Below are 142,346 nucleotides of genomic sequence, written 5' to 3' on the forward strand. Positions count from 1 at the left end.
CGATCCCAGTCAGCCTCGGTGTTGGCCAGCCTGCAGGAGGTGAAGGAGGTTCACCAACGCCTGAACGAGAAGGAAACCGAGCTAAAGGACATCGACCGACAACTGGCAGCCCTAAAGGGAACCGCTGAGAAGTACGGACACACACACACACGCACGCTAAAGGCTCACAGAATGTACCTCATGCTAGTCAAATTGTCCAGGCTTCACTGATGTTACAACAAGGTTGTACTGCTGCTCCCAAATACTGTTGGATTCCCACTGTTTGACAGAGAACTAAAACCCTTTTCTTCTTCTTTTTTTTAACGTATTTTGTTGTCATACAGTTACAGTCACAGCGGCAAGGGGTTCATTCATATGTAACATTATCAAGCATCATATTCCATTCCATCCATTCATGAATGTCCATCCTTGTTAGTGGTGTTGTCTTGTTGGGTTCTATATTCAGTCCATTTCTCCCACGTTTCAAGGAAAGTTATGAGTTTGTTTCTCCATTACAAATATCTTCTCCACAATGCTACTGCTCACAAATTGGAGGTTCAGCTTTGTACCATAGCCTTGTAATTGCTTTTGTTTTACTAGCTGCCATTTATACTTTGACTTGTTACATATAGCTTCTCTTTGTGTATTGTCCTGGGTCAAGTTTCCCAAGTACAGTACAACACTTATGGTATCTCATAGTTTAGTATCTTTCTCACCTTCCTTTCATCCCTTTTGTCCATTCTACCATCTTCAATCTCCTCCTCTGCCCCCCCCCCCCCCCCCCCCTCTGTCCCTGCTTCTTTCTTCCTGCAGGTACCGTCAGCTCAAGCAGCAGTATGAGATGAAGGTGGAGGAGGAACAGATCCTGCAGGCCAAGCTGCAGCAGAGCTCCTTCCACCACCAGCAGGAGGAGCTGGAGAGACTGCGCAAGGCCATTGGTGAGGAGGAGGAAGGCGAGCTCAGGGGGACATCGTGGAATAAAGTTCTCAGTCGCCACGACTGATTTCAGTCATTTGGATTCCACAGAAGCCAGCATGTCTTCCATCTATGGAAGCATGTTGCGCACCGAAAATGGCCCATCTACAAGTGACGTGTTGTGAGACGCTCTAAAGTAGCCTATCTTGTGTATCAGCTGTCATTAGTTTGAATATTAAATAGTATTTGAATTAGCAATAGAATTCATGTTCAAATGGTGTCAGAAATGCCATAAAAGCAAAGATTAAAGCCTCCAAACTGTGATTTCTTCAACCGGTTGGCTCTATGTAGAACAGCAGGAACATATAATAGGTTTAGAATGATAATACCTAAACATCATTAAACTCTCAGTCATGAGATTTATTTAGCTTTATTCCAGGGGACATGCACTCATTACATCAGTGGTGGTTCTCAAACCTCTTCATGTCATGATGCCTGCGGACAATGCATTTGAAAGATTTTCAGAGGACCCCCATGAGATAATATTTATGGCTCTAGCAGTGATTTTCAACCACTTTAATTTCAAGGACCCCCAGTTTGACATGCATTAGGGCCTAATGCATTAAGTGGGGGTCTGTAGCCTAATGATTAGGCCAACGTTGCATTAAAAAAGAAAATACTCATGTACCGAGCAAATACACAGTGTGCGGGTGTATTCTATTCCCTTCATTGATGTCCACTGGCCTACGGACGCCTGATTTCTAGGTGTGCAAAAGTTTTTTCCTTCAGCACTGAACTGAGATAATAAACGTGCATGCAAATAATTTGGTAATTTGAATGTAAACGGTGTGTTTTTCTTGTGTGCGCACACGTTGGTCCAGAGGGGAGCGAGGAGACCATGCGCAGCACCAAGGACGTGCAGAAGCGAGCGGAGGAGAAGTACAAGGTTCTGGAGAACAAGTTGAAGAACGCGGATGCAGAGCGAGATAAAGAGCTCAAAGCTGCTCAGCAGAAACTCAGCGCAGCCAAGGCCAAAGCTGACGCCTTCAACAAGAAGCTCAAGAAGAAACAACAGGTACGCAGATTTCTGGTGTCTCCATATCGTTAAGGTTTTCTAGGACAAAACAATAAACGCTTCCATGTGGTTCCCAAACGGTGTGCCACACCTGGGAGTCGATGGGTGCTGATGGGACGCTTGTTTTATAGCACTGGCTAAGTACTACTAGTACGGTGGGGTTATGTGGAAATCCTCTCGCCAGAACATTATTTACTATCTATCGGGTCACAACTCGAACGGCCCTAAGTCAGCTAAGTGAACTTCGCAATGTTTGACACGGCAGCACGCTTTTGCTCGCTCTTGATGTCTCACGTGACTCAAGTTCGCTTGAGACGGCGGGCCTCCATCGCGGTCTAGTCTATTTTTCAACTCTTTAAGAATCTATTATGCGACGTAATCCTAATTTCTCTTTTTGGTGCAAAACGCCTGGATTGGGTCTGGATTTTTTTTTAAGAGGGACAGGCCACAGTGACGTTACCCGTCTTCTATCATTCTCATCCTGTCTTCTGTGTGGGCACGTCCATGCATGTAGGAGTCTGAGGGGGTGGCTCTGGAGTTGGAGGCACTGCGACGAGAGCAGGCTGGCTATGAGCAACAGATCCAGGCAGTGGATGACGCCATGAAAGCCATCCAGGAACACATCGACAATGGGTCTGCCACAGTGGGCCAGAACAAGGCAAGTCATGTACTACATTGGTTCTCAAAGGGGGACCCCTAGGGGTCCTCAAGGGAGTTCCCGGGTGGTCCCCAACTAAATGATGAACCAGCGGTCCATTTGGTTCCATTTGTACACCCTCGGAGTTAAATGAAGATAGATTCTTATGGTATAAATTGGGGTCTCCGAGAAATGTTATTAAATGGGGGTCTGTAGACGAATGCATGTCAAAATGGGTCCTTGAAAAGAAACTGGTTGAGAATCACTGCTAGAGCCGTAAAAACTCTTCTCTTGTGGCATAGTGGCATATTTTTTCTAATGGGGGTCTGTGAATTAGTGTCAATTTGGGGGTCCTTCTTGACATGAAAAGGCTTGGGAACCCCTGATCTACTAGTTTTAGTTGGGTGAGGGGTTAGGCAATGAAGACGGAATGGTGTTTCTGTATGTTATTGTGTGTTTATGTGTTCAGTTAAATAAGGCAAACCTTCCAGTAAATATGGATTATTATAATATTAACGACTAGTAAAAATCTCCTGTATGTTAAGTTTTCCACAAATTGCATTTCACTGTTCACACCTTTGCTCCATAGGAGGCAGTGCGTAATGCTCAGGAGAACCTAGACCAGCAGAAGGAAGTGATCAAGTCAAAGGAAGAGGAAATCAAGGTAAGAACATTCTTTTCATTCATTTTTACAATCATCAAAATAATTGTATTCTTTTTCTTCGATTTTCCAGTACGTACTTGATGATTATTATTATTTAAATGTTTTCCTAACGTTGATGATGCTGTCTTGTTCTTCACACGTTAATTGTACAATTGTATTGAATGTTCCAGGTGAAGAGCACCGAAGCCAACAACATCAGGGAGCAGACCAACGATGCTCAGCTGAAGATCAAAGAGCTGGAGCACAACATCAACAAGCACCGCAAGGACAGCCAGGATGCTGCTGACAAGGTACACCTATAATAACAAAAAACATCGCATGGATGCACCTGGGACGTATCCTCAGTGATGTATCCCAAGGTCATCAGGGTTTCGGGTCTCTCGAACATCATACCCCTCACTCAGGCGACCCAGCCGGGGTGATCAAGTCCCGACTTGCGTCCCAGTAGCTACCCTCAATCAGTCCCACTAGGGCAAAACCAGGGCCACAAATAATAATAAGCTTTATTTTAAGAGCAAGTCACAAAATGACCAATTGGTTCTCACTAATGTTCATGATAAAAATAATCTACTTACGTCCCAGTAGCTACCCTCAATCAGTCCCACTAGGGCAAAACCAGGGCCACAAATAATAATAAGCTTTATTTTAAGAGCACAAAGTGACCAATTGGTTCTCACTAATGTTCATGATAAAAACAAAATCTACTCGGTCTGTATGTCATAGCAGGGCTGTGGGTTGTTCAGAAACCCGTCCACCAGTGACATCATCGTTAGGCCGATTTTTACAAAGATATTTCGATTTTTATTATCTGAACTGCCCACAGCCCTCCTATGAGACAGTGTAGAAAGAAATGGTGGCATTTTGTGGTCCTTTAACAGAAAATATATAAAAACAGCATGGATTAAAAAGTACAAAATACAATACAAGAAATCAATAAGTCAATAAAACACAACAGAAGATACTGTAACAATTTAAAAAAAGGCACAAATCACATGGGTAAGGGGTTAACCTTAGTCTTTTAGGAGCGATTTGAAACGAGACAGACTCAGCAAGCCTGATCTCCAGGGGCAGGGCATTCCAAAGTGATGGTGCCTGGATTGCGAATGCCCGGTCGCCTATAGTTGTTTTTTTTGCAGCCTGATTTTATGTTAAGAAGGGCCTTGCCGGATGATCTAAGTTTGTGAGCTGCCTCGTAAGGGTCAAGTACACACACACACACTCACAGCCAGGATGCTGCTGACTGGTACACACACTATACTTCGTATATTGTCTTTTAGCTCTACTGGATCTCTTCTCCACTAGTCCCTGCATAACATTTCCGTCATTTTTTTTTAATTTGTTGACAAAATTGTCAATATATATTTTTATTTTGTGTTCATCAGTGAAAAAAAGGTAGTCGAAAAAATCAATGGTTTTCATCATTTTAATTTCCTCCGTCTGTCTCTCTCCGTTTCTGTCTTCCCGCCGGCCTGTGTTTATTTCAGGTGACTCGTATGCTCAGAGAACATGACTGGATCCAGCTGGAGCGCCAGTACTTTGGCATGCCTAACACGGCCTACGACTTCAAGGCCAACAGCCCCCGAGAGGCCGGCCAGCGGCTGAAGAAACTGGAGGAGACTTCCGCCAAGCTGGAGAGGAACGTCAACAAGAGGGCTATGAACATGCTGAGCGAGACAGAGGAGAGGGTGGGTCTGTGTGTGTGTGTGTGTGTGTGTGTGTGTGTGTGTGTGTGTGTGTGTGTGTGTGTACTTGGACAAAATGTCCCCACAAGTATAGTGGAATTTGAGAAAAACATTTTCTTCAAGAGAAATGTTTTCTCTTTTTTTTTTTTTTTTTTACAAAAATCACAAACATATTATCGGATTGGCTTATGATGAGGAAAACATTGGGATTCGACATTTTAAAAGTCTGGTTTCAGGGTTGGGGTTGAAGTACAGCATCTGATTTATACATGGGTTTCTAAAAATGGCAGATCCACAAGCTCACAACACATTGTAACTCGTGAGCTTGTATATCTATTTTTGGCTCTAATGTTTTTTAATGGCATTGATTCATAAAATCACCATCCTAAAAATGTAGATTCCTCGAATAGTAATGCAATCGTGTGTGTGTGTGTGTGTGTGTGTGTGTGTGTGTGTGTGTGTGTGTGTGTGTGTGTGTGTGTGTGTGTGTGTGTGTGTGTGTGTGTGTGTGTGTGTGTGTGTGTGTGTGTGTGTGTGTTTCTGTCTGCACTGTAAAATCAAATGACAATGACATGTGACACTTTCCTCCTCCAGTACAATGACCTGATGAAGAAGAAGAGGATAGTGGAGAATGACAAGTCAAAGATCCTCCAGACCATTGTAGAGCTGGATCAGAAGAAGAATGTGGCTCTCAATGTGGCCTGGCAGAAGGTGTGTCCTCTTATTTCTCAATTAATTGATTAATGTAATAAATTAAAACTGTTACTTTTCAGGAAATGGGGGGGGGGGGGGTGATATTTCTTTTTCATTATCTCGCTTTCTTGATAAGATAAAGAGTATGTTTTGCTTATTTTACTACACAAAATATTGAGGTCCTGGGTCACAGGTTGATCACGACATGAACATGTGTAGGAATCCTTGGTGTAAAAAGACAAATAATACCGGCCTGACAGTTGGCAATGATGCCGTGTACAGTTAGGACTTAATCTAATTGTCATATTTCCCTTGTCAGGTGAACAAGGACTTTGGCTCTATCTTCTCCACTCTGCTGCCAGGGGCCAATGCCCAGCTGGCTCCTCCCCAGGGTGGTGGTGTCTTGGACGGTCTTACGTTCAAGGTGGCCCTGGGTGACACCTGGAAGGAGAACCTCTCTGAGCTCAGTGGTGGACAGAGGTCAGTGAACACAAACTAACTTATGTTCATTGATTAGTAATATTTTCTATATTAGACAAACTGTGTTTCTGGTGGGGACTCCTCACTGGTAGTTGAGCCAGTAGGGTAGTGACGAGCAGCGGGAGAAATACACTTTCATAATGACTACCGGTATATTGGGAGAAGAAAAGGAGTAAAAATAATTAGGCTGAGAAAGAATGGTGTAATTTACAGCTTGTGTTTGTGTTTCAGGTCCTTGGTGGCCCTGTCTCTGATCCTGGCCATGCTGCTGTTTAAGCCGGCTCCCATCTACATCCTAGATGAGGTGGACGCAGCCCTGGATCTCTCCCACACGCAGAACATCGGACAGATGCTGCGCACTCATTTCAGGCACTCCCAGGTCTGTAAATGCACAGTAGCACATGCACACAGACAAACATTACTGTGCTAAACTGTTCTGAAGATGCAGTACTTGGAATAAAGCATAAATATTAGGACCACACTTGAATTGGTCTTTTTTATGAGAATTTGGTGGAGCTTACTGAATTCAGAGTCAATACTGTAAAATATAAAAATTGGGAGTTTAGTCAGTTTACAGATTAAGCAGGGTTAATAATCAAATAAAATGATTAACCATGTATAATTGGTTAGTGTTGCAGAATAATAGTGGAAATAAATCCATCTAAAAGCTTGTAGATGGTTACGGTATTTTTGCTATTTAAAAAAATTGGGGGCAAAAAGCTTGTATGACAACTGAATTTCATTAGAATATTAATGTGTGTCTGTCTCCAGTTTGTGGTGGTGTCTCTGAAGGATGGCATGTTCACCAATGCCAACGTGCTGTTCAAGACAAAGTTTGTTGACGGCATGTCAACGGTGACAAGAACAGCCCTCAGCCAGAGCGACCATGCCCAGAAAGGCCAGGACAAGGCTCGTTCTAAAGACAAGAGGAACAAGCAGCTCATCTAGAGAAATATTTAAGGAATATACAGTATCGGGAGTTCGGGACACCTTGTTATAAATGTTTCTTCCCTGTTCCCTCCATTTGTTGTCACTGTCACTATTATAAATGTTTCTTCCCTCCATTTGTTTCACTGTTACTACTTACTACTCTTTCAGCTAAATAAAGAACCTACGTTTATACTCACTGTGGTGTCCCATAGTTTCTATTTTAAACCACATGTCTGGATTGGACTACTATCGGTGTCAGGGGTCACCAACATGTCTGGCAAGTTTTTGATTTTCTGTTTTACACACAATTATAATGTTCTCATTTTGATCATAACACCCACTTACTGAATGTCAATCTCCAGGTTTTCTTCAGAATATGTATGGCAATTATGTATTATTTATGACCCTATGGCACATTAGGAGTCCAACTAGTACTTACTTACGCCTACTGCCCTTTCTGGGGCATAGGCCGTCAACAACAAGCAATCTCCACGCATCTCTGTCTTGAGCTGTTCTCTCCAGCTGGTTCCAGGTCGTCTTCATGGTCTTGATGTCTGCCTACAGGTCTCTGTGCCAGGTGTTTCTAGGGCGACCCTTCACTTGACTGCAAATTGCATCTGCTGATATATGATTTAGGTTCAACTTTATTGGAAGTTTATAGTTAGGACTGTGTGAATGTGTAGCCTTTTACAGGGGTTTTCAACTGATTGTGAACCCTAGGGACCACCACCCTAAATAATAATCAACCTGGAGACCACTGTTGTGTTGGGATGGGAATAGGATATGGGCTAAGATTAGTGCTTTCGTAACACTTGCTATGCAATGAATGCTCTCAACCGATGGTCCATGGATGGCCTACTAAGTGGACCATGGCATACTAGGCCTGCAGGTGGTCCATGGGGAAATGTTTTAAAATAGTTAAATAAAAAATAAAATGTTAAAATAATACAGTAGCCCATCCATCCAAGTCCATCAAATGTAATAAAATATTTTAATAGCTAATAAAGATTGAAATTAAATCATGACTGTTAAGGGCTTGCCACTTGATTTCATTCATTGCGCGATACTACGTGCAACAAATTATATCAAGTCCACAGGAATTACGTAACTGAAATATTCGAGTGGTTCAGAGCATTTTTTTTTTTTTTTTTAAACCACTGATCTATTTCTATCCCAGTTACCCTTATTTAATTCTCTTACTTTATCCAACCTAGCATTAAACTTAGGTTAACTGATATACAGTACTGAATTGATAGAGCAGACAATGATGAAATGATTATATAGGCAGTGGGCACATTTCCTAATAATGACTCAATCAAGCTAGCTGCTACACTTGCCCTTCTTGAGATTCTAACTCTTTTCTGTGGAATTTCTTAACCCCAGAATTCCCAGTAACTGACATTGACGCGCTTCCACAGAACAGTGCACAAAAGTTTAGTACACTGTTCCGTGGAAGACAATACAAAACCCCTGGCCTATTACATGCTGGGAATCACAGAATCTTGCATTTTCAACTGATAGTGTACTGTAGTGTAGACTACCCATCAAAGTCTACCCAATCATTTGGAAACCCTTGCAAACACTATTAGAATTATGGCCACCAGACCACAGTGTGTGCTTCCATATGAATTGTGCTGACAGCACTGACTTCCTGAGAAGTATGTATCCCAACTTAAGAGGGGAGTCCGATTAAAAAGATAACATTAAATAAAAATCCAATTATCAGTGGATCTGGTAACAAGATGGTGGTGCATTCATTTGCATCAGGTGTCAAATATTCCTTCTCCTTTCATTTACATTTTATTTGGAAATGAATAAGTTTGTCTCACAACAAAACAGACTTGAGAGAGGTAACTTTGTGTACACTTTTCATTGTTAATTAGTAACATTCACAACTATGTTTATAAATGAAAAGTAAAAAAGGGGAGGGGGTGCCATTGTCAGCCATTACTATTAGCATGACATGCATAGTCATACTGTCTAAAATATACAAATGAAAATACTAACAATGGTGAACTGTTTAGACTCGGAACAATACAGCCATTATAGAGAAAATGCTGTAAAAGTACAAAGGGGAGAAAATAAACATGAATGACACCTATGACTCCAAAGGCAGACTCTTCATAATTAAAGTAGTAGTTCACCTACAAAACAACTGAAAAACGTCTTTAAGGTGTGTGAAAATCTGAGGCAAGGTATTTTCTTGATGTAAACCCGTATTTGTTATACTATACTTTGTTTTGCGTGACACCTGCCCAAAACTAAGTACAACTAAACTCAGGCTTAACATTCTTACATAGGCAAATGAGATTTCAGATGTTCCTTGAGACTAGGTATAGTGGAGAGTTCTTTGTGACACATGTGACAGCGGAGAGGTAGTTTCAGCAGCTCATCCATACTTTCTTTGACGGTGATCTTTCCACTTTTTTCCAGCATCACAATGACGTCTGCGAATGAAACAACCAGTTTGATCTTTAAACCGCAAGACAACAACAACAAACAAATAAAGAGCAAAGTAAATAAAATAAAATGCCTCACCTTGAGAATCTATGAAATAGTCTGTTGTGAAGGAATTCCAGTGCTTCTTGTTCTTTAAACAAGGAGAGTCGAAGTCTTGGCTGATTACATGTAGGTGTACATGACTGTAAAGTATCATAAATAGAACATTATTGAGTATTCGTTTTTGGATAGGATAACATACACTGTGAAAATATTTTGGTGTGGTGTGTCGATTCGAGGATAGAGCATTCCAGAATAGTCCAGGTCTATTTGTTTGCACAGTACATTAACAAAAACATGTTCTATTATTTTGTTATTAATATTACAGTATATGCATTTGTTTTAGAATTGATGTGGCCTTTTCTGTTTTGGCACAAGTCAACAAAATAAGTCATACAAAATACTTTTCTGATTGTTCTGGTGGGGTATATTCCTGGATCTGCAGATCAAAATGTAGAGGTACTGTACATCTGTACCACTTCAATAACTCAGAACTGATCATTTATTTGTATTCACAATTATAGAATCAAATTAAAGTTGAAATGAACGCAACAAAAACCAAAGAGTTAACTTAACTACACTGTGCCACTCTTTATAATTTAACCCTTACCTCATACTGGGGATAGCATGATAGCCTGTGCGGAATCGCAACACGCTGGCATCTGGGCACTGTTGAATCATTCTGTCAGCAATTTTCTGCATGTGCCTCAAAAGATCACAATGCTCGCTTCGCACAGCTTTGAGATTTGGAATGGACTCCCAGGGGAGGACCAGCCAGTGGTAGCGGGCCTTTGGGTATTTATCTTTTATCACCACAACTCTTTCATCTTTAAAAACCTAAAAGGTGGGAATGGAATTAATTTAGGTTAAATTTCAAGATGAAAGTCCAGAAGAGAAAGTCTGTGGTCAAAACCGTTACAGTCTTGTGATAAATTAGGTTTTCACCACGTATGAGAATCACAATAACATACAAGCCTTAAACAGAAAAACTACCTGCATTTCAGGGTCCTGCATTGAGGCCTTTAGACCCAGACTCCAATGTGACTGTGCAGATCTTTCCTGCAATTAGATACATATCATTTAATTTATTTATTTATTCCGATATATGTTAAAATATAAACAAAAAAACAAGTAAATATTAAAAACAAAAAAGAAACGTCCAAAAATTATAATAATCTTTCATAATCCTTAACTTATGTTTATGTTCAAAAAAGGAGTCGAAGTTTATTGAAAAACGTATCGAGTCCTACCCCTTTAAGTTTTTCAATAAACTTCTTCCTACTCCTTTTTCAACATAATAACATTGTGGTTTATTTTATATATATATATATATATATCACCATATATTATAGTCCTTGGCTGTAGTCACATCACGACAAAAAGCATACATTATTTATGATGTGTTTGGCTTACACTGGCTGCAGATCCTTTATGGCTGGCTGAAGAGACTGTTATTTCTTCTTTTCTGGCCATTTTATGACTTGGTGGTGCCTCTCTATGATGCTCTCCCTTCTCTGAGACAGGCTCGTGTGGTCTTTTGATGTGCTGGCTGCCTCCTCCAGTAGGATCCTCTTTGAATTGCACAGTGTATGGGTACTGCTGATTGACAATGTGGAGCTGCTGGCCAGGTTTCATTTTCAACTCCTTATCTTTACCCACCACCTCAGTGTCTACAGAGGTAGGGTTCGACCCCAGCTTTTGAAACAAGAATGATAAACAAACATGGTAAATAAACTGATGCAGGCCTTTCCATTTGTCAATAAGGTGAACATGTGATTGCATTATGGACATTTACGTGATTACAGAAAACATACATGGTTGAAAGGGAGGGGGGGGGGGCTAGGGGGAGAGAGACTGAGAGAGAGAAACAGTTTCACCTTTACACCTAGGCTAAGTTAAGTAACCACACAGCAAATAAACAATATTACATGGGAGTCACCATTATTCTCACTAAAACCTTGGTGACAAAACAGGTTCAACTCAACTCAATCTCAGTCAAATGGTGTAACTCTTACCTGTTTAACTCTGACATACCCTTTGTTGCAATCAGCTTTCAACTCAACTAGAGAAGGGATAACATTTGCACATGTTAACTTCATTTTGTTTCAGCCTATTTATATATCTTACAACTAGCTATTACTGTATTTTACGATTAGCGTTTACTTGCAAACTAATTGCAGCTAACTAAGTAACCATTGTTGTCACTGGAGCAGAAGAGAAGAAGCACAGTACCTTGCTGTCTAGAGCATTTTTTGTCTTTAATAGTAGTCTCTGGACCCCGGCCCAAGACCACTGCTTTAAGATGTAGAAGTTGAATGGGTTTATGATTTCCTTCCTTGCTGACAAGCCAACAAATAGGCATTTTTTCATCCTTTACTTGACCATATACCACACACACAATACAATCGCAATCTACACTTTGTTGACACGTTTATTTTGCTGGCGCGTAAAAAAAACGTCATTGACTCGCGCGCAGCCAGAGTAATATGTTCATAATTAAAGGATTCGACAGTGATGTCACTAATGCGATTAGTGTCAGAGACGACCCCTCACCCTGGCTGACAGGGCACAAAGGGTTATTAAATATTGAAATATATTCAAAATGTTTCACATTCTTCAAGATAATTAGAAAATAGCTGATCTACAAGCTCAACTTTGATTTGAAAGTATGGTGACCAGGTGACGCGAGGTAAGGAGTAAGGACCACTTTTCAACCTATGCTCAATGCTCATATAATTGTTCCTTGACTCCTTACTAATTATCATGTTCATACAATAGCACCATTTGTTTTACTCAGTCTGTGTCTCATAGGAGGGCATCAATGGGAAATCCAAGCTAATACAGTAGAAACTGCAGGCTTTCTATTTCTGAAAAGTTGCAATGCGAAAATGGAAGCCATCGTTCTCATGATAATAAAAATCTAAATATTATTATTTTTTAATCTGGTTTAAAAAAATCTGCCTAACAATGATGTCACTGGTGGATGGGTTTCTGAATGGCCCACAGGTTTTTAAGGCTAATGAGACATAGACCGAGTAGGAAAAGATTGTGGTATTTTATCATGATTAGTGAGGACCAATTATATGAAGATATTGAAAAGTGGTGAAGTGGTCCTTTAACTGATATTTTACCAGCGGCCCCCCCTGGAACCGCCTCAAGGACCGTTCTGGTGGCCCAGGGGAATACTGATATATTATTGATTTCAGCTGTTACAATTCAAACATGCAAACATAACCCACTTTAATTACTAATTTGTAGCTTAATGAGTAGTAATTGTCTTTTTTATGTCAAATGTATTACTTATTTCATAAAGTTAACATAGATAATTAAAGGCATTTGAAAGTTATTTGAAATTAAATAAAAATGTAACTTTTCTGGATTCCAATTCAAAAATAGCAAAAGAATAATTCAGGATTTCAATTTAAAGATAGCTGGTTCACTGCATTTGAAGACAGTGTTTGTTCCTTTTTCCTGTTGGGCACCGTACCCTCTCCTACGCACCTGTCGCCTGTGTGCAAAATCCTTTTTTTATTAATTCAAATATAGCAAAAAAAATAGCTGATCTACATCTTGTATTTTTGCTACAACAGTAATATGCAATGTGGCCCTTTGGAGTGAGTGTGGAAATAGTGCCCCCCCACAAGGGCCCCTGGGACATAATTTTTTTGGGGAGCCCCCATAGCACTGGCGTAGGGTCCATTGGGCAACTTGGGCACTGGCCCAGTCAATTGAGATCTTGCCCAGTCTAGCTTCTGAAAATGGGGGGCGAAAAAACAAGAAGAATTTTGGGGTTTTCTCGTTTTTTTTTTATCATCTTTTGTACCTAAATATAACACAATTGACAGCCAATGTCAACCCAGGAGCCCTTTTCAGGGCCTCAAACCCAGTACCACGCAGTCCAGTTTCCCTGAAGGGCCCCTAAGAGCCAAGGCCCAAAGGCCCCTGGGCGTGGCCCTGGGCCCGGTCCATCCATCATCAAAGTTTCCCATCCCTACCACCAGAGTTACCAAACTGCATTCACTTCAAAGTTCATGGGGCCAACCAACTGGGACAAGTCCTGGACCGGAAGTAGGCAGAATGCATTGGACCCAGGCAACAGCACAGCTTTAATGATGTTAAATCCCTTTATTTTAGATTGTTTTGTAGTAATCGTACAACATAAACATTAAAGAGACTTTAGTTGTTACTGTACAATACTTTAAAACAGTTGTCATGTAACGTTGCACGCATGCCTAAAATAGCTCTCATTTGCACCTCCCTCTTTTTTTCTTTTTAAGATATTTTTTCTCAGTCCAGGCTGCATGAACAGCGCTCGAGCGCTCGGTTTCTGCCTACGACTATGCCTTTTATAATGACGTCATTGTCTTGTCCTTGTATCTGTACTCTAGTTTCTATTCAGGCCGAGGCCGAGTTCGAAGGTTGAGACTCTAGTCTGGAGAGAGACACAGAGGGTGAAGAACATCAACATACATCTGTGATCTGTGAGTGAACTGGTGACCCTTTCTCTCAACTTCTCCAAATTGAAATACTTTATTTCAACAGGTATTAATCTACCGACACCTATTTGTAGCTATATTATGTACATAGTATGATGTTGGTTTACTTGAGGGTTCAACTTGGTTAGCCCCAAACTAGGCCTGGTGAATGGCGCGCTATAGTTGCCTAGCTTAGCGCCAACAGTACCATTGCAGCATGTTATGCTAACAGTCTTCGGTGATGTTTACTTATTATTTACTGTTTTCCAGCTCTGTTAGAAGTGTCCATAGAACACATAGTTGAAGATTTTTCTGCCGTATTCTAAAAACGGCTATTGCAGCTATAACGTTACCACAATTCTGTTGTGCCAGTTGTGGCATCGACATTATTGTTTTCTTAGCATGACAGACAGTTTCGAACTAATAACGTATGCTAGTCCAGTCTACATCTGCGCAGGGGATTATTATACAGAGGTTTCTTTGCCTTTAGCCTTAGAACTAGCCCTGAAACATGACTGTCAAGATAGTCATGGCGCAATTGCAGCCTGTTTTACGCAATCGCTACATTTACAGTCCAAACGTGTATATAAACATTCCGATTTCAAATATAAAGTCCTCGCCACATGCACCACAGGTGTTAGAAATTTGTTGGTACAGCGATTAGCCTTGCTGCATCCCGCGTTGTTTAATAAAAAGCATTTTTATCCGAGCGCCCCGGCTACTTTTCTCAAAAGGGGTTCGTTTGTGAAATACACAGTTGCACACCGGAAGCGCACTCGCCTATTAGTTTGTATTGGCAGGGCGGTCATCGTGCCTATATCGAACACACCGAGTGCCACACTCCTCCCGACCGATAGGGGCGCGTAGTTGAAAGCCAATGGCAAAAAACAGGTCGGATAAAAATGCTTTTTATTAAACAACGCGGGATGCAGCAATGCTAATCACTACCAGCAAATGTCTAATACCCGTGGCACATGTGCCGAGTACTTTATATTTGGATTCTGAATGTTTGTGTACACGTTTACAATGTAAATATAGCGATCGCGTAAAACAAGCCATGACGAGCGTCATGTGAACCATGGCTACCTTAGAACGAAGACAGTCGTATATGTATTTTGATCGAGTCTGAGCTTTTCTTGGTAAAAGTCAGACTATCAAATATGATAGTCTTGAAAGTATTGATACTATAGTCTTGATCCAAGGCTACTTTGCCATAGTAGTTAACGCGAGTTAACTACTATGGCAAAGTATTTATTAACAATTTAGTCGTGTTGTGGGTGTGAACTTCGTTGACATTATACAGGAAGTATTTAGACGGGTACATATAGGTATCTTGGTGGTGTAGATAATCTTGTGGACCAGACCCATTGCAACTTGCAAGATGCTGTACTGTCGTGTCAACCCATTCCAGCCTGTCAAAATGGGCAGGGGACAGGGTGAGGTGGTAGTAGCCTGGCCAGTAGTTTTGTTTTGCTGTATATTTATTGACAAGAATCCAACGACCTAGGAGGTCTTCTTCAGGGAATGATCCTCACCTGAACTAACACCTGAAACAGACAGGCTATACATATTGTTACTGGAGGTAGACGTGATGTGATTCCAAAACACATACATATTTAAAAAAGACTAGAAGTAGCTGTGGGAGGGAAGGGGTTCGTGATTAAAATAATCCTGTGTTAATTTAACTCTGTAAATGGAACTGAATGGTCCTGTCATCGCTTCTATTTGTCTCCCTCTTCAAGTCTGTCATAACAGTTTTCATTGAGTTCATTGAATGACTCGATTCACATGGTGAAAATGAAGAAGAGCTGTATGACAAATATTAAGACTTTTACCATTTTAATATGGGAAATTGAGAACAGAAATCACAAATGCTGCCATTAGGGATGTTAATAGTTAATCGCTGTTAAGAAATTATTCAATTAAACTTAACAGTTAACAATCAATCGAAAATGTGTACAAAAATATTGTACATTTGGTTCCATTTAGTTAAATGAACATTGACAATTGTATCGTGTGCTGGAATGTGTTCACTTTATAGCCTAACTTTGTTTCCTGCCATCTTGTCTGTTGAAATGGTTTTTATTTACTTTCTCAGGTTAATCCTCTAAGAAAATCATGGTTAAGGAAACAGGATTTTATGATGTGTTGGGTGTGAAGCCCAGTGCCACACCAGATGAGCTGAAAAAGTCCTATCGAAAACTGGCCTTGAAATACCACCCTGACAAGAATCCTACAGAGGGGGAGAGGGTAATTTGTTGTTTATTACCATAAGTTGACATTTGTGCAGTATATGTATGCTCTACTCAAAACTCTGAATACTTTGCTGTCTATTTTGAAGAATTCTTGAAAATGCATTTAGAATGGAATATAAATTGTACACCTGCAAGAGTGCAAACTAAGTGTACAGTACTATTCATGAATGTTTTTATTTTTAACATTTTGTTACACATAAGGTCGTCATGGTATATATTCTTTCTGAGAGACTAGATGTTGCCATTGCATTTTTTCCATGAGGCATATTTTGTGAACACAAATATGTCTTTATTTATTTCTGTGCAGTTCAAGCAGATATCTCAAGCATATGAGGTATTGTCCGACGCGCAGAAGAGAAAAGTGTATGACAGAGGAGGCGAGAAGGCAATAAAGGAAGGTGGAACTGGTGGAGGTGGAGGTGCTGGTGGTGGTGGGAGTTTTGCATCACCCATGGACATCTTTGACATGTTTTTTGGAGGAGGTGGCCAAAGAGCCAAGCTAAGAGGTATACTAAAGTGTGTGTGTGTGTGTGTGTGTGTGTGTGTGTGTGTGTGTGTGTGTGTGTGTGTGTGTGTGTGTGTGTGTGTGGATTTAATCTAAAAGGTACAAAGCGTTGATGTTGATCGTGTGTTTGAGATGTAAACCCTATCCTGAGATTGTTTGCATTGTTTTAGCATATTTCCTTGAATTGTCTTCTGTAGAATTGAAATTAAATGTTCTTCTCCAATTCCAGGAAAGAATATTGTTCATCAGCTTACAGTGTCGTTGGAAGATCTTTATAATGGAGCTAAAAGAAAACTTTCTCTTCAGAAGAATGCACTTTGTGAAAAATGTGACGGTAAGTCATATACTATACCAGTGGTTCTCAAAGTGGGATGCAGGAATCCTTGAGGGGGTTCCACTGGCTGTATACTGCCCAGTAAAATGAGGAACTGTTTGATTTCACTATAATTTCACTGGCTAGAAGTTTGCCCAATGAGAAAATGATTTTCCCCTCATAGGTTTCACACTGCACTGTTGTCTCCTCAACCGACTGTGTAGACCAGGGTTCCCCAATTAGCGGCCCGCAGAAGATTTTGTTTGGGGGGGGGGGTCCAAGCTATAAATGGCATTTAATGGGGGTCAGTAGCCTCTGCATGTCAAACTGGGGGTCCTTTTCAAATGGGGTCTTGCCCTGATCATTAATTTCAGGACAAGACCTCGACCTTGCACGTGCCGACTCGGCCCCCAGCCTGGTACCGTAGTCAAAATATGGCCCTTGAGGAAAATGTATTGGGGAACCCTGTTGTAGACGGTTCTAAATTCTAATTCCGTACTAAATCTAATCCAACAACAACCTTATGGGGGTTCCTGGCACTAAATACTTTCAAATGGGGGTCGGCGGCCTAATGCATGTCAATTTGAGGTCCTTGACATGAAAAAGTTTGAGAACCACTCACTGTCCTATACAATGTTGTTATCATGTGGAAATGTAATGTTCTTTGTAGGGCTGTCGAATAAATAATCAAACCTTGAATAATTGATGCACAATCGATTGTAAAAAAGTTGGCATGCATGGCCATGGCAGCCTCTTGTCCATCTACACAAGCCAAAGCACACTCCTCATTCATAACATGACTGAAGCAGTGGCATGTTCCTGGAAAAAAAAGTGTCATCACATGATTTGTCAGGTGTGAATGCACCTTAAAACTACTGTCAGACTGTGACCCGTTATTTTACTGTGCTAAAGTTCTACTTGAATGTTGACACACATGAAATAAATATTGGTTAATGTTTTCCTTTTGTACGCTTGTTCTTCACAATCAGCTGCGATTGCTCTTTTGTGTATACAACTGTTCTGACTTTACTATTTTGTCTGCAAGAGAAGGACCAATATTCTTTAATATATTATGAAGTTCCATTGATCCAAGCAGTAACCACATCATCGGTTGATTATTAAAATAAACATGCTCTGAAAATCCACCAACATTTATTTTTGAGTGGTGCAGCCACTCCAATGCCCAGCTTTGTCTGTCCCTGGCTGTGTCCCTATGTATGTTTTGGGTACCAACAGGGGGCGCTGTTGCTCCACTCACTTCAGACGGGTCTGATTCTTTTTCCTTTGTTAGGACGAGGGAGTCGAAAGGGAGCTGCAGAGATGTGCATGCCCTGCCAAGGTACAGGTGTGCAGGTTCGCTGGCACCAGATTACACCAGGAATGGCTCAGCAGATGAGCACTGTGTGTCATAGCTGCCAGGGCCAAGGACAGCGCATTAGCCACAAGGACCGCTGTAAAGGCTGTGGTGGAGCCAAAATCTTCCGACAGAAAAAAGTCTTGGAGGTCACCATTGAACAAGGTGTTGGAATGGATGTTTGCGCATCTTGTGCTGCTTAAACAATTTACACACCACGTGTTTGCATAGTACTACATCATATTAGAGGTAGTCTCTAAATATGGTAAATGGCTAATATATTTGGCATATTGACTTAATTTGACTTAATTTGCACAGGAATGAGAGATGGCCAGAAAATAGTTTTCCATGGTGAAGGAGACCAAGAACCAGGACTGGACCCTGGTGATATTGTCATTGTCCTGGACCAAAGAGAACATTCATGTTTCACCAGGTGAGTACCAAACATCTTCAAATGCTGGCCGGAAGTATCTTTTAAATAAAAAAATAATTGATTTCCAATTTACCTGATTAGTCACGTATAGTATGGTTGTAGCACACATGGTACAGTAGTAGCACTAGCAGTAGCACAAATAACTGTTAACTATATGACATGTGATTCTGTGGTTGCCATGTAACGACGAGGTGAATACGTACCCAGCTGCGTTGAATTGACCTTATGCAGACCGTGGCCATCTTGCCATTATGTTAACGGCAAGGTAGTAACTAGCAATTGATAGCCCATACATCCAAACAGAAAAGTCCTATCTGATTGTATTAACAAACCACATCAAACTTACATTGCCGCTGAATGAATTTAATTATCCTCTTTCTATCGGCAAAGTGTTTATTTCATGAAAACCCACCGTAGACATGTTATGAGCTAAGAAATGTGTTGGTGTTTGGAAGCACTCACTTTCAGTGAAGCAACATCCTGCTGCCTCCTACTTTATGTTCAAATTCAAAACGGGTGCTAGTGGTACACACTACGCAGGGCCGTTCAGTGATCCAACAAGCACTTCCAAACTCCAACACTTAAAAATATAATATTTTTATAAAATAAAAATAATCACGTGCAATTTGCTTTTTATATATTCACTTAGTTTTGTTCCATTTTGACCACCCACATTAGGGAAATGTGAAGTCTTCAACATATGAGATAAACGTAGACCCAAGTTCTGTAAAATCTCTCCAGTGAACATTATATCTAATTCTAATTCTCTCCAACTTTAACATAGACTTCCTGAATCCACTAGGTTGCAGAAGGAGGGTTTTCTGCCTTCCAGTTCTTTAACACTACTTTTGCCATGAAGCAGATTTTACTCTGAAAAGCCCCGCCTTCCATTTCCCCCCCCACAAACCGGGAGGTGAAATCTTCCATTACTACCTCACGCTAATAAGCTTGATCTCTCTTAATATTCTAAATGAGATGCATGATTAAGTCAGAAATTAGGACAGAACATTGGCGTTCTGATCAAAACCACAGACGGCACCGTAGATTCAGAGTAAATAAAGTGCCAATCGGCACAGGTCTCCACCAGGATTCTTCCTCAGCCTAGTGGGAATATGCGTGCACAGTTTCATCGCAATCGGACGCTGCCGAGTTGTGGCCATTTGCTACTCCTGAAAACTGTAGGAGCCCATCGTGGCCAATCAGGATGGAATATGAGAAATCAAACAAACCTGTGTTGATCACATGACTATGGAGATCATGTGTACCGATTTGCGTGAAATTTGGATAAAATCTGAAGGAGTAATAATAGAAAATGTGTTTTACATATGTGGGCCTCCTGGTGGCGCTATAAAGAGCAGATGTGAACAATTCCAGACGTAGGTTTTTCCTTGGCCTCTAGGGAGTTGGCATACAAAGTGATCCACAGATTCGTGCAGTTAGAGGTAAAAACACTTTTCGGCCAGTTATAGCGCCACCTTGAGGCTGAGTTGAAATTGTTCATGTGGCATTTCGTCCTCGGCCTAGTGGGAATGTGGGTGCACAATTTCAAGGAAATCACGCGATGTGTTCATGATTTGCAGCATTTTGTTTGAAACTGAGCACTCCTGTGAACTTTGGAAGCCAATCTTAACCAATCAGGATGGAGTCTGAGAAATCTGAAAGACGGGTTTCGTTGAATGGCTGTAGAGAGACTGTGTACCAATTTGCGTGATGTTTGGACAAAATCTGTAGGTGTACTGTGCAAAAAGTTGTTTTGCACAAAGCGGCCTCCTGGTGGCGCTATAACAGGCCGTTCTGGAAAGTTTGGGCCAGAGGTTCATCGTTGGCATCCAGGGAGTGTGTGTGCAAAATTTGGCATCGACCGGGTTAACGGTGGCCGAGATTAGCTGATAACGGACGGACGGACACACGGACGGACGGAGTGCAAAACATACTCTCCCCACATGCCTTCGGCCTGGTGGAGACAATAAGGAAGATTGTTGGTCAGTAAACCAGGGAGTGAAGGGCTGCGTGCACTGCAAAACGGCTCCGGGACGGACGAGCAAGGCGCTGCCTAGCAACGGCCGCTGTCAAAAAATGGATTTTAGCGATCGCATTTTATACTAAAAAGGACCTAAAGACGTGTCCACACACGTCCTGGGCCTCCTACAGCTGTAATTAAGACATGCGAAAAGTAATTGCACTCCTCAGCTTGCCCGAAAGGCCCACCTCTCTTGGGATTGTACAGTTTTGAAATCGGTCCATTTATGGAGGGTCAATTTACAGGGGGTATGGGTAGGTGGGAAAGTTCTGTGCAGAAGGATGCTACGTACACCAGTCCTTGTAGTGGTGCTGGTCCACGGCATAATAATCTAAATGGTATAGTCTAAAAAAGACAAAGGTTGCTGCACATACTAATAGCCAAAGTGCAGAATTCTTTATTATAGGATGCAGAGAATAAAATAAATGTATGTTTCGGCAGACAACTGCCTTCTTCGGGGTATATAGGTGGGAAATTCCCCATAATGAAACTGTACCTCAGGTACCAAAAGTAGTGATTTCTTGGAATATTATATTCCTGAACCACAGCCCAAAGGATTTGAATGCACCCTCATCAACACAGATGAGGGTGCACAGAATATCACTCTATGAGGGCGCACAGAATATCACTCTACAGCTGTGCCATGCCTTGAAGGCCAGATCCAAGTGCGAGGGCAGGAACAAATTAGTGGTCTCTTACCTCTTGAAGTGTTAGCTGAATCGAATCCAGATTTTGATTGAGCTTTGAATCACTGGAAACTAGATTGCAGTTCCATGTTTGACCAAAGTGGTCCTCTATTTGTGACAAAGGTCTGTCCATTATACCGATTTTGAAATGTTGGCTGACCAGTAGTACGGTAGTGTAGAAAGTTAGGAAGACCTAACCCACCCTTTGCCATCGATCTTTCAAGGCTGGCCTTTTTTTTTTATCAGAGAAGGAGCTTTGTTCCTGATGAAAGTGATCATATGAATCATACGATCCAGCTGGATAAAGAATGAATTTGGAAGATACATGGGGAATCGGGGATCATTTGGAATTGGTATGAGAATCTAGGTAGTATGTTCATTAGTATCGGTGCAATGAAGTGAAAAGCTTGAAGATAATTCAAGCTTTTCATACAGCTGCCATGTTGGTGAGTTTGACGTTTAATACATACAGATAGGACTTTTCTGTTTGCATGTATGGGCTGTCGATGGCAAAGTTGGCTAGTTACCACCCTGCCATTAACTTAATGGCAAGATGGCCACAGTCTGCATAATATAAGGTCAATGCTGTACCAAATAGTCACTCGCATTTTGCAGCCTGCATAATGCACCAGGCGGTTTTTGCCCTTGTTTAATCTGGACGTCTTGTTGCCACCAGGCAAGGAGAGAATCTGTTCATGACCATGGAATTGCAGCTGGTTGAGTCTTTGTGTGGTTTCCAGAAGGCTGTTCCCACCCTGGACAATAGAACCCTCCTGATCACATCACATCCAGGTAAACCAGACTGTCGTGTTGCCCCTTATACATTTTATTCTATGTTATTTTCCTTTTGAGATGACCATCTTATGGCTGACACTCATCATATTTTTACAGTTGGAAAATTGGCAGGTGTAGTAGTCTCATTCCTAATCTAATAATTTGAGGAGACTTTGTGTCTCCATAGGGATCAAAGGAGGCTCTTTGTGTCTCCAGAGGGGAACACTGCTGGTCATCAAATTATTGGCTTGGGAAAGCGACAAAAACAAAAATATAATCATGAATTGAAGTCTCTATGGGGGGAGTAATTCCTAGAAAAAAGGTTATTTCATTTTGGGAGAACTATTTGGCAAATGAAAATAAATACTTTCTTTTCATTTGGCAAAGCAGATAGAACTATCGAAATTGATTTGGTGAGACTACAGGTGCATGGTGAAGTTCCCTTCACAGGTCCTTATTGTGCACGATGCTACATTTTGTGAATTCATAATCTCAGATCCACAACATATAACAATAATACCCAGTTGTCATTATCTAGGTGTAATAGGCCTGTAGTCTTTTATTTAATAATGAATAAATGTATGTTGAAACTGAAACCATCGTGTTTCCTTAAGGGAAATTAATCAAGCCTGGAGACAAGAAGTGTGTCCCGGATGAAGGGATGCCCATGCTCCGCAGATCATTTGAGAAGGGACGTCTTATCATTGAATTTAAGGTATGGCTTGTACTCTTCTGCTTTTCCTTGCACATACTGTACAAAATGTTTTGAAGAAAAGGCAGTGATCCGAGCACTCATTTTTATACCTTTTTGAGTGTGCCTTTTCCTCAGTATTGCAGTCCCACTGATCTTTGAACACCAGTCTACTTTTAAACTCTTTTGCACCTCCATCGAGCACCTGGTTGATTATCTCTTTGTCGCTAAACAAAATGTTCTGTTGACATAATACTCATAATGTGTGCCATGAATGATCCTATGTAACTTATGTTTGGTTCTAACTCCAGGTGGCGTTTCCACAAGCCAATTTCCTCCCCAAGAACAAGCTGAAAGAGTTGGAGAGGTACCTTCCAGAAAAGATAGAGCCAGATCAGCCAGAGAGCATGGATGATGACCTCTACATCTATTCCGAACTAGAGGACTGTGATTTTGAAAAGAGAAAAAAACACCACCGCAACCACACCACCGCAACCACTATGGAAGAAGATGACTTTGCCACTGCTGGTGGTGTCCAGTGCCAGACGTCTTAAAAGGCCCCCTTTTTTTTCCTCCTAACCTTGAGCCCCAATCTTTGTATCAAGAAATGCACCCTTTTGACAGTTTTGTGCACTTTTTTTTTCTTTCTTTTAATTATTTTATTAAATGTTAATTTCTAATATTGTGGTCTTATATGGAGCTGTGATTGAAGCAAGTTCTACCTGGTTGTTTGTGTTGTACAGTTATTGTACCGTTTTTGTGGACTGAAAGGATCCTGTTAATGTAACTGCACAGTGATTTAAATTTACTCATGGGACTCATTGAAATATGTTGTGTTAACCCTTTTTTAGATTTATTTCTTTCTTTTGTTCTTTCATCAACTAGCTCAAGGACCACTGACTTTTGTGGCTTGCAGAGGGTAAAGCCCAAACCACACCAAAGGGTTGCGTTGGGACGAAATGTTTAAGGTAAACCACACCAATGCAACTCATTGAGTTGCATTGGTGTGGTTTGCCTTTAAAAACACTTTTGTCCGAACGCAACCGTTTGTTGTGGTTTGGGCTTTAGACCTACATTCTTGCCTAATCAAACACTGTTTCAGCCATTTACGTTTTAAAATGATGCCATAATAAGCTGTTTGCCTGAGTGAGCTGGAAAACCTCTAGATGAGGACAAATGGCTCTTTTCATTATTCTGTGTTCAGTGCTGGGTGTATTTTATGTGCAGAGTGACTGAACATACAATATACCCTTTTTTTTAAGGGCTATATCTAAATAATGGCACATGTGGAAAGACGTGTTGACCGTGGTTAATTCATTCCAAGCTACTTATTTTGTTCAAAGTAATTTACTTTTATTTAACATTTTCACCTTGGAGAAATATTCGGATTTGTGGGAAGATATTTAAATAAACATGGCGGGTTTGCCACCTGTGAATTTTTTCAGAGCCACAATACAATCATACATTTGAATATTTATGGTAGGCTTATCTACTATTCTTTGCCATAACCTTGCTATTTGTTTCTCATTAAGGCACTATTTTCAAAGTTTTTACAGATTGCTTACTGCCTTGGAAATGTTTCCTTCTCCAGTTTAAAGATGTGCATGATTGCATCATGTGCTGGTATGTTTGCCGTTTGCCATATTTTGCCCCAGTTGACTAGAAATGATTAAATCACAGTATGCTTGTTACAAACAAATGTAAATTATATTACTTTACAGCCAACGTGTTTTTGGGAGCCACAAAACAACCAATCTGTAGCTTCTTAACCTTGGTTAATTTGGTTGAAAGGCTAAAACCGTAAGATCGTATCAATATCTTAACGGCATATCCTCCATAACTCAACAGCTGCACGTGGTTCCGTTTAATTTGTTAAATTAAAAGTTTTGTCTAGGATATTTTAAAAGTGAACTACAATTCTCAATGGGAGGACTTTCAGAATTATTCTTGCAAACAGTGTTAAAGGATTTCAGGGCAAGTCAGCATCATTCTAATGTAAAAAAGAAAAAAGATTGCAAAGTGTCTTACTAAGTATGTATGTATATTAGGACCAATCATTTACTTGTTTATTATATGGTCATAATTTATAATTAAAGCCTGAGTCTGTAGATCAAGATTGCAATGTTTTCCTTTTCCACACACACATTCCCGCAGTCAGTAAAACAGGCTATATCAGGCAAAAGCCACACTACCAAACAATTGCTACTGTATGCAATATTTCACTAGATTGGAACTACAATGTAGCTGAAGAAAGAGAACCAGGGTGGACATTTGAGTGAGACCTTGTTAACCATCTACAGATGGTACATCTGATATTTATTATTTTACATAATATAACAATTGAGTGATTCACATTGATTTATTTTGCTCAATAGGTTTTTTCATTTTCCTTATGGTTTTGTATGCATCAATGTGGCCTAGAAATAAATAAAGACAATGTTAACTGTTTCAATTGACATGAACTGTAGTGTTATGTACAAGATACAGTATGAGAGCACAATTTTACAATAGACAAACTAGATTGTAAAAAGAATACATATTGGTAGACAATTCCTTGCAGGCATACTAACCCCACAGATGCACAACTACACCAATTCATAAAAATACATTAGTATCTCAACAAACAAATGTAGTGAGCATGTTAAGTGCATACAACGTTAATATAAATCTGCTGTTGGATACAGAAAGTAACTGGAGTACCACTTAGATGATTTATTTTACTAGTCAACAATAACATACATAATTACCAGTATGTATGTATGATATTTAGGTGGGAAATGCAGGAATCATAGCTAGGATTACTGTAGACTATCTGTAAATCAATATTACCGTTAGAAAAGTATTACAAACCAATATCTACAGTATACACTGTGTGCCTCAGTGATGTTATATTTAATATAACAGTTCACCACTGTCATGCATTTTCATTTCTAATGACAGAAAATAATGAAAACACATTCAAATCTAAGACGATTATATGTGCAGAAGTCTAAGGTTTCCACAACCTCAGGAGTCCATCCTCACTGTATGTGACCAGAAGGTTCTCGTGTGGGTGGTGATCGATGCCAATTACGGTACTTCTTTCTCATGAACCTGTGGGTGTAACAGATCAGGAAGCAGTGTATTCATACAGGGTGTACAGTGTATTCATACAGGGTGTACAAAATGTAACCAAAAGGGTTAAGGAGTCATTAATGTATACATATAACTAACACAACTACAGTTGGTTGATTGATTGATTGATTGATTGATTGATTGATTCTAAAGTAAATAACTCACTTCCAAAACGTGTTCTCCTGTTATAACTCAACAGATATACAGTAAATATACATAATTTGCTGCTCACACTTTGTGCCCAGGGTAGAATCCTGCATGGGCACAAAGACAAGAAGGTGACAGATTGCATATTTAAATGAATGGGATCTTAACAGTGCATCCATAATGTAAATAAGCTCTCTGTCTTGTATTATATCCTTTTGACGTACAATATACATTTATTGATGATTCCAAAGGCATAATATACATTATGCGTTTTATCAATTCTGTCAATACTGTATTCTGCCTTTTTAGTTATGTTTAAAAAAAAAGAAAAACTTAGGTTTTCAAAAATATAACACAGTGAATTATATTATCCATAAAAGATTACGTGTAACTTACAGTGTGTACAAAATGTAACCAAAAGGGTTAAGGAGTCATTAATACATACATAACTAACACAACTACAGTTGTTGGAGGTGGTCTACTTTTCTAGTTAGAGGTTTTCGTTCCCGAGGTCGGGTAGTAAGGACACCTACTGGTTCTTAAGATGTATGAAACTCAAGGCAAGGTGAAGGCTGAGAGTATCACAGACATCACCCCAGACACAGCACACCACTGTCTACCACACCCTCGGCCTGGCAAGAGCAATAACAAGAGACTGTGACAGAGTTTTTGTCTAGCAACTGTCAGGCTGCTGAAGCTGTCCTGATTTAAGACTTATTTTAAATTACATGGCACAGATTTTAACATGCTGCTATTTCCAAGCTTTCTGTGCTCGTTTTATTTTCCATTCTTTACATCAACTCTACTTTTTTAATTGATTGATTGATTGATTGATTCTAAAGTAAATAACTCAATTCCAAAACGTGTTCTCCTGTTATAACCATAGACTGTATAACGCAACAGATATACTGTAAATATACATAATTTGCTGCTCACACTTCGTGCCCAGGGTAGAATCCTGCATGGGCACAAAGACAAGAACGTGACAGATTGCATCTTTAAATGAATGGGATCTTAACAGTGCATCCATAGTGGGAATACTCATGTCCTGCTGGGAGAAACGAAATCTGCATATAGTGTACATAGCTCAGGGCTGATTTCACACAACACCGCATGGACTGTCCATGATGGAAAGCATGTCAGTATGATCAGTATACTATACATCCCACCTGATCTGGTCTGGTCAAAGGAGGCACTGAGAACCATGACTGCTGTCCTTGGAGAAGCTCAGACAAGTGACCTCTTTGGTGTGTGCGTGCTTGAACCTGCGCAGACATAAACCACTCTGGATCTTCCATACCTATACATTATTTATAATCCACTGCACATGCACATGCACAAACACACGCACAAGCACGCACGCACACGCACACGCACACACACACACACACACACACACACACACACACACACACACACACACACACACACACACACACACACACACACTTACTGGTTAGAATAAACAGGCTGTGAAAATGCACGCCCACCCATCTGAACACTATCAGTTGTCATGTTAAGTGGTCAGATGTTGAGTGGTCAGAGATGGGTGGGCCGCGAACGCTTAAAAGATTTTGTTTGTTTGTTTTTACATCTTACAAAAGCTGAACTGGGCGTTATGAATAAAGGGTACCCCGCCACCTAGGGGTTTGCGCCCAAACACCTGACTGAGTTGATAAACACAAATGTAACTCCTAATTTGGTTCGTTCGTTGTAGCCTAACAATTAAATAATATAGGCCTAAAGGCACATATGTGGATGAAGTATCAAACTATAATTAACTTTTATTTAGACAACAATTGTTAATAATCGGCATAGAGTATTAGAGGCCTAATCATCAAATATACAAATGCATCAGTGGTTAAAAGGGTGTAGGCTATAGTCTCTTAAAAGGGTGTATTATAACTGACTCAACAATAAAATACTTAGACTATAGGCTATGGCCTATGGATCAGTGGGTGCATTTTTTTTTAAATAATAATAATAGTGTGCCATTTTCATCTGAGATATGAGTGAATACAATTTTGAGCTCAGCCTTGATCGTGACCTTGATCTTGAAATTAGGCTATAGGCCTACATTTGAACCATAGACAAACAAAAAGAGAAAAGGATTGGTGGGTTGGATCCGTCAGTTGTATTCTAAATGCTGTGTCAAGTCAACAACACCTGTAATAGCTCAAAACAACGCGCACAGCAGCTTGGGGCAAACATCTCCATCTGCATTAATGTGTTGACCACAGACCGCTATAGGCTGATCCAATATTTCCGGCACCGCCCTATATATTAGCTTACGTAATATCCGACCGTCATTTAGTTGTTGACCGCGGGAATAACAAGAGAAACATTTTCTGAAACGCGTTAGGTAAACTATGTGAGTAACAATCTGGTGGATTCACCTGAATTAAACTTTGCAATGTAGCCTAGCCTATAGGTGTTTGATAACTGGATGGCCATAGCCCAGGCCAGCAGCCCATATAGTAGCCTGGTCCAGGCCAGCAGCCCATATAGTAGCCTGGTCCAAAATTAACTTTGCGATATTAGTGTGTTGTGAATTCATTCTAAAGTTGGATTTTGTATAGCCTATTTTCAGAGTTAAGATTCAATAATCTAAGATTGTGCAATTGTTTTTCAACAGTGTAGTGAAATATGACGACGAATAACTCTAACCAGGTGAGTACAATAAGGCTGGCTGATTATATGCAATTAAGACTTGCAACAACAGGCTATTTTACTCTTTTATATACTTTTTATATAATTTCCTCATGGTGTCGAATGTTTGTTTCTTCTCTGACTTCTTTCCTCAAAGAATGTGGTGGTTAAATTACTCAAACTACCGATGGTTCACTCGGCATGTACGATGCTCTCAGTTTTGTACGGCGACACCAAAGGCAGACATCCCCAAGTCTGTGAAGTGGTGGAGAATGGTATGAAGGCCATAACTTACATGGTTTCGCCTGTCGTCATTAGACTGGAGCCCCAAAGTAAGCATTTGCTATCGTTTTGTTAATAATGGTGACCATATTTTAGAGATTCTATGAGATGCAGCAGCATAGCAGGTTGGAAATATATCAAGATAATTCTAAAACGTATCTATGTTCTAACGTATGTATGGTATATAGCCTGGTATATAATATAGGCTGGTATATAGCATTTAGTTTATGCCTTTATGGCATAATCTAGAATTAAAACGTGTAGGCTTTACTAGGCTATCTATACCCATTTAATTAAATGAGCCTTGATTGGGTTATTGGGCATTGGTGAAGGTTTCTGGTGATAAAATGTACACTTGTGTGAAGTGAGGGGCACGAATATATTAAAGTCTAACTCATGTTGCTATGATTAGGTGACATAATGGTGATGTGAAACAAACGGTGTAAAACAAACATTAAATTATCTTTATTGTTAATGGCATTTAATGTTTGTTAGGGACAAGATAACGTAACAAACATTGAACTAAACACACATTAAACCTAAATCAACCAAAGTACAAGATTCCTATACAGGATCAACTCACTGGTCAGCAAAAACACCTTGAAGACCCTAATGGGAGCCCTCGTACAAGGTTTCTTCAACTATGCATGGGGGCGGCGGTGGCTCAGGGGTAGAGTGCCTGGATGGTAACCGTAAGGTTGCCAGTTTGAACCCGGGCTCCCCCAGAGTTACTGTCGAAGTGTCCTTGAGCAAGACACTGAACCCCTAATTGCTCCCGATGTGCTAGTTGGTGCTAGTTGGTTTCCACTGCCATCGGTGTATGAATGTGTGTGTGAATGGGTGAATGTAATGCACAATCTCTGTAAAGCGCCTTGGATAAAGGCGCTATATAAATGCACCATTTACCATTTATGCATGCACCTCTAAGGCCCTTAAAACAAGGCTCCAGACTTCCCAAAACAAACTGGGGCTACTGCTTGGCCTTACTCCCCGAACCCACCTCACCCCTGCCCAATTTGACAGGCTAAAATGGCTTAGGGTTGACGACAGTACAGCATCTCGCTACACCATCATAATACCCATGTACCTGTCTAAATACTTCCTTAATCAACAAGTCAACAAAGTCCACACCCACAACACCAGAGGGAGTTCAACAAACCATGTGCAACCCAGATTCGGCACAAACAAGGGACTAAGGGCTATATGTTGTGCCACCCCTTATCCCTAAACTTATTTGCCATTTTTTACTATTTAAAAAAACCTTTTAAAATTGTTCAAATAGCTGATCTACAAGCTCACAACATTTAGATGTAGATTGGCTAGTTGAACTATTTTAAAATGATTTTCAAAATGGCAAATAAGTTTAGGGATAAGGGTGGCACAAGATGGAGCCCTAAACTCATTTCGCTCCTATATCACCAAAATGTGGAATGCCCTACCAACTGTCATTAAGACATGCAAATCCCTCGACTCCTTCAAAACTGCTCTCAAATGGCACCTATGGACGGCTGCAATTCGAAACTGGCCCCCGTAAAATCTGAATCCCCCACCCACACACACCTTTTCCCCATCACTGTATGTTTTTTCTTTTTTTCCCCTTTTACCTCTTCTATGATGATTATTTCCTGTTTTTGGCTATATAGAAGGCTATATATTCGTACGTCTCTAAATGTTTTGATGAATTGAAAATGGTGGGCCCTATTGTAAACAAGTGTAATGCTTTATGGCGTCGTCCACTCACAGTTAACAGTTTTTGTATTGAGATGTACTGAAATTCTGCAAACTGTTAATGAATCAATCAATCGAAGTCATTAGTCAAATTCACATTTGCCAGGATTGTTAATGGTTTCACCCTCCCTGAAATACTTACAGTTTCCATGGCAAACGATCTGGCATGTATAGGTCTTGACTGGCTTGAGAATACTTTCCCTGTAGTCCATAAGCCGACAGAGCAGGTAACTTCATTTGTTTCATTCAAACAAAAAATAAGAAATTAATTTGTGTTCCATCTCTGTGCTAAATTTACCATTATCTATAATTCTATATCACCCAGCTCACTGCCGGTGCCAAGAATATGATGTATGAGGCCAAGGATTTGATGAGCATTGCAGGCAATGGAACTGTGGACTGTGTACAATACGGCATCTCCTGGGCTGTTGGGATGATGCAGGAATTGCAGGCACAAGTTCCAGTTCCTAACAGGAAGGCGGCTGTTAGGAGGCAGTCACCAGTTAAGAGAGCCATCACTGCAGCTGCTCTGGAGCTGGACTCTGCACTGAGCCTGTCTGAGGCCCTGGTGGAAAGAGCACTTCCCCCAACCAGTGCAGATATGGGTAAGTATTCATTTCTTAAAAATTGTTCAATTGATCATGTCATGGTCTTCTACATGCAATTTCTAACTGTAGTGTGTGTGTGTGTGCCGCTTCAATTATGCCCACCTGTCGCTGCTGCAGAAGATGAAGAAGACAAAACTGTGGAGGGCTTTGATCTGAAAACGGTCAGGTCCAGCTTCTCTGTGCGACTGTTCTCCCTCACTACCAAGCTATGTAGAAGAACCTACCACCTAGTTGGCTCCAAGATACACACAGTAAAGGTCTGTATAGTCGGGGGGGGGGGGGGGGGGGGGGGGTGTGTGTGTGTGTTGGTTGAGCCCTGCTTGAAAGTGGATTTGGATTGGCTATCTAGATCAGTGGTTCTCAAACAATTTAGTCAAGGACCCACAAATTAATTAAAGTGGTTAAACTGGCATTCATACCCATTTTGCTGGGCACCCCATGGAACCTCCTTCCTTTGGGAAGATGGCATTGACTCACATTGAGGGTAATAAAATGACAGTGGGGAAAGTTCATTCACACAAAGCAAATTCATAGTATAACTGACACCTTTTGAGCTGTGTTGATGTAAAGTTGTATTAATTGAACTAATTGCAGGACAACTGGCTTGGGGTTTTGGACTGGAAGGATCATGTTCAATTAAAGCGACAACAGGAGGAGGTATGGGGCATTATTGTGAGTGATTTGGTATCGGTGAATTTGGTTGCTTTTGGATGAATTAACACTGAGGGTTTTACTGTAAACTGCAATTTCAGTCTATTCACAAAGCTGTAATAAATATGATGGATCTTCATTGTCTTGATGCTGAACACATTTAGTCCTGCTGGCACACAGTAACCCACTTCTGGGTTCAGTGGGGTGTATAAAAAAGGTTTGATCTTTGTTCTTGCCCAACAGGTCTTGGGTAGTGAGTCCACGTCTTCAGTTCCAGTCCACAAGCTGCAGACTGGAGTGCCTTCGACCTGGAGTCTGCCCCAGCACCTCCATCAACATGCTGTGGGTGTTCTAGTCTTTGTGTCGCAGATGTACAACCTTATCACACCTTTGTCAGATCAAATCCTGCCTGTTGTTGTCCAAGTTTCCATCGACAACGCCTTTACCTACTTGATCCACATTTCCATCAATGGGCTTGAGGAGCCAGTTTGCACCAGCGCTCCCCAGCAGATGAGCGGGTCTCAAATCCGGAAAGTTAAGATACCCAAGATTTTTAACAATGGGTGTAAGCCAAAACGTCGTGAGTTTTAGTGTTTATGTTAAGCTTATTTGGTGGGGATTGTTTTGCAATTATTTTAGTGTTGATGTTAAGCTTATTTGGTGGGGATTGTTTAAGTACAAATTCTATGCAATTTTTCAATAAAGGTGATTCATTCCATTTGACTGATGTGTAATCTTTTCACAAATCCAAAAACATAGGATTACATGGGGAAACGTGGATTACCTGACTCTGCCAGATGGGGGCGGTATTTATTCACATTGAAGGAAGCATCTTCCATCAGTCAGCTAAGAGTCGCTGGTTAGCCTGGGTACTTTAATTTGTCGGCTGTGATTTGGCTAAAGGTTTAACGTTCAGTTTGCCAACTGGTTTAGAACTGCAGATATGCCCACTGCCCAACCTTGTAACCATCACAAACTAGGCTTTAAAGTGTTAGTTCAGATTTTTTTAACTTAAGTTGTATGAAATACTTGCCATTAATATAGTGGTTGCAACTGTATTAATTGATTGCCCGAGTCCCGTGGTGGGAGTTCTGCTCTGGTTTTAGTAAATATTAAGTAGTTCCGGTCATTTTGTGGGGGGTGCTGGGGGGCCACGCAGTAAAAATAAACGAATCCACAAAACTAACGTATTGTTGACCCATTTCTAAAATAGTGCAACTTTCGTTCTTTTTTTTACCCCTCTATCACACAGAACTGTTTGTCCATATCACTACGCCCAAAAAATAGTTCCATGTGATAGAGGGGTCAAAGTTCAACGAAAGTCATGCTAATATTTAAAAAAAAGTCAATACAAATTACGTTGTGGACAAATTTACTTTACTGCGTGGCCCCAGTGCCCCCCACAAAATGACCGGAACTACTTAATATTCACTAAAACCAGAGCAGAACTCCCACCACAGGACTCTGGCACTCAATTAATACAGTTGCAACCACTATTAATGGCAAGTATTTCATACAACTTAAGTTAAAAAAATCTGAACTATCCCTTTAATGTAAACTTAATTGGAGTGTTTTAACATCACATCCATAGACAAGTCAATTGCAGGATGTGCATCCCAGTAGCTGCAGGCTATATGAATTGTCTAGACTCTGTAGCAAATACTGGTTATAGAGAACCCAAGAAATGTCAGCCTTAGCTTTGAGATTTCTTTCACATGGAACGGAATAAATTTACCTTTTATGCATGCAATTTGGGACCCCTCTCCAAAAGTCCCATGTCCTGACCCCTTATCCATAATTTATACATTCTGGATAATCGACCCGTTTCAGTTCAATTGAGGCATAAATGTAGCAAGAATTCAAGATCTGATGAGTTCTTTAACTTACATATACACTATCCCATGAGACCTTGCAACCAATCAAATTTAATTTACCCTCTTACCATTGGATTATGTTCAGTGTTTCTTTTTAACTTTGTTTTTATTCTTCAGTAATCTCTCATACACTCAATGTAAACCATAAGCTTGACTTGTGAATGGGTTATCAGTTATCGCCAATACAAGCTCACATCACAATGCCATGAGTTAAGCGCTTTAATACAGCAGTGATAACTGGAAAAAGCCACATGCAACTAAGTGTAAAACTAAGCTTGCTGCCTGCCTAGTCTTTGTTTGAGCATCTCAGTCTACAGTGGAATAAAATATATCGAGAGGCAAACATTCAGAACATATTCGTTTATTTCTTTCTGCACATTGTTTTTTTTTACTTCTGGCTGGACTCAGATTTTGATGTGGATGCCCTCAGGGAAGAAAGACGGCGCCTCTTGGCAATTTGTTCCTGCCGCTTCTCCTTGGCCTCCTGTTAGTACAAACAAAAACAATGTGCAGGTCAAATACAGCAGGATGTTTGCCGTCTTTACTCCTCGACCACCGCTGCTAAATGCTTCCTCAGACAACTATTTGGCACTATAGTAAAATTGTATTCAATTAGTCTACAGTTCAAAATGATAAATTGTAAAGACAGTAGACATTGTATTTTGGTTCAGAATCAGATTAGTAATGAGCATTTACCATACTGTTTACCATATCTGTAATCCATTACTATAAAATTGAGTTAGTCGTAAATGGACTTAACAAATTTTCATGCTGCCCTGTTTTGGGTGGTTTAAAAGTCACGTGACAGGATGCCATCAGAACATACACATCACCTAGCCTTAGTATTTGTCACCAACAAACTTCATTAAAAAGGTTTCAAGTTACCCAAAGTGGGACCAAGTATGACAGTTATGCCTGCCTCCTATGTTAAGGTAAAAGGGATTGAGAGAACAATGCAGTTCAACAAGACATGATTACGTCAGGGTGCATCTGGTAGAGCAGTTCCACAGTTACTATAGCAACACACTATCCCCCCTTAATGACTACAAGGCAGTCAAAGGGTCTGCTGGTGTGCCAAAATAACTTTAAATGCACAGCAACCACTACTCCAGTGGAATAAGCCCATACCTTCATTCTCTTGGCCAGCAGTTTGGCATACTCGGAGGCCTCTTCCTTGTTTTTCTGGGTACGCCTTCTCTTCAAGGCAATGCGGCGCCTCTTGTGTTGCAGCACACGAGGTGTCACCAGCCTCTGGATCTTGGGAGCCTTGGTTCTGGGCTTCTTGCCTAATGGAAGAAGTGAACAAAGACAGTCGTCAGTGGCCATAAAGAACTTGTCAATAGCTTCAAATGAATTTTTGATAGTGTTCCTTATAATTTGTTTAAATATGAACAAATTTGAATCACTTTAAAACTAATTTAAGGAAGCAATTTCCCCCCTCTACGATTAACAAGTGATTGGGAGAGCAATGCAGTTCAACTTCAGACATGGTTAAGTCAGGTTGCATCTGGTAAAGCAGCTCCACAGTTACTATAGCAACACACTATCCCCCCTTAACAACTACAGGGCAGTGAAAGGGTCTGCTGGTGTGCTTACAATGTGCAATACCTGACATGTAAGTCATGCATTAAAAAAAAACGATCAAATCTCACCTTCTTTAGTCACTGGTCTCCTAACGACATACTGTCTCACATCGTCCTCCTTAGACAGGTTGAAGAGCTTGCGGATCTTGCTGGCCCTCTTGGGACCCAGGCGACGTGGCACGGTGCTGTCAGTCAGGCCTGGAATTTCCTTCTCGCCTGAGAGGCAGACAAGTCAGCACAAGGCTTTAAAGTTATCTTGCGATCTGACTGAAGATCGGATATCAGTCAAATAACGTAGATCGAATCGTACTGCAGCGAAAATGACTGATCTAACACTCCGATCCAAGCAATCCATTCCAGTAGTCCACTCCAGCACTTCTACACAGCAGATTCAGCATGTAGCAACATGCAGAGGCCACGTGATCATAACAGTGTTTGCTAGTCGCAGGCAGCTAGTCAGCACCAATACACAGCATACTTAAATATGTGCTGCATCGGATCAGTATCGGTATTGATCGATGCTGCCATATCGATATCGGATCAGAAGTGAAAAATCAAGATCGCAGCATCCCCAATATGAAAAATATTTAAAACGGTGAGCTACCGATGTATGATAGTTTTAAAGGATTAGTCAATAGTCATATGGAGTAACTGCAGACACATGTCAACTGCAAATAACTAGGTTATTTGCAAATATAAGTCTTTGAGAGAGCAAGTACAGTTCCAATCAGCCATGGTAAAGAAACTGGTCGTTTCTGAAATAGGCTCTACAGTTACTTTGGCAACACACTTTCCCCCCTCATAACTACAGGGCAGTCAAAGGGTCTGCTGATGTGCCATACAGTCAATTGTTTCCAGGGCAGTCAAAGGGTATGCTGATGTGCCATACAGTCAATTGTTTCCATGTTGAAAAACGTCCATAAGTTTTCAAATTTCAAAAAAGAATAAAGGCAATGGCCAATCATTAAGCTCACAGCATTGTGATGCTTGTAGATCGTCCGTTTATTTTTGCTGCTCCATTTGATTAAAAGTAATAATTACCTTTCTTGACGATGACCAAGTTGAGAACGCTGAGGTTGGCGTCGACAATGCAACCACGGACAGACTTGCGCTTACGCTCGCCAGTCCTGCGGGGGCGGTAGCAGGAGTGGCCCTTGTAGAGCAGCAGGCGCACACGGCCATGGGTCAACACACCCTGCTTCATTGGGAAGCCCTGTTTGTCGTTGCCTCCACTGATGCGCACCACATAGCCCTGCATGAGCAGATAATGACATGAATATTTACTGTACTGCATTTATGTGTCCGACATTGCAGAACTATCAACTAGTATTTTATCATTTGCTAGGTTTAATGTCTCCCAAGCTGGGAGTTCAGATTTTGTGATTGAGAGAGCAATGCAGTTCAACTTCAGACATGGTTAAGTCAGGTTGCATCTGGTAAAGCAGCTCCACAGTTACTATAGCAACACACTATCCCCCCTTAACAACTACAGGGCAGTGAAAGGGTCTGCTGGTGTGCTTACAATGTGCAGTACGACATGTAAGTCATGCATGCATTATGATGCATACAAAAACTAGTTTCATGTGGTTATTCATTTCGAACTTGACTTACCTTCCACTCATCACCCAGGGGGTCGGCAGACACCTCACTGGCCATGCGCTTCTCATAAAACGTACGCAGCTTCCTTTCATCGTCCACTTCTATCAGTTTTTGACAGCCAGTGGCCGGGAACGATATGTTCAGCTGTAGGACAAACACAAATCGACCAACAATTTATTTCACTGCAAAACGTTTGCGTAAAACATGCAGACTTCACATGTCCCCGTTATGTGTAGTGACGAATTAAACTTGACCCTAGAACTCTCGAGTTAGACTAGTTCATGGTGTAAATTAGCCACTACAATATGTATATGTATACAAGCAGGTCAGATCTGCATAGCTTCTTGGTAGAACTCTGAAATGTTGACCAATTCACAACACAAGCAAGCCAGATATGTGGAAATCCTGGACCTGAATGTTCAATGTGCTTGAATTGGGATGGGATCAGACACGCAAACGTCCGTAACCTTTAACGTCACAAAAGCTTAAACCTAACCTTAACCTTAAACACGATGCCCAACTTCACAGAAATTATGCGTAACCTCAAAACCACGTCGACCTGGCGAAACACCGGGGAAAGTGTCCCGCCGGTAAGGTTAGTCAGATACCTCTGCTAAGCTAAGTAGTAGCCACTTTACACAACCATTGAAACAAACTAGTACGATTCGATAACTAGATTGAACATAAATCACATGGCATAAACAACACGTTAGTAAAAGAAACGTTATAACTTATTTTAAACTTCTTCTTAGGTGCACATTTTCTGGCAGTACTAGGCAGCCATATTTCCATTGCCTTTCAACACTATGGATCGTGCTAGCTCCGTGTATAATCAACAAACATCCGAAGTGATAGAGCCATGTTTCACACAACAGAGTACACATATAGAACATGCAGATTCAGGGCTTCAATCATACCGGGTTATTTTATAGAGAATGTGAGAATATAAAGATAAATATTAAAGTCAAAATTTGTACCTTCATTTTGCTAAACTGCCCAACGAGAGGCCACGGAAAAGAGACCGGATATCCGCCTTCGTTGTCTCACTTAGGCTGAACATTTCTCGCGATAACATACGTTTTCCTCTTCAGATTATTTCATGCCCAATATTATTAATACTTTGATGGACATTTGTTTTAACAGAAATAATTTATTAAATTTAAAACTGCCTTAACGCAATGTATGTAATATAAATCATGGCTATAATAATTTTTTTAAGAACACCCAGACCTTGAAGCTTGAAGCATACAACGCATCGCGGATATGACGCGTGTGAGTTTGTGATTGTGAGCTCTGATATTTTCGGCGCGCGCGACACCGTCCCGTCGTACGAGTACAAATTGGGGCTTTAGTGTTGCCATGTCCACTTATTATACGCGACGTTGGGCTTGTTTTCTGTAAAGTTGCTTGAAAAAATTAACCTCGCGTCGCGTCACCAGACTTTCCAGTTGCAGTATGCGTTTTTTGGGCTTGTTTCTAAGCGTACATGCTTTTTTTGGCTTGTAATGTTTCCTAATGTTGTTTAAACCTTAGAGTATACTCTAAAAGTTTTAAACCTGTGAGCATACTTGTAGATCGGCTATTTTCCAAATGGCTTCTTTTGGGCTTGTTTTCGTAGACCTGCCTGACCCTTAGAGTATATATATTTATACTCTATGGCCTGACCTGGTTGCTTATTTCTCAAATCGGGCAACACTGGCCAGAAGTGCGCTTGCGCTGGCGTCAAGGGTGCCATAGAGTAAGACGGAGTTACGAAAACTCCGTTCACTTCATGGGGCCAGTCCAATGGCGGCTCTCCTTCATAGACTTCTATTGAGAATGGGGACCACAAATAGGGACAAGTCCTGGACCGGAAGTAGGCAGAAATGCATTGGACCCAGGCAACAGCCCAGCTTTAATGATCTTAAATCCCTTTATTTTAGATTGTTTTGTCGTACAACATAAACATTACAGAGACTTTAATTGTCACTGTACAATACTTTAAAACAGTTGTCATGTTGCACGCATGCCTAAAATAGCTCTTATTTGCGCCGCCCTCGTTGAAAACAATGCATTTAAAACTCCAGCTTGTCCCCCTTTCAGGCTGCACGAACAGCGCTCGAGCGCTCGGTTTCTGCCCCCTCAATATCCTAACTCTTCTTTGTCTTACTCTGGCTCTGCCAACAACGAGCGAGTAGTCTGTCACTGACTGTCCCTGAGCTGGGCTGGCCAGCCAGTGGCTGTCACACACAGTCAAAAGTATATAGGGGTTGAACGTCACGACCACGGGCTAATGGATTATGGCAGTAGTGGTCTGCAATGCAACTGTGTTCGCTATGTTATCGCATCGTCAGATTTACAAAAGGCATCGCGTTTGAAGACGTCGCGTGAAATCTTCTCCTCCGGTCCGGTCCGGGTCCCCCGGCCGTCTCTGAGAAAAACGCCAGTGTTCTTCTTCCATGTAACACATTGACTGACTGTGTCTTCTGAACTGGTGGTGTCCTGTTCACACTGTCTGTGTCACACTCAGATCTAGTCCAGACATGAGTAACGTTGATCTTATTTTTTGGGACCAGTTGCAGGCTGGTAGCTCCGAGGTGGACTGGTGTGAAGGCAATTACCTCATCTACCCCAGCATCGCTGAGTTTTACAACACGGTTGGTGGTGGTGATCACTTTATTATTATTATTATTTTGTCTTTTCCCCTTAAATACGTTTCTTTGTTTGTGTTGTTTTTGCACAAGGTTCTTTTGTTTTGCTGTCACATATACGTTGCTAAATTCTAAACTTGATGGCTGTTCTTCTCTATGTGGTTATGAACTGAATGTATGCTTTGTTTATGCCATTTTTTTTTTTCATTTTAAGTTATGAAAGAGATGGTAGTTTAGTTTTAAGCAAGACACATATTGTGTCTCCCGGTTATTTAAGATGTTGGAGGATGGATGCGATTTTGTTTCCTGTTCAATGTTAACAGCTACTTTTATGGTTATTTTCAGATCTTCCCATATAGAACATTATTTATTGCACTTTTGCCAAGCATATCATTTGCTTGTTCAATTCCACTCTAACATTTTGGCTCATCTTTCTTTCTCTTTTATTTATCATTTCAGATCAGCAACATATTGTTTTTTATTTTACCACCTATATTAATGTGCTTGTTCCGCCAATATGCAACACATTTCAACAGTGGGATATATCTAATATGGATCCTACTAGTTGTGGTTGGTAAGTTGCTTTGCTTATAGTCTTTATGTAACCATATCTCCTTATTAGCTTCTTTTTATTTTATACCTAAATGTGATTCTATTTTGATACAACTTTGCAAATGTAAAAAATGTTAGAAATAACATAATATATATATATATATATATATATATATATATATATATTGCTGTAAATGTTTTCCTAAAACAAACCAGACTATTTTCTAAAATTTAGTTGGCACACATTTAGGCTACTTTATGTCAGTGGCATACGAGATGATGGCTGTGTTTTGTCCATCTCAATCATATTGCAAACACACCACTTGCCCTGTCAGCAAAGATAAGGATAGGAAACTGTCATGAGACAACTCCCACAACCTCTGTTTCTGAGGGGTGACCGTTCCTGAGGGGTGACCTTTTAATGGGAAGTCAAGTCAGATACTGTAAAGACTTGGCTTATGTAACACGGTTGCTGCTGACATTCTTAACGTAATTTACTGAAGGTTAATTCTATCTAATTGTACATTGTAAATCAATTCTTGATAGTGCAATTTTAATTGATGATTGATGTATACACCATTTGAGAGCAGTCAGCAGTCTCATTTAAAAATCAAACATCAAAACCTGAGCACATCATCCATGCAAACTGAGTACGGTAAGTAAGTAAAGCAAAAACAAACACTCCAGTGTTGATGCAAAAATATGCATTTGGGCTACTGCCAAACAGCTGTTATTACAGAATAAAGTCCCTGGCCTTTACAGTGTTGTCCTCAGTTGGCTACATTTCAACATCTAGCACTGAACCAGGAATGTGTGCTCTTTATGATGGGATAATGTTCTGAATTGCATCATTAACTAAGAGGCAGACATGTTTTGTGTGTGAGGACATGGTTGTTGTTGGGACATAAATATAATATAGCCATGTAGGGTCACATTATTTCCCTCACTAGAGTCTCTAGAACTAGGATGACCTCTGACTAGGACATTAGTTGTATGTTCTAGTATGAAAAGTGCAGCTGTTTACCCAAGCCCATCCAGGCGGCCACAGGCCTATGATTGATTGAAAATTTTATTTCAGTGTGCAGAATGGGTACATTTCAAACGAAAGCACAAGTCAATAAAACAAACTGTTACTGTGGACGACAGTCACAGCCATGGTTAAGCATTACACTTGTTTACAACAACCAACCACCATTTTCAATTCATCAGAACATTTAGAGACATACAATGTCTTGTGGACCAGACCAACTGCAAGATGCCTACATATTCATCACTTAGGTTGAGTAGTCGGATAGCTACAAATAATGTTCTGTATTTTATTTTAACAATTTCTTTTATTTCAATTATGTCTGCCCATAACGTCTCAGCTAGTGGGCTGAAAGGTTGTCATGACTTGAGGCAGTAATCACCATTGATGAGAACTATGCTAGTCGCCTGTAGTGCCTCCTATGAAAACCGTTCAGATAATATCAGGTCTGATAACTAAAAACAAGGAAGAACGGGGACGATGACATTCTGCATACAATTTAAAAATATGAATTCATACTCCTGCATGTTTAGGTGCCAGTACCAAAATAGTTTTAGCTATGATTTTGTGAACACTCCATTATGCACACTTTTTACTTAAAAAAATCAATACAATACATATTTCATAAGCCAAATCTTGGGCTTGAGAAGTGAAAGTTTATATATTGCAAATTTTACATGCTTCTGGACCAAATATTTGATTTGTCTAACGTTGGTTAATATTGTCTACATTTACTATACCATATACTATTACAGTGACATTACGACAGATTTTCACTGGAATCATGTTATTTATTTATTTTATCAAGTGAAACACTTTTTCTAAACATAGTTCTCCTAATCATATATGTTTTACAAAGATTCTGGTTTTGATATTTATTCACTTGAAATGAAGTTTGTTTAGCATCCTTTTCTGTGTGTTTTGTAATGTTGTATTTGCTTTTTCCCTAGGTATTGGTTCTACATATTTTCATGCTACGCTCAGCTTTCTTGGTCAGATGCTGGATGAGTTGGCCATCTTGTGGGTACTTATGTGTGCCATTGGCATGTGGTTCCCCAAGAGGTACCTACCCAGGATGTTCAGGAAAGATCGGTAAGTTACAAAACATGGTACAACAAAAGGATTGTCTTTGCAGTCTTACGCACAGTACAAATTTACTAGAGTCTTACTAGGTCTTGTGAATTTACTAGAGTCTTACTAGGTCTTGTGATGTTTCAATAATGCACTTTATTTTTTCAGAACCATCAAAAGATTCCACTGTTATTTATTAACATATTCCATTGCAGTTAAATATAATGTCATGATTAAACAAACTTCTCCTTTGTATGTTTTGCCAAGAAATGTTTCCTTCAAACACTGAGCCAAGTCTGTTGAGTTTACTGTTGGTCACTCTTTCTAATCTTGTGTCGACTGGTATGGCTGTCCAGTTTAATTATAGGTCTGGTCAAGATAGCTGACACCAGTAAATACCACATTGCATGTCTTGACTTCTCTTTTCCTTTGTCATAAAGCCAGTATGCCTGCACCCTCACCTCAAGCTGAACCTTCCAAGTTCAATATTGTTAATTTTGTTCTTATGTATATACAGTGGTACAGTATAATAACAGTATATCCATCAAAATCATAACTTTCAACCTGGCATCCTTTTTTTTGGCACATCTCCATGTGAAACTTTGGGGGTTGGGGGTGTAATATAGCCCCAAAACAGGCTGGTGCGACACGTTGTGAGCTTGTAGATTGGTCGTTTTTGTTGTACACCATCATAAGACCAAAGGTACGTTTGAATATACTGTATGCACTGAGCGCATACGTGAGTGCACTCCCGGTGCACATATCCGAACGCACCATAAGTATAAAATAGGTTAAAAAAAAATTGGTAACAAGAATTGATGACATCGTTGCCTAGAGACGAGCAGCCAATCAGGACACTAGGTTGTCAGTACAGCCAATGAGAAACGTAGGTCTCAACTACAGCAAGTGGGTGTAAAAGCACAGCAGAGAGAACATTGACCAGATGTGCAGCTGGTAAAAATAGTTGCTAATTGACTTCATTGATTGAATTTGACATGTGTTCATCAAAGTTTTGTAACTTAAGTTGCTTTTCCAAATCCAGGTCACGGTTTAAAGTGGTCATTGCCATCTTGTCGGGGATCACCACTGGGTTGGCCTTCGTTAAGCCAGTCATCAACTCATTGTCACTAATGACCCTGGGCATCCCTTGCACTGCACTGCTCATTACTGAGCTAAAAAGGTTAGTATATTGGGTCTGTTATCTTAATGGAACATACAAGCTCACCCAGTCTACATGTCAAAGTGTCCCTGACTCCCTCCCCTTGGGGCTAGCCATCTGAGCAGCCATCAGCTCGATGACGCTGTACATTTATTTTCCAGGAAAATACTCCCCTGAACGATTTGTACCGTATATTAGTTCATTAAGTCAATACAATGTGAAAGTTATTTGTCAGTCTGTTTGTGCAAACCTTATTCACTTATTATGAGGCAATTGTCAGGCTTCTGTGATACAGTGCACTAACAATTACTCAATGTCAAGACGAGAGTCTAGGCATGCACCACTTTTGACCTATTTTGTACTCTCACTGCCTCAGCATACCTCTGTCCTTTTAGCAATTTTAAGGGTCATTCATGTTTTTTGACATGCGTGCGCGCGCGGACAACCGGACATACATGGTATGTGTGTTGCCATCCTTCCGAATGTGCTTTGTTTCTCTACTTCTGGCCTATGTTGCAGCAACTTGGGGGCGTGGTCTGTTTTTTCCCGTTTCCCACATCCGATCCCTGATTCACCACTTTCAAATTTGTAGCCCTCATTTAGCCATTGTTTAACCTGCATGTAATTCTTGACATACCATAAGTCGCGATGGCAGTCATCTTTATTAGCAGCTTGTTTTTGTTCTGCTAAGTGAGCAAGAGTTCCTGTTGCCCTGGCTGATGATGGACTACTGCCCATAGACTGTTTTTCTGCTAGTATTTACAGAGGGAAGGCTACAGGGTCACTGACCTTTGCTCATACCACTAATGACTTGATGGACATTTTTGCAGTCCATTACAATGAACACACAGCCTGAGCTCAGTGGTATTATTCTGCCGAATTATTGACCATAATCTAAGATTAAGTAAAATTATGATAGTTATAGTCTCACAGTTTAGGGATTGTCAATAGTGAATTACAGTACAGTATATAGCCCCCTATTTGGGCAGTAGTGGCTCAGGACTGGGAATCCCCGGTTTGATCCCGACACCACCTGGTATCATATTGAAGTAAGTGTACTTGAGCAAGACTGAACCCCTATGATACCTGGGTGCTGCTCCTAACTCAGAACAACGTGTACTTGGCAAAGCTTGCCTTTTACAATCTGCCCTCTATAATAATCTCTGGCTGTATTTTGCATTGCTTCCCTGAGCTTACAGTGCATCTTCCTTTTCAGTCCCTGGTGTGAAAGAATCTTCACCACAGTGCTCAACCCCGGATAGACTGGGCAGGCCTTTCATTATGTTACAGTATCTCTACCTCAAATGGTTTACTCATTCCACTATCTCTGCGGGGAGTAACCCTAGTGCCGTTTCTGTACTCTTATTCTGTACAGTTATGATGACCTGTAAAGTTATGATGACCTAAAGTTCATCATAAAATATTTCACAGACAAAAATGATACAATTGAAATTATTTAATCTAGCCTATTTCCAAAAAGATCTAAAAGTATGTGCCCACCATTTCAAATGGTAGAAATTATTTGTGTAGCTCTGTTCTTTCCCTGTTAACCTGCCGGCCATTGTAAAGTGACACCTAATATATTAGTATTGTTATACACTGCTGTCTTTGTCCTTCCTCAAAGACGTATTATTTGCCCTTCGTGTCTCTATATTTCTTCTTGCTGATTGTGTAGTGGCAGAATGTGTTATTTTTCTCTGGGTATATTTAAGATCCAGACAGCTTGCTACCACACACTAATGGACTTGTTTCACTTAACCTGGCAAGCTGTGCAGTAGCTGTACATGGGTCATTCCAATTAATACCCAACAACCTAGGAACATTTTCATCAAACATCATGTTTTAAATTAATGTAATCAATGTGTTTATCACAATGTTATACTAGTTCTATAGGGTCTATAGAGTATACAATGGGTCCTTATCTCCTTGTGATACAGTACATACTTGACTCTGGTCTCGGCTGCATGTGTCTGACTGGTATGCCTGAGGACAAGGCTAAGAATAGATGATTAGCACATGTCACTCTTGGTGGATGGAGGAAACCACTGTAAGATTTGTTTCCGCAGTGTTCTTTAGCAGAATGCTTGAGTGAATTTGGTTATACATGATTGTTAATCACAACTCACATGGCTTCCACTATAGAAAGGAAGGAGCCCTGTACGTGTGCTTTAAATGAGAGAGATCTCTTTATTTTATTACTCTTTGTCCATTCTAAAAACATGGTAAACACGAAAGAGGTATGCAAAAAATAATAATCATAATATACTTTTGTACCATGTCTCCACATAGATGACTTTCAACAGAGGCCTAGAGGCTCTTATTGAGGCACTTATCCTTCATACCATTTTAAGAAAAGTGCTGGTTTCACTTTTAAAATAATAGCTACTTGAAGAAGATAGTTTATGCAAGAGAGAGACAAAGGGTAATAGGACCACAGATATTATCAGATGTTTCCACTCATTTTCCACATGAGTGGAAACTTACGGAGAGAAACTTATTTTCGAAGCAAATCTACGTGCACTGCACTCTTAGTAAAAAAAAAAAGAACCATCGGATATGTTTCATAACATTGTTTACATGCATGGCTGCTATTACATGTAGCTCTGCTGTTCATCACTTATCTTGCAGATGGCAATGCAACTTGTGTTTTTGACTGTAGAGGTTTTCTTTTTGCCAAAGAGCAGTAAGTGTTTTGTTAAACTGACTTATATTTTCACGATGATAATAATACTGTGCATGAATGTGTTAGTGACAGATTCACAGTATATCAGCCTGACTTGTGGCCATTCTCTCATTAAGGCTTCTCTACACAGCCATATGCATGCATTTGTAAGTATTCTGTTTTTGTTTGCAGGTGTGAGAACCCACGTGTCTTCAAACTGGGACTGATCTCAGGGATTTGGTGGGCTCTGGCACTTCTCTGCTGGATCAGCGATAGGATATTCTGTGAAATGTGGTCCTCTGTCAACTTTCCCTACTTACATTGTGCTTGGTAAGTTGGAGGCAACTAAACAAAAACAATATATTGTGTTTTCTATCACAGATTGTACTACTTGCAAGTTAACCATTATCCCCAATGGCAGTTTCAAGGAGTTGCATTAGTGCAAACTGATCTTAAAACTGTTTTGTTGCAAGGAGTTGCACCAAAAATAACCAATGCTACTTTTAGTTGAAGATCTGTCATTTTCTGTCAGAGATGCTGTCAAGTAGAAATGATGTTTTTTTTTCTTTCACTCTCTTCCTCCGAAAGGCACATCCTCATTTGCCTGGCTTCCTACTTGGGCTGTGTGTGCTTTGCATACTTTGACGTGGCGACCGAGGCACCGGAGCGAGGGCCTGTCATCATGTTCTGGCCTAATGAAAAATGGGCCTTTATCGGTGTACCCTATATTACCTTACTCTGCGTTCACAAGAAGTCTGCTGTCAAGGTGACTTAATTTTGGGCTAAGCCTATTATTCTGCCAGTTAGACTCCAGAATGTCTCACAAGGATGCATCCTAACATCAACTGCAGACTACTGTCTGCAAGTTGGTTGAGTCAGCCGGTGATCTTGAGATAGGATCTTGACAGTAAACCACCCTTTGGCCTACAATAAGTCTTTCCCGCTTTGGCCCTACTTTGGCTGCAGTTTTGTTACAGTATTCTAACAGAGCACAAAATGCATACCAAGATTTTTAAGTGACACAATATCAAAGCCAGGAAACCTGCCACATCTTTTTATTTCAGGCACACCAAGTGAATTCTCATGTTTTGGAGAAAGAAATCATGTGCTCAGTTTATACAGTATACTGAGTATAGCATCATGTATGGATTTAGTTGTTCCACAGATAACCGAGGGAAAATGTATTCCAAAGTTTTATGGTAACTCTTTACTTCAAAACACCATCTTATACAGTGTTATATTGTGATATAAACATAATCCCAGCATCTTATAGATGCTCTCTTGTTATTGTGATGTGTGCATTTAGGCACTGGAGACATTAAATGTGAGTATTGCATTATGCGTCAAACTTCCAAAGCCTTATTGCATAACCAGTCTCACATTGCTATAGTAATTTGTCAGAAAGCTGCTATTTAAGTGGTTTAAACATTATTGTAGAACTCTTGTAAAAACAGCACCACCTTTTTACATTTAAATCTATGAGAAATGACCAAAAGGCGACTGCATAGTTCATACCACAAAAAGCTTTAACAGGTGCTGGTCAGTGCGCATATTTTCGCACATAGCATTTTAAAAAGTTGAGAACTGTTTATTTGTTGCCGTGGGCTGCTTATTGTTAGCTAACCAATCATGATACATTTTGTCGAGATTACTGACTCAAGCCTTGCTTTAAAATGAGTAGACAGAGCTCCTCGATGAGGTTGTGATATGTCCAGTACCCTACCCACAGTCAAGGGGTGGAGGTCCCGTACCCTACCCGCTGTCAAGGGGTGGAGGGTGTGAAAATCTTTGATTTTCAGGAGAAAAAGTGTTATAGGCAGTGTAAGGCAATTCACGAAGGCCTCATGTATTTCGAGTACATAAGCCCTTTTTACATAAATATAAACAATAGGCTTCTTCTCAAAGTTGTGCCATGTTTGATTTCCAGCATGCCAGTGTGACAATTGAGGATATTCTTTTTTTATAAATGTATATGCAATTCTGTACATAGTTAACACTTCCTCATTATCTAACATACTTAATTTTGCAAAGGAAATGCTGTATTATGCAAACATGTCATCTGCATTATTGTCTGGAATGTACAGGTACCTTTTAATAAGAGTAGCCCAAACAATTAGGTGAACAGAATGTGAACAGAAAGTTATTTACATTAAATTCATTGGTCGTATATACATGTTTTGTCAATATATGTGATAGTCAGTGCAATATAATTGAGTTCCCAATTGGAAGATACTAATGGGACATAATGAAGGACATATTTAGCACAAAATTTAAGATGGCTTTAAACTCTAAACATAACTCTAATTAAGATTTTACAGTTTTAGGCTAAAAAATAAATAATGTTGAACTATAGTCCATCTACATCCATGAAACACTGTTTGCAAACAAAAGTATTTGTGAAAGCTTAGCTTAAACATTTAAAAAAGAAAGAAAGGGAACATTTCAACAGCTATTCTTCAACTTTGTATTACCTTTTGCAAGGGCAGAAGGTTCCTATAACGACAGTGGGTGCCCACCTTAGAGTAGCCTATATATTTTAAGGTGCCCACCCGCCCCGCAACTTATTATTATTGGCTTATTATTTTGCCAGTGGGTGCCTAAGCTCTCAGGCACTCCCGGAGTTGACGCCCTTGCTTTGGTCTAGACTTAGTATTTTGTCTGTATAATATTTTCCTCCAGATAGTAATGTGTTCACTTGTGCAAAAAGCCTTAATCAATGGGGATGATGAATTGTAAAGATAAATGAAGGCACATTGTGTCCCAAGTTTGTATGGCTTTGTACTACCTTTCTGACGTGACTTTATAGAGCTGGGCAATATATCGATACAATATTGATATTTTGGTTATGATGTAATTTTGTCATTATTACCCAAGTATGGGGTAAAACTGTGGGATGGATTAGAGTTTATGACCTAACCACCAGCATTTAAATCAGTGTTTTTGCTCTTTAATCATGTAGAATTCAAAACCCCATAGGATTTAAAACAATCCAGGATTACCAAAGTTTCAAATGATAGATTCCAGGAAGTAATCCTACTGCTGGGCGTGGATGAATTAATCCCATATTCTCCTTAAGAGCTTCTGGAAACTAAAATTCAATACACATGGACATTTATGGGACACCATTTCTTTACTTTTTTATTTATTTTTAATTAATAGTTTTATTTATTTAGCCAAATTAAGTATTAAGTAATGCACAACCAAAATATAAACAATTAATTATGGATTTGTGGCATTGATATATTTGCAATTTCAACTGTTCAGATATATTTTTGGCTCAAATTGACAATGTCGAGAGAGTGGACGTATTGACCAAGAATATTTATATTGCAGGTCAATTTGCATTAGTATTGATAACCCTAAACCTTTTCAGAGTGGTTCATTCCTGAGATGCAAAATCGAATGCAACCTATGAAATGGCGTTAATGCATTTGTGATTGAGCATGATGGTCTAGTCTAGCTACATTGTCACATTATACAGTATGTGCTATAATGTAATACATAACACTGACCGTTGCAGGGTTGCACAGTGTCCTGAATTGGAAAGCCTCTGTCCCAGCAATTAAGAAATACAGTATAGTGTTTTCCTTTGGAATCGCAGTCACGATTTCTAATCCTACTACATACGACTACATTTCATAATTAGCAATTAGTTTAAGAATTATTGACTGAACAGGGTGCAGAACAGTGTGCCACATGTATCATGAATAGCAGCATGGTCTGTTCTATAGATGTATAGTATTCTCAGTCTGTCTGTACTTGTAGTGATGGTAAAGACAACTTGCACATAAATATTTATTTTCATAATTTATCCATATTTGTAATGTTACCATAATGTTAGCATTCTATTTTATGCAATAAACAGTCAATTCTTGTACTTGTGTTGTTGTTTTGGTTGTCATGTTTTATCCACCAGATGGCACACTTTTGACACCGTTTTCACTTCAAGCATGGTGGTAGGCCCAGGCCGTAGCGTAACGGTCTGGGCACCGGACTGGTAATCCAGTCGCAGTGTGCCGCGGGTTCGACTCCCGGACCCGACACGGCCTTTACTGCATGTCATCCCCCCATCTCTCTCCCGTTTCCTGTCAGCCTACTGTCTGTCCCTTCAAAAATCAATAAAAGGCGTAAGCCGCAAAAAAATATCTTAAAAAAAAAAAAAAAAGCATGGTGGTACACCATTGAAAGCTTCCACCAGTTTACAGGAGGAGAAGCCTAGGACATTATGGTTACAGACTGATTTGCACACACAACATGGAGATGTCAAAAGATTCAGACTTTATCCTTTTTTTGTATGTAGTATGCCATGTTGGAAAGTAACTAATTTAATCAGGTACTGTACATAAGTACAGGGGGGGGGGGGGCTCAGTTCGTAGCTGTTCTAGAAGGTCCTGGGTTTGATTCCCGCTGGGGATGCTGTTGGTGCTTGGGGCATGTTCTCTTCAGTGCCCATACCCTAGGTGGTGTTGGCAAAATATCTGTGTGGAGTTTGCATGTTCTCCTCGTGTCCTCTAGGGTATGTACCCTCACAAAAAAACATGCAGTAATCCTGGTCTCTATACTGCCTCCCCCTGGTCAGACGGGGCGACTGATGGAGGGGAAAGGAACTGGTTAGAATAACGTCCACACGCTATGTCCAACTGGGGAAACTAACAGGTGACATGGATCTATTCTATGGAATCTAGAAGGAAGCATGAGGTCAATCCGCTGCTCTTCCCAGGTTGGCAGAGGCAGTGTAGCGCCAAGGATTACATTAGATAATTGACACTGGGTGAAAAAATGGGTTGCAAAATAAAATAACAAAAAATTAAAAATAAACATTAGTACATGCAGTATTTCCAATGAATAAAATATAATGTATACTTCAAAACCACTACATCTCGTAGACTTTGTAGATTTGTATTAGCTATATAGTGCACTACAAAATGTACATGAACCATTTCAGCCGACATCTATTTTCAAAAGATTTCTATACATTTTGAAAACTTGTTAAATGGGATATTCTGCATAATGAGTACTTTTACTTTTGGTAAAATAATATATTGATATATTGTGTTAAATATAATGTGTGTGTGTGTGTGTGTGTGTGTGTGTGTGTGTGTGTGTGTGTGTGTGTGTGTGTGTGTGTGTGTGTGTGTGTGTGTGTGTGTGTGTGTGTGTGTGTGTGTCATAAAGCTTTCAGATTGAGTTTGACAGTGGTCATCTGTCATCACCAGCATTGCGAATTGACTGAAATACATAAATGCAATAATGAAAAAAGCCAGACATCCTTATTAAACTATTTAAACTTTCTTTTACAGTGACTGAAGAACACTGCACTTTGTATTAATATTCAATACGATTATATTTACAATGCAATAATTATAGTAGGCAAATGTTGTCTGTATTATTATTATTATTATTATTATTATTAGTAACATGATGTGAGATGTGAGATATCCCCCGTGCCCAGATGTGTACACCTGTAGTGTAGAGAGAGAAAAAGCCTTTTATACTCTAAGGAAAAAGCACCATAATGATGCTAGTGATGGTAACCAGAGCAGGGCTCTGATGGCTCTGGGTAACGGTAGTTCAGCTGGAGGAAGTCCCACCTCTTGTAACCAGTAGGGGCCCTCATTCGTTCTCAAACAAGTCAGTGAAATAACAGCCATGTCTAGATCATGGACCAGATAGAAGCAGAAGACGAGCGGTTTTGATCTGGTTGGTTTCATGGGATTTATACTGTACCTTTTGCTCCGAGTTTTACACGACACACATGACAGAGCTTCCAAGTAGAATTACTGTAACGCGGGGGCATCAGCCATCAAGACCTTCGGCAATCGAGACGCAAGATGTGGTTTGTAATTAAAACGCTGAGCAATAATTGACGACGCATTTGTCGAACCATAAAGGCTGGATTTCCAGAACCAATCTGTCAAACAGGGACCACAGATGTAATTCTTTCTACTGCGGTTGACATTTGTAAATACAGACAATGATGTCAGGAAAGCATTTCAAGGCTCATGAAGTGAGCTGCTGCATCAAATATTTCATATTTGGATTCAATATAATATTCTGGGTAAGTAGCTTGCATCATATAGCCCCGTTGTCTGCGGTTTTGGGCCTGACATGTCCTAAACATAAATTATTTCACACATTTCCAAGGATTAACGGATAATCAATTATGGCTTTTCCCATTTTGATGTATGTTTTGTTTGTTTGATTTGTTAGCCTGCTGAAAACCAAAAGGGGGTTATGGCTGCCCTATTTGTAGAGTGTTATATGCAGAAATATGCAGACTGCCATTAGAAATTCAAGACATGCTTGCCTCATATTTTCCAATATGCTAGGTTTTCCCCCTACTTCTTTTCATGAGATTCATGTGATTACCGTACATCACTTAAACACTAAATAGTGTTTGGCAGGCTTAGTTCTGTCTTCTGTGCACTAGCTTCCTGTGTCACTCCCAAGCAAGCTTTCATTTATGTTTTTCTTTGTCAACAACATACTGTATACTAAAGACCAGGGCCCACACACAAACACACACACACACACACACACACACACACACACACACACACACACACACACACACACACACACACACACACACACACACACACACACACACGTCTCTCACACACACACACACACACACACACACACACACACACACACACACACACACACACACACACACACACACACACTGTGGTGTAGTGTAGCCTTTACTACTTTACTTTACATTACTACTTTATATGGCTTGTACTTGAAAGCCTTGTTCTGATTGTGCTCGCTCTTTCTTCAATATGGGTGAGAAGTGAACTGAGACGGAACTGAAGAACAAGAAGGCAAAGGTTATGCCTGTGGTGTTTGAGAAACAATATTCTATTCTATTCTATATCCTTCCATTAGATGTTGAAAATTAAAATCATATGACCATAGTCTGTATTGTAATCTGATAATACATACATGTATTAATTCCAATATTGTACAATAACCAGTGTATGGAGATTTGTGTTATCCTTGAGGCATATGGTCTATTGTTGATGTGTTGTCATGGAAACACCATCCACTGTTCGTCACCTCACCTGCTATACTGATCCAATAGAATAGATTAAACTCAACAGTATGGGAGCAATTAATTAACTTTTGCTTGAATGATATAGATAGGCAGAGCATGGCAGCGCTCTTACACTTGCTTATAACAAAATATGTTACAACACTGCTTGTTTGTAATTTTGACATACTGTAATTGATAATTATACTGAACTATAGCTTTGATGCGGGTATAAGCCATCTTGTGTATGCTATTCAGTATAAAAAGACAAACATCTCTCTCTCTATCTCTCTCTCTCTCTGTGTGTGTGTGTGTGTGTGTGTGTGTGTGTGTGTGTGTGTGTGTGTGTGTGTGTTTGCACCCTAGTAGGATCCCCCTGCTAATACTTCAGACCTGAAATGCTATTTATTTGCCAATAATATTGCCAGGAACGAACTATTGCTTCATTAACACATTCCTGCAATGTCTGTCCTGGCAAACGTACAGTTTTCTTGTTAGACCTCAGTAAATGAAGCACAGCTTGCATAGTCATTTTTGCATAGTTGTTGTGTTACACCTAGATTATAATGGAGAACATATGCTGCAACAATCAGTGTGAAATAATCTTCTGGTGTTTCTGTCACTCTCTCTTTCTCTTCCTCTCTCAGTTACTTGGAGTGGCATTCCTTGGCATTGGGTTGTGGGCATGGAGTGAAAAGGTGGGTTCATTCATACTGTATCACCACTATGTGTAAGTTGTCAGGTGGGATTTAACCCATTCATTCAAACCCCTTATGGTGTTTTAAGCATTATGTTATAGTTTAGCTATTGAAAATAGCAGATCTACAAGCTCATAGCGCGGCACAGAGAGCCACGCTATGAGCTTGTAGATCTGCTTGTAGATCAATTTCTTTGAATATATATTCTTTCAGAGCAAACGTTTTTAACTGAAATCTTTGCTTCTGGGGGGTCCCTGAAACAACATATGTTCAGTTGGGGGTCCAGCGGCCAAATACATATAATTTTTGGGGTCCTTGACATGAAATAGTTTGAGAACCACTGACATAGAAACATGGGTTTTTCAGAAAACTGTCAGGATTTAGAAGACATTCATTTGTAGAATCTGGTCTCAAGTGCAAATGTCATAGAACCTTTCATTCAAAAGGTCTTCAAACACAGAATAAAGTTGGGCACGTTATAACTGCAACATAGAAGGTCAGAGACAGAGTACATCCAGTCAACATAATACTCCTGTGGGAGTTTCTGAAGAGGGTCATTAAATTTAAGACTAGTGGTGTACGCCCATCCGTCTGCATGAGACGGGTGAAAAGAATATTCCTGGCCTTACTAAAACAGAAAGGAATGTCATGCTTTCCTGTGGGAAGCCCTTCTACAGTACACAATAGCTTCTATGACATCTCATGCATTTCACAGATTCATGTGTTCAGAGAGAAAGAGATACTGTACAGTAGATGGATGGATGCTGTGTCCCTGAGTTTTACTGCATTTCAGAAATGTACTAGTCTAACCACGATATCGTTGCTGTCGGGCAGAAACCTTGTCTTATATTTATGTGCAACCATGTCCATATTTCAACTTTGTATGTTTAATCATAAATTAATGCCCTATTTCATCGTACAATAGTTCCGCTCTCTCTGACAATGTTATGGGTTTCATAAATATTGAACCAATGAAATAGCTTGTGACTAAATAACAAATCCATTGCATCCATTGGAACACAGTTATCTTTTTTATTTTTTGCTGAAGAGTAACGGTTTTGGACAATGTTTCCACCCAAAGCAAAATTTGTACTAGTTGACGGGGGGGTCCCCGAGGCGTCGGCTTATAGGTCCGCCAATATTTCCCTCTACACCAAATCTCTTCGCCACATAATAAATGGTGAATGGTGCATTTATAATAGCGCTTTTATCCAAAGCGCTTTACGTAGAGTGTGCACATTTTCGTAGAGTTCAAATTACTGCACAAAGCATTGTAATTTCCCATCATCACCGACACACCACCAGTTAATCAGTCAAAACACATTTTTTCATCACTAGGGCGTGCTGTCCAACATCTCCTCCATCACAGACCTGGGGGGATTTGACCCTGTGTGGCTCTTCCTCGTGGTGGGGGGTGTCATGTTCATCCTGGGATTCGCTGGCTGCATCGGAGCGCTGCGAGAAAACTCTTTCCTGCTGAAGTTTGTAAGTTTAAAACGGCAATAACAATTTTGGCATTTGGCTAGGGCTGGGCTGGATTATCAAGATTATTTCAAGCCTTTGCCTCGACTACGATTCATGAACGGTTAGTATTACTTTTTTAATAGTGAAAATAGCAGATCTACAAGGTAACAATTTGTCATGGTGCAATGCATTGTGTGTGTAGACTGGCTATTTGCACTACTTTGTACTTCACATTGTACAGTGAAGTATAATGCATTAAGTGGTTATTCAGACTAATCAATTTAGTCAATTCCAAAAACATTCTTGATTTAAATAACCTGCTTCTCGATTAATCAATTAACCTACACGAGCAAGATGAAGTCGGTTATTGGTTCTAAATATCAGTTTTAATATATTTTAGGTTGGTTTTACGCCCAGCTCTACATTTAGCATACACTCTCATCCAGAGCGACTTACAAAGACAGTGTAAGATCGAGTCAACAAGAGTTCATGTTGGCAAGAATCGTGTTTGGCTGATGGCTGATTTTAACATATCGACTAAAATCCTGCTGTCGTCTACCGCCTACCGATCCCTGTTGCATTGGGTGGGTAGGAGTTGTTAGCAGCCTCTCTTTTTTCTTAAATGTGGCATTACTGGCATATATCCAAACAGCGCTTGTGCAGTTTTGTGACTTTTCTGTACAAAACTGAGCACCAAATCAGGCTAGTGCGAGATGGAAAGAGCACCACTTTGCCACACTCGACCAGGCTCTGCACAGTTGTCATCTTCAGCAAACTAGCAGTTGCAAACTTTAACACTGATTGAGTGATTCTTTATTTCACAGTATGTAGAATGGGTAAATTTCAAACGAAAGCACAAGTCAATACAAAAACTGTTACTGTGGATGACACCATGATCAAGCTCACACTTGTTTGCAACAGGGCGAGCTGAGTTGAGCGAGGAGGTGTGTGTGTGTGTGTGTGTGTGTGTGTGTGTGTACTACCCAATAATTAATTGTAACTTGGGGTCAGCTCATCTAGTATCATATCTATGAAAACCCTCTTGCCCATTCAAGCAACCAGAACGCAACCTTTTTCTACTTTCCCCAGTCAATTTGAAAACTGTCAATGGTTGCACACATTCCCGAATCTCATGTTCCCGAATCTCATGTTCTTTTAAGAGGGTAGAAGTGAGAGCAGTTGGAACAGCTCTCCTGAGTGTGGTCCGATTTATATTATGTGCATCGATTCACCCATCATTGTCTAAAATAAATAGCATACATAGGCCCTCATTTATCAATGTGTAAATTCTGCCTTAAACGTGGCATTTATCAAGTGATCCTATACAGCTGATCCCAGAACGCCCCAATTTGACAACAAACAACTGGAATACAACCAAACAAACGTGTGGAAATCCAATAAGAAAAGAGTTTCCCTCGCTGCCAGTCATGTCAGCGCACGCACAGCGCACCGCATCGCACACTGGAAAGAAACAGCAGTGTTTGGACGTGCGGAGAGTCAGTGCACGTTAGAGCAGTCATGTAGGCAATCCCCCGTGAGTCGGACTGCTGTAAGTGATGCCACGTTAATGAGAGATTGCCGGGAAAGGCAGTCATAATCAACATTTATGGAGTGATTGATTAAAACGAAAATGGTGGTGATTTACACCCATGTTTTGGTGTAAATCGCATTAATAAATGAGGGCCTTAGTGTTTCTGGACAAGCAAACATCATACTATATAAATCAAGTACATAGCATATCTGAACAGGTAACAAGAAAATACAAGGAAATGTGCTATAGGGCACGAGGTAGAGTTAAGAGAAGAGAAGAGACTGCGGCAGAAGATGGGGAGTGATTCTGCAGTCCTGACTGAGGGAAAGCAGTCTTTCTGCAGCCTGGGAGGCAGGAGGGGATAGAGTCTAGGTCATTTGGCAGGTTGGTCAGGGTACACTGGCGTAGGGATGGGAGGCACAGAGGACCTGTGTGAAGGAAGCAGTGGTGGGAAAAGTACTCAAATGTTTTACTTTTTTAATTATTTGCAGCTATTTTCAAATGGCCGAATAGGGCTGAAGTGGTTACTGTATGTTTTGTAATAATAATCAAAATCTACAAAGTAACTATAGTAACTCATGTTTTCAAATAAATGTAATGGAGTAAAAATTACGATATTTGCCTCTGAGATGTAGTGGAGTAGAAATAAAGGTACCGGCAATTGGGAATACTCAAGTAAAGTACAAATACCTCAAAATTGTACTTAAGTATAGTACTTAAATACATGTACTTATGACTTGTAAGGAAGGAAGTGGTGTACCTGCAAGGTTAGATCATATGCTGCAATTGCAGGATTACAATTTAGGCATTTAGCAGACGCTCTTAATCCAGAGCAAGGATTGCAGTGTTTGTTCCACTTGAAGCAGTTTAGGAGTAGGAGTGGATGGGTGACAGTTTGCACAGATAAAGCCATAATTGTAAACATAAGCCTGGTTCAGTTTGCTTGCTCAATCGCAAATCGGCTCCAATAATTGCAGGTATTCACTGTTGCATCTGAGCACTGCCCCATCACGGCCTCTCACCCGACTTCCTCAATCATATACTGTACTGTAAGAGTGCATTTTTACACTGGAGATCCAATCATTGTTTTTTAGATTTGAAGGTTCTCTTATATACAGCAGCACTAATGTTGTAGTGGAGAGAATAACAAGCTTTGCTGTATTTTTTTTAGTTCTCTGTGTTCCTGGGTATCATCTTCTTCCTGGAGCTGACTGCCGGAGTTTTGGCCTTCGTCTTCAAGGACTGGATCAAGGACCAGCTGAACTTCTTCATCAACAACAACATCCGGGCCTACCGAGATGACATTGACCTGCAGAACCTAATAGATTTCACCCAGGAATATGTGAGAGCAGTGCTTTTCTTCACACAGTCGTGAATTGACCTCATTCATTTTGACATTTATTGTACATTGGTCTGAAATCTGAACCCCAGGCTGTTCATACCAGTAGTAGGACTCAATAAGGACATATCTCATGCCAGGTCTTACTGTGGTCTTATGTGCCAGGTCTTACTGTGCCTTTTCGACTTTCTAGTGGGAGTGTTGTGGGGCCTTCGGAGCTGATGATTGGAATTTGAACATCTACTTCAACTGCACTGACACCAATCCAAGTCGAGAGAAATGTGGAGTGCCCTTTTCTTGCTGCACCAAAGATCCAGCGGTATGTACAGTAAAATATATCACAGAACAGACAACCGACTGCAGAAGGAGTGAGTGCATTCTCCGGCAACGGCATCAGCCGTGACGATGAGGGGAGGGGGGGGGGGCCTTAGCTGCCATGGCCCGGGGGATATGTATGGGGGCAGGGGGGGTGGGACACAGCTAAGACACTCGACTGCCGCTCGTTTCCGTGGCAGTGCAGTTGCGCCGTGCTTGCGGTTATGGTTAGATTTAGGGTTTAGGGTAGAGTGTCGGACTGATGCTGCCGAGAAACACTACCGCCTGTCGCGGGTGTTCCACGGCTGATGCCGTTGCCAGAAAATGCACTCGCTCTAGCTCACTGACTGAGAGTTATTGTGTGAAAGAGTTGAAGCTGCGATTCGGAATCTATTTTTTATTTTAACCAATCTGTATGGAAAAGTATGGAAATATAACGAGTATACGTAGTACTGCCTGAAGTATGGTCTCCAAGCTAGGAGACCGGCGTTCAAATCCGGGTAGGACATAGAATTTATGGTTGGTTAAAATGTCACTGTACTGGGTTAAAAACAAGAATGACTCGAGTCATAACTGCCAGGTTCCCTTCCCTTTTTTATTATTAATATTTATTTTTTTACTTTACTTATGTTTCTCTGTCACAACCTCCCGCCCGTTGTTTTCGTTAGTTTTCCGACGTTCTTTTGTTCGTTCACTCACTGCATTTGTTATGGCTTTCCTCTAGCTTCAGTTAGCTCATAACATTAGCTTTTGCTGCCACTCGCTCCATTCGTCCAACGTCACGTTGCATCGATCAATGTATGGTTTTTATGCCGTCAGATGGGCTTAGAGGCAGCCAATCATGAAAAGGTGTCTACTAAGGTCGTCTTTACGGTCGCTAGTAGAGAAGTAGCAAATATAGTCCAGGCGCTTTTCAAGCACCTGGCAAAAAAAGAACACTTACGGAAGTTGAAAGGGGAAGTATTTTGTGGGAGATAGCTTACTTATCTGTGTCCTCCAGAAACAACATCTCTCAGCACTCAACAGTCATGGCAGCATTCCAACAGGACCTCCACAACTCTGTGGTTATTCCTCTCAGATTCTGCCAGCTGAATGCTAATGCAAATGAATCTAAAGTAATGCCATATACGCCATATATGCTGCTGGTAGTCTATTGCCCCAATGTTTAGTTGAACACTATGCAGGATTTGTGTGAGGGAGGCAAGCAATGAATTGCTTGTGCAAATCCTAATTACACAGTTGGATCACTGTAAAACAAGCTGAATCATACAGTAATTTGCCATTTGCCTTTATGATATATTATGACTTCAGTCCAGTCTGACCCAAATGTGTTGACTACCATATGTGAAAACTCTCCCTCTTCTGTTCACAGGAGGATGTCATCAATACTCAGTGTGGATACGACATTCGAGCAAAACCTGTGAGTTGCATAGTTTACATTTTGTGTATTGCATAATGGGGCTGTACACATTATGAAGGAGGTTGAGCCCAACTTCTAAAACTAAACTTCCACCATAACAGAGCTGCAATTATCAATTATTTTCTTATTATTCTATTGATAATTTTTTCTACAAATTGAATAATTTATAAGCATAGAAAAAGCAAGTTTCTTTGATAACTAATCAAAGAAAGATTTCAATTATCATTATATATATATATATATATATATATATATATATATATATATATATATATATATATATATATATAAATTTTTTGGGGGGTATTTTTATAACCTGACGCTGCCAGATCCAAGAAGCTTGCTACACAAATTTGTTTCACAGCTTATTGGGATCTGGGATCTCGGAAGCAAATTCGATGACGGGGCTGTTCCTTTTTTTCAAGATACTTGGTAGATGATTGGATGGGACCGTCTGTCTATCACCGTGTGGGCGTGCAAACACAACCAATCATATTGACGTGTCTATATAGCTTCACATCCGGTTTCGCACATATCCCGCCCTTAGCTCACGCTGATTGGTTTGGTGTTAGCTCAACTCCCTGAGAGATCCCAGATGGTTGCTGTGTTGGGGAACATGGTTACCCAATACCGCCCCCATCTGGCAGAGTCAGGTTAGTATTTTTACCCCTTTTTCTCCCCAATTTAGTCATTATGCCAATTGTTTCCTCACCCTCATTTCTGTTGTCACTGCTGTTGTATCCCACTGACTCAGTGAGGAGCCCCCACCAGGAGGACATGGGCCTTTGTCATACTCCTCCCTGCTGACAGGTGCTGCCCCAGCCCGTAGGAATATGTACAGTGACAGTTCAGTCAGATAACTCACGAATAAATTTAACCAATATTTATTATAGAATGAGAATACAAGTGTGCATATAATATTTTATCTTGGCGTTCGGCTCTGCTACATTTTTCTCCTTGCTCTGCACAATTAAACACCATCATTAAACATTAAGAGCAGGGAGATAGATATACAATAACAACCCCCCCATGGGGAACAGAAATAACAGAGCCCTGGTGCTGGGGTGGCGGTTGGAGCAAACATCACAAAACAACAACCAGGAACCATATGCAGAAGGAAGGCAGGAAGAACCAGTCTAGGTGAGCTTAAATACCCTGTCCAATGGTCAGCTGACTGCCACATCAGTGAATGACATGTGGGTCGATCTTGCAAACACTGAATAGTAATGCAGCATATTAACCCCTCGAATATATACTATATGCACCCTTGAGCACAGCATGAAGCCGCTCGACTATATCTGACTGAACTAACTCCGCAAGCTACGTATCATAATATAATTTATCATTTTACCCGCCTGGCCTCCCTCCCCCAAACACATGCCAATTGTGGTCTTGCAGTGACCTTGTTGATCAGCAATTCTTAATTAAAACCATTAGTTCGAATTACTGTTCATGCCCATGTAACAGATAAAGCAAGGTACCTATGAGTTGTAATACAAGTGCAAATTGGAAAGATTAGGAGAAATGCTTTTATTACTTAAAATAGTGTCAAGCTAGCTTGTTTGGCTGCATGAGGTCATCAGGTACCCCACCCTATAGCCACAATATTGCTCATTCAGCCCTTTCCCACTCCACGGTTTTCAGAGTACACTGCTGCTTCTCCTTCAGTTCCATGGCCTTGGATTACTCATGCAGAAGCAATGTTTTGAAACCCCTCCCCCAACATTTGGCATTACTCCATAGTGGCTTAATGCAGCCCATGGGCCAGGGTCCACTGGTGGGCCGTGGCGTGAGGAGAATGCAAGTGGGACCCCGAATGACTGCCATAAAATAAATAAGGATGATAAAATAATGAAATGTGATAAAACCTTGACACCAATAAATAGGAATTTAAAGTATACTACGTCATTAGTTTCAGTGATCCAAGCCGCAACACAATCAATTGATTGATAAAATGACAATTAAACATAATCTGAAACGCGGCCCAACCATCTCACCACTTCTCGGCAGCCCAAAAGTGGCCCTGATTCAGAAACTTTAAAAGAAGCGCTACGTTTGACTTTGACTATGTTGACTTTAAAATAAAGAGAAACACGTACACTAGACTAGAGTATGTGACTTTTTTGTTTTGTTTCAAAGATTCCGAGCTTGGAAACAATGATCCAACTGTATTACAGCATCTGGGTAACATCAAAGAGGGCCAGGAATACTTTATATAAAGCTGCAATCTGAGAATTTAAGTATTTCATTTTAAATGGACTATAATGCATACCAAACTGGGGGGACTTTAAAAAAAACAGTTTGAGAATTACTGCTTTATGTTGTGTGTCGTTAGGATTCTGAGCAGAGGACGTTCATCTACATCAAAGGGTGTGTCCCTCAGTTTGAGAAGTGGCTCCAAGACAACCTCACGGTGGTGGCAGGCATCTTTATTGGGATTGCATTATTACAGGTTAGCACCTTTTCAGGAATCTCATGTCTCTCGACATTTATATTAACGAGTATGCTATGCCTTTTCTATTATAACATCTGGGTTTGCATTCCCTTTCTTTTTCGGTTTCAGATTTTTGGAATCTGTTTAGCACAGAATCTAGTGAGTGACATTGAAGCAGTGAGAGAGAGCTGGTAAGCGTCAATCACTTATATATTAAAAATATCAAGTATAGTAGTAAATTAAGTATAACTGTAAATGTCATTGTGTATCTTTTTGATAATACATCTATTTTCTCATGTCTCATACAGTTTGTTTACCTAAGTCTTCTAGCATCATCTCAACAATCAAGAAGGAAGTGCTATGTAAGCTGTGTTATTATGTCTAACAATTATCATTACAAGTGTTAATATTGACTGGTTTCTACAGTGGATTATTTATGCACAAATTCCCTTAATTTACAGGTCTCTTCAGTTTGGATGCAGCCATGGAAGTGGGATAAATTAAATGTCTTACATGAGATGTCCTGTACGAGTACAGTTCTGGGGGTTATTTGTGGTCTAATTTTGCATCATGTGCAAATTCAGAGAAGTCATGAAGTTCCCTTAGAACCATATTGAATAATATTGATGCTGTACAAAATCATTGCACATAAGCATCAGGTCTTAAGGCATAAGTTGGCCAATAAAGGATGTTAGCAAAACAGTTAACACAATACTACATCTTATCTCTGAGGATGTTTTAGTCAAGAATAGGCCATTGCTCCCCCCCCCCCCCCCCCCCCCACAATTGCAGTTTTTAACACTGCATGTAAGGCTCTTGTACCAGGTGAAGCGGTTCTGGAAATGCACTGCATGCCTATTGTCTGTTGATAGGACATTGGCTCTCTTAACTGTATTTCATTAATGTTACTGTAAGTATTTATAATATTTGTAAGATAGCATCTACAGTACAGAGTGAATTGGCTGGTTAGCACTTTGTGGAATGTTTAATGGAACTTACATGCAGAGAAATGGTATTAGACCTCTATCCATTTTCACTGTATTTGAACACATAAGTATTGGGAAATTTAGGGGAGGCTCTCATTCTTAATTTGTAGTATTTTAGCAGTGTTTTGTGTCACAGAAACCGATGTACATGTAACATGTAATTAAAAGGGGGAACAATAGACACAGCTAGGTAGGCATTGACGTACCTCTAGGTTTTCTGAATTAAGAGGGATAATTGAAATAGAAAAAGTCTCTATACTGTATAAATAAGACAGATTTAAGAAAAAGCAAGGTTTGACTTTGAACCTCCCCATTCTCTCTCAGAAGGATATGCAGTTACAGCCTTATAACTTGTCTAGCAAGGTCATATAGCAAAGATAATTTGAGTAGCTAGCAACATTGTTTGGCACAAGGTGCATTATCTGAGACAATGGCCACTAGAGGTGGCCCTTTCCTGAACGCTTACAGATGGGATCTGTTAATCCATGAGGTACAGGTTTTTTGTTTGTTTGTTTTTTAGATTAGATTTTTATCGCGTTCTAAAGCAGCTAAAAAAATAATATGCTTTTTTGCATGTGGTGTGCCGCTTTTTGCACATTATTTCATTTTATCGTCATTTTGTTCATTCATATTTCTTTTATGTATTTTGAAAGTCTATGTACATTTGCTTGATGAAGTCTGCCTACATTAAGATTTGAACTGAAGTGTAATGTAGTTATTAAGCTTATGTCCAAGGCTGATGATTGTATTCCCCTATAGGTGGTATACCTCAACATAGACATACATTTCCAACATACAGTAGGATTGAATACAGAGCAGAAAGAGTCTCGCACCAGCGTTTTCTTTGAAATACAAATTGACATGTACTTTTTATTTCTGATGACATTGTTGGTTTTGTATCGCTTCCAGTTTGAGAACTCCTCAAATAATGCACTGTAAATATAATTGTATTTTGTATTCAATACCTTTAAATGGATTAAGACATTTTGCTCAGTTAAAAAAGGCTCTATGGCTCAGCTCTGTGCTACAGTTGGTGTTCGTATGGAAAGAGACCATGTGGAACAGCACCAAAAAATGTTTCTATTGCAATGAAACCTGCTGCAGCATTGCAAGCACAGCAATCCTTTACCTTTTCTGTATGGTGAAAATCTTCACTAAATAGTCTTGCCATTGGTTTTGAACAGGTACCACAGCCAGGTCAGATCTGGTGTCAGCTATCTTTTTTTCACTAAAACCTTGATTAAATTGTCTGTATTTATGGATCACATTCATTATAAATGTGCCATACCCGTGATTACGCCATACTTGTGATTATAAAATGTACTGTACTTTAATTTGTGTTACTAATTCATGTAAATAACTGGATATTGAAAAGTTGTAAATATGTCTGAATAAATGTTTCTTTGTAATTAGGCGTGTCTTATTGAATTTTCCGAGTTGGAGTTGGCTAGACCTCACTCTCGCAGTAACTACTAACTTATTGAATATTCATATAATTTGTTATTGATGAATCTGATCATAAGAACTCAAATTCAAAGAAGTGTTACTGAATTTGTAAATGGCTAATTGTACAGAGCACATTGCATAGATGTATCTTCTAAATGCATTGTGCTGGTTGAGGACTTGCGATGGGGAAAAACAGTGATGAAAGTACATTGACTTAAGTACAATTTTGAGGTATTTGTACTTTACTTGAGTATGTCAAATTTTTGGTACTTTTACTTCTACTGCACTATACATTTCACAGTCAAATATTGTACTTTTACTCCACTACATGTTTTGTAACCTTTAGTTACTAGTTACTTGTAGACTTTGATTATTACCAGTAAGACGCCCTGGGGGCGAGAAGCGAGGTCGCACAAGGTCGCGTGCACGCCTCCACCTGGGTGACGGCAGACTGCTGGGCGAGCGCTGGCAATTTAGCATGACTATCAGCTCCACATATGGAAATCCATATGTTGTACCAACTTGGTTCATTTGCAAGTGTGACTCGTGTCGCGGCAACCACACTGGTTAATCATGAGACTGTCACAATATTGCCATTCCCATATATGGGCTTAATATTGATGACATCAGGGATCTCCATACAGTATAGGCATAACAGGGATTGTATTAGGATTAGGGCATCCCGTTCCGCTGGCGTTCCCTGGCCAGACGGTGGCGCCGATCGTCGGCAGTCCTCCGTGAGAGTGTGGAGGTTGCGCTGCTGGGGCAGTTCGGCGCGTGCACGCATCCGCCTGGGTGACGGAAGACTGCTGGGCGAGTGCTGTCGCTTTGGCATGGGATCAACTTTGACCAAAACATGCACAATGAAAAACAGGTATGGCCAGGCTTCATCGCCATGGCCAGGGTTCATTTGGCCATATATAGTGTGTCTTGAGTGTGAACCTGCGACACACTCTCAGGCTGGATTAGCAGCATAGGTCTCCTTCAAACTCCTTCAAAACCGCTCTCAAAGGGCACCTACGGACGGCTGCAATTCGAAACTGGCCCCTTTTTCCGCTCACTGTATATGTTTTTTTCCCTTCTTACCCCCTCTATGATGATTTCTTGTTTTTGGCTATATAGAAGTGTATATTTGTACGTCTCTAAATGTTATGATGAATTAAACAAGGTGGACCCCTCTTGTAAACAAGTGTAATGCTTTATTTGGTCGTCCACTCACAGTTGACAGTTTTTGTATTGAGTTGTGCTTGAAATGTACTGTAATTCTGCAAACTCAATCAATCAAAGGTGCCTGGACAGTCCAGGCCCAGGGTATGGTTGCAACTGGAAAACATGGCACGATCAGGTTATTTTTGCAGCAGCAATAAAGATTAAAAAAAGTAATTTAAGGTGCAGTTGCATAATCACAGCATAAGAAAAGGGGAGGAAACTCTGTTCCACTCCTTTTACGATCATGGTTGAGGTATAAATAACCTAGACAATTCTATGAGCTTGTGACAGAAGTGAAAGTGTAAAAGAACAGGAAGTGGGTTTTACTTGCCACTATCGTCGTGTTGTCACAAATTAAAATGTAATTACCATGTATAAATGTCGTGCTGGTTATGTCTGTGTTTATTTATCGGTATACCTGTATATTTACTCTCTTTCAAAGGAGAGCATTCCTTGGAGCTGTTGATGATAGTACTACAGGAGCTCATAGAATGTTCTTACAATACCAAGCCATATAGCCTACTGTAAAAGTGAACAAAAAAAGGCCTTAAGATGATTCAATTGGCCAGACAAAGAGGTTATTGGTAGCCTATATCTGTTTATCCCTCAAAATCATGAAGGCTGATTTGACCTTTGAAAACAAAGATAAGGTCTGCACATTGGATGATGCTCCAAAGCTTAAAAATATAGTACACCGTGGACGTGACATTTGATCCTCGAAACGTCACGTCCATGGTGTACCATTTAATACACTTTTAAAGATTTGGAGCATCATCCAGTCACTGTGCGGTTCTTATCTTTCTTTTGTATTATTCTAACCTCTGAATCACCTTCTCAGTGAGTGGATGTGCATGCTTTATTGTGCTTCTCTGTTATTTGACCTTTGAGACATGAATAAGTCAATGTGTCCCAAAAAAGAAAAGAAAAAAATAAATAATAATAGTTACTACTTACTGCACTTTGGCTTTGTAGGGAAGTACACTGAAGACTGATTAAAAATGATAAGACATACAGTGAGTATTGTCACGTGCCATCCAATCATTACGACTTGTTCAGTGCAATGAGTACACAATCCTAATCTCATTCATCCACATAGGCCCTAGTAAAATGTGGATATAGGCCTCTGACTACATTAAAGCATATCAATTCTAAAACCAAAATAGCCCAGCCCTAGGCAAGATTATTTGAGAGATAAAGCTGGATCAAACATGACATGGAGTAAAAAAGATGTGTGCTCTAGTGCTGATGGGGTTACTGCCCCAAATTGTCTGACCCTCATGTTTCATCATCATGATCAATTACAGCTCAAAAGGTCTAGTAGGCCTACATTGTTATGTCATTGTCGGTCATCAGTATGTATTTGTAACCCCGTAACCGGGCTATTTGGGGGGGAAACAGCTAGCATGCAGCAGTTTATACGCCGATTTAACAGTCCTGGCTCTAACGTCAATGATAATTTATTTATTGGGGCGACCTATTTAGTGGAGGTTGCACGTTTCACAGTAATTTGATGCCGGCTTCCGCTCCTTACCGACACGACCAGACCGACAGCCCCTTTTCCTTCTAGTTACCGGTATTCACGAAGTGAGAGCCACAATGTAGCGTCTGTTTATTCATCCTCCTCGTCCCCGAGTCTCAGGAAATTAGGTGAAAGGTTTCTAGATGGCGACGGCTCTTTATACGGTAGGCTAACTAATAAATTGATACCGGTAATCAAATCCAATCAATGTCAATTCAGATACGCCTATTATTGTACGGGAATGACAAACGTTAGCGATGTCATTTGTTTTATTTTCTAAAAATAAAACTTTAGCTCGTGAAAAAAGTTCAACGTTTCATGCAAATTCGCACTTGTCATTTTGATGAATCAATCACTGAGATTAGATTAAATTGATTAGTCCATGTTGCAGTACCGGAGACATGACTGCCCCCATAGCGCATCATGTTACATCTCTCAATTGTAGTAGATGGTCATCTCTACTAAGTTAATGATTTGCTGTTTATTTCGTACTTAGTACTTGAGCGTGGAGTTTGGAGTCTGCCCTCCCCTCAGATAAAACATAATTGTAGTATCTTCAACGTGCCTGGCCTTTCCTTCTGACTGACTCTCACCAGTTTGATTCAACTGGTTACAAAGACAGCACACATTATGTTAGCCCTTGTTTTGTTTTTTCTTATAGCATCCTCCTGCTTGGATTCAGTTAAAGGTGAGTGTTTTCATTTGTAGATTTTCTGAAACATTGATGGTGTTGTTTTTAGACAATGTTCCAACAGAGAATGAAGTAGGCCTGTTCATTAAATTAACCTTCAAGACATATGCCTACCATAGTGTACAGATCTGTAACATAGATAGATACACAATGCATTCATAGTAAAGGCAAATTGTAGGCCAATTGATTGATATCACAACTGGTCAGCAGACAGAATGAATGAGAAACTTACCATCATCAATATCAAGACTAATGTGGAATTGCTCCACTTCATGAAACATTACAGGATTGGTAGAACATTTCGTTTTTATTGATGCAGCTGCATACAATAGCCGGGAAGCACCCTATGATCCTGTAGCCTACTGAAAAAGTGGAAATCACCTGGAGTGATGTCATAGTTCCCCATTCATTCTCAGTATAACTTCAGAAACTGTTGTTTGATGACATCACAAGTTAAGTCTTGTTTACTGGATGAAAAGAGTCTTTCTCAGGTAAAGAGAATGAATGCAATAACAAGTATTCTATTTAAAGGTGGTTGGTTTGCTTTGACAGTGTAACTTGCGTTTACAGTGGCTACATCTCTCAGTGACTGGTGATGCAATAAAAAATGGACACGTCAGTCTGTCTTTGCCTGTGTCCTAATGTCACAGCTAACATACTACACTGTGTGGTAAAGAGATTGTATCTGGTCTCGGCTGAAACACACCTAGTTAAATGACCGTTGATTGTGGCCTAGTGAACTTGCCACGATTCATATGGGACATCAACAGGACACTAAAAGAAAGTAAAACCAACTGTTAGGTTAAATTCTCCCTATAAAGAATTAACTGTTTTTGAAGTGAGGCCCAGACAGCATTCTAAAGATGATGAGGCTAAAAGTCACATTGTACTGCATACAATGATGTAACACAGCAAATTTCTTAATTTAAACTGGGAAAATAGACTTGTTTCCATAAGTTTATTTTCAGGTTTCAATGTGAATAGCTGTTTTGTAACCTGAACATATTGAGTCACTTGGACTAGCTAACATTTCCACACATCTGTGTATTCTGTGATCTGTAATGTTTTTTTTTCTCTCTCTCTCTGTTGCTTCAGGTGCTGGCGTTGGACCCAGATTGAACAATGACCAGCTGTACAAATTCGCCTATACAACTGAGGTCCTGGTCGACAAGGCCAAAGGGTCAAAAGGGGGGAGTTCTGGCTATAGGGTTTCAAGTGATGTGGACGTTAACCTGGTTTGGAGAGCTCCAGATAGCGAGGATGACCAGCTCATTCAAGTGGCGGTATGTGAGCATAACTACACATTCTAGTGGTGTGACGTTATGAATATTCAGCCATGTACAGTACTGAGTAGGAACATTTCTAAAAGTGTAAATCTTCTGCAAACTTACCATGAAAGGATAGATAGGTGTACACATTCATTCATCATTTGACATGCCTCCTCCCTCTCAACAACAGATCTCTAATGTGAGGATTGATAATGTAGCCCATCAATCAGAGGAAAAGAACATCCTCCATGGCTCCACGACAGAAAGCCTCTTGGGGAACACCAGACTAGAAGCTCTAGTGAAGCCTTTTATGGTGCACCTAAGAAATGGAAAGGTAAGCCCAAAGACTTTCTTTATTTTGTTGTTGGAGAAGCTAAAGGACATCTACCATAATGTAACACTGAAGTGAAAAGATGGAGGTAAAACCACCACAGAGCCCTGAGTGGGGTGGGATGGCAGTCTGCAGTGTCCATGGGTGGGAAGCCGGTAGGTAGGGGACCATAGACATAGAAAGGTGTAGCCGCCTCCTTTGGCTCTGGGGTGTGTGTATCTCGAGTGCCATCTTACAGGGAAGGAAGCTACGGAAGCTTCCGCATGTGCCACAGAGTGGCCGTTCGGTAGGCCAATCAGAGGCAGCAGGTGGGGGGCAAGTCTTAGTCAGCCTGCCTTCCGCACTTCCGTTTGACTTCCGCCTGTGCTTCCAAGTTCCATGGGATACAGGTCGCTCCAATGAATTGCAGTGGCCAATGAGGTATCTGGCCTTTTATATCTGTGTGTGGGACTGCATTAGTGACACCTACTGGTTGTTTGGGGCACCTGTTCAACAGATAGTGTGAACCTTGGCACTTTGTGCTTCTCTCAGGGGAAACTCCTCACTATCAGGTGAAAAATGCTGACTGGTGGCTCCTCCATGTGTAACAGAGGAGGGCTGTGGTTGTCTACTGCCTTCACAGGCCAACAGCAGGGGTTGGCAGCGAGTGACAGGGACTGCATGCAGTACACACGTGGAGGGAATTGGCAGTGCCTATATTGGGGAGAAAATGAAAGGGAAAAACAAGTAGTTAAAAAACCAACAACAGGCCCAGGCCGTAGCGTAACGGTCTGGGCACCGGACTGGTGATCCAGTCGCGGTGTGCCGCGGGTTCGACTCCCGGACCCGACACGGCCTTTACCGCATGTCATCCCCCCATCTCTCTCCCGTTTCCTGTCAGCCTACTTTCTGTCCCTTAAAAAATCAATAAAAAGGCGTAAGCCGCAAAAAAATATCTTAAAAAAAAACAACAACAATCAAGTGAAACAAAGTTTTAACTTGTAAACACATTTTACATACTTTGTATAACTATACACTTGACATTGACAGACTCTGTCTCCAAATCCATATTTCTGTTGACATTTATTGTCAAATGTTTCGTTATCAGTACATGTTGCAAAACCCAAGGCCACTGGTGGCAAACATAACCATTATGTATCTCTAAAGGGAATTGGTTCTCAACAAAACAAAGAAGCAACAGTTTCAGATGTGATCTAGACCTCATTATAATCTTGTTAAATTTAGTTTGTTTGTCTGTAGATCATCAATCGATCGATACCAGACAGATCTGTGTAGTATACGGTATATCTCTGCTGTCGGGCAGAAACCAGCAAACTCCAAAATGTAAAATTGTCAGCAAATGAAGAAAACTTTAAAATAACATCAAAGTTGGAATTGTAACTTTATATATTGTCAGATACTTGCATCAGGTGGTGAGAGGGGGTGGAGTTAGCTGGTTTAATCGACAGTTTAAGGATCCAATGGAGTTAGCTGGTTTTGTCAGAATGGGGGGACCCATTACAATTGGGTCCACAACAAAAATAATGTTATTGTAATATAAACGCAGTATAAGCCAAAGTTCAATGGAGCTGTTTCTTTTTCTATGCTGTTGCATTAGGTGAGAGCATTCTACTCCTATCGCACAGAGCCTGCAGTCATCAAGAACCTAAAAAGAGGGGTTGCCAGCTTGCTGCAAGTTCAACTCAATACTGGAAAGGTTATAGAGGTAAGTGGCTTTTTAAATATGTTAATGGTTTATTTGAAGATATGCACTGTAACTAAACTAACATGGTTTCTATTATATCTTGGAACAGAACGATGTGTCTGGGAGGTGTATAGTCCAGTACAAGGCAGAACACGGCCAAGTGACAAGAACCAAGATTCTGGACACATGCAGGACCCATGAGACTGGTTTTTCCACCCCCAGTCTGGTTAGTCAGCAAACGCATCCTTAAGCTGAATGCAGCTGTTCTGTCAGAAGGAACCACAAAAATATATTTTTTAATGACTGAATTTGTTCTCCTTCCTTCAGGTCTTGGGTGTGAGCAAAAAGTCCAGGTCTCTCACAGTATTTACGCTAGAGGACGGTTTCATCCGGTCAGCTGTGGCTGAGGAGACACACATACTTGCTGTCACTGCTCGGAAATCAGCAGGAGCTAAAGTTGTGTCCAGGTAAGTTTGGGGGTTGAATTGGTAATACAGCATTTAGGAATCACACTTACAGTATTTACTGCAAGGTTTCCCTTTTAGCTTGCAGCCATGTAAGCAATTTGCATTTATGAATTACACTTTCTCGTTACCTAGACAAGCCTTCACACTAGTTGGAACAGGGGCGGGGCCAGGGCAGGCTGTTGGGAATGATGTCCCTGAGGTTGTTGCATCACTTGATCCCCAACTGGCAGCCATTGGGATCATTGCCGAGAAAGTCAAATCCAAGTGCAAGGGCTGTCCAACAGTGAGTGATGTTTCAGTTTCATTAACAGAACTTTTTGTTTGCTTGCTTTTAAGTTATAGCAATTGCATTAATAATAATAGTTGTCCCCAACACCTATTTAAAAAGCGATTTCAATAATGTAACTATAATTTAACTTCAACAGACATGATCATGAGTTGAAAATCAGACCCATCTGAACTGAGTGGTGCTGTAGTACTGTACTGTACTGTACAAGCCCTCCTCCCTAGCGTGCGTGTGTGTGTGTGTGTGACACTTGGTGGTCAACAAACGCCATTTATATATTTGGACGGACACAGACCAGACCCAGCCAGCCAGGGACACACATTGCTGTGTATGGGAGTGGCTAGCACCACTCAAAAATGTTATTGACTTCCCTCACGCACATAGATCCACTGAAAATACATCCATACTGTATGTTTTTGCCGTTTTATTGAATTTCTGTACTAGTGTGATTCCCAACTTCCCTGCTCTGTTTCCTCTGCTAGCTCCTTGAACATTGGCAGGCCAATCAGAAACAATTTGAACCAGCCAATTTGTCCAAGGCCACGGCACCCCGCAGCTTCCTGGCTCTGATCCAGAGCATTCGGAAGGCTTCCAAGGGTGAGATTCTCAAAGTGCTGAAGAGTGCCAGCAAGACAACCCTGTAAGCAGACACCGCCTCTATCCTACTGTTTACCTGTCTGTCACTGCCTCCCTCCTCTCACTTCTGCCAGCCTTGTATCGTATTCGTATCCCTACACCAGTAGGTTCTCAAACATTTTCCATGTCAAGGACCCCCAAGCTCTACTTGATTAGGAGACAGGAATCTGTCACACTCTCATAGTCCCATAATAAATATGGTGTATGTAAATTATTTCATACTCCAGCGGTTTCCAGGTCTACTTCAGGATATGATGTGCCACTCTTAATTTGAGTTGTTTCCTTCTGGTTTTCAGACCTCAGGTAGTAGACGCTGTCACGTCGTCGCAGACTTCTGCATCGTTGGACGCCATGGTTGAGTTCCTCAACTTCACAGACACCAAAAGTTTGGTTCTGCAGGAGAGGTTCCTGTATGCCTGCGGTTTTGCATCACATCCCAATGAGAAGTTGCTTAAAACTTTGCTGGTGAGCAACTTTACATAATTATACATCATTTTCACATCTGCCCTTTTATAGCGCCACCAGGAATTATGCAAAACATTTTATCCAAATTTCACGCAAATTGGTACACATGATCTCTAGTCATGTAATCAAGATAGTGGCCCGTTTTGAACAAATTGCTGTAAATCATGAACGTATCATCCAATTGCGGTGAAACTTTGCACGCACATTCACACTACATTGAGGAATGAATGCCAACCATTTAACAGTATGGCGCCAACAGGAGGCAGATTTTTGCCCCTAAATATTACTCTTACAAACACAATACACATTTGGCCCTATCTTGGGCGCACCTTACCCATTATCCCTAAACGTATTTGTCATATCTTTCTATCTTGATGAACATTTTGAAATAGTTAAATTAGCCGATCTACATCGACACGTTGTGAGCTTGTAGATCGACTATTTGAACCATTTAAAAAGGGGTGGTGCAAGATATAGCCCGATCTCTTATAGTCAAGTGATCAAGACGGATCCGTCCGATTTCTCATATTCCATTCCTGATTGGCGAATTCCAAATATTGCTGACCTGCAATAACCTACATGACCTGACAGAGACCTGCTCTGAGGAGCACTTTTTATAGTTAACAACTGTTTCTTCCTTTCCAGGACATTTCTAAGGAAAAGATGGGAAAGGTCGCCATCATTGACATCAAAGAGTCTGTGGTGATCATTATGGGGGCCCTGGTCCGCAAGCTCTGTGACAAAGGAGGATGCGATTTGCCGGTGCGATGATTAACTTCACTGACTGTATCTAATTATAATCTATTATTATGCAATGTCAGTTGTAAGTTATCTAGTCTCTAACTTACATCTGGATGGAAAACAAGATTTTAATCAAGGAAGCATTTCCTCCATGCCATACACATACACTGAATAGAAAAATCATTTAAAAAAACAAATCTAACCGACGCCGGGGTCTATGTTTACCTCTCAGACGGTGGTTGAGCTGAAGAAGATGCTTTTGGAAGGTCCTGACAGCACACAGAAAGAGAACGAGGTCCAGATGTACCTACTGGCTCTGAAGAACTCGCTGCTCCCTGAGGCCATTCCAATCTTGACCAAATATGCTGAATCTGAGGTTGGGGCCCTCAGCACCATTGCCCTTACTTCCTTACAGAAATATGATTTCAGTCTCATTACAGATGAGGTACGTTACAAGATACATAACATCAAATGCTATTCTGTGTTCAACTGAATTTATACTTAATCTTACATTAGTGTCAACTGCAAAAATAACTGCTAGTCACATTTGAAAAATGTGTTTGTTGAGTGACATGGTTGTGAGATTAAGTATACTATAAATAGCCCATAATACTATTGTTGAATATAAACAGGGATGGGTCCAATTCATTGACTAATCGTTAATAGGATCAAAATCGATAATTAAAGAAAATCAAATGCATATATAGTTTATATTCATTTATATATTATTGTATGAAAATAAAATATGTTGCAAAGGCTATATTGTCATCCAAACCCTGCCCATTTGACTACAATTTAGAGGATATCATTTATTTTGTTAGCTTAGGCGTACTGCAGGTGACTTGAATGCTATGGTGCAATGTTGAGTACAGGGCTACAGGCCCACCAAAGTGTGCCTGCATTATTGGTATTGATGCTAATGGTATATCATGTTATCATTTGCCTGATAGAGGCAACATTTATGTGGATGGATAACTGGATTTATATATATATATATATATAATAAAACCGTTGACTATCAATTCATCGATTTTAATTTTTACTTTTACGCATCCCTTTCTACCTGAATCCTAGGTCAAACAGACAGTGAGCAGGGTTTACCACCAGAATCGTCGGATCTATGAGAAGAACGTGAGAACCGCTGCTGCAGACGTCATCCTTGGCAGCAACCCTTCATACACGGAAGTCAAAAATCTGCTCCTGTCCATCGGACACCTGCCCCATGAAATGAACAAATATATGCTCTCCAAGATCCAGGACATCCTCCGCTTCAACATGCCTGCCAGGTGTGTGATTAGAATATCCAATGAACTTTGAACTGAGATATGTATGTTGAAATGGCCCATGTTTCGCAGTGAACTAAGCTGTTTTTGAAGCACAAATAATATAAAAAACACAGTTTTATTTTGTTTATTTTTCAGCAAAGTGGTACGAGAGGTTATGAAGGACATGAATTCCCATAACTATAACCGTTTTGCAAAAGTGGGATCCTCCTCTGCATACTCAGGCTTCATGGCACGTGAGTGGCTTTTTTATTTTATTTCATACAAACCAACCAAGCCTCATATTATTAAGTACTCATGTTAGAATTTTACATCAGTTTAACATCAATCCCTATCCTGGGCATGTCATAAATAATAGGAGAACATTCAGAGATAATCGGCAAACATTCGGACAAATGGCAGATCTACAACACAACAAGATATTTTCTGTAGGGGGAGGAATAAAGAGGACCATGTACACTATATATCCCTAGGGGACCCCTGTCAACTATAGGTTTTAAGTGGTTATAAACGGCATATCACTACATTTACAGATTAAACATGGATTTCACAAAAACGTGCGAAGGCTGATGTAATTCCTGAGTACCATTGGACTTTTTAGCCATTACATGACAACAGGTTAACAACAATCGCTGGCAGTGTACAGTAGATGAGGTGTTACATTTCTGTCCCCACTGATTAAACACCATGTATTATAAAAACAAACTCAACACTCTGCAGATACTGCTGATGTCATATCCACATACAGTTTGGACATCCTGTACTCTGGCTCTGGGATCCTGAGGAGAAGCAACATGAATATTTACAGCTCTAGTGGTGGAGCCCAGCTGCATGGTCTACAGGTGAAGCAACCATGCCTGTTATTTGAAACTACTATTTGATTTTGTGATTTCATGTCATGACTTTCCGTGACGTGTACAGTTGAGACTCAAGCACCTACACCTCACCAAGTCAAGCAACTGCTTACTATGTACTGTACTAGAAAGGGATCCCAAACTCTTTTTTTCCCCAAATTTTCCAGAAACCGAACTTACAAAAGAATCATTATGAATTAATGACTTAAGCCCCATTTAAACATTGTTAGTTTAGTGGTAAAAAGAACCCCCCCCCCCCCCCCAAACGGGTGCGTGGCCTAAAATGGATTGAGTCCCTATGTTTGGGAAACACTGATGTACATAAAGGAATGCCTGTAATCTTTGCAATCTAATGGTATTCAGGTTGCGATTGAGGCGCAAGGCCTTGAGACCCTGATTGCTGCCACACCTGATGAGGGAGAGAAAGACCTGGAGTCTTTTGCTGGAATGTCTGCTATGCTGTTCGATGTCCAGCTGAGACCGGTGACGTTTTTCAAGGGATACAGCGACCTCATGTCCAAAATGTTCTCCATGTCCGGGGATCCCATAAATGTTGTGAAGGGTCTCATTTTGCTGACTGATCATTCTGAGGTAAGCTTTTGCCACTGTATAGCTTATAGCACATCAAGCTGTTTTGAATGCACACAAAGATGACTTCTGGCCAGTGTTGCTCCTGAGCTCAAAAAGTGGTGTTAACCCTTGCGTCCCAATTCTGTCATTAAAGGTAAACTGTAAAAAGGAAAATGATAAATCTAATTAATATTAAAATAGCTGATCTACAAGCTCACTGCCCCTTCCCATTCGCTCTGCCCAGTCCCTGGGTGTCTTTAAATCTCTCCTAAAGACCCACTTTTTCTCCCTGGCTTTTAATTTTGTCTGAAAACGCATATACCCTTCTTATACCATGTTTGTATATACTTCTGCTCTCACTTGTTGCTTTGTTTTGTCTTTTCTTTTCCTTACATGCTCTTGTTCAGCACTTTGGTTTGTCTTCGGTCAATGTAAATGTCCTATACAAATAAACTTTGATTTGACAACAAAGTGCATTGCGACTGGTTGTGTGCCAGTAATTCAGCATTTCTGAAATAATATAGATGTTTTTGTTTTAATATGTATCAGTGAAGTGGTATTTGTCGTATAAATTGTGATTAGATGGTATCATGTCTATTGTTTATATTCCTATTCACCATCACTGTTCCCTCCTCCCCCTGTCCCTCTCTAGGTTATTCAGCTCCAGTCTGGTCTGAAGGCCAGTGCAGAATTCCATGGAGGCTTAGCTATTGACATCTCTGGAGGCATGGAGATCAGTCTGTGGTACAGGGAGTCAAAGACCAGCATCAACAACAGGTATGCTGTCCAGATGGCTAGAATAATACTGGGACAGAATCTTCCAATAATAAAAAGGTGCCTGCTGGCCTAGTGGTCCAGGAGCATGCCACATATAGACTCTGACCTGACAGTGCTGCATGTCTCTCCCCTTCTCTCTCTCCCTCTTTCCTGCCATTCTTCAATTGTATCTATCAATAAAGGCAGAAAAGTAAAAAAAGAAGAATCTTCCAATAATACAGCTGACTAGGGCTAACCAAAAATATATTGAAACCAGTATTTAGAACCAGACTTATAAACAAATAATCAAGATCAAGGTTTATTTGTTTTCTTATATCAATTAATATTTTCTTTTATAATCCACTAAATCGATTAGTCTGATTAACTACTTAACCCAAATACTTATGCTTCGTTGTACAATTGGCGTACAAAAATAGTGAAGATTGACGATCTACACGTTGCGAGCTTGTACATATGCTAAGGTTTGAAATAATCCTCATATTGATTTGAAGTTAGAGCTAGAGCTGACACAGTGTCATGGGTATAATATAGCACATTTCTGCTGCTTTCTGTGCAAGTTGCTGTAACAGTTCCTTTTGGGTGAATGTGAGATAAGATATGATCTCACGCAATGTACTGTACTTTTTCTCTTGTGTCCTATCTTTTAGATGTTTAAGCTGTCCAGGATTAATATATAGGGCAAAAGCTGTGGTGATAATAAAAATAAAAGACTGAAGGCAACCTTTGTAATTCAAAGGGACCTTTCAAAAGTCCCCGGCTATGTCATCGTACTGTAAATAGATTCATGTAGTTGGATTTATGCGAACTTTAGATGGTCTATAAGGGTGGTCTGATTCATTTTTTCCACTGATGCCTTGGACAAGTGCCCGAATTGTGTCTGACTATTCATGACTGCCTCATAATTGCGTATGACATCAGTTTGTCACCCGCCCACTGGTGGTCTATTTTAGAACTCTACTGTCAATACCAACAGTAGCTGTTGAACAAGGGACATGTCAATCAAGCATAATATGTCTCATTCAGATTAGATGTCTCACTGACTCTGATGATGAAATAGCATTGAATGGGGGGTAACCCAATATAGGTCACTATTGTGTTTTGTCTGTGCCATAGGACTGTGATGATACAGTAACTATAATTTTTTTACCCTTAAGCTAAAATGTAGTACATCCATATCAGTGATTCAGTGTAAAAAAAAAGATAACAGAGGACACCCAAGTATATTTCCTAAAGGGACCATGTTTAATCTAGATTCATTCTTCATATTAATATTTAATTGACACCTTGAAGAGTTCTTCAGGGTGAGGTGATGGGTACAGGGGAATGGCAGAGGCAGGTGAATGGATCAACATAGTTGTACCTCTTGACTTCCACTGATAATAGAGTGGTTGGCTATCTATAGGAGCAGAACAAACCACAGAGGCATCTCTGCCAAGGCATGTCTCTGTGCATGGGCCAACATACATTACAGAGGTTATACGTTGAAGCCCTTTGATTTAAAATTAAAGTTGACACTGGAAATTGTTATCACATTACCTGGACTCTACCGTTGCAGTGTTTGAACTAAATGTTAGTTTCTTTGTCAGAAGACCTTTACCTGATGTCATAAATGTGAAAATACATGCAAGTTCCCTGTTGAACGCATTCTCCTGTTGTTTTGGCCACAGGGGTGCTCTCTTCGTTGCTGGAAATGTGACAGTAGACCTGGACTTTGTCAGAATGGGTATGGAGGTCACCTTTGAAACGGAAGCAACACTGGACTTCATCACTACCGTGCAGTTCTCAAAGTATCCCTTCCTGGTGTGCATGCAGATGGAGAAGACTACCTTTCCCTTCAGGTATAAGAACATCATTGCAGATACTGTAGAAAAAAAGTCTTTGTTGTCACTTCACCCTTATTCTGATTTTTCCATGACATTTAATAAGCACAATGGGACTAATCTCTCAAGAACAGATTCTGTGCTGCGCTACCGAATCTGTCAGCAAGGCCATTCAGAATGTCTATACACTGTTGATAGTGGGAATGAAATCACAGGCACACCACAGGAAATGGAGGGCTGAGGCCGGGCCAAATGGGCCAACATCCTGTTATACACATTCTACTGGGGCCTGCCCTCAAAGTATATATTAATAGAGACGGCACCCGGAGGAAACCCTGAGGTGAAATGGACACAGTGGCCGAATTTGGTAGTGCAGCTCAAGCCAGCACTGGTCTGTAGGCTGTCATTGCGCACGTTCACGTTATTGGGCCCATGATACGTGAACGCTATGTTTCATACGTGAACATGCGCCAATGGCGCAATGATGCGGCCAGTGCGTTCATGTGTTCGCTCAAATCCATCCCAGAATGCACTCTGTTCCTAGGAGGAGTGAAATCGCCTCATGCGCTTTTGAGCAACTTAAGTGGATGGGAGGAGAAATCCCCTGCCGTCTCTATTAATATATAGTCTGCCCCAGAGGCAAATTCAAAGGAAACAAATGGCAGAGGGTGCTGTTTTTTTCTATTTTTTGCCGATGGGTTCCCAGATTGCAATGGGACTGACCAAGTTAGTTACTTTTAATTATTATTAATTGATCATAACAATTGAAGGTGATTAAATGTGCTCGTAAACCACTACAGCTACGTTTCGATTTAAATGTGTCAAGAATGGTTTCCAAACATTTTGTGCCCAAGGCATGCCAAAGGCCAAGGGCATATCAAAATGTCAAGGCACACCTTCATATCCATGCAAAACGAACACATAATTACACTTACTCTACTCACATTTATTTGTATTTACTGACACCAAATAAAATGTTACAAAAACAAATCATTCATAACCTTTTGTATAGTTGCATGAAGTATATTGCAATGATGTGTAGTTGTCATAAACTCCCAAAGTCAGTCACACAACTTGTCACACCGTTTGGGAACTTTCTTCTTCTTCATATTGTTTTCATTTCAGTTATGGTTTTACATGATTATATTAATTTTACATTGTACTTTTTCTTAATCTTAAATCAGATTACATAAAGTGCTAAATTTCCATTCTTTGCCATTTTCAGTGAATCCATAACAAAGTACGAGAGCCTGCCGTCAGGGAAGACTATTGCATCACACAAAGACAGAAAGCAGCTTGTGCCCGGTTCGGAATTCCCACTTCATCAAGAGAATTCCAACATGTGCAAAAAGGTTTTTGAGTCTGACTGGTAGGTAGAGGACATAAGATGAAGATGGAGTCGTGGTTGTTATTGGAGGACTCTTGAATCTAGCCGGTGCTCTCGCTCAAAGAATATTAATTGCATTGAGTTTCACGTTCCACTTCAGACACAAGCCAAGTGAGAGCATGAATCCCAATTTATGCTTCGTCGTACGAAGGTGTAGCGCGCCGGAAATAGCCGATGTACAAGCTCACAATGTGTTGCAGCCGTGTGTGACGCATTGTGATCTGCTATTTTCTGCATGCAACATCGTTGTGCAATGTAGCATAAATCGGGCTTAACAAGGGAAAGCAACCATTTACAACACATGCAATGTTTACATTCCTCCGAGTATTTAAGTTAATTTGTTTTGTTTGAAATCAGGAGTTTTGTATTTTTATATTTATAAGGGATGCATTTGTATCATTTGTATGGTAAATGATACTCGGTATGAATAGTACCAAAGCTATTTTCCCTTAAACAGAAACTATGTAAATATCACACTCAAGACATTAGAAAGGATTAGCTTTTCCCATTTGAATAAATTCTCCTATACTTTGACATTTGGTAGAGCAATTCGGTATTAGTAACTGACACTCTAGTACTATTATTACAGACATAACCACAATGGTTCCCTTTTTCATAATAGTATCAATCCTGGATATTTAATTAGGACAATTTAGTTAATGCACACTACAGTTTCTTCTTTGTGCTTATGTGAGGTGAAATTATTTGCAAACGGCAGACCATCATAGCGTATATGTTTTTGTATTGGTCCGTGTTTTCAAAAGCATTTGGATAGTGGTGGTGGAATGCGCACACACACACACACACAGTCTACAATACATATGTATGATACATGTGTGTGCTATTCCACCAATAAATGTACACTGGAACCCCTGATATGTGACCCCATTGACTTACATGTGGTTTAAAAAACATACAATATATCAACATTATAAGATGCAGTATCACACACACACACACACACAGTATGATGTCTTATGTTTTGGTACTGTAAACATTAAACATGGAATGTCCGAACTTGAGAAACGTTTTGATCTGACTGAAACACATACTTGTTGACCCAGGTGAGACGATAAATCTGGAGCTTTTCTGTGTCACAGTTGTGACATCAGAGCCCCTGCTGGCATGCAAGCACAACAACTGGGCCTTAATGTAGATTCTTTAGAAACCACGAGAGCAGCTGGGGGCAAACCAGTGTCTGCCAGTCTTGACGCGTCCATGGCAACGGAATCAACACACCGCCAAACTGTCAGGTTAAACTTAAGCCTCGGCCGGGTGGAGTTTCAGTGCCACCAGAAAGCTAACTTTGCACACTGGCAGACGCCAAAGCTTTAGTACGTGTCCATTGACATAAATCTGATTTACTTCCTTTGAGGCATGTCATCTGTTTTTCATCTTTCCAGCAAATCGAATTTGATCAGGCTTCCTTCATATGCAAAAGACAGTCATGATACTCAGAGAAATTAAAGGAATGATGTTATCAATGTACTCACTATCCAATCATTTGAGTTGTGCAGGCCTTCCATTACTGTAAAACAAAACGCCTGCGGTCTCCCAGGCTAGTGCTACTGTACCATGACTTGTTTCCTGGAAGGAATTGTTTGGGGAATCCTTACTGTTAGATCAGTTCACTTAAGGTTGGTTGGAAAAGTTCTATGAGCCTTTGCAGATTAATAATGCAGCAGAGGAGATTTAAAGACTTATCTAGCAGTTGTTTGCTGTTTTTGACAGTCATTACTGTATTAGCTTGATTAGGGATTCCTTTCAGGATTGCCTTTATTATTATGGGCTTCACCACTCATGTGTTTAAGCACACATTACCTTTTATTTGTAAATTAGGATTGATTTCCAGACATTATCCAATAAGATGAATCTTCCTTATTGTTGGTGGAGGCGCAGGTCACTTAATGGAGCTTGGCTATGGCTGGCACGTAGTACTACTAGGTCCACGTACCGTAACAGCCCCTCTTTCAGCAATCTACCATACTTCCATTCAGCTCTTAAAACTGTCTCTTTGTGCATACGTGTACACACACACACACTCTTTGCAATTAAAGCGTTAGCTTTTTTTGTTTCACCTCCATTTAGTAGCACAGTACCCGAAGGCTCCATCATAATTTCCATCAGACATTTGTATTTTACCAACAGACTCACGCCAAATTCAGTTTGCTTGCATTTTGATTTTTATTCCAGACATTCATAGACTTGTCTGTCTACAGTGCAATCTTCTCTCGCTGGTCATATTTCATCACCTTCAAGCATGCATGTGCAAACACTGCACTGCTTCTCCTTCAACATATCCCTCACTGTCATCCTGACCTCTCGCTCTTTATGAGGCAGTCAACGCAATCCATCGTTGTGTATAATGTATACACCATGCCCCCTAAATGACTGCCTTGCATACTTCACATCCAACGTGTTGTTCCATTCAAAGTGGTGACTTGCCATTAGGCATTCACCAACACACTTTTTTTTAAAACCATCCTCACTTTCAATTGACCATCTAATTTCAAAAGCAAACTTTGACGGAGTCAATTTCTTTCAAAGGGCTCGGTAGCCGACATGAAGTCAGAAAATCAATGGAGGACATTTTAAAGAATGTTGTCAAAAACATGTTAATCTCATATGTTACAGTGCATTCAACTGGGCTAAACTTAACAGAATGACAACTTTACTTTACATTTTTTTAAGTCCACTTAGTGCTACGTACAGTATACTGTATTATCACAAATTTCAGACTGTCACCTTTGGTGACACAATAGGTGTAATTCAAGTGCAATTTAAGAAAGAACATATTGGTAGTATTCACAAAATGTCAGAAAATTGATATTTTGGGCATAATTTTACTTGATATGTATTGTGAGAGCATAAACATTAATAATAATAATAAAAAAGTATGTGACAGGATGTACACTTTGCATGTCATCTACACACAATAGTTCCTAAAAGAACGTGATTGCCTTGAAATGTTCTAATTGAAATAATAACTTGGTACTCATATTTGTGCAAATTGTATCATTTTAAATGAAAATCTTTGCTTTACTTGCACTGCTCTTAAAGTGCTGGCTGGCAACCCTGAATGTTGTGTGTAAATGAAAAGTTAAATTAATTGGACAGTTTTTAATTACGATTGTTAAATACTGATCAATACTGAGCAATCCATGTAGAATGAGAATCTACAACCAATTTTGCAAATCACTGCATGAAGCCATACATCTGTAATGAAATCAACTTATAAGGCAATGCAATTCATACGGTTCTTTTGTCATATACGCAAAATAATATGTATTCTACAGAGTTGAGGTACATAGACTGGCCAGCAGCTCCAAATACCTTTTAATGTATTGTTCATTTTTGAAATATGCTAAATCCACAACCTACAGAACAGAACAATGAATCTCGCTTTAAGTGAATGAAGCCCATTTACATAGCGTGAGGAACCCTGTTGCTGCACTGCAAAAAGTATTCAAAAGGAAACGAGCACTGACAACAAAACAAAATAACACTATCTTCACTGCACAGAAGTCAGCAATGAACAAGGACAGTGATATTCAGTCAAATCTGGAGTTTTACCTAAACTCCAAGAACTGGGGAACGGACACGGATTGTGTAATCGTGTGGATATGAATAGTTTTAGTGCACAAGCCTGATGGCAGATGACAGGCCAACATATATACGTATATATATATTTATACAGTGTACAAAAAAAGTACATTTTGAACAAGACGACAAGACAAAGTTATAGGCGAGACCATTAGCTTTAAAGTCACACCCCATGAATGTGTATCAGTCAAATACAGAGGTTCTCAACCTTTTCTGGATCGGGGCTAATGATTATTCAGTCAATCGATTGTGAAAATCTTATTGTTTTTCCATATTATTAGAGGGCCCACACAATATCCTCGCACGGCCCACTAGTAGGCCCCGGACCACAGGTTGAGAACCACTGTTCTAATACTGTATGACCCTCTCTACAGTGAAGTAACTTGACTCCTTGTTGTATGCCCACAGAGTGCTGAAATACCATGCATAGATTCTCACCCCAGACACTGACACGTTCAGACAGACAAGCACCATGTCCTTTCTCCTTACACAAAAGTGTAAAATAAACCACAACCAATAGAGGAGGTTATCCTCTAAAAGTCTTGACTGTAGCTGGCTCTGTTTATCCCAGCACTACTTAGGAAACACTTTGTCCATAAGTACAGTTGCTGAACAAGATTTACCAGCTCCAGTTATTCTGAGTAACACACTTTTTTAGTGTTTTACTCTATATCCTACTTGAAAACATTACTATTCAAGGAGTGTGCTTTGAACATAAAATACAAATGTACATCACAATATACTGTACAGCACAGATATTAGCGGCACTGTGTGACATAATTCAAAAAGGGTTCACAAACTGTATTTCAAGTAGTAGCCTATTATAGCCACACATTCTAAAAACAAATGGAAATGCCTTGGTGAACAATGAAAATGTTCTTTGAAAATTAATGGTCCTGCCATACAGTATCTTAGTCAATTACCATTGGAAGAATAGGCTAACTGACAACAACAAAAAAATAAAGAGAAAAAAAACATATTTTAGCAGGACGGCCTGAAAATATTGTTTTGAAATCTCAAATTAAATTCCTCTTAATATGAACATTATGGGCACTGAAATAATATTCTGTTTAACAAACATCAGTGCTGACAAGTGGTCCCTATCCCATGTGTAAAGAAGATGGTTTCTTTGCTCATTCCTCCTGTATTTTTGAAGCATTGTGACAATGCTACACTAACCTTTTGTGCTATAGCTAAAATGATAGCCAAATAGCTAATCAGTGTTATGGAAATCCTTTTGAATCAACATTTTGCAGTGTCCAAACTGAACAGAGATCAGTTTCATAGACAGCAATTGATTAGAAATGACAAAGCAGCATCAAGTCAGAGCCTAGCAGAGCAATGTGCCACAGTCATACTGTACTAGCTTATGCTTATTCTGCAACGTGCTACAATGCATACAGTTATGGGATATTGATCTTCACGTGATGAAGTAGGGCTTGTAGTGGCCAAGTGGGCTGGCGATGAAAAGTTCTTTTAAAAGGGTAGATTCCTCACTGGACACCTCTAAAACAACAACCACAAAAAGAGAAAATGTAGAAAATTAAACTGAGATTAATGCAATATAGTATACTGTACAAAACATACTTGTTTGCAGTATTTTGTTTGAAATAAAGAAATTCATTCAATTCTGGCATTCCTATCCCTTACGTTTTCATTTAGATTTTTTTTACATATTTTCACACATTAGCTCACAATGTGTCCCATCACAACTGCGTTCTGCCATTTTTGTTATTTTTCATTTTAGGACTTTATATAATTATATTTAAGTGGTTAAATATTAGAAATACAATCAATACCAGAATGGGTGCTCTGAGCTTTCAGTAACAGACACTGACTCCAAATCAGCTGACCCCGTTCAGCCAAAACTACTGCCGGGGCATGTGGCACGATTTGTTTGCATAGTGCTGAAGGTGAGCGGTGCTCTCTGCCGCCTCCTCCTCCTCCTCCCCGGTTAGGAAAAAGTGGAGGGGGAGGGGGCTATAAAAAGTTGACCCTATCACAGCCTTGCAGACTCGCTTCCAAGCCGGAGCAGCAGTGGCAGCTGTCCTCCCCCTGCATCAGCACAACAAATACTTTACATTGCCTGACCTTTTCCTCCAGCATCACTATCCCAGCCATGCCCCCCTGTCCCTCTGCCACACACACACACACACGCACGCATGCACACTCGCACACACACGCTCACACAAACACACACACACACACATGCACGCGCACACACTTGTTGTACTCCCCTTCACACCACTGGTCAACCCTGAGCTAGGCCCCCTGCCTGCCACCAGTTGACATGGATCCTTCATGATCATGCAGTTGTATTCTGTACTCTGACACATTAGCTGAGAATGTCTTGAGAGTAGTTGTAAGTGAGTGTATGAGAGACAGAGAGGAAATCTAGTCTTGAGGAAGCTGGGTGTCACTTCTGTATTTAACAAATTAGTAAACTATAGAGTGGCATTGCTAAAGAGTATATCATTATATTGGAGTCAATCAACTTCTTTCTGTCTTTCATTAACATAAACTAAGCAACTATAAAAGCAGCTTTGTTATTGTTTTGTATCACCGGTAGGCCTAAAGCCGGACAGCTGATAGTTGGAGATTATGTTTTAGCCCTGCGACTGTCTGTCCGTCCATCTATCTATCCGTCCATCTGTTTGTCTATGAGAAGCTAATCTCCGGCACCACTGGACTGATCAGTATGAGACTGGCAGGCACACTCCTAGTAGGCCAAGGAAGAAACTGCTAACATCGCCTCATTTTTGCAGATAACAGACTGATTCATGTTTTCGGTCAAAAGCATTTTTCCCTGAATTCCTTGGCTCATGATACGCCTTTTTACTTTTTATTTGTGCAAAACACACCTTTTGCTACCCGCTGTCAGATTTTGTCCAAATACTTACGCACTTCAGTGGACATTACTTCAGTAGTTATGTGATCAAGACGCATGTGTCAGGTTTGTAAGATTCCACTTTGATTGGCTATGATAAGCAAAGTTTGCGGGAGTGACCCGTTTTGCACAAAATGCCACAAATCATGAAAACAGCGTCCGATTGTTAGGCTTAGGAAACTTAATAGAATTAATTCTCCGCTTTTTCTGCTTTCATTTGTTTGAATACAACTGTACCAGCGTTCTTGAGATGGCAACATTTTACTGAAATGGCACCTACATAGAACAAACACATTCATTACTTCAAGGTTATCTCAGTTTAATGAAGGGTTTCACGACACATTATCAATAACTCAATGTAAAGTGTCAGACTGGAATAGTTCTGTGTGACACTCTCCAACCCTGAGAATAAACCATGTAAACAAACTCGTCTCACACTATCAAAATAGCCCGACAGTGTGTAATGCAGAGAAAAGGGAACTGAACAGTCTAGCTCGAGATCCATCACCCCAGTTGAAAATCCTATCTCCTAACAAGCCGAGCCAGAGTTCATCAGTGTCAAGTTACCTGTCGTGAAACTATTGCATGTCTATTAACGCTGACATCCCACCCCAGTAGTCACTCTAGGCTGCTTGCATTATCACTAATGCATTTACAACTGCATCGCAAACATGGCATTGGACACGAAATTGTAAAATCAGATCCCTGCACAAATTCAGATGCCCGTGTGAAAGCTGGGCTGAGGTTGTTCTGTTCAAATATAAACTACCTCAAACTATCAGATCACATCAAACTAAAAAAGGAACTCTATGAACTCTCAGTGGCTTCTATACCGATATTTAATGGCACCTTTAAGCTAAGCTTCTACTTGTTTTTTTTTGTTAAATTACAATTACACAAACTCTCACATGGAACTAGGCAAGAAACCAAAATAAGATAGAGAGAAAGAGAAAGAGAAAGAGAAAGAGAGAAAGAGAAAGAGAAAGAAAGAAAGAAAGAAAGTACATTTATATGTTAGTGTGTCCATGTGCTCAGGGTGACTTACTCTTGGTTACCGATGTTCCACTACAAAGCTCATGGTTGTGCCGTCGAAGGAGGGTGGAGCGATGATTCTCGGACCTTGTTGTGATGTGATGCTAATAACTGGCTTGATTTCTGAACTGGCTGCCCTTCCCCTGGTGTTGACATGTGCCATAGTCACAGGTAGTCGTGGTGGCACTTTTGGGGCCCCTCCTGTAGCGCTGTAATATGGGCTCTCTGTAACTGTTGTGCACTGGGCTTGCCTGCTTTGTTTCTCCCGTGCATCCTCGGCCGCAGAAAGATAGACTTTCTTCGACGGCTGTGGCTGGGCAGGCAGAGTTGGTGAAGGGATCAATCCCGGGTAAATCATGTATGTGGGGGCATAGGTTCCAGGGTTTAGTGCCAGGGGTGACACGGACAGGGGTACAGGGGTCACAGAGGCCACAGGTGAATGAGGCATGGGCACGTCCACATACTGACCTGTCTCGGGGTCAAACAGGCGTTTGGTTGTGGCCTGTAATGGTGTCTCTACCAGGTAGTAGTGTCCCGTTGTGGGATCCAAAAGCACCTTGCGTTGGGTTTGTGGGATGGCCTCTACACTTGCAGGGGTAGGTGACGTGGTAGGGACAGAGGGAGAGAAGCAGAACACCTGCGGTTGTGGCACTTGCAAAGCAACTGGCACAGGCTGGTGGTAAATGGTTGCAGATGGCTCCTCAGCTGAATGGCTCTCCGTGACAAAAGGTGACCTTTGCAAGTACTGATCAGAACACTCAGGTCTCTTGGCATCACCTACTCTGGCCTGACCGTTGGCCTGACTAACATTAGAACTGCCTTCTTTGGAAATGAAGTTGGGCTGCAGCTCTTCTTGATTCAGCACTTCGATTTCACTTGTCTCTCCTCCCCCTGGTATGGTTAGATAGTTCTCAGAGTCGGAGCTGGACAGTGTAATATTGGCATTGGTGACATTGCATTTGACCTTTCCCTGATGCCCCTGCCCACGTTTTGAAGGTGCTATTTTCACTGACAGTGGCGCCATAGGGGTTTTAGAGCCAACACTTTTCATAGTAGATAATGTTTGTATGCTGCTTTGTAGAATGTCATTCCCCAGAGAGCTAACGCTGACAGGTGCCTTACCGCTACTCCCAAAATGGAGCACACTTTTGTTACTAAATGTTTTACTGTGTTGCGATTGAGTTTTGAAGGCATCCTCGTTATATGGAACATGTATGATTTTAAGAGCGCCTTTATTTTCTGGACACTTAATCAATGATTGAGAGACCTTGTCAGTGCTCGTTTCAGCTTCTGTCAGTCTATTGCTCCCTGCTGCTGTCATCACGTCCTCTGCACCTTGCTCTTCACTGGCAATAAGTGAAAGGACATGGCTGCCAGTGACAGGTTGTGGAGCCTGGGATTTACGCTTCCATTCATTTCTGTCAAAAACATAAAGCTGTTCCATCGTTTTGACAGCTGCTTTTAGTTTCTCTAGTGCAGCCTGTTTGGGTATTTTAGACTCACTTCTCCTGTCGCCTGTATCACCCATCGCCCTTTCCTGCCTCTGCCTTGACATCTTGCTTTCAATGTTAGTCTGGAGTTCTGATTGGTCAGGATAGATGTGTTTGGCTAAGACAGGTGCCACTCTGCTCGTTGTACACTGTGCTGATGCAGATTCACATTTGGAGGTTTCGGGTATGATTTTGGGAGACGATCTGCCGACCTCCATTTGTTTCTGTGAAAATGCATCAGTTGTAGCCATAGGTTGTTTGATGTTACAGTTTGTTTTTACTGAGTGGCACTTAATGACAATAGGAGACGGCAATAGATGCTTGATAGTCTCTTTCTTAGTCCTGTCCTCATGTGTATCAGCAGCAGCAGAGGTGGAACATTTACTTTCACTATTATCCATAGACACAAAACGATATGAACTTTTCACTAACTTGCGAACATCTCTGACATGATAGATGGGTGTTTGAAACTTGCACTTGTTGTCTCTTATGTCTCTAACTGTGAAGTGTGGAATCTTATCTGACGCAGCCAGAACATGGCACTTGGGCTCACCAACTGTCCTCACTGTATTTACAGTATTGTAACTTATTTTAGGGGTTAAGAGGCTGGCGATATTGAGTGTATACCCTTTATTCTCTTTTACACTTCTCAGTCGAATCTTTATCTCAGGTGGCTTTGTCTCCTCCTCTTTCTGTGCGGCTTTTACATTGTGTCCCATGTTCGAATCATTTTCACTGTCCTGCACTCGAGCAGTTGTGTGTGCGACAGGCATGTTGCTTAGCAAGTCATCCACTCCATCCTTCTCTTTTGAGAGGAGATGGGAGCTTGGAACATAAAGCTTAGACAATTTAGTTAATGATCTGCTGGCATCCATTTCTTCCTTTGCTGTGGCTCCAATTGTCGCATCTGTGGGGATTTCAGTCTCTGGGTTGCCTTCTTTTAGTGACTGAAATGCACTATTTAAACTGGGGTTAAGTTTCCCTTTTGGAGGCTCACTTGCATACTTCTTGTCATCGTGTCCTTTCTCTGACAGAGGTAAACTATCATCTGCTGTCTGCTCCTCTGTGGGCTCACAAGAATTAGCCCGACTGGACACAGTACCTTGTTCATCAAGAGAACTAAATCCTGAACCTGTTTCTGAGGTTTGCCTGTGAAAGCCTTTTCCTAGATACCTTTCTTTCATGGCTTCATGATCATTACATTGACAGCATGGAGAGTGTGATTGATGTTTGTCACGAATTTCCCCCCTTTCCATTTTGCGCTCTTGTTCAAATTGCATCTTTTTGGAAATTACATTTTTCAAAAGACTTGATGCAAAAACGGCCTTATTGTGTGTACCTCCCACAATATCCCCGTCGTCATGGCGTTGATATTGCACTTCACACCCCAGCTTGGTTGACACGTTGCCGCTAATCTCGTGCTTGGAACGTGACCCGTGCACCTTTTTGGAACATTTTGGGCGCTTTGCACCTTCGGGTATCTCAGCTTGGACGTTGCAATGAAAATTCACTGTTTCTGTCAAAGTGATAACATCACCCTGCTTTGGCTGAAATTGGCTTTTGAGTTCTATCTTCTTGGTAGAAGAGGATGCTTGTTGAGAACTCTCCGTTTTCTTGTTCAGTTCATACAATTTGGTTTGGGTATTGCTAATTGACTTGCCATGTATATTCGTCCTGTCTGTAGTCTGACTCATCTCGAATGAACTCTCTTGGGAAATGGTATTCTGATCTATTCCCTGGGACATATTGCCATATTTTAAGTCAACATAAGCTGACCACTTGTTTAATCCAATGCCGTACTCTGACACTGAAGACTCACTCGAAGCACTAAGATTTATGGCATCAAAGTAAGGGCATGCCAAGCTGCGGAAAGACTTGGCGGTTAAATTACGCACCTCCTTATCGGCGTCGTCCAGCTCGCTGATCGAACTGGACGCGCCGCTGGAATAGTCATTAATATCTTTACCTCTTAATTTAGTTGCTAGGTGCTGACGACCAGGCGCAGGGATGAAATACTGGGGCCTGGCGTTGGAACTGGCGCTGGAACTCGTGAAAAAGAAGTGCCCCCTGTCTCCCACGTGTTTAAACGTGTTGTTGTCATTCCCCAGAATATTGTTGTTAGGCTCGTTGACAGCCCGGGAAGAAGTTTGGATCGACAAGTGAATTTGCCCCGCCGGATTCACCGTTTGGTTTTTGCACATCATGGACCTGCTTTCATCCGAGCTGGCGCACAGATCACTCTCCTGTTCGGCTCTGACAACCGCTCCAGCAGCGCGTTGATGCGCAACGTTCGAATGCGCTTTGTTGCTTGTTTTCGCCTTCTTTTGACTCCTGCCATCCAGAATTAACGTTCCATCCTGACTCTCGTCACTTTCAAAAGAGGCATAATCCACAAAGGAATAAACTAGATTCTCGTCTTCAAAGTCCCAGCAACCTCCTCTTCCCACCTCGTAATCTACGTCGTGGTCCAGTTCTGTCAGCTGGATCTCATGAGTTGTAATGTAGTGCGATTCGTCTTCAATTGGATCACATTCACAGTGCTCTGACAACACCACACTCTCGCCGTCGTCAGACTCAGATTTACTGTTCATTTCCGTGTATTGTAACTCGTCACTTTCACTGCAGACGTTTTCATTGCGATCACTTGCTGGGTCAAACTCGTTTTGGAATTGGTTCTTATTTTCGACTTCCACATTCGGAACTCTAGTCAATAATAAAGTATCCAAGGAGGGATGTTCACCTGAAACAGGTCTGTCGGTCCACTTTTCCTTTGAATGTTCCCCCTGGAAGTCATCAGAAATAATTGTGTCCTCACCCCCAAAGTCCTTGAGACCATTGGGGCTCCTCTCTTTCAATGTGTCATTGTCGCATTTGATAACAGCAATCTCGTCGCCCGCGCCCGTAAAAGTCACTTTCACAGTTTTTGTTCCTTCTGATTTCATATCAAGCAAGTTATCCAAATCAACATAATTGGATTCGTCTCGGCGTGTCTCGGCGTGGCATTTGGCCCTGTCCTTGTCTGGGAGCAGCTTTCTATAAAGTCCAGTGTCATCTTGGTAAGTGAGAGTTTTCTCGACTGCTTCCATTTGTCGTTTCTTACCGTCAGGTGGTCTTGTTAAAGATGTTAACCTGACACAGGACGGAAAACTCTGCAGGCGTGTGAGAGGGTGAGAGGAAGGAGAGATAGTTGGGAGGGGGAGGAGAGGGGCGTTAAGAGAGAGGTGGGAGAGAGAGAGAGAGAGTGACAAAGAGAGAGGGGGAGAGAAAAGGAGTGTGACAAAGAGAAAGCGAGGGCGGCGAGAGGGGGAGAGGGAGTGTGAGAGAGAGAGAGAGAGAGAGAGAGCAGGGGGAGTCCCAAGGAATCCCCCATGATATATCTTTGACGTGTGGCAGTGGAGCTGTTGCCTTAATTTAGCAGTGTATCAAATACAGATAATTAGCCTACCTTGTTAACTGTGAATTTAGTAGACTACATGTATATAGCTATGCCACTGAGACTGAATTTCGTGGTTTCAGCACTTTTTTTGAGGGAACAGCTCCTGTTCCTATAGATATTTGACCAGTTATCCTGTGTTTGTGATGGCAGCTATTCACAGTTCAAGATTATGATAAATTATTTTATTAGCCTTATTTGGGCTTAGGCTATCAGTTATTTGATTATTTTTAAGTTTTCATTTTATTTAGCCATAGTGAGTTTAGGAAGCTCTGCATCAGCATCATGACATGTTGACCATGTTTCCCAAACAGCGGCATCGCTATTTTTGTTTTTATTTGTTTAAAAAAACACGTTTTCATATATAAACATTCTAAAAGTGTGCACTCATGTTATTTGATGACTGAACTAAAACTTAGTAACACTTTTTGACACAATGTTATCAAGATCCCCTTGTGGTTGAAGCAGGTAACATATAGCTATACTGCCAGATGCTACATGTTCGTTCAGATAATTTACAATTAGATTTATTAAGTTTTAGATGTGGGATTTGTCATCACTCAAAGCCTAAAATAATCGTGCAAAAGGGAACTGTTTGGTTGTTAAATAATTGACTTTAAATTCACATGGTATTGATGAATTAGCCTATTTTATGTTCTAACAAACCAGTTATTGAATATCTCCCCGTGTAAAAGAGACAAGTGTTGTTTCTGGACAGGGCCCCAAATTCATGGGATATGTGGGGGAGGGGTCATACAAGCAGTTGCTCTCAGGCAGAGGACATATTGAAGTCACATTGATATCAGATTAGGAAATAAACAACCAGGCTGTAGTGTTAATTCTCTTTAAACAAAGATTCATGTCATTATCTATTATGTTATTATATACATTATATTATATATATTATATATATGCCACTTAAAACAATAATAAATAAAAGTTGTTATCTGACTGACAGAGTTTTGTTGAAACCTTGTGAAAGCTTAGTACTTTATCTATCATGAATGGAAAGCTGAACTGTGTCACCTGTATCCAAATATAGATCATGTCAAAACAGACACTATAAGCACTGTTTAAAATACAATACTTGTAAACCTATGTAATTGTATACCTACACTGGATATTGTTACAAACTATTGGGGAAATTTCACAACAGACAACTGAATCTTTCATGTGGATGAGAACAGAGCTGCTCAAGCTATAATCATGTACCTTCTCTATCCTCATAGTTTGTGTTAACATTCACGTAAGTCTAAATTTTGGTCTGTCTTTCTGTGCCCAGTGTGCCGAAATGTGGACACATACAGGTTTAAACGACCTCCACAAATTTAGGTACTGTGGCTATTTAAAAAGGGACACCGCTCACGCAAGCATGTTGAGATCAGTTACTTACAGTGGCTGCATTAAAACAGCAGGTGTTCAATCATGAGCACCATTAATCAAAGGCTGAACAGTCCATGGTAAGTCCTTTTAAACTATCTGTCTCTCTCAAGCAAATGTCAATACAAAGCTGAGTGGCCTACTATAGCAACTGTGATTAATATTGTGGAAAAATGGGAATTTACACATTGCACATGCACATTGATCATTTTTGCAATATATCAGTTGTGCTGCAAGCATACTAGGTTTATGTTTCTTGAGAGATCATTTCAAGCCTGAGGAATTGCCTGTGACCCAAAAGAGAAATTTGATGGCGCAAAGCGACATCAAATTACGTTATGAGCTTGTATATCTGCTATTTTCACTACATCTTAAACATTTGTTTTCTAAATTATGGAATTTATTTTTTTATTTCTCCCTGAAATATTGAATTTGTTTTTACTTCATGGAAAAGTTTGCTTTTTTAATGCTTTTTGAACATGTTTTGAAATAATAATAATGAAAACAAAATGTAGGAAACAAAAACAAAACCCATATGTGTCTGGACCCACATATGGGTCCCGACCCACTGTTTGGGAACCAGTGAATTATGTTACTGACTACAGTGCGCTGTGTAACCCTCGGCTGGGAACTGGAGAGGTTTGAGAGTTTGAACACCTGCTGTGAAGCATTTACCAATAGCCAAAGGTTGTACTTCACCAGGTTACTGCCAACAGACACGATTTGCATGATTCAAAATGGAAGAGGACCAGGTCATATTTGGATTTACAAGTGTCATATCATGTGAGCTAGTTTTGTGGATGGATGTAGGTGATATAAGAGAGTCAGTCTAAAACCACTGGTGTAACCAGATGTAGTTTTCCAATACTGATAGTTTTCCAAATCTATCCCCCAGAGAGAGAGAGAGAGAGATTTCTGTACCTCTCTTTGGCCTCTATCTCTGCCTCTCAAACTGGATCAAACGGGTTATGGTATTCTTCACTTCATTAAGGCCAGCATCTTCAAATAAAGTTGCAAAGGTTGTAATCCAAGCTGCCATGATGAGGGGAAACATAATGTCCACCTCTGATTGTATGACACTTTTAGCCCCACAATTTACATTGCTTTACTTACTATACTGCAGCAGATCAATAATGGAGCTACTTAGTTTGACCGTTTGACCTGTGTGTGTACTCGATTCTAATTGAGAAGACTGCTCTCTAGTCATTTTATAATTAGGGGAACGATAATATAATACTATTTTTAAATCAATTATTACCATTTGTGTATAGTTATATTTGTGTACATTATATATGCGGGTACATAGCCTAGTGCATTGTATTAAAGGATGGTAGATCAGTAGTTCTTATTATTTTAGTCTCTTGAAATGTATAGCCATCACATTTGCAAGATGACAGGTCAATGCATGATTAGGAAAAAGGTCTGAACTTGTCTGGATTGTTTGCATCTTGCAATACATATATCAGACGTGTACTGTAAAAAGGTTGGATTTTCATATTTATTTTTAACCTTTAGTCCATGCAACGTCCTGATCACATACTGAAAATGTAAAAATTATATATACTGTGGCATCATTTGGTTTCAGTTTGCATGTGTCATGAGTGATTCAGGGATACATACTCTGGACTAAAAACAGCAATGCAAGATGGGGACTTGTCATGAATTATGCCAGCAATGGTAGATATGTATGGCTCCCTTTTGGCAACGGGTATTTAGTTTCACTCATGTTCATACACTACTGGTTCGAAGACAAGGGTCAGCACCTTGTTAGGACTTACTAGAACAACCACCAACCCTATTGTCTAATGTCTATGCAATAGAAGAGGTAGTCATACAACCTTATTAATCATATGCTGAGTTGAGTTGAATTGGGCTATGGTAATTAAGTATAAGAAATGCGTGTGAGGGAGTGAGTGAGTGTTATGAGTGTTATCATTGTCTTATAAAATCTGTATTAATATGATATCATGACTTTGACTGCAATATTCATTGTGCTATTATTAAAGTAGCTACATCTATAATCAAACATCCCCTCACTAAATTGCCACACTGAACAAAAAGGAATGTATCTGCTATTTATTGTGAATTGACCATTTTAATTAATGTTACAGAGGCAAATGAAGATACAACTACACACACACTAGACTTATTTGTGTTTGTGTGCAACAAGATGTTTTCATCTGACCCCCCCTAGTGGTCCATATTGCCCATAGCACCCTGCCTGGCCTTTTCTTTGGGGGGGGGGGGGTGTACTGTGTACTGTGTACTGTGTAGCTCTGATCCATAGCTCTCCTGCCTTCATTAGAGCTATGCTACTCTCGTCTTGAAATGCAGACCAGCCTCTCGACTATAGCGAAAATAAAAAATAATGTTTTCACTACTCACCAATACAAAGGCGGCTTTGTGTTATTAGAAAGCCTACTTTCCGCGGTGGACACACTCTGAGCCCACCACACGTATAAAATGCACTTTTTGGCCAGAAAGGGATTTTTTTTCACCGGAAGGAAAAATCTATTTATGGGGTTTTCTCTTGGCAATATCGGTATAAGAGGGTGCAGTGGACAAATCCCCATTCTCACAAGGCCGCAAGTGGTGGGACTCATTGCAGGAGGGGACGAGACTGTTTATAGGGAAGAGGTGCAAGCATGCACTGTCAGACTGGTGTGAGATGAACAACCTCATTCTCAACACCTCCAAGACCAAGGAGCTGATTGTTGACTTCAGGAGGACGAATATTGAGCCTATTCAGCCTATCTACATCAAGGGAGAGGAGGTGGAAAGGGTCTCAGACGTCAGGTTCCTGGGTATGAACATCTCGGGCAACATTACCTGGCTGGAAAACAAACACAAAAATTGTCAACAGAGACTGTATTTTCTGAGAGTGCTGAGGAAAATAGACCTGGCAAGATAATCTGCTACTGTCCTCGTTGTTCCATTGAGTCAGTGTTCCATTGAGTCAGTGACCTAAGAGGCATCTCTCTGTGGTTTGCCAGCTGCACAGTGGCAGAAAGAAAGTCACTTCAGGGTGTCATAAACACAGCCCAGAGTATCATGGCATGTCCTCTTCCATATGTCTCTGGAGGATCTCTACAAGAGACATTGTAGCAGAAGAGCCAACATGGCATCCTCAGGGACTGATCCCACCCAAGTCATCACCTGCTTGAACTTCTGCCCTCAGGGAGGCGCTATAAAATCATAAAAGCAGGAACAAACAGACAGAAAATTTGCTTTTACCCCCAGAGCTGTCATAGCTCCAAACTCTGACACTTGACACTTTGTTATGGACTTATTGTGCAATATGTTTTTATGTATGTTTTATTTTTTTTAAATATAGAGTATACATGCCTTTTAATGCACTGAGCTGGATTGCCAATCAATTTCTTTGTCTTGTACAATGACAATAAATATATTCTGATATTCAGAGGGTGAATCAGTTAGTAACAGTGTGGAGAGCGGCTGAAAAATTGCGCAAGATTGATTTGAAATGGAATTCGTTTTCCCCAGTGTTCAACAATGATGGTTTGCTTTTGGACAATCGTCCTATTCGTTTTCCCAGATGGAGTTCCAAGGGGATTCATACTTTGGGTGATTTATTTGATGTTAATGGTTTACGTTCTTTCCAGAATTTATGTGATATTTTTAACTTGCCTGGTAACTCTTTTTTTTTCTATTTACAATTGAGAACTGCCATGAGGACATATGGGATGCCATGGCAGACCCCCCTTGCAATGTACCCTTTGCATAGACTTATCTGTCATGTTAGGTCAAGAGGTTTTGTTTCCGTATTGTATGATTATTTATTAGAATCTAGTTATGGGACCTTGCTTGTCGATACTGTATGGAGGAATGACATACCAAATCTAGATCCAGATTGGAGCTGGGATACAGTGTGGTCTAATGTTGTCCTGTCTTCTAGGAATCCTGATCAAATTCATCTAAATTTTGTTCATAGGACATACTTAACCCCCCGTAGATTGTGTGCTATGCGGATGGAATTTGGTTGCTACTAACCTTTCGACTATTCTACAAGTTAACATCACACCCTCCCCATCTCTATTCTTATTAAATGATGTATCCCAGTTGCCATAAATAACACCCGTATTCGTGTCTTCTTTGCTGGCGTAACGGCCGCAAAGAAGATGGTTGCTTCGCACTGGAAACCGCCTCATACATTGTCATTTCGCCAATGGGCTTTGACCTTTCTAGATATAATTTATCTAGAAATGTCTACAGCAAGATTGCATGGTGCAAAAGAGGAAAACATTGAGATTTGGTCTGGTATTGCAGATTTGGTTAAGGGCATGGTTTAATCATTATTATTATTATTATTATTATTATCATTATTTATTTATTTATTTTTTGTTTCCATTGCACAGTATAGGAGTAATGACATTTTGTGGCATCTTTGGTCTCGGGGGGGGAGGGGTGGTGGGATTGTTTGTTTTTGTTTTTGTGTTCCTTGCTTTTGCTGTTATGTGTTGTTTTATATGTGTTTTGTTGTGATTTTTGTCTTAAAATAAAAAACATTTGATAACAAAAAAAAGAACGATGCCCATTCTGAAATCAATGTATCGCTGTCCATGGTTCTGAAATGCTATTTTCAAGCTTGCTGAGACTTTTCGTCTTTCCGCTACGACATCGATATAGCAGATCGACCTATTGAGTCTCAGACTGAATTCAATTCTGTGGCACGCATTGTGTAGCGAGGCTCAATGAGGATACTTTTGCATCGATATTGCCAAGCTTAGCTGAGTGACTTTCATGGAAGATGATGTAGCGATAGCCCTAGTTCCTCCGGAACGCAACTGCAGCACTAACTGCTTGTGTCAGGGATTCCACTGCTGCATTTCATGTAGTCTATGGGGAGGGAGACAGCTCGTATTGACTTCGCTCTCACTTATTAAGCTAGTATTATTCATGTTCAATAATCAACATGACATCTACTAAGCATTGGCTATTAAACGGGTTTGCTGTTCTACTGTGCGTTTGTGTAGCAGTTCATGAATCTAAAAGGATTTTCAAATGTCCTTCAGGATGTTCCTGCTCCAAGGAGACTATTATCTGCGTCGGAACCTCGCAAATTCCACGGACCATACCGAATGATATCAATTCATTGTAAGTTGCTAATTACGTTTCTTCAGCAATGGGCTTAAATGCAGGCTAAGATACAACTGAAATCGCATTCAAGGTGACAAGCCATTATTTCCATGCTGTTCCTTGGATATACCGGTATACGTCACTTCATTTTTGGGTGGTATTGTAGGCTGTTTGATTTATATTTGTACAGTAGGCTATTTATGATATGATACATTGTGAAATATGAATATTGTTGTTCCTATTCCAACAGGAGTATAGTAAATGGATCAATTACTGAAATCACAGAGGGAATGTTTGCACTTATGCCATCTCTGCAGTTGCTGTAAGTTGAACTAGGACTTGAACATTAAAGATTTAATTTGACATATGGAATTAATAATCAACAAATCTTCTTATGTATGTTTCTCTTCCTCTCACACATACTTACATACTGTACATGCCTACACAAAGTGTAGTGTAGTGTAATGAATTGTGTAAAAGTATAATAATTTGGCTTTGCTGTGATGCAATAGTGATGCAATGTCATATAGATTTGCTTGTGTGCTTTTCACAGGCTTCTAAATTCAAACTCTTTGACAACAATCCAAGATGATGCATTCTCTGGCCTCCCTCATCTTGAATATTTGTGAGTATTGTTGAAGATTGTATATTTTTTCTTTTTTGGTTGTCAATAAAAGCATTTTTCATCATACTTATGTACTGCCTTTCAAAGAAGAATGTAATATATTATATTCCTTTAAAAGATTCATTGAGGGGAACCAGATTGAGGCTGTCACCAAAAATGTATTCCGAGGTCTACGCGATTTGACTCATCTGTAAGTCTTTCTTGTTGTATTTTGTTTCTATGTCCAAAATAGTGAGAAATGACAAGTAACAAAATGGTATCACTGCATTGTTCTTGTCCACCTATATGTTTCCGTTTTAGGTCTCTTGCCAATAACAAGATGAAGGTTCTGCCAAGGAACCTCTTCTTCGACTTGGATTCCTTGCTAGAACTGTGAGTAAGCAATTGTAATAAAAGCTGTTGGGAGGAGTTTTCCACACATCAAGCTGACTCAGGTTGTGCTTGTTTGAAACCTTGTGTCCTACAGATATATGGACTTGTATACCGGTAGTCTGACTGTGACACTGTAATAATTGGACCCATCAATGTTTATCCCCATTAGGGCGTGGCTCCATGGCAATGTCCACCAGTAGGTCCGTCCATCATTTTGGCCCCACACAAGTTATCTCTAAAAGTAGCCTACTGGCTGGATTGCATGGCATGGGATTCACTGTGCACCTTCATGTTCTCCAGGAGAACACCAACACCAACAAAGAAATAAAAATAAAATGAATGGAAAGATTGCAATGAAAATGCATTGATGCTTCCTAGCTGGAGGATGACCCCTATACCTATATTAGTGAGCACATGGTATTTATACTCTAGTGCCTCCCAAAGGCCTAAATGTTCACTCACACACAAAATATCTATAACACCAATGTTTTTTTTATTGCTGTGATATATTTGCTATGATATTAGCCTTTTTCTTTTGTATTTTTCTTTGCATGAAGATATGCAATTGTGCAAATCAGTATTGCACAAATAGTAAACTGAATGAAAATCTCTCACATTTACTTATGCAGGCATAGTAGGTGGGAGTTATATTGTCATTTTTGTTCTGCATTCTCTGTACAAGATGTGATTAATGATTTGCTTTCTCGCAATCAGTACATTTTCAGTGTGTATAAATCATGACCTCTCCTGTCAAATGTGTTATAGGGATCTGCGAGGCAATGTTTTTCAGTGCAACTGTGAGAACAGGTGGCTGATGATGTGGTTGAAGAACACAAACGCCACTGTATCAGATGTCTACTGCACCGGGCCTGGCGAGATGAAGGGCAAGCGGCTCAATGACCTTCCCATTGCTCCGGGCGAGTGTATGTCCACAGGTAAAATGGCCATGTGCTACAGGAAGCTTTTTAGTCGTAGGGACGTATATATACTATAAATCTAAATACGCCACACAACATCGAAGAAAAACGATGGGGAAAAAACAATGATCTACTGCCCAGCACACAATAATAATATTCTCAGTGTTATTTGAGAGTGCATAAATGGCACCAAATGGTACAGGCTCTTCAATGTTATATTTGTTTGTTTTATTGACAGTAGTCATAATTAATATTATTATTAACTAGAACTGTTGGGCACCAGCCTACTGGTGAATGATTGGAAATGCATGGCACACCTGTTATGCAATGATCTTTAATGCAGAATTATGTGTGTGTCTGTGTTCCTTTTCTGGCCATACAATATATGGAGTTCTGTGATGACATGAGTATATGCCAGGGGTCGGCAACTCCTCAACTCTTCTGACATGAAGTGGCAATTAAGGGCGATTGTGATGTCAGAACATCATTGTAATGTCAGAACAGGCCAGCTCCATATACAGTATGGAGATCTAGGGGTGATCAGGTGTGTGTGTGTGTGTGTGTGTGTGTGTGTGTGTGTGTGTGTGTGTGTGTGTGTGTGTGTGTGTGTGTGTGTGTGTGTGTGTGTGTGTGTGTGTGTGTGTGTGTGTGTGTGTACGTATATGTCTGAAATCCACGTAACTCGAGAACCGCCCCACCGACTTCAAATTCGACACACGCGTTCCACACCACCACAGGGAGTGCAGTGCCCGGTGTCAAGTCGGTCGAACCCACGGTTGTCCAGAACCGCCACAAAAGGCTCCTCTGCCCGGGCTCTATAGCCTAGGGTCCATATGGAGCTGGCCTGTTCTGACATCACAACACTCCATATTTGGGCATGCCAGACATAGAACTCCATATATAGGTATAAAGGGACACAGAAAGAAATGTAAAGAAATCTCCATATCTGGCAATGAGCATAAAAGGGACACAGACAGATGGGTTGAATGGGTACTCTGCATTTGTCCAGAACCAGCACAAAAGCCTTATTTGGCATGCTTGACAAAGAACTCCATATATGGGCATAAAAGAGACACACATACTGCAGGGTGGGGCATGCATTTCCGGTTGTCCAGAACCAATTATAAGTTGAAAGTTGAAAACCTGGTTTTCACCTTAGCACCAACCACCTGAACTTAAGCATCGCTCACAGCAGTGTGTTGTATGATAATGAGGGAGGGGTTAGGGTTATGATCTCACAAAAATTGTGTATTTTCGATTGGGCAATGGGCCTTTTGACTCAGCTTTCAGGAAGAAACCAAAAATACAGATGGAAGACATATTTTAATATTCTACATTCTATAATATTGTAACCACACCTGGTGGTCTATTAAAGTAATGTTAGATAGACACATGCAAAACAATAAAGGTACAAAGCTCTCACGGCATAATCTTTAATATCAGTGGTAAAACATTCAGCATGACACATACATTCATTTGCTGAGAAAACAAAGATGGAGTGCCACGATTTTTTCCACCCTAAAGCATGATCATCAGGTATTATCATAATATAAGTGTACAGTATTTGTTAAAATCATGCTTTTATGTGGGCACCCCCACCAGTTCATTAAGTATGCCTGGTTTGCCTGGTGGGTGGTGATCCACCTGAACTGAAGCCGCATCCACGGCTGTAGTTATATGATAAAGGGGGAGGGGTTAGGGGAGGGGCTGATAGATGTCACTATATTACTGTTTATTTCATTGGCCCGTTTGACTGTCAAGGGTTCAGCCTCCACGAAGAAACCCTAAATACAAAGTTAATACACCATTTCACATAAAAACGACTCTAGGGTGTCTAATGAAGTACTGTCACCTCATAGACACATGAAAAACTGGAAATATACAGAAATTGTGGCACTCCATCTTTAACAATATTTTGCTTGTCTTAAACTTTGCTGCATTTGCCTGTCTCACAGATTTTGTCCGTCGTCAGTCAATTCCTGTCCAGTCGATGTCAGCAGACATCTTCTCCCATAAAGAAGACATCTATGTAGCAATGGCTGCCCCCAATACCAACAGCTGTGTGGTCATGGAATGGGATCACATTGAACTGAATTTCAGGCCTTTTGATAACATTACAGGTATAACAAACCCCATATTATAATGTTAGTTTAAGGTTCATATTGTCATTATTGTTAATAAGTTTGTTCGTCATTTTAATTCTAAAATCATTTAAAATAATGAATTTAATTCATCCATATTCTGGCAGACATTTACATTCATAATATGTTGTTTGTGTTGTGTGAGCTTGTAGATTTGAACGAAAACAGGAGGGGCCGGGTATAGACCCTGGGGGACGTATGTAGGGTTTAAGTGGCTAAGACTTGTTTCATGGATTTTAAGCATTACGACTTACTGTAAACGACAATCATTTTGCTACAGGGAAGTCTGTTGTTGGATGCAAGTCAGTCCTGATTGAAGACCATGTTTTGATAATCGTCACTCAGCTCTTCGGTGGCTCACATATCTACAAGTTTGATGACCAACAGAACAAATTCTCCAAATTTCAAACCATTGAGGTCTTCAACATCTCCAAGCCGAATGACATTGAGGTTTTCCAAATGGATGGTGACTGGTACTTTGTGATAGTAGACAGCTCTAAGGCAGGCATTTCTACATTGTACAAATGGATGCACCAACCAGACCAGAACGAAACTGGTTTCTACTCTTACCAGTACCTCCACGAGTGGTTCCGGGATACAGATGCTGAGTACATTGAAATGGATGATAAGTCCCACCTCATCATAACCAGTCGCTCCCAGGCACCTGTTATCTACCTGTGGAACAAAAGCACCCTTAAGTTCATGCTTCACAGTGAAATCCCAAATGTTGAGGACGTAGTGGCAGTCAAAGCTTTTCAGATCGAAGGTGAACTGTATCTGGCCATGACCTGCTACATCGGTGACTCCAAAGTTCTCAAGTGGACCAGCAAGCAGTTTTCGGAGGTCCAAGCCCTGCCATCTCGTGGAGCAATGATCCTCCAACCTTTCACTTTCACGGGCACTAGGCACTACCTAGCTCTGGGCAGTGATTATTCTTTCACACAAATCTATCTCTGGGACTCTGACACCAAAACCTTTGGCAAGTTTAAGGACATTTATGTGCAGTCACCACGGTCATTTACTGTGGTGAACACTGACCGAAGGAATTTCATCTTCTCCTCCAGCTTCAAGGGCAAATCAATGGTTTTTGAACATATCATTGTAGACCTTAGCTTATAATACCCAGCAACATAATGTAAGACCTCTCTCTACTCTTGGTAACTGTATCTGTTCAGCAACTGATGTGTATGAGAAAGACATCACAACTACTGTATATCATACTTAAATGCCATAAAATGTAGCTTACTTAATCTAAGACACATATCTTAGCAATGCCTATGCATCTCCCATGATTATGATGTTATAGTTTATAATCATGGTGGTATAGTTAATTAAGTGCAATGATAAGCCAAGAGTAGGCATCATATTTTTTCGCTAGTTTGAAACCAAAGGACAATGCAATAGAAATCAAAGGCAATATTTGCAATGTAACCTGCATGCTAATTATTTTGTGACATAATTGAGATTAACTGAAAAGTAGCCAACAACAAATATGACATCTAACAAATATGAAATCACACTAGAAAGTTCTGTTCTTAACCCATTTTGGCCTGAGGCCAATTCTAAAAATGTCTTCTAAATCCTGACCTAAATTTTCTGGAAAAAACAAATATTTATATAGCAGCATCAAACTTTTGTAATTTTTGAAATACTGTACATACTGTACAGAACCCCAAAATGGGTTCGGCCTGAAGGGGTAAAACACCAAAAGGGGTTCCCGCCCAGAATGGGTTGGGGCAAGAACACCCATTTACCGTACTTACATTGGTATGGCAAAACTGCTCTGGACGCTTTCTTATTTGCGTTCATTTGTGGCATAAAAGAGAGCCTTTAGAGCAGTTAATGTACTAACCACAAATACAATTGAATGAAAATCAACATTAATTTCTGACTGAACAGCAAGAAATGTATCTTAAGCTTTCTTACTGTATAGACCGAGTGCCTGATTAAGTGCAAGACAGAATGTCATATATTATTATTTATGTACTCTGGATTCCTATGCAAAATGTGTGCTCTGAATTGTTTTGTATGCTGTTATGCCATCTGAAATGCCTTGTAGCACTAGCACCACAGCTGTGTTGTCTTAAAAGATCACATTTAGCTTTATTTGTAAATGTCTTTTTCATTTTTTCATTTGTGTACAACCAATGGAGTTTAAAATGAATTTGACCGGTAATAGTTCCATCAATATTAGTTTTCTCAACTTCATATCTCTGCTCTTAAAAGCAATGGTTGGTTCTTCATAATGGATGTATCTTTCCTGTCAACTGCTGCGTTGTGTGCTACATTCATGACAAATAATAAATATATATATACGTTTGACCTATTGTACTTTGATTTCACGGTGTGCTGCAATGTAGACATAACATATTTTAGTTTTGTCAGGAAAAATCTTCAGTATAAGACTGATTGTACTCATCATCTCCCAGGTTTTAAGGTTCATTTTATGTGTAATTTACATATATATTGCACATCATACTCAGGACCAGCAGTGTACAATAAAATAACTATAATTAAAATCACAAAATCCTAAAGTGTAGTGAAATTAAAACTGAGAAGCATGTTGAAAACATTAGCATTCAGAGATGGCAGTATGAAATATAGCACAGCAATGCAGAACAGTGCATTTATTGAGCCATTTATTGAGTTCATCAGTCTAACAGCCACTGGCTCCAGCCCTGAATCGCTAGACATGCACGCATTAAGAGAAAATATGTGAAAAAATATTGTAAAAATTACAATTCAGGCTGAGTGTCAGGCTAGCCCCCGGGTAGAAGAAGCTGCATTTAAGCTTTTCGGGTCAGTTTTGTCCTCCATAATGTGGGCCACACTAGTTGCACCTGCTGACGTAGATGGAAAACTGTTGTGGGTGATCTTCTGCAGCCTCTGTCTGCAGCGCCTTCTTGTCAGCAGAGCAGTCCCCATATAACAGGTGGTGAGAGAGAGTACTCTACACCAGCTCAGTGGGGAATTGCCCATAGATCCGAAGTCCCGTTAGTCCGAACATGCACTGCTCCCGTGCTTGCGGTTAGGTTTAGGTTTGCTCCCATGCTTGCGGTTAGGTTTAGGTTAGGGTTAGAGATAGGGATAGTAATTTCGGAACAATGAACCTTCTGACTAATGACACGGCACCGCTCAGTGGCCTTGTGGTTAAAGTGTCCGCCCTGGGACTGGGTGGTTGGGGTTTGATCCTTGGCCGGGTCATACGAAGGACTCTGAAAAATGAGACCCAATTCCTCCCTGCTTGGCACTCAGCATCAAGGGTGGGATTGAGGGTAAGTACAGGTACCTGTGACACATAATGTCATGTCCAGGGGGTATACTTGTACATCAAGCTGCCTCATGCTACAGAATCAGGAGATAGGCCCATTCTACACCTGTAGAAAGCTTTGGTGTAAAGTAACTATTTGTACTTTACTATTTGTACTTTACTTGAGTATATCCAACTTCCAATACTTTTACTTCAACTCCATTACATCTCGGATCCAAATGAAAATACCGGTAGCCGATCTACAAGCAAGCACACAATGCGTAGCATCGCGAGGCATTGTGAGCTATTTTCAAAAGACTGTTATACAATTGATAACTTGAAACAGAACATTCTGCATAATGAGTACTTTCTTACTTTTGGTAGTATATTTAGATTTTTGATACCAATACTTTTGTACTTTTACTCAAGTACATCAGAACAACAGAATATTTGCAGTATTGACACTTTGAGAATTGTGAGTACTTTTTACACCACCAGCCTCCAGCAGCACTGAGGTATTGAGGTCAGCATACCTCCAGGCAAACATCCAGACAACCGCCAACCACATTGTGAAATTGTTATAAAAACAATGTATAGCTACCAGCAACAATGGAAAGTTTCGATGACAATATTAACATATTATGTTATTTTTTGAATACTGTACATACTGTACAGAACCTAAAAATGGGTTCCCGGCCTGAAGGGGTAAAACACCAAAAGGGGTTCCCGCCCAGAATGGGTTAACATTCATGAGAATTTGAACACACACACACACACACACACACACACACACACAAGCACACAGTCACACAGTCACGCACGCACGCACGCACGCACGCACGCACGCACGCACGCACGCACGCACGCACACACGCTCACACGCAGTCACGCAGTCACACACGCACGCACACACGCACACACACACGCTCACACACAGTCACAGTCACACAGTCACGCACACACACACACACACACACACACACACACACACTGACACACACACACACACACACACACACACACACACACACACACACACACACACACACACACACACACACACACACACACACACACACACACACACACACACACACACACAAACACCACTTAAATGTATATTCAGTGATTTCACTTTTGGCTGGGACCTAAGCCTTTCATCCAATCAGGATAGAGAGCCAAAAACGAAACCTAAGGTTTTTTGACCCCCAGGGGTTAACTGGGGACAGGGAGGAACTCCTTATATGGTCAGCACACTCTATAGTAGAGAGGATTATCACAACAAAACAAAAAAATAAGTGATATTTGAATTAAGTGAAATCACTGAATATACCTTTAAACCAGTAAGGTGTCAGCCCAAACCTTATTTAAATAATGCACATTTAAACTTTCAATAATGATTTATTGACTGGTGTAGTAGGCCACATTTTTACATACAAATAAAAAGGTGTGACCTAGTGGCTCTGATTACTTACTCTTGATTATATTGAGCATTCTGACCTCTATATCTTGCATAGCAGTAGCACCACACACCGTGAAACATGAGCGTGTCATAAAATGCTCCAGTGAGTTGCGAATTTATAGGCCTGTCAGCACCTGGCTACTGAAACAGCATTTTCTTTTACCTTACTTGAAAGTTGAACATATAATCTGAGGTAATATGCCATAGATGCAGAAATGTTTGTAGTAGCCAAATGAATCCTTCTTGGAAACAATTCTAGCCTACTTGTTCTTGTATTATTTATGTAGTTGGGGAGGCTTTTATCATCTAATGTGATGAATCTGTTCTCTGCTCTTTCAAACTGACCCTGCAATATTATATGCCATGCACCTACCTACCTACCTACCTACCTAGGCTACCTAACTCCAACTCAGCAGTCACGCCCCAGTCAGCACTGACCACAGGAAATCCAAGCTCCATCCACACCCTCTCTGTACACATCCTGGACGAGGGTGGTGCATTCTCTCTCTCTCTCTCTCAGGCAGGATACAGACTGAGACTGGGCTGCTGCATTTTACAATCCTTCAACAGTCCTCTTAAGGACCACGCATGCAGTTGATCTGGATTCACACAGAATAGGCAACATTTTATTTATAATGTTTATGAATTTGCAAATGCATTATTACTTGCACAAGCAGAGCATGCAAGTACTGTAATCGGCTGTGTACCAAGGGACCAAGTATGTATTAGTGGCGTCGCCCCGCACTCGGCCAATCAGGGACCAAGAACAGCGATCGGCTGGGTATGTATGTCGGTAGGCTACATCCCACCAGCCAATGAGAAAACACTGTTCTCAATGACTAAAGTACGTTTCAAAATTGGTATAAGGTCAATAGGGGGTATGTATCGGCTGGGTATGTGTGTATGTCGGAGTACTCCACCGGGCAACAGTGTTGGGGAAGTTACTTTGAAAGCGTAGCTTGTAAAGCTACAAGTAGCTCACCATGGCAGTAGCTTGATCAAGCTACATAGCTACCCCTGGAGAGATGTAGCTTGTAAAGCTACAGCTACATGGAAAAAGTAGCTCAAAGTAGCTCAGCTACTTTTTATTTTTCAGCGTTAAATTGAGAATGTACATACGGGAGACCCCTCCTCCCCTCTGGGAGACCCCTCCTCCCCTCTACCCCTGCTCCCCCCCTGCTCCCCTCTGGGAGACCCCTCCTCCCCCTGCTCCCCTCTGGGAGACCCCTCCTCCCCCTGCTCCCCTCTGGGAGACCCCTCCTCTCACCCTGCTCCCCTCTGGGAGACTCCTCCTCTCACCCTGCTCCCCTCTGGGAGACCCCTCCTCCCACCCTGCTCCCCTCTGGGAGACCCCTCCCACCCTGCTCCCCTCTGGGAGACCCCTCCCACCCTGCTCTGCTCTGGGAGACCCCCCCACCCTGCTCCCCTCTGGGAGACCCCCCCACCCTGCTCCCCTCTGGGAGACCCCTCCTCACCCTGCTCCCCTCTGGGAGACCCCCCCCACCCTGCTCCCCTCTGGGAGACCCCTGCTCCCCAAAATTGTAGCTTGTAACTTGAGTAGCTAAGCTACAAAAAATTACCCAAAAAGTAGCTGAGCTACTTGACGAGGTACACAAATATGAATGTAGCTAAAATACCACAAGCTACAGCAAAATGTAGCTAAGCTACGTAGCTCAGCTACATGTAGCTTAATACTCCCCAACACTGCCGGGCAATAGAGCACCGAAGTCCTGACGTAACTCGCTCATCCCGACGATTCCCCTGGTTCACGGAAGTAGTTTCTCTATGGAGAATAACATGGGGTGATCTTAATATCGTCTACTATAAGCGTTGTGGTCCAAAAATAAACAAGCTGTCTCGGCGTTATTGTCAGGGAGGTGTCTCTGTATCGTTTGCAACAGTCAGTCACTCATATATGATACAGTCTGCTTCTAGCGAAAATCTAACTAATTCAGCAGCAGTAACATTAGCGTTTTCTCTCAGTCAGTTGATTCTTCATATCCATGTGAGTGAAGCGGCCGGGATGACATGTTTATTTTTCAAACACAGTTCTTATATGAATCAATCTAAAACTCCTCCTATGGTGATTTCAATGCAACTAAACAAATACATGAACCTGGGGACTGACGCCCTCTACTGAAAGTGACGTCAGACTTCGGTGCTCTATGAGGGACCACTGACCACTGCTGTATTTCAAACCTATGCAGCAGAGATAGCTTTAGGACTCAGAGCAGCAGTCGTTACGTACCAGCAGTGGTGAGCGCGCGCTCTGCTTCCGCACAAGTAGGCCACATGGCTTACTTGTGTGCAATGCGCAAGTTGGACAGAGTGCATTTCTAGTTTTCTTCTAGCTTCACTGCTGACGTACACTGTCTGCGAGACATACAGCGGCTCTTTGAAGTTTGAACACCTGACCCAAATAAATAGGAATTAGTCTTCTGATTTGTGCAATCATGCCAGAATATTCATCTCTGTGCTGTAGTAGACTGTAGAGTGTACAGTCAGTGTACAGTCAGTGTAGACAGTAGGCCTGGCTATATAGTACCTGTATACCATGGCATGGTGGTGGTGGTAACACTTCCACAAGTCTTCTAATTTACGAAGATCCCACACACACACGGGTAGTCTTTTATTGCTCGCACCAATATTTAAAGGAAAAGAGGGCGCTGTTTTTCCTTTATTTTTTGACGATGGGTTCTCAGATTGGCTCACGGGTGACGCGCCTGCCTGAGCGGAAGTGAGGTACTACTGACAGCCTGTTCTCTGTCCCAGCAGCCAGCTCAGCTGTACTGATAACATGTTGTCCTCCTCCGTCCTCCAGCGGTTAACACTGACAGCAACAGCATCAACAATGGGATACTGCTGCGCTTGCTTGCAGTGACTGTCATTTATCATGCACTACTGACGCATGACGTAGTTTGGATCATAAAGAGAAAGATGAATTCGTCCAAAAGGAGCGAGAGTGACTGGCAGGGACTAGTCAATGAGGTGAGAACGAGCGACACGCATCATGTCAGCGAACGCGTCGCGAATGAATGGTAAAGGGGGGGGTGGGGCTTTCTATTTAAAATAGAACGATTATTATCATGTTATGTGCATAGTGTTGTTAATGGCAAATTCGTGTTATTTAAAACAATTGGTTGCCGATCGTGTCGACCGCCGTCCCCTGCAGACATGCTGTGTGAATGCAGGCAATCCAATGACCTTATCACTGTTGACACGATTAGGCAGGATTAAATGTTCCATTTGCAGCCCCACTTGTTTGTTTGCTCTATAATGGAGACTCCCCCACTCGAGTAGGCGGATAAGGAAGTAATTGTTTTTGTTTTTTTACTACAGAGACCATAGTCATGGTAATAGTAATCTCAGCAAGGCAGATGGCTTCTTGGTTAGAGTGGGTGACAATATTATCACACGAAAAGATCAAATTACCTACCTAGGTTCCATCCTGGAGGCCAATCTTTCCGGTGATAAAATGGCCACCAACGTAATCAAACAAGTCAATCAAAGAACAAGATTCCTTTACAGGATCTCCTCACTGGTCAGCAAAAACACCTTGAAGACCTTAACAGGAGCCCTCGTACAAGGTTTCTTTGACTATGCATCCACCTCTTGGTACCACAGCACCTCAAAGGCCCTTAAAACAAGGCTCCAGACCTCCCAAAACAAACTGGTCAGGCTCCTACTTGGCCTCACCCCCCGAACCCACCTCACCCCTGCCCACTTTGACAGGCTGGGATGGCTTAGGGTCGACGACAGAGTACAGCATCTTGCAATGGGTCTGGTCCACAAGATTCGATACACCACCAAGATACCCATGTACCTGTCTAAATACTTCCTTAATGTAAACGAAGTCCACACCCACAACACCAGAGGGAGTGCAACAAACCATGTACAACCCAGATTCGGCACAAACAAGGGACTAAATTATTTTCGCTCCTATGCCACCAAAATGTGGAACGCCCTACCAACAGTCATTAAGACATGTGAATCCCTTGACTCCTTCAAAACCGCTCTCAAAGGGCACCTACGGATGGCTGCAATTCGAAACTGGCCTCTGTAAAATCTGAATCCAAAAATACCATGACTATGGTCTCTGTAGTCTCTGTAGCCTATATGGTGGTACATACTAATATATACCATGATGGTATATATTAGTATGTATCATAGTCCATAGGCAAGTCCATTGTTATCATTTCCATGAATTATTCTCTAGCAGAGAAGCATGGAATCATTCTGGATTGTCTGGCAGAGAAAGGTGTATGCTAGCGTCCAGGTTGTTGATCTAAAACAAATAAGTGATTAGAATTTATACTAAAGGCATACTCAGTATTTGCCAAACATTTTAATTACTGGGATAATATGAAATAATTATTCGGTACCATTTGATATTTGAATGATAAGTTAGAGAGGATCTGTCATATGGTGCTTATGTCCAAAACATCTGTTTGCTTACAGTTCTTGGTTTGCAAGCGGAAGTTGGAAAGCAAGAAAGAGGCCCTTCTGATTCTATCCAAAGAGCTGGATAGCTGTCAGCAGGAGAGAGACCAGTACAAACTGATGGCCAACCAGCTTCGAGAGCGACACCAAGGTCTCAAGAAGAAGTACAGGGAGATCATTGTAAGATAACTATGCACAGGTTTATATCGGGCAATGAGGGAAAAGATAACCTCCCCCCACTGCTAGTATATTAACCCATCAATACGTTGTTATATATGCTACCTTTCAATCCAGAAACCCCTTTGTGTAACATTAGCTGTTGCTACATTTCTAAGCTATTTCTTTCTTTTTTTTTATATAAAATATAGAAAAGTTCCAGATTTCTTTTAAATTTAGAAGGTGTTTTTAGAATCGGCCTCAGGTCTACGTACGTATAGTCAGTGGTGGAAAACGTACTCGCATGTTTTACCTAAGTAAAAGCATCAATAGGCCTACTGCAATATAGAAATACTCCGTTATAAGTCCAGAATTCAAAATGTACTCATTGTGCAGAATGTCTCATTTCATGTATAAAAACCTTTAGAAAAGGAGCCTGGGCAGCATTCCTTTTGGGGTTTATGATCCGGTCGGGAGCGGATGATATCGTTACGTCATGTTGTAGTCATTTTTTGTAGTCATCAGGCCGGAACCCTCTAAACCAGAACATCCTTCCCTCAAACCGGAAGAATAATATCTTCCCAACGAGGTGGTTATTTGAAAATGGACGATCTACAAGCTCACAATGTGTCGCATCGCAAATGGCCAAAATGTATAGGGCTAAAGTGGTTAATGTATGTAAAAAATATCTAAAAAGTAACTAGTAACTATTAGTTTTCAAATAAATGTAGTGGAGTAAAAGTACAATATTTGGATCCGAGATGTAGTGCATGAAGTACAAGTAAAAGTATTAGAAATTGGAATTACTCAAGTAAAGTACTTCAAAATTGTACTTAATAAGTACAGTACTTAAGTAAATGTACTTAGTTACTTTCCACCGCTGTGTATAGTACAGGTAGTGTTTGTGATAATGTCTAATTCCCAAAGTGGGGTCCCCAAGGGTTCTTGCGGGAGTTCCACAGGGTCCCCAGCTAAATTATATATATATTTTTTTTTAATGTTTTGTGGCTTTCGCCACGCAGTAGGCTGACAGGAGATGGGGGGAGGGGGTGACATGCAGTAAAGGCCGTCAGGATCAGAAGAACCCGTGGCACACTGCCAGACTGTATTACAAGCCTGGACCGCTGAGCCACAGCCCAGGCCAGCTAAACGATAGTTACTGTAGGAAGTGGAACCAAATGGACCTTTTATGGGTCTGTAACTCAGAGAGTGTACAAATGGAACCAAATCCATTTGGTTCCTTTTGTACACTCTCAGAGTTAAATTAACTTAATTTTACAATATACATTGGGGTCCCAGAGATAGAAATGCCATTAATTAGGCGACCGTAGCCTTATTCAGGTCAAACCGGGGGCCCTTGAAATGAAATTGGTTGAAAATCACTGCTAGAGCCATGAGAATCTTATGGGAGTCATTGGCATATATTTTCAAATGGGGGGTCCACAGACAAATTAGTTTTGGGGGTCCTTGACATGAAAACGTTTGAGAACCACATTTTCCGCTCCTTTTTCATCATTTACAGGACGGAGATCCCACTTTGCCTCCTGAGAGACGGAATCAAGTATGTTTCTGTGGCTCACATTCTTGCATCCATCCAAATACAAATATGCGTTAAATATACTGTTCCATTGAGATTGTAAAACTATGACACCACATTACACTATGCAACTGTGTTCTGCAGGTCAACTTAGCCCAGATGTTGAGAGACTCCAGAGAAAAAAGTAAGCAACTCTCTGAAGAGGTCAAGGAATTGAACCAAAGACTGGCAGAAGCCCAGGGAGATAACAAGGTACTATGTCTGTCTGCATTGTGTATAATCACTGTTGACACGATTAGTCAGGAACCGGAACAACCTGTTCACATCATTGCTCATTATGCTTTTATTTTACCCATTTAGTGTGTCATCCCATTATCCAGATTCTAGATCAGGGGTCGGCGACCTTTTTGAGATGTTTTTATTTTCTTGATAGTGTGATATATCAATATTAAGTTTAATTATGACACCACATCCAAATTAAATATTTTGATTGTCCATTTTCTTATTATTTAGAAATATTATCATTCAGGGTGTAATAATCATTAGACTCAATAACTCATCTATCTCTCAGACTCCCTCCCCAGTCAGAGTTAGGAGTTTGAATGAATGTGCAGGATGTAATTGGCATACAGATACATACAGACTTAATTTAACTGGTGCTTTTTTTTTAAAACAAAACACCTCTTTCACATGTATGCCAGTGATCACCCTCCCCTGTGCCAATGTTGGCACCCGTGCCTGAGGTTGCTTACCCCTGGTCTAGAAAATAAAATGGATTTATTCAATGACAAGGATGGTTATTTTTCTCTTGCACGTGTACTGTATGTGGCCAATTAAAAACGAAGTTGACTACTAATTGCTCTCTAGCTTCTCCGAATGACCATCACCAAACAGAGGCTAGGAGATGAGGAGGTTGGTGCTCGACATTTCCCTGCTCATGAGCGAGAGGACCTGGTCAAGCAGTTGGAAACAGCGAGAGAACAGGTGAGAGGGCGGAAAAAGAGAACAGAATAGGCTCTTGCAATGTTAAGCTGCTGCCTGTATGTAGCACCTGTGCTAATAATTACGTACCTGTGACCAGTAATATCATATTTAAATTTTAACCCTCATGAACTGTTTCATACAAGATTCAACAATTGAAAAAATAAATTAAAAAAAATGACTTTGTGATGTCTTTTTTTCAGAATTTTACTTTTTAGTGTGTTTTGCTCTTGTCATGCTCAAATAATTTATTAAAATTACAAAGGATTGTTTTCTTTGTAATTTAAATAAATTATTTTAGCATGACAGTGATTTAAAAGAGCTGTTGCTAAAATAGGAATTCTGCCTGGAGTACTAGAAAATAATGATGATAAAAATGATGAAATACTGCAGCTGTAGCTAAAACTAAATCTAATCTGCATGGACTAAAATAATACAAATTTATTTTATTTTATTGTTTCTTGTTGTTTTTTGCCGTGGTCACAGAATGAGGTGCTGGAACACAGTGTGGAGTCACTAACCGATGAGCTTCAAGATGTAAGGGCGGAGCGCAATGTTTTCCAAGAGAAGGCACATCGTCTAAATTTGGAAATGAACCACCTCCTGGGGAATGATGAGATACAGATTTTGGACATAGATGCACTCTGCATGGAGAACAGGTTTGTGGCTTTATTTCATTTCTGATTAGTAGCACAGGCTAACTGTTTCCATATCAGATAATGTAATGGAAGAACAGTTTCATTTCATCCATGGTATCTTGACTTTTCTATTACAGGTCACTGAAAGGTACATTGCGGGGAAAATGGGAAAGTAAAATTAATTTGATAAAGCATGTACATTTGAGGGGTAGCCTTTCTCCCCCAGATCAAAACTCCATGCTCCAGTGTGCCCTATAGAGCGCTGAAGTCCTGACGTCACTCGGTCATCCCCTGGTTCTGCCTGGTTCACGGAAGTAATTTCTCTATGGAGGATAACATGGGGTCATTTTAAATCGTTTCATATAAGCATTGTGGTCCAAATATAAAGAAGCTGTTTCAGCGTTATTGTCAGGGAGGTGTCTCTGTATCGCTTGCGACTCATATATGATACATGGATTTGCGCCCTCTACCGATATTGACGTCAGACTTCGGTGCTCTATTGGTCAGGTGACAGTGGCTGCGGTTACATGAGGGCTTTTTCATTCAGAATGAAAACTTCAGAATGAATTAATTCAGAAGTAATGTTTTTTGCTGCGTGTTTACATGGGAAAGGTCATTCCGAATGAGTGTTTACATGGACAATACTTTTAAATCCCATTATTTCATTCCACATCAGGTGGCTTCTGATTGGATAGGGGGCGGGTGGATATGTTTACGTTCAGTGGTGGAAAGTACATTTACTTTAGTACTAAAGTACAATTTTGAGGTATTTCTACTTTACTTTCCAATTGTTTTACTTTTACTACACTACATTTCAGTAAAACAAAATAATAATAATAATAGAAAAACACTTTTATGCCGTATTACTTTATATTTGATGTATCCTGTAGCCTATGAGAGGTTTCTAATATAATTTCTTAATATAATTAATCGCAAAACAAGAGCATAATATAGCCATACCAATTACATGGAAACAAGCATGCACAGAAAGACCAGAATGAACTTCAATCCGAATGAGTGTTTACAATTCCACAATTGTTTCAATAGGTTTTAAAAATGGAATAAACCGGTCAGTTACATCAGATCTAAGTTTAAATCAGATTGACCATTTTCATTCCGATTTAAGTTTTTGTAGGTGTTTACATGAGAACTTTTAATAGGATTGAACTTTTATTCTGAATGAAAAGGGGATTTAACTGTCCATGTAAACGTAGCCATTGATTTGACTGCTCACATGCTACTTACAGCAGAATTAAACCATTTCGATTTTCTCTGCATAAGGTTGGGTACCCCACATTTCAGCAGCTGCCATGGGTTCACCTAGGGCAGTTGAATCTCAACCTTTTTTTAAATGTATTACTGGACACCTTTACAAACACTAGCTACTGTATTTATTCCATGAATTTGTCAAGTACACATACACAACTGTGATTTGTGTATTTGTTTACTGCTAGATTTGATTTTAGAATGTAAATTAGTTTATGGTGTTAATTCTTTAAATTTTGTTTTATTCAGTTTTTTTTAATTTATTTTGTATTTTTAGTTGCACATCTGTATTGTATTTGCTTTATACATGACCCCAGGAAGTAAACATGTGTCCAACTATTGAGCCCATTACAGTTTCAGTAGTTTCACAACCTGACTTATGGGAGGGGGGAACACTTTTATACATTTTACTTCTTATATATTTTGACCATGTCTAAGAAACAATTTTTGGTTTTTAGATCATTTTACTCCCATATGAGCAATGTGGCACAAACTAAGTGCCAAATGTGGCAAACAAATGAGTGTAGTTGGGAGTACTAGTACCTCAAATACAGGCATCAGACATTAAAATATCCTCTCAAAAAGCGTTTTAGTGAAAAGATTGACCTATTTCTTTTCTTTTTTTAATGTTTTTTTTGTGGCTTTCACCTTTATTTTATATATTTTATGGTGGGACAGACAGTATGCTGACAGGTGATGGGGAGAGAGATGGGGGGGGGGGGGGGGGGGGGGGTGGGAGACATGCAGTAAGGGCCGTCGGGATCGGGAGTCGAACCCGCGGCGCACTGCCAGCCAAGGTGCCTGGACCACAGCCATGGCCCAGGCCTGCAATTTATTTTGAGTTGGTCCTTTGTATGGCTTAGATTGAAAACCTCATCTACCGACGTCAATATGGCAACCCTATTTTGAGCAAAAATAACAGATGTACAAGCTTACAATGTGTCACATTGTGTCTTGTTGTGAGCTTGTATAGCTGCTAATTTCGCTGCATTACACCATTGGATGACGAAATACAAAATGGGGCAGAATACTGCTGCAGAATAGTCTGACCTGTTGAGACACTGTTCCATTTGGTGGCCAATGAATTTAAATGAATTTAAACAAATCTCATAATTTGTTTAACTTTGACCCCTTCCAGGTATTTACATGAGCGCTTCAAGCAACTTCAGGAGGAAGTGAACATGCTCAAATCAAACATTATGAAGTACAAGGTACTACGTATTACTTGTTTTTTAGTGTTGGGGTGAGACAATCACAACTAAGTATTTAGACTAGAAGTAGTCACATCACGACCACGATAAATTGTGAAATATATGCCAGTAAAAATGTATATAAAATAACTTTAATTGAAAATGTTACCCAGTATGACTTTCAATTTGATCATTAGCATGGTGGTGTTTTCCTTTATTTGTCTTCCTTTCATTTATTAAGAAATATTGAGAATACTGCATGTGAAAAGAACAATGAAATGATAAAATATCTAAATACAGAATAAAGCTTAAAAACTTTCTGGGGTGCTCACCAAAGCCCAAGTAGACATTAAAGAGCCCCCAAACATGTTTGAAAGTGAAATATCCCTTAATAGTGGTATTGTATTGTATTTATTTATTTAACTTTAGAGTGCCCTGGAAAGCAGGAAAAACTCCAAAATATGTGGGAAACCCAACAGCAGTGCTCTCACAGGAGTACTCTCTGCCAAGCAAGGTTAGAAGGTCTTACTCTTCACACATTGTCCATTCAAATTAATCATTAAATTACGTTTGAACTTTTGTATGGACAGAAACAGAAGATTGTAAAATATGAGACTATAACGTGCCATTATTTTTGCATTATGCAGTGCAAGAATTGTTACTCTCCGAAGAAAATGGTTGCAGTCTTCCTGTCACTCCTCAGTCCATCTCAGACCTCAAGTCCCTCGCCACCGCTCTTCTGGAAACCATTCATGAGAAGAACATGGTCATTCAGCACCAACGCCAAACCAACAAGTACAGCAATTCAAAATCAAATTCACTCTTTTTTGGGATGGGATGGGACAATAATTGTTATTGTTCATCGTGATTAAAATGTCATGTCAAAATCATATTGCTGAGATTTAAATGTATCGTGATCTGTCCTGTCATGCACTGGATGTGAGCTGGCTCTGTACTTGGTACAGAAATAGCAAAGCTACAAGCTCACAACCGGTCCCAATGCAACAACCCTGTCATTTGTCACTAGAATTCTAGGAAATCGAGTGGCAGAGCTGGAGAAGAAACTAAAGACCCTAGAAGTGGCTGGATTATGGAGCCTGCCAGGTACACACAAGCCTCAGCTGTAATTGGCCTAATGTTCTGGCTCTTCGTACTGTAACTTGTGTTGTGATAAGGGATGTTTAAAAAGTAAAACATGCCATTCACAATAATTTAACTTTCCTCTCTTACTCTTTTTCTTTCTTGCTTCCTGAAGGCCTCACTTACAATGTATCTCTGGGATTTCATGGAAGTATGTCTCAAAGTTCTGCCAATAACGTACCTACTTGTAATAACAGCTGACTTATGTTTTATTTTCACTGCTTTTCCTTCTCTCACACCTACTAAAACTTGCATGCATATGGAATGGTACATTCATGCCAGCGGTTTTATGTCATTTGATTATTATTTTGTGTTACTAAGTTGAACTGTCCTCTATTTGAAGCTTTCTGTTATTAACATATTTCTCCAACAGGAAAGAGAGATGCCATCACCCTAAATGATGACCATTTGTTGCCAAATCTTCAAAACCAGGAAGGTGAATGAGTGATTCATGCATTTTTACAATATTCATCATTCACTACTTGACATTTCTTATACATCTCGTCGCTTTCTAGCAGAAACCTTGTATTTCTAGATTTGTTTTTAATTACTTATTTCATACTTCATACTGTCATATGACACTTAGACCTGTCACGATTACAAATTGAAGTTAAGACGATTAATTGTCACACAAATAATTGCGATTAACAATTTAATTGTTGTTTTTTGCATTGAACGTTGCGGTTTATATTTCTGTTTGGCTTTTAGGCTTCAGAATCACAAATTGCACAGGGCAGATATGACAAATGACTTACAAAGAAATCACTGACGCATTTAATATTTATATAGTGGAAAGTATGGACATCTTTCAACATGGAAATGATTGACGATTATGCAAAGATAACTGCCATTATCTCAAATAATTGCGATTAGGCGATTATGTAATAATAGTGACAGACCTAATGACAGTGACATTTGTGAAAGATTAAAAAAAAAAAAAAAAAAAAAAACCATACAAGGTTTCTGGCTGCGAGGATGCAATATCCATACATTTTAACTGGTATTTGTTTAAACACTGAAGTCTTCTATTCTCGTATAGGGGAGGCCGGTTCATCAGATGTATCCGTCTGCCAGCAGAGATCACCGGCCGAGACACCAGACGACCAAACGGGGGAAATTACACCAACATCAGGTGAAGCTGAACAACTTCACAACGAGCCGTCATCCCCGCCATTCTGTGCAGAGACGACGGTTCAGCAAACTATCTCATGCCAGTCTTCTGAGGGAGTGTCCGTCAGCAGTCGACCGGACACGCCAGACGATGTGTGTGTGAGCGGCAACCAACCACACATCAGCACGGAGTTCACAGGTTCACCACGCCACCACCAGTCACAACGCAACAGATGTTTAACAGCATCTCCCACTGCAAGCTCAGAAGAAGGGGAAGCACACCGTCTCTTAGACCCCTGCCATCTCCAGAGAACTTCAGACCATTCCAACCCTAGAGAAGGGGAGGATAACATCGATGAATGCGTTCAGATTCAGAATGATGGGACTTTTGGGAATGATTGCACCTCCATGGGGGAAATAATAGATATTTCATCTTCCGCCCCTGGCCCTGCTGCTGTAATAAGGTCTGATAAAACACAGACATCACATGTTCACCACAACGCAGAAGATTCGGATGTGGCAGCCATACAACTCAGTCAGGAGGTCTGAAGATCTCTAGTAGCCACGTCATTTTAATTCTGTTAAACAAACATTCCATTGGATAATGAACAAAGATTTGTCCCAATCTCGCTCTGTTTTTCTGTCCCTCATCCTCAATGTCTGCATTTCAATGAAGTCTACTGATTACTGGCTAAATGATTTACAAAAGATCTGCTTTTCATGCCATTGGTAGTTAATAAGTCATGTATCATGTCAACAAAGGAATCGAGCCATTTCTCTCACACCTAAATGCAAGTTTTTATCATCATTGGTTGTTGTTGCTCTTACCTGTAGCTTATAGAACTTGTAATTTGAAAGGGTTATGCTCAGCCTACATTAACATTAGCAATGCATCATTATTACTTACAATTAGGAGGCTATCCCAAAAGACGAGCCTTGGTTTGGGTCATGATTGAAGAGAGTATTTGTATCCTGAAGCGACAGAAGAGTGACATGGTGCATGACAATGTAGTGTTCAGTGAATATGTAAGAATATTTATATGCAATAAATGTAAAACAAATATATACAGTATATAACCATACTTATTTTTTACTGTATGCCATCACTGTGTAAGTTTAAAAGTTATCCGACCCATAACATGTTTTACTGTAAAAATGTCTGACATTGAACTCACATTGACATATTTTGCGTGGAGAATGTACTGAGTGTGAAATATGTTAGTATTATGAGGCCACTTCAACTCAAACACAGTTGTCTTGATCCCACTTGTCATCAGAATGTATAACTCACTAAATAGAAGTTACATTTAGCATTACCTATCCTGTGTGAAAAATATATTTTTCTGCTAAATAAATGTAAAAGAAAACCCCTCCCTGATGTGCATTACTGTAAAACCAAGATAAAGACAAGGTTTCTATATGTAGAATGCAGCCATGGACTTGTATAGTTTTGAATTAACATTTGCATTTATAACTCTTGGCCCTCAAATATATTTTTTGTTGTGTATATTTGTGTTCATACAATATGTGTTATGTATCAGGAGGACTATTTGTACCAAACTGACCCCACACTATACTGCAGACTTGATGTGAGACTCGTATTCAAGCTGTGCAGTGCTTTTGATAAAATAATTTTCACTGAGAAGTTGCCAACTAAAATCTTTAATTTGCTTTGTTTTACATGAATCGTGCCTTGGTCATGTGACTATTGATTCCTCTGTAAGGGAATTATCAAACTACCTTATCTTTTGTAAGATTTTTACATTTTCAGGGCATTTCAGAAATAATCATCAAACTGAATTATCAGATTAAAAAATATACCACAAACAAAACAGTGACTGTGATGAAAGAGAAAGGGGGGAAAAAAGGACAAACCAAGAGACTTACAATAATGAGACAAACTATACCACACTCCGGGGGCGACACAAGCAACATCACAATCAATCGTAACAAACATTCTTGATGTGAAAAAATAAATGACAGTAGGGGGGCAGCATAACATTGAATTCACTCATTTCAGTCCATCACATTATCGTCAATAATGGGTGACCAGATGTTCTGAAATGGGGGTTCCCTTTTTGACAAGGTGAATTTAATTATTTCTAGATGCAACACTCCTCCCAACTCCTTTAGCCACATATCAACTGCTGAGGTTTTTCCGATTTCCAGGCCTGAATAATTAACTTCCTAGCCAGCAATATAGAGCGAAATGGCCTGGACTTCATACTTTCAAACAACCTTATCAAAATCACTTTTGAAGACTTGTATTATCTGTCTCCACTTCAATCAGCTCAGAGAACTGATTCCAGAGGTTGGGTGTAGCGATGCCAATGACACAACAGGCAAGTCTCCGTCCAGCATTCCCATGGAGTAGACTGCTAAGATCACCACCAAGTCCTAAATCGTCCACCCTGTCATGGAGAACCACTGCTCTTCCTAATGCTGACAGTTCCCCAAAGAGTGTTGCCGCAGAGTCGATCACTTTATGGATTCTTCCCTGAATGGTGACAAAATTGCCAAAGTCTCCCGGATGACTAGGGTGAGACACCTTGTGTGGATTGTAGTGGCCACCAGTAGAGTCACATCCCCTGCTTAGGTCTCCATACTGGTGAATGTGTATAGCTCTTGCACTCCCACTATTGGGAAAGCCATTGAGATAGAAGAGGACTTTAAGCGTTCCTAGTGGATACTGCTGCCGAAAGAGCACATGTCCAGTCACCTCCGGTAGGTTCTGTGGCAGCATTGAGTTGGGTTTCATTAGGCAGGTCGCGTACAGGGTACCATTCAATTCTGCAACCTCTGGTGGAGCACTTAACGTGTCAGTATGAGTTGAGACGCATGCATGAAATCCTACCATGATCATTAGCAGTGTTGGGTAGAAGAACAAAGCAATCCACAATATATGCATTGACCTGAAAGAAATTAAACATCATTCATTACCCAACTGTCATAAGAATGAGGTGACAGGTCAGCCATCACACATCTTATTTACTCAGTAGATAATACAGTAGATTCTACTGTATAGGCTATATACATTTAATCCGTAAATTATCTACCTACAGTATATAGTTTATGTACACCATACTGTATACTCTCTCTCTGTGTGTGTGTGTGTGTGTGTGTGTGTGTGTGTGTGTGTGTGTGTGTGTGTGTGTGTGTGTGTGTGTGTGTGTGTGTGTGTGTGTGTGTGTGTGTGTGTGTGTGTGTGTGTGTGTGTGTGTGTGTGTGTGTGGATAGACATGTGTAACACATATCTAGCCTTGACAAACATACTGTAGAGGAACACGAACAAAGTCTAATTATGATTATACAGTGTTACTGGTATCATCCTTTACATTTTGTAAAACAATAAACTAATTTCTAAAAACAATTCATATACACATGGCATGCCCAGATTAGGGAAGCAAGGTGACAACTTCCCCTTCATTGGTGGAAGTCAATAAGATTCACCTGAGCAATCATGATTATTAATTTATAAAAGACAACTTTTAATAGAAATGTATAGAAAATATGCTTTACAGATTAAGGCAACTATATTTTTCATTTAATGATGACTTACAAATGCAATTAAAGTTAGCCTATATATTGTTTGGTCAAAACTAAACATATTTTTTGTTTTGTTAAAGCTCTATATTCTGAAAGTAATCATTGCTATAGAGGTTTTGTTCAGTAACAGCTAAGGGTCTCTCTGTTCCTCCAGTTCACATTTTTTTAGATGGGTCACCAATTTCATCCAATCAGGAGAGAAAGAAGAATCCATTATCATTTTCAATTTTTGTGTTCCAGTTCCAATTGTGTCTGTTGCCAATATCACTTATTATTGTTTATTTGGTCATTTTGAAATCATCTCTTCTCCTGATTGGAATCGTATCCACACCTGAAAATGTATTTTGTGTTTACTACAGAGCTGGATATGAATGAACAAACAATCTACAGCAATGACTATATCAGAACATATTGAGCTATATTTAACACACCACCCTGAATGGCCTATTCTTTTGGGGAACAAGACGGAACCAGCCAAAAACATTACAGGGAAAAAGCAGACAATGTTTATCTAATTGCCAAAAAATAGGCTATAATTTCAATCTATTCAAAAGAATGACACATTTTATTTTATGATGCGCACATCTTATGGCTAGCTTATTGGTGGTGTGAAGGATGTTGTTGGAGGTTCAAGTTCAACAACAGCCTATTAGTTCTCTGATGTTTGAGAAATACATTAGGCTATAACAGCGATTGGCATTGCATATATAACTTATTCGCCAAACTATAATCAAGGAGTACTATGGTCCATTGTTTCCCGTTGAATCTATAAATCCCTGTAACGCACTGTAACGCAACACTTTTAACCTACAAAACCATAGTATGACTGCTTCATTATACGCATAAGGCGTATTAAGTTGACGGATCCACTCACCTGGATGGCAGCATTGTCAGAATGTAAGCTAGTTCACCGGAGGGCAGACTGGTATTTTTTCTTTTTTTAATTTTCACAAGTATGAAGTTTATAAGGCAGGCTAGTGATTCTGTTCTGTTATGTAAGAAAGGAGGCGTAACAGAGGGGGTGGAGCTGAATTCTTCACCAGATCTAGACAGTGTCCTATGACTGACCTGCAGTTGTTGCGAGGCACATGTGACATGATGGATTTGACGAAGAGACTCGTTCTTCCAGTAAAGCCGTTATGCTGCGTTATTGCTACATTCTGTCGTTGGCGTACGGACTTACTATTGTTTCATATTAAGTAGTTCATTCCATCTCACTGGAGAGACCTTCAAATAGACTAACTGCAGAATTAGGAAACGGGATTTAAACGGGATCTTTCACTCCAGTTCCTGCAGGCATTTTGCTGGGGACCCCATCAATTTAATGCAGCATTAAAATCAGTTTTTTAACACTATGTTATCATTGATTTATTGATTTGATTGATTTATTGAAGTATTTATTAACAGTTTGCAGAATTACAGTACATTTCAAGTACAACTCTCAATACAAAAACTGTGTCAACTGTGAGGACGACCTGAATAAAGCATTACACTTGTTTTGTTGTTTACAAGAGGGTCCACCTTGTTCAAGTTCGGCTATTTGAAAATAGACAATCAAATCTCGTATGGCGGTCCTTAGGCCTATATTGGCACAAAATCATTCAAAACTTGTTTGAGAACCCTGGACGGGACCCTGCAGCAACGGTCCCAATCACAAGAGAAAGCAGCAGAATATCATTCAGAGAAGCGTCCGAATAAAATGAAACCAGTAGATGGCGTTGTTCTGCACATTCCCTATATTTGTAGGAAGTAGTTGATATTAGGAAGTTCCTGCTGTTGTGTTGTGGCGGCTGGCCCAAAGGTTAACAGCTATTTATCCCAGACAGTGGCTGAATGCAGCCAGTCAACAATTATATTATTTGTTTGTGTAAAGGTCTGCCGTGCCATCTTTCCCCCAGACAGACATGTCTAAACGACACCGTCTAGATTTGGGTGACGATTACTCCTCGACCAAGAAGAGATCTGATGGGTACGTCTGTTACTTGGATGTGCCAGTTAGCTGCATTGCTAGCCAATGCTAGGCTAACTGGACAAAACGCCAACAACACGCCGACATTATCTTTTATTTCTGGATGTAATTAAGACATCTGAACATCGCCTAACATGTGTACTTATCCCTGTATACGTAGTACGTAACCAGTGTAACTGGCTTTATTAACGTTGATGACGCTCTTCCAGGTTTGTTATTAGCTAGCTAGACGTTAGCCATCTATGCTAGTGTCCCAATGGAGCTAACGGAGTATCAACAGCTCAGTTTCCTCCGAGGTGGAAAGCCTGGTTACTGTACCGCTATTTAACACGTGTGGTGTGAGTTAGCTATAAATGCTAATAGCTGGTGCCTGATGGTGACCGAAGAAGTGTATATTTGTACATCTTTAAATGTTCTGATGAATTGAAAATGGGGGACCCTGAAGTAAACAAGTGTTATTCGTGCCCTTTCTGGTTTTATCGGTTTTATGTAATTTAGCACCTGTACATAGTACATACTTTCGTTGAACTGTACCCATTCTACAAACTGAATACACATTTCAACCAATCAAACGGGCTCACACACTCGACTGGTTGGTTTATATAACTCTTGGATATATTTTAGTTGATTACAAACAAGAACATAACAATAGCTTAGACTTAGCTTATACTAAAGACTAAGATATTAGCTATGTGCCAGTTCGTTCATGTTAGCTAACAAGTGCTGACCTAAACTGATTGGACTGTGCTGCATTGGACATGATGTAATTGCACTTTTGAAATGCATAACGGCACTTTGCTGGTAACCATATGGCACTTTATATTATGTGCTGTGTTGGAAACGTTTTATATGAATTGCTCGTTATATCATACAGGCTATTAGGCTACTTATATAGTAGAGTAGCCCCTCTCGGAACCCTCCATAAAGCTTTTCTGAAATTTGGATGAGTTTTATGTAGGGTCCCTGTTCATAACTATATTTTCGTATGGGAATTTTGGAACGCGGACATAAATATGCTCCGTAACATCGTATCTGCGCCGTTTGACGGCCTGTTTTCCTTTGAGGGCTTCTGAATTCGTGAACTATAAGTACCTATACATTCCGCTGCGAATATCTCCTGTGGCGCGGAAGCCGTTAAGTATTTTTAATCTTTGTTTGACCGATTTGGTCGCTTTATTTCTTCTTGTTTGTTTACCGTTTATTGTACCGCCTCCCGGTGTGCGGTTGGCTTGTGCCGGCTACGTCCCTGCCTCTGATCTGCTCTGTCATAGCTATAGCGCCACTAGCTAGCCAGATAGGCGGTACAATGAGGTGTCAATAAACAAGGAAGGAAGAGAAGAATCAAAGCGACCAAATCGGTCAAACAAAAAATACTTAACGGCTTCCGCGCCACAGGAGATATTCGCAGCGGTATTTATAGGTACTTAAAGTTCACACATTCAGAAGCCCTCACACGAAAAAAAGTCCTGAAAGAGCGCAGAAGGACTTATCCAAAGTTGTTTACGTTTATATATGTGTGCGTACCCGGTGGCAGGGTGGAGGTGGAATAGGACCCAATGCTCTGGGTCTAAAAAATGTCAGAAACTTCAGTAGCATTGGGTTCAGCTCCTTTTAAACGTTTGTTCATGCTGTGTCTTAGTTTTGGTCTGTTTATTATGGGCGGCTTGATGTTTTTTATGTTGCATTGCAAGTGACTGAGGGGAAACGCTATTTCATATTATTTATGTATGCTGCGAGTACATGGGGAAAGTGACAAATAATGTGATTCTTAAGTTTAGCGGAAGAGTTGATGAGCTGCAAAATATTGTTGTATACTCTAGCTTATTCATGGTTATTCAGTTATAATCTGTCTCGCTCTCACAAGGCAACATTCATTAAATGGATCATGGCTATAGTATATTGTTGATGTTTATTGATCGCCAGACTCTCTGGTCCACCTTGACTTTTGACAGGAGAGAAAGGGACCGCGACAGAGACCGCGAGGATCGCTCCAGGGACAAAGACCGGGACCGAGACAGAGACCGGGACATAAAGCCTTCCAGTGTTTCATCAGCTAACAGTGTGCCAGTGGGGCTGGTCACGGCACCCAGTCTCAAACAGATGGCAGTGAACCAGCAGATCAACCCATTCACCAACCTGCCACACACCCCGCGCTTCTATGAGATCCTGAAGAAAAGGCTACAGCTGCCTGTGTGGGAGTACAGGGAAAGTTTCAATGACATCATCACACGTCAACAGAGCTTTGTGCTGGTTGGTGAGACGGGCTCTGGAAAAACGACACAGGTATGAGCACAATATAAATAAACATGTACAGCTTTAATGTAAGGCTACCACTGTGACGTACATCGATGAGCCTGAAGTGCTTCCATCCAAAATGAGTCCCACGTGACCAGTGGTGAAAAAAGTAGAATGTTCAAAATGTAGAGTACATTCAGAATGTACAGAATGTACTAAAAATACAAAAGTATTGCCATCAAAATTAACTTAAAGTAGAAGTAGAAAGTACTCATTATGCAGAATGTCCCTCTTCACAAGTTTTCAAATGTATTAAATGTCTGAAAATACAAATAGCAGAGTAACTTAAGTTACGAGTGAAAGTACAATATTTACCTCTGTAGTACAGAAAACTGGAAATACTCCAGTAAAGTAAAATAAATACCTCAAAATTGTACTCGAGTACAGTGCTTGATTAAATGTACTTCCACCACTGCACATATCCACCTCCTATGCTCTATTCAGATTCCCCAGTGGTGTGTGGACTTGTTGAAAGGGTTACCCGGTCCTAAGCGAGTTGTAGCCTGCACGCAGCCCAGAAGAGTGGCCGCCATGAGCGTGGCTCAGAGGGTGGCAGATGAGATGGACGTAATGCTTGGACAAGAAGTTGGCTACTCGATTCGATTTGAGGACTGTAGCTCGGCCAAGACTATATTGAAGTAAGTGATGTTTGCTTTCAGTTGTGTGTCAAACGTTTTCCTAACCCATTAAGACCTGAGACCATGTCTTCCAAATCGTGACATTTTTCTGAAAAACATTTCTATGTCAGTGGTTCTCAAACTTTTTCATGTCAAGGACCCCCAAAATGATTGTATTTGCCCGCAGACCCCTATCTCAAAATATGTTGTTCCAAGTACCCCCAGAAGCAAATATTTGAGTTTTTGAGTTAAAACATTTGCTGTGAAATAGTATATGTTAAATTATTTGCACACATTTTCACGTTTTCAGCAGCTAAAGTTTAAAATAATGGTTCAAAGTGGTTAACACAATTTTGGCCGCGGACGTATATATATGTTGTTTTGCAATGTACTCCTTGTTGCTCTTTTCCTCTTGCAGGTACATGACGGATGGTATGTTGCTGAGGGAGGCCATGAATGACCCGTTGCTGGAGAGATATGGTGTGATCATTCTGGACGAGGCTCACGAGCGAACTCTTGCCACAGACATCCTGATGGGAGTCCTAAAGGAGGTGGTCCGACAGAGAAAAGATCTGAAGGTGTTTATCGCTCCTTTTCAAAAGAAATCTCAGACATATTCACCAATAGTTACACACCTTTTTGTAGCTTGCATTTATGCATTATGGGGGCTGCAGAATATAAACAACTTGATTATCTCTGCCAGGCCGTGAGCCGGAGATTGTTATTGACCGCTAAAAAAACTTGAGATTTCTGCACACTGGGGTAAAGCTTCCAAACAAAGTATTTAAAGTGCAACGTCGTTGACTGACATGGTTGAAATGTTAATGTTAATTTGTATGGGAGCCTTAACCCAGTTTTCAGATATTTTAAATGATTTGATTCATGCTTGTTATCTAGCACCTGGCCTACATACAGGTGGAAGATATGCACACAATTTCCCCATTGAGCTATACATTATGTAGACACTGGTAAATACTGTATTAGGCAAACATTTGGCATTTATCAGATCTGCAAGTTCACAACTTGTCACAAGCTTGTAGCTTTTTTTGCTATTTGACATGCATACATATGAAGTATATAAAGTAGGGTTTCAGTGGTAGAGAGGAGAAGGAAAATCAAATGTGTATAATGTATATATGTTTTATGTTTAGGTAATCGTCATGAGTGCCACACTAGATGCTGGCAAATTCCAGGTGTACTTTGACAACTGTCCCCTGCTGACAATCCCTGGACGTACACACCCTGTAGAGATTTTCTACACCCCTGAGCCAGAACGGGATTACCTTGAAGCAGCTATTCGCACTGTCATTCAGATCCACATGTGTGAGGAAGAGGAAGGTGACTGTCTTCTGTTCCTCACTGGCCAAGAGGTAATGCTGGCTTTATACTTGTCCATCTATCGATATCCAATCTAGAAATTTGACAATTGCTTTTCAAAATATTATTAAAAAAATAGCTAATTTACAAGGTCACAACGTAGCTATTTTTGGTGCGCAAAATCACACTCATTTAAGATTCGGAAGTCCATCACATGACTGTCGCTTGCAGAAGATTTTCATAAGCAACATCGCTGTATGACGCAATATAAATTAGACTACATGGTGTATGCTGTAGTCCAGAGAGACCTTCCTCAACAGCTGAATTGTCTGAAACCCAACTTTTGTTGTTTAAGGAAATTGATGAGGCATGCAAACGGATCAAGCGTGAGGTCGATGACCTTGGACCTGATGTGGGAGACATCAAAATAATTCCACTGTACTCCACACTGCCACCACAGCAGCAACAAAGGATCTTTGAGGCGCCTCCTCCCAGGAAACCTAGCGGTGCAATAGGAAGAAAAGTAAATTAACTTCACTGGGTCTGGTCACAAACTATCGCGGGGCCTATTGAATGTGAAGGGGAAGGTGACAAACTGACGATTGAGCCGTAGACACAGTACGGCAGCCCCCTAGGTTCCAGTTATTTTTTCAGACACACGGAAAACACATCCTTTCCTTTTTCTAATAACATAAAAAACATGAACCTTGGCTAAAAAAAACAAAGTTGTCCTTTAACCGCTTGAACCCTACCATCCATATTCTTCATTAGCCAAGAATAGCCGATCTACAAGCTCACGTTGTTACGCATTGTGCGCTTGTACATTGGCAAAGAGATAGACTGAAAATAGCACAGTCTGTACAGAGTCAACCTGGGTCTCGTTAACAAGGCCTAAATGTTTTTTACGTGATTCATGTACCTATATGGATTGTCTAACCCTAACCCTTTTGAAATCTGCACTTGAGTTAATGGCTAAGAACAACCCATTACCTCTTCTCAAGGTTGTGGTGTCAACAAACATTGCTGAGACTTCCCTGACAATTGATGGAGTCGTGTTTGTCATTGATCCTGGATTTGCAAAGCAAAAGGTAGGCAGGATCGCTTTTGTGTCTGCACCATTCAGTTCACACAGGTGTGATTTATTTTATAGGACATCTTAAATCAGCAAATCTTACCTAGATATCCTTTTCCATTTTACTGCATAGTCTCAGCTACAAATCTTTATTTTAGTTTCCCCCAAGTAAAGTGCCTTTGGTAAAAGCGCTATATAAATGCGAGATTATCATTATTATATTTTGTGTTCAGGTGTACAATCCTCGCATTAGAGTCGAGTCGTTGCTTGTCACAGCCATCAGTAAAGCCTCTGCCCAGCAGAGGGCAGGGCGAGCAGGCAGAACGCGTCCAGGAAAGACTTTCCGCCTCTACACAGAAAAGGCCTATAAAACAGAGATGCAGGTAAGTTACCAGAAATACATTAACTTTTCACCGTGTAAAGTTTAGACTTTATAAAAAAAAAATATATGCATTGATTCGTTCTTGGCATGAATATTATAATGCACAAGCGGTTTTGTTCATCTTTGGTAAATGTTTGTGATTCCATTTTCAGACATGCATTTGACAAACTGTGCCTCTTATCCTCCACAGGATAACACCTATCCTGAGATTCTACGGTCGAACTTGGGATCCGTGGTGTTGCAGCTGAAGAAGCTAGGTATTGATGATCTTGTGCACTTTGACTTCATGGACCCACCAGGTGAGGAATGATCTTCCTTTATGATTTAAAAAGGCTGCATTGGCTATAATCCCAGACTCCTAGCTGGGCATGTTCCTTTCAACCATCTCCTTCTCTCCTAGCTCCTGAGACACTGATGAGAGCCCTTGAGTTGCTGAATTACCTGGCAGCCCTCAATGATGATGGTGACCTAACAGAGCTGGGCTCCATGATGGCAGAGTTTCCCTTAGACCCCCAGTTGGCAAAGATGGTCATTGCCAGCTGCGAGTTTAACTGCTCAAATGAGATCCTTTCCATTACTGCCATGCTGTCAGGTAATGCCCAGGATTGGGCTGACTTCCACCTTGCCTGCTCTAGGCCAGGTTTCTAATAAACTAATGTATTAGTCTTTTGAGCCGAAGACATTGAAATCTTGAAAAGAGTTGAGGATTGGCAGTTCTGCATGATCTGGATGCATGGCTCTGCTGTATAACAGTGGACTCACAATTTTGCCAAATAATACTGTTTTCCTTGTTGAGACATGCAGTTGGAAGTATTACAACTTCAGATTAGTATTTAGTGATCTGGACAGTTCCTCAGTTGAACTGAATGGAATGAACTGCATCCGGCGTTTTCTTTTATCTATGAAAACATTGCCTATGGTTTATGCAAAGTGCTTATTCAACTGAATGTTTTCCCTTGAGTCTTCCGATCTTCTCCCAAAAATGGGTAGGGCAGGCACCACTTTACTTTATCCATGATTATTATTATTTTCCTGATTGGGTGTTATAGGAATACTTTGGGCCTAATATACTATACTAGTTTATACCAGCTATCTTTGAGTTAAGAATCAGTTATCATTATAAAATGTCTTGTATCTACCTGTCATGTGTTGGTGGGGGGGCATGTTTTCAAACAATTGAGTGTCTGGCCAACAGAGTCACACCATTTGTGTTGTGACCGAACAAAGCAGGGCATAGATTTGTGTTTAAGGCTTGTTCAGTAGTTTTAACCTCTTTCATCCCTATTTTAGTCTAAATAACCTAGTAACCTAGGCTTGTCTTAAACACATGTTTTGGTCAATTTAGCATGGCTGAAGTGGGCTCTGAAGCAACTTGCACTGCATTAGGTGATGCCTCGCTTGTCAGAGATGTCAACACTGGACTTTTTGAGACATGAAGTGGGGGTGGATGGATGTAGGGGCAGGCCATCTAATAGAAGAGTTGTGATATTGAGGGGGTAGAAAACAGCCTGGTCACGTGGTTCATGTACTCGCGTGAGCCCATAGACGCCAATGCATTCTATAAACTTCCGGTTGTCCCCATTCAATAGAAGTCTATGTAGGAGAGCTGCCATTGGACTGGCCCCATGAAGTGAACAGAGTTTGCGTAACTCTGTCTTACTCTATGGTTCTGGGGGCTGGGTTTAAATGTTGTCATCGATGGATATCGGCCACCTTTTCCTTGATAAGAGAAAATTGTCACGTTTCTTTTCAGGGGGTGGAGAAATGTGGAAACTGCTTTTGGAATAGATGAAAATGACGTATCTTGGACTAGTTATATTTAAACTATTGCACTTTGGGGGAGCGATCCACAGAGGGTAGCTTATAATTATGTTTGTTGCTTACTGTATTTTTATTTGTTAATTTTATATGCAGGTCTATCAAAAATAAATTTGAGTATTGTGGAAAAGTTCATTTTCCTTAATATAATTTGAAAAGTAAAAATATATTCTTAACATTCATTGCGCAAGTGAAATATAGTCTAGTAACTGGTTTACTGACTAACATGGCATTTCTTTGCTTGACTGACCAGCCAACTGGCCTGACCTGAACCCCTTTAGAGAATCCTATCGTGAAGAGACTGGGGGACACCAGACCCAACAATACAGATGAGCTTGAGGCTGCTATCAAAGCAAACCTGGGCTTCCATAACACCTCAGCAGTGCACAGGCTGATCACCTCCATGCCACGTCCCATTGATTAAGTTATTGTGAAAAAGTAACCCAGGCCAAGAATTGTATCCATGAATCCAAAAATTAAGAATTTGTATGATTAATTATTTTTTAAATGGTTTTATGTAATATTCTTCTGGATTTTAGATTTTCATGAGCTGAATGCTATAATAAGAGATTAAAACAAAAAAGGTCTATACTATTTCACTTAATGCACAATTAATCTTATAATCTAGATTATATGTAAACTTCACTTTTCAAATTATATTGGAAACGAAAATGAATTTTTCCACAATACACTTTTCTTTTCTTTTTTTTTGATGGATCTTTAAAAAAAAAGAAACGGAAGTTATTGATGTTGTTGTCCCTAACTACTTCTAGTTGTGTGAAAACTTTTTGTTTTGCAGATGTGGTTAATTGAAACACGCTTCTCCGAGCTAATAGGCAAATACTACACTGTTGGGAATGACCTTGAAAGACTCCAGACCCCCCCCACACCCCCTTTGATAGACCTTGTGGGCCTGCCCTGTCCCAACGATCTGTCGCGTGCCCTAGCATCATAGGCTTTACTTCACTGTTCATGAATGCTTGACTCATCCCTATGGGTGGCTTTGTTGGGGCCCATACCAACCTTGTTTAGTCCCACAGTGTTTTGTCCGGCCAACGGAGGCTAAGAAGGCAGCTGACGAGTCCAAGATGAGGTTTGCCCATATCGATGGGGATCACCTGACGCTGCTCAATGTCTACCACGCCTTCAAACAAAGTAAGTACCCAATAGAGCTCGCAGGCCTGCCCCCTTTCAGAACGACGAGTGGCCCAGGAAATTATTCTCCATTCCTTTTCTCCATAGGCTTTTCAAAAAGTATTTATTTAAAGATGTTTACGCCGCGGACAACGCCAACTCGAATCGTGACAAATCATGACAACAAACACAATATTTTGTGCCGATCAAATAATTTGAAAGAAGAAAATAAAGGCAGGATACACCACTATTTGTTTTGTTTTTCTTCTTACTAATTATTTGATCAGCTCAAAACATTGTAATTATTGTCATGATTTGTCACGATCCGAGTTGGCTTTGTCTGCGGCGTAACCGTCTTTAAATAAATACTTTTTGAAAAGCCTATGGAGAAAATGAATGGAGAATCATTTCCTGGGCCACTCGTCGTTCTGAAAGGGGGCGGGACTGCGACGCTCCATACACAGCAGAAGGGTGAAATCAGCCCTCAACAGCTTCTGTCAGAAATATACCTACTGGGTGGGCCTTTTCTTTCTTTTTACATGAGTTGGGTGTTGTCATATTCTACTAGAGTCTGGAAACCCAATCTGGCAGCCAGCTCGTAGCCCTAGATAGCCCTAATAGACCTTCAATCCATACCTCTTGGGTTTGAATCCTACTTGTGCCAAGTAATAAAGTTTTAGACCGTGGCAGAGTCCGACTCCGACATACATGGCCGGTTAAGACTGAGGTTAGGGTTTGGTGTAGGTCACCCGTGGCTTTGTGTGGTGCCGCTCAAAGTGACTATTGGGTTAGGCTGCTGGATGCAAGGGCCAACCCCTACTATGCATGTCGGAAGCCGTTGAGTGCTGATTTCAGTCATTTCACCCCCATGCTAATAGAGCGTCTTTAAATAAATACTTTCTGAAATGCCTATGGGAAAAATGCACTGGGATTCATTTCCTGGGCCACTCGTTGTTCTGAAAGGGGGAGGGACTGCGACGCTCTATACACCTGCACGTAACTTTGGAACGACCACAGAAATGCAAGATGGGGCAAAAAAAAAAAACATTTACAAAAATAGATTGGCTATTTTGTCTATTTTTCAATGAGCATTATCCCTTCCAAATTGGGATAATATTGAACTGAGTAGGTTTTTTTTTAAGTTTGCCCAAATATTGATGTTGTATATTATTGTATGTCTTTCTATTTCTCGAATGTATTACACAAGAGCACACAACAAGCCCCTGCCTAGGGCTTTTTGTGTTATCCTTTTTTTTTTTTTTTTTTTTTTTAAGATATTTTTTTGCGGCTTACGCCTTTTTTATTGATTTTTTATGGGATAGAAAGTAGGCTGACAGGAAACGGGAGAGAGATGGGGGGATGACATGCGGTAAAGGCCGTGTCGGGTCCGGGAGTCGAACCCGCGGCACACCGCGACTGGATCACCAGTCCGGTGCCCAGACCGTTACGCTACGGCCTGGGCCTGTGTTATCCTTTTTATCTAATTGTACGACTATATAAAGTATTCAATCCATCAATGCATTCATTTGAATCCTATTTTTTTTCTCCCCCAGACCATGAGGCCAACCAGTGGTGCTATGACAACTTTGTCAACTACCGTTCGTTGATGTCTGCTGATAATGTGCGGCAGCAGCTGTCCAGGATCATGGACCGTTTCAACCTGCCCCGTCGAAGCACAGAGTTTACCAGCAGAGATTACTACACCAACATCCGTCGGGCGCTTTGCACTGGCTTCTTCATGCAGGTAAATGGTGTCTTCAAATGCATCAGATTAGAGTTCACAATACTCTACTTAATCACTCTACTTAATGTCAATATTCTCTATTGTCTGCATTGGGTGTGTAAATATGTTTTATACCAGAAATGCTTGCATTCTCTCCATATCACACAGTGAATTACAAACGTGACGCGTTGAGCTTGTAGATTTTAGCCTTTTAGCCTTTGTTTGAGAAATGGAATGCTAAACTAAAACGGCAAAACCTGGTCTTCTGTTCAGGCTAAATGATGATTAGTTGAGCACCGTGACTCACCAAAACTAGCTGACCTACATGTGAGTTTGTAGATCTTTTAGATGTTTAATTTCAGCAGCTACGTTGACATTCTAGAGCAGCCCCAGCATAAAAAGTATAATTAAGGACATATAGAGATCAACATATATGGGCATATCAGTCCGATCTGCGGAGCAGCTCTAGTATACAAAAGTTGCTGAAGTCATAGATAATTGTTCTTTGAGAATATCAGCTGCCATTCCCAACACCTTTTGGGTCCCAGGGGTTAAGCGTAAGGGCCGATTCATACTCCTATTTTAGAGCCGAATAAAACTCTGTTCGGCTCTGTATGAGCCTACAATGTGACGTCATTTGAGGTTCAGGGGGGGGCGGGTACCTTCCTAAAGTCGGCTCTTCGGTGCTACTGAAAATGTCTGACGAGCCGAAATCATTTCGGCACTACAGCGCCGAAACAGCGGTAAAATAGGAGTATGAATCGGCCCTAAGTCTGTCTGTAAATTGAGTTTAATTACAAATGTAATTTATTTTTTTAATTTATTTTTATTTTTGCAGGTGGCTCATTTGGAGCGCACTGGTCATTACCTCACAGTCAAAGACAACCAAGTTGTCCAACTACATCCATCTACAGTGCTGGACCATAAGCCTGAGTGGGTGCTCTACAACGAGTTTGTCCTCACTACAAAGAATTACATTCGCACTTGCACAGATATCAAACCAGAATGGTATGCAACACTTATTGCGTTCTTTGTATTACCCATTATGCTGGCACATGGCTCCCATACAGTTTTAATATAAGTTGTCGGAAATCGCTGTTAAATGAAATAAAAAGTGGTATTGTTTTAATTTTATATTCATTTTCGTTACAGGCTTGTGAAGATTGCCCCACAGTACTATGAAATGGGCAACTTTCCACAGTGTGAGGCTAAAAGACAACTGGAGCGAATTGTTGCCAAACTAGAGACCAAGGAGTATTCCCAATACTGAATGACCGGAGGAGAGAAGAGTCACGAAAAATAATTGCATATTATAGTTTTAGAATTTTATGTCTGTTGTTTCTCAATGTTTCCAATTTCAAGGTTTGATTTTTTTATATGAATATTTTGTTTGGCATTGAAAATTTTCCCCTCTTCATTCTTGTTAAATGTATGGCTAGATTAAATATCAGTGGAAAATATTAGGCTTCTTTGAAAAGGCTTTTCAAAAGAAATAATGTGAAGGTGTCGCCTAAACGTGGTTGACTTTCCTGTAGGAAATTGGTAAAATATGAAAGATTATGTACTTGCCTTGTTTCTTTAATAAAGAAGCTTTGACTGAAGTTGTGCCCAATCAGTCTACAGTACACATGAGGATGGAATATGAAAAATTCAGACCGATCCGTATTGAGCACATGACTATAGAGATGTGTACAGTTTGGACAAGAGAGTTATATAAATGATTTGTCCTCCAGGAAGTGTGCAGAGTTCACGTTGATCGGGCCAACGGCTCCGTGATTAACCGTTGACAGATGGACGGACAAAGACAGTAGTGAATACATAGTCTCGGCCATGCCTATTTTTTTAACGTTTAGAATTTCTGATTTGGTAGAAAATGCCTCAAGCTGTACTACCTGTACATAGGAACACCGCATTTATAACAGGTCACTGAGTGGAGAGTGAACTTTTCTTTCTCTTTCTCACATCCTGGTGCAAGCTTATCCTGTGTTGAATAATAAAAAAAAAATGTGGTTCATCGACCCATGATGGACTTATACTCTCGGGTCTCAGAAGGATGGTATAACACTTTGGGCCAAACAATGTCACCACGAGGCCAAAACTAGATAAATAGATAATACTTCCACTGCATCAGTGCATGGGGAAGAAGCTGTGGGGCTGAGGAAGGGGGAGCTGTGGATCGAATGGTCACCAGTTCCATTCCCGACCCAGAACATCTCTCAAACCCAAAGTCTTACTGAAAGTGTTATGAATCTTTCAAATATCATTTAATTAGTGACACAAATAGGTTGGTATCTTATTGAGAAAGGCATACAAGTATATGCTAGTAATATGTTTTGTTAATTACTTTATCGGTAGTGATATTTTTACTGTATGATGAACAAAGCTGTATTATTATGGACTGATCTATATGTGTATAGTGTATGCAGGGGTGGCCGTAGGAATCTGAAGGCCCGTTTCATGACCAAATGAGGCCCCCATATATACCTATGTCATAATTATTCTGTTGATATAGGCATATTGACATAGTTTTGACTGTTCAATATTGCTCACAGCCATTACTCTCGACAAATACGCAGCAACAACACCTCATCCTGTCGTCCCTCCACAATAAAGTGTCCCATTTACCTCCCAATGCTGCACATTTTACCCAGGTTATTAACAGGTAATAGGTGTAACTTTAACATCGTGGGAAAGAGCAAGGCAGCGAGTGAGAGAAAGAGGGCCAAGGTGGTGGGGGGTTGAATGATGTCTGGTGGTCAGTCGTAGCTCGGAGCCCCCCTGAGGGTGGAGGCCCGTTTCAATTGAAACTGGTGAAACATAGCAAAGGCCTCCCATGAGTTTATGTGTGTGATAGATTATACAGTGTGCAATCCTTTCTTTTCTGTATTTGCACTTCTCCTAGCTGTCCAGCAGATGGTGGTGTTTGTCTCATCGGTCTAGCGTCCATCTTGGGCTTGGTTTGTAGATACTGTATATGTTTGGCAATTCAAAGGAGCTTTATTGGCATGAGAAAACATACTTCGATATACATTTATAATGGCAGTTATATTTGACTGACATACATAAAATGCTGTTGCAACGTTATTTCCTTTACCTGTTAATAAAAATGAAATGTACTATTAGGCCCCTGGGCCCTGGCCTCCAACTATAGCGTGCTCAACACCAGCAGTGCCGGACTAATTAATTAGTTGGTAACACATGTGAAGGAAGTGTAGCTGCTTGAAAAGCAGAGCTCGACAGTGCACTCACTTTACACACACTTCTCTTGTCCGGATCCATACCTGATAGCCTCTTTTCAGTGTGGCAGGAGATTGTGCTGTGTGTTAAGTTTTCAAGATGAAGGTAATTTAAATTTATTTTGTCATATTTTCACAGTTTATAAAATTATGTCGAATTTCAATCATTCGAGCTCTTCATCAACACGTGTAGCCTGTCGTGTGAAAAATATGCCTGTAAGACCGAGCTCTGAAAAGTGCACCAGCGGTCAAGCTTTATAACTTTTACCTATATGTATTCTATGGTAGATAATAATGATATATTTTATATCCAAACTAGGTGCGGAGTCAATAGTTATACACACTCTTATCTCTAGTCCATAGTATAGGCCTACTCTATAGCTATGGCGTATGGACTATTGGACGCCTGCTTGTCTATAGATTTAGAATTCAATAGTTTACAGTTGCTGGCTAGTTTGACTTACTTAACGTTATGGAAGTTATTACGGTACCTTGTGTTCTCAAATACAAGCAACTTAAGCAAGCAAACATTATCCCCCAGACCCCCACCTTGAGTCTAGGGGAAACTTAGCCTGGGGTAAACGCAGGGCCGGATCTACCATATGGGCACTTTGGGCACGTGCCCAGGGGCCCTTGGGCACCAGGGGCCCCTCAAAAAAAGAAGATTGGCTGTCACTCTGGGGGGGGGGGGGGGGGGGGGGGGGGATAGGCCAATATAACGGCATAAAACGGCTCCAAAAAACAGCAAAAATGTTACGCGCGGGTGAAGGGGGGGGCCCTTCGAGCTTCAGTGCCCAGGGGCCCTCAGAGGTGTTATCCGGCCCTGGGTAAACGGTATAGGCTACCCCTCCCTCGCCAGATTTGCATTGTGAAACTATGAAGTTTGTGCTAGACAATTTGCTGTAATGCTGACTTTGTGCCACTTGTCAAGTCGAGGAAGATCTAATTAACAATAAGGCACAGGGGAATAACGCATCTTGTTTAATGAATTGAACATGGTGGCCCCTCTTGTAAACTGTAGTGTGTAAGTGTAATGCTTAATTGGGTCGTCTCCACAGTTAACAACAGTCTTTGTTAAGTTTGTGCTTGAAATGTACTGTAATTCTGCAAACTGTTAATAAATATTTCAATTAATCAATTTATTAATACAAAAAGTGAGGGGTGCCCACTGGGGCTGCCAGCCTGCCACATGACGTCACTTCTAGGTTATTAATATTGGTGTATTTGTCTTGCAGCTGAACATTTCTTTCCCGGCTACTGGCTGTCAAAAGCTAATTGAAGTGGATGATGAAAGAAAACTTAGAATCTTTTACGAGAAGCGCATGGCTACTGAGGTACCTGCTGACCCTCTTGGAGATGAGTGGAAGGTAAGAAATTGTATATTAAACGCATGATTATAGATTTAGTATTTATGGTAATATTGTAAACCAGAAGCCCCTTGGACTTCCCTGTAGTAAAGGGGAGATGGCCTACTGTATGTGTTGCCATAAACTGGAGCTGCTCTACCTTGGTAATGTTACAGTTGATGGTAGTTTATACATCATGCATGCTTTGCATAACTTCCAAGACCTGCAATATCAGAAACAATAAATGTTATGTTCTAAATTTAGAACATGTCACTAGATTTTGTATTCATCATAATGCATGCATGACTTACATGTCATGTACTGCACATTGTAAGCACACCAGCAGACCCTTTCACTGCCCTGTCGTTAAGGGGGGATAGCTTGTTGCTATAGTAACTGTGGAGCTGCTTTACCAGATGCAACCTGACTTAACCATGTCTGAAGTTGAACTGCATTGCTCTCTCAATCACAAAATCTGAACTCTCAGCTTGGGAGACATTAAACCTAGCAAAGGATAAAATACTAGTTAGTGTTGCAATAGTTCTGCAATGTCGGACACATTAATGCAGTACAGTAAATGTTCATGTCATTATCTGCTCATGCAGGGCTATGTGGTGCGCATCAGTGGAGGCAACGACAAACAGGGCTTCCCAATGAAGCAGGGTGTGTTGACCCAGGGCCGTGTGCA

The 142,346-nt window shown here is 40.6% G+C and overlaps 13 protein-coding genes across 22 annotated transcripts in view; 9 read left to right on the forward strand and 4 right to left on the reverse strand.

Moving 5' to 3' along the window:
• The window catches only part of smc2 (structural maintenance of chromosomes 2), a 15,876-nt gene extending 8,625 nt beyond the window's left edge, over positions 1–7,251 (forward strand). Inside the window, exons 15-25 of the mRNA XM_083764548.1 lie at positions 1–131; positions 793–917; positions 1,776–1,969; positions 2,484–2,627; positions 3,196–3,270; positions 3,441–3,560; positions 4,755–4,955; positions 5,547–5,663; positions 5,965–6,125; positions 6,357–6,504; positions 6,897–7,251. The exon at positions 1–131 is cut by the window's left edge and continues 5 nt beyond it. Coding sequence (XP_083620674.1) covers positions 1–131; positions 793–917; positions 1,776–1,969; positions 2,484–2,627; positions 3,196–3,270; positions 3,441–3,560; positions 4,755–4,955; positions 5,547–5,663; positions 5,965–6,125; positions 6,357–6,504; positions 6,897–7,073 — 1,593 coding nt within the window. The 3' untranslated portion in view covers positions 7,074–7,251. The remainder of the gene's footprint in view (positions 132–792; positions 918–1,775; positions 1,970–2,483; positions 2,628–3,195; positions 3,271–3,440; positions 3,561–4,754; positions 4,956–5,546; positions 5,664–5,964; positions 6,126–6,356; positions 6,505–6,896) is intronic.
• Positions 7,252–8,852: 1,601 nt separating this feature from the next.
• On the reverse strand, positions 8,853–11,986 carry aptx (aprataxin). The gene is made up of 7 exons (XM_083765190.1): positions 11,787–11,986; positions 11,570–11,616; positions 10,968–11,249; positions 10,548–10,613; positions 10,165–10,391; positions 9,594–9,697; positions 8,853–9,502 (listed from the first exon to the last, which is right to left on the reverse strand). The coding sequence occupies exons 1-7, from the start codon at positions 11,914–11,916 to the stop codon at positions 9,348–9,350; spliced, it is 1,011 nt and encodes a 336-aa protein (XP_083621316.1). The 5' UTR covers positions 11,917–11,986; the 3' UTR covers positions 8,853–9,347.
• A 1,972-nt stretch (positions 11,987–13,958) lies between these two features.
• Positions 13,959–24,013, forward strand: dnaja1 (DnaJ heat shock protein family (Hsp40) member A1). 4 transcript variants are annotated; one of them, XM_083764571.1, is made up of 9 exons: positions 13,959–14,035; positions 16,128–16,279; positions 16,592–16,790; positions 17,019–17,123; positions 18,394–18,621; positions 18,775–18,889; positions 22,272–22,387; positions 22,984–23,084; positions 23,372–24,013. In XM_083764571.1, exons 2-9 carry the CDS (start codon positions 16,148–16,150, stop codon positions 23,612–23,614), a joined length of 1,239 nt encoding a protein of 412 aa, XP_083620697.1. In that variant the 5' UTR covers positions 13,959–14,035; positions 16,128–16,147; the 3' UTR covers positions 23,615–24,013. The 4 variants fall into 4 exon arrangements, with proteins under 4 accessions (XP_083620697.1, XP_083620695.1, XP_083620696.1 ...); XM_083764569.1 differs by having other exon boundaries at positions 13,961–14,035; positions 16,142–16,279; XM_083764570.1 differs by having other exon boundaries at positions 13,980–14,096.
• A 10,445-nt stretch (positions 24,014–34,458) lies between these two features.
• On the reverse strand, positions 34,459–38,394 carry LOC310858466 (small ribosomal subunit protein eS6). The gene is made up of 6 exons (XM_083764587.1): positions 38,273–38,394; positions 37,308–37,439; positions 36,738–36,948; positions 35,766–35,912; positions 35,242–35,399; positions 34,459–34,597 (listed from the first exon to the last, which is right to left on the reverse strand). Exons 1-6 carry the CDS (start codon positions 38,276–38,278, stop codon positions 34,502–34,504), a joined length of 750 nt encoding a protein of 249 aa, XP_083620713.1. The 5' UTR covers positions 38,279–38,394; the 3' UTR covers positions 34,459–34,501.
• A 1,091-nt stretch (positions 38,395–39,485) lies between these two features.
• On the forward strand, positions 39,486–50,273 carry acer2 (alkaline ceramidase 2). Of its 3 annotated transcripts, XR_014569282.1 has the most exons (7): positions 39,486–39,931; positions 40,385–40,499; positions 42,455–42,596; positions 43,618–43,755; positions 46,589–46,726; positions 46,985–48,885; positions 49,047–50,273. XR_014569282.1 is itself a non-coding variant. In XM_083765719.1 (6 exons), exons 1-6 carry the CDS (start codon positions 39,818–39,820, stop codon positions 47,169–47,171), a joined length of 834 nt encoding a protein of 277 aa, XP_083621845.1. In that variant the 5' UTR covers positions 39,486–39,817; the 3' UTR covers positions 47,172–50,273. The 3 variants fall into 3 exon arrangements, 1 of the variants encoding a protein (XP_083621845.1); XR_014569283.1 differs by lacking the exon at positions 43,618–43,755; XM_083765719.1 differs by having other exon boundaries at positions 46,985–50,273.
• A 1,759-nt stretch (positions 50,274–52,032) lies between these two features.
• On the forward strand, positions 52,033–65,031 carry LOC310859345 (tetraspanin-5). The gene is made up of 10 exons (XM_083765828.1): positions 52,033–52,454; positions 54,083–54,133; positions 55,472–55,618; positions 58,300–58,470; positions 58,661–58,786; positions 60,155–60,202; positions 62,538–62,654; positions 62,766–62,827; positions 62,945–62,998; positions 63,098–65,031. The coding sequence occupies exons 1-9, from the start codon at positions 52,371–52,373 to the stop codon at positions 62,955–62,957; spliced, it is 819 nt and encodes a 272-aa protein (XP_083621954.1). The 5' UTR covers positions 52,033–52,370; the 3' UTR covers positions 62,958–62,998; positions 63,098–65,031.
• Positions 64,108–82,011, forward strand: mttp (microsomal triglyceride transfer protein; the record flags this gene model as incomplete). The annotated part of the gene is made up of 20 exons (XM_083764492.1): positions 64,108–64,112; positions 67,845–67,960; positions 68,458–68,484; positions 69,583–69,770; positions 69,946–70,089; positions 71,684–71,791; positions 71,880–71,996; positions 72,098–72,237; positions 72,370–72,520; positions 73,006–73,163; positions 73,456–73,624; positions 74,270–74,386; positions 74,598–74,810; positions 75,440–75,651; positions 75,787–75,884; positions 76,369–76,490; positions 76,866–77,093; positions 77,725–77,849; positions 79,517–79,687; positions 80,895–82,011. The coding sequence occupies 20 exons, from the start codon at positions 64,108–64,110 to the stop codon at positions 81,040–81,042; spliced, it is 2,757 nt and encodes a 918-aa protein (XP_083620618.1). The 3' UTR covers positions 81,043–82,011.
• Positions 82,012–83,231: 1,220 nt separating this feature from the next.
• LOC310859311 (uncharacterized protein C4orf54-like) lies at positions 83,232–93,227 on the reverse strand. Of its 2 annotated transcripts, none has more exons than XM_083765758.1 (2): positions 88,592–93,227; positions 83,232–86,155 (listed from the first exon to the last, which is right to left on the reverse strand). In XM_083765758.1, exon 1 carries the CDS (start codon positions 93,152–93,154, stop codon positions 88,598–88,600), a length of 4,557 nt encoding a protein of 1,518 aa, XP_083621884.1. In that variant the 5' UTR covers positions 93,155–93,227; the 3' UTR covers positions 83,232–86,155; positions 88,592–88,597. The 2 variants fall into 2 exon arrangements, with proteins under 2 accessions (XP_083621884.1, XP_083621883.1); XM_083765757.1 differs by having other exon boundaries at positions 83,232–86,165.
• Positions 93,228–99,814: 6,587 nt separating this feature from the next.
• Positions 99,815–106,084, forward strand: LOC310858867 (leucine-rich repeat LGI family member 2-like; the record flags this gene model as incomplete). The annotated part of the gene is made up of 8 exons (XM_083765162.1): positions 99,815–99,996; positions 100,229–100,300; positions 100,532–100,603; positions 100,722–100,793; positions 100,904–100,975; positions 101,741–101,910; positions 103,848–104,012; positions 104,314–106,084. The coding sequence occupies 8 exons, from the start codon at positions 99,815–99,817 to the stop codon at positions 105,150–105,152; spliced, it is 1,644 nt and encodes a 547-aa protein (XP_083621288.1). The 3' UTR covers positions 105,153–106,084.
• Positions 106,085–111,519: 5,435 nt separating this feature from the next.
• On the forward strand, positions 111,520–122,714 carry LOC310859313 (coiled-coil domain-containing protein 149-like). Of its 3 annotated transcripts, none has more exons than XM_083765760.1 (13): positions 111,520–111,733; positions 113,204–113,365; positions 114,864–114,902; positions 115,023–115,130; positions 115,746–115,862; positions 116,346–116,518; positions 118,902–118,974; positions 119,383–119,467; positions 119,601–119,748; positions 119,981–120,057; positions 120,209–120,244; positions 120,467–120,529; positions 121,133–122,714. In XM_083765760.1, the coding sequence occupies exons 1-13, from the start codon at positions 111,683–111,685 to the stop codon at positions 121,750–121,752; spliced, it is 1,752 nt and encodes a 583-aa protein (XP_083621886.1). In that variant the 5' UTR covers positions 111,520–111,682; the 3' UTR covers positions 121,753–122,714. The 3 variants fall into 3 exon arrangements, with proteins under 3 accessions (XP_083621886.1, XP_083621888.1, XP_083621887.1); XM_083765762.1 differs by having other exon boundaries at positions 119,989–120,057; positions 121,133–121,288; XM_083765761.1 differs by lacking the exon at positions 120,209–120,244.
• Positions 122,715–122,845: 131 nt separating this feature from the next.
• LOC310859314 (extracellular superoxide dismutase [Cu-Zn]-like) lies at positions 122,846–125,757 on the reverse strand. Of its 2 annotated transcripts, XM_083765764.1 has the most exons (3): positions 125,624–125,757; positions 124,058–124,115; positions 122,846–123,934 (listed from the first exon to the last, which is right to left on the reverse strand). In XM_083765764.1, exons 1-3 carry the CDS (start codon positions 125,635–125,637, stop codon positions 123,452–123,454), a joined length of 555 nt encoding a protein of 184 aa, XP_083621890.1. In that variant the 5' UTR covers positions 125,638–125,757; the 3' UTR covers positions 122,846–123,451. The 2 variants fall into 2 exon arrangements, with proteins under 2 accessions (XP_083621890.1, XP_083621889.1); XM_083765763.1 differs by having other exon boundaries at positions 122,846–124,115.
• Positions 125,758–126,508: 751 nt separating this feature from the next.
• Positions 126,509–138,677, forward strand: LOC310858987 (ATP-dependent RNA helicase DHX15). The gene is made up of 14 exons (XM_083765335.1): positions 126,509–126,718; positions 128,671–129,001; positions 129,458–129,651; positions 130,049–130,208; positions 130,782–131,000; positions 131,303–131,470; positions 131,949–132,035; positions 132,253–132,402; positions 132,592–132,700; positions 132,802–132,993; positions 135,252–135,374; positions 136,907–137,097; positions 137,915–138,084; positions 138,229–138,677. Exons 1-14 carry the CDS (start codon positions 126,654–126,656, stop codon positions 138,344–138,346), a joined length of 2,277 nt encoding a protein of 758 aa, XP_083621461.1. The 5' UTR covers positions 126,509–126,653; the 3' UTR covers positions 138,347–138,677.
• A 1,673-nt stretch (positions 138,678–140,350) lies between these two features.
• LOC310858994 (small ribosomal subunit protein eS6-like) overlaps positions 140,351–142,346 on the forward strand; it is a 3,567-nt gene continuing 1,571 nt past the window's right edge. Inside the window, exons 1-3 of the mRNA XM_083765341.1 lie at positions 140,351–140,418; positions 141,548–141,679; positions 142,264–142,346. The exon at positions 142,264–142,346 is cut by the window's right edge and continues 128 nt beyond it. Of these exons, the coding sequence (XP_083621467.1) occupies positions 140,413–140,418; positions 141,548–141,679; positions 142,264–142,346 (221 nt within the window). The 5' untranslated portion in view covers positions 140,351–140,412. The remainder of the gene's footprint in view (positions 140,419–141,547; positions 141,680–142,263) is intronic.

The sequence above is a fragment of the Protomyctophum parallelum genome (assembly GCF_964188405.1).
Source record: "Protomyctophum parallelum genome assembly, chromosome: 5".
NCBI lineage: Eukaryota > Metazoa > Chordata > Actinopteri > Myctophiformes > Myctophidae > Protomyctophum > Protomyctophum parallelum.

Bases quoted from the DNA above. Each gene is read 5' to 3' on its own strand.
- aptx (XM_083765190.1), bottom strand. From the start codon at position 11,916: ATGCCTATTTGTTGGCTTGTCAGCAAGGAAGGAAATCATAAACCCATT. The intron at 10,392-10,547 runs GTAGTTTTTCTG...CCCACCTTTTAG, and splicing joins TGCAGGACCCTGAAATGCAG to GTTTTTAAAGATGAAAGAGT. The intron at 9,698-10,164 runs GTAAGGGTTAAA...GATACTTTACAG, and splicing joins CATGCTATCCCCAGTATGAG to TCATGTACACCTACATGTAA.
- dnaja1 (XM_083764571.1), top strand. From the start codon at position 16,148: ATGGTTAAGGAAACAGGATTTTATGATGTGTTGGGTGTGAAGCCCAGT. The intron at 16,791-17,018 runs GTATACTAAAGT...CTCCAATTCCAG, and splicing joins CCAAAGAGCCAAGCTAAGAG to GAAAGAATATTGTTCATCAG. The intron at 18,622-18,774 runs GTGTTGGAATGG...TAATTTGCACAG, and splicing joins GGAGGTCACCATTGAACAAG to GAATGAGAGATGGCCAGAAA.
- LOC310858466 (XM_083764587.1), bottom strand. The intron at 36,949-37,307 runs GTAAGTCAAGTT...CTGCTCATGCAG, and splicing joins CCCTGGGTGATGAGTGGAAG to GGCTATGTGGTGCGCATCAG. The intron at 35,913-36,737 runs GTAATTATTACT...TCTGCCTCTCAG, and splicing joins CTTGGTCATCGTCAAGAAAG to GCGAGAAGGAAATTCCAGGC.
- acer2 (XM_083765719.1), top strand. From the start codon at position 39,818: ATGAGTAACGTTGATCTTATTTTTTGGGACCAGTTGCAGGCTGGTAGC. The intron at 42,597-43,617 runs GTAAGTTACAAA...TTCCAAATCCAG, and splicing joins AGGATGTTCAGGAAAGATCG to GTCACGGTTTAAAGTGGTCA. The intron at 46,727-46,984 runs GTAAGTTGGAGG...TTCCTCCGAAAG, and splicing joins CCCTACTTACATTGTGCTTG to GCACATCCTCATTTGCCTGG.
- LOC310859345 (XM_083765828.1), top strand. From the start codon at position 52,371: ATGATGTCAGGAAAGCATTTCAAGGCTCATGAAGTGAGCTGCTGCATC. The intron at 55,619-58,299 runs GTAAGTTTAAAA...TATTTTTTTTAG, and splicing joins ACTCTTTCCTGCTGAAGTTT to TTCTCTGTGTTCCTGGGTAT. The intron at 58,787-60,154 runs GTATGTACAGTA...TTCTGTTCACAG, and splicing joins GCTGCACCAAAGATCCAGCG to GAGGATGTCATCAATACTCA.
- LOC310859311 (XM_083765758.1), bottom strand. From the start codon at position 93,154: ATGGAAGCAGTCGAGAAAACTCTCACTTACCAAGATGACACTGGACTT.
- LOC310859313 (XM_083765760.1), top strand. From the start codon at position 111,683: ATGAATTCGTCCAAAAGGAGCGAGAGTGACTGGCAGGGACTAGTCAAT. The intron at 114,903-115,022 runs GTATGTTTCTGT...TGTGTTCTGCAG, and splicing joins CTCCTGAGAGACGGAATCAA to GTCAACTTAGCCCAGATGTT. The intron at 119,468-119,600 runs GTTAGAAGGTCT...TGCATTATGCAG, and splicing joins AGTACTCTCTGCCAAGCAAG to TGCAAGAATTGTTACTCTCC.
- LOC310858987 (XM_083765335.1), top strand. From the start codon at position 126,654: ATGTCTAAACGACACCGTCTAGATTTGGGTGACGATTACTCCTCGACC. The intron at 132,036-132,252 runs GTAGGCAGGATC...TTTTGTGTTCAG, and splicing joins CTGGATTTGCAAAGCAAAAG to GTGTACAATCCTCGCATTAG. The intron at 132,994-135,251 runs GTAATGCCCAGG...AACCTTGTTTAG, and splicing joins CATTACTGCCATGCTGTCAG to TCCCACAGTGTTTTGTCCGG.